At 44.1% G+C, this 144,179-nt stretch overlaps 2 protein-coding genes across 4 annotated transcripts in view; one reads left to right on the top strand and one right to left on the bottom strand.

Moving 5' to 3' along the window:
- The window catches only part of UMPS (uridine monophosphate synthetase), a 6,232-nt gene extending 1,060 nt beyond the window's left edge, over positions 1–5,172 (top strand). Inside the window, exons 2-6 of one of the 2 annotated variants that reach the window (XM_032794546.2) lie at positions 360–513; positions 1,433–2,101; positions 2,662–2,837; positions 3,417–3,531; positions 4,505–5,172. In XM_032794546.2, coding sequence (XP_032650437.1) covers positions 360–513; positions 1,433–2,101; positions 2,662–2,837; positions 3,417–3,531; positions 4,505–4,686 — 1,296 coding nt within the window. In that variant the 3' untranslated portion in view covers positions 4,687–5,172. Of the gene's footprint in view, positions 1–359; positions 514–1,432; positions 2,102–2,661; positions 2,838–3,416; positions 3,552–4,504 lie in introns of both variants that reach the window. The other variant, XM_075070287.1, reaches the window with a different exon arrangement.
- A 22,643-nt stretch (positions 5,173–27,815) lies between these two features.
- ITGB5 (integrin subunit beta 5) lies at positions 27,816–135,868 on the bottom strand. Of its 2 annotated transcripts, XM_032794547.2 has the most exons (15): positions 135,383–135,868; positions 128,673–128,758; positions 112,671–112,875; positions 102,446–102,695; positions 95,229–95,397; positions 86,600–86,761; positions 84,865–84,960; positions 83,441–83,530; positions 76,880–77,014; positions 68,077–68,506; positions 38,889–39,111; positions 37,541–37,644; positions 32,530–32,646; positions 29,326–29,492; positions 27,816–28,425 (listed from the first exon to the last, which is right to left on the bottom strand). In XM_032794547.2, the coding sequence occupies exons 1-15, from the start codon at positions 135,459–135,461 to the stop codon at positions 28,330–28,332; spliced, it is 2,409 nt and encodes an 802-aa protein (XP_032650438.1). In that variant the 5' UTR covers positions 135,462–135,868; the 3' UTR covers positions 27,816–28,329. The 2 variants fall into 2 exon arrangements, with proteins under 2 accessions (XP_032650438.1, XP_074926396.1); XM_075070295.1 differs by lacking the exons at positions 27,816–28,425; positions 29,326–29,492; positions 32,530–32,646 and adding an exon at positions 32,653–34,091 and having other exon boundaries at positions 135,383–135,863.
- Positions 135,869–144,179: the final 8,311 nt, after the last annotated feature.

The raw sequence follows: 144,179 nt of genomic DNA, 5'->3' as shown, positions 1-144,179 counted from the left end.
AGTTGTTGGCTAAAGGAATGGTGACAATACAAATAATAATAATAATAATTAGTAATCCAGTGAAGAGCATATTTTGTGTGACTCTTTGAATAACTGATTGCTGACCACTAATTCGATGAATAAAGTTACCAGACATTTTTCTTACCTAATCCTTGCCCCAAAGAGTTTAGTCTTTAATGTATTTTGATAGCACCCAAAATGTGTTAGCAGCTATCAGGGTACAAATAGTACTGGCAGAATATTGCTTACAAACTTCTGAGGAAGTAGCTTCTGAAATTGAAATATCTGAAATTGATTCCATGGGTAATATATGCTTGTGGTTTAATTTAGTATTGCTTAAAAATATGATGTATCTTTAGGTTGCAGATCTCCTGTTTCAAACGGCAAAACATGCAAGGATCAAGTATGACTCGGTGTGTGGTGTTCCATACACAGCGTTGCCTTTGGCTACAGTTATCTGCTCGTCCAACCAGATCCCAATGCTTATACGGAGGAAGGAAGCAAAAAATTATGGTAAAATGATTCAAGTTAATTAAGATCAAATTGTCTTTTCTGGTTGAAAGATTCGCTTGTGAAAGTACTTTAAATAGTTTTTATGACTTGCATTCTTTGTGTTCCAATGGAAGACCATCTCTCCAGTTGAAGGGAAAAGAATTCCTACTCTCCTGCCCCCCAGAATGTATAACACTGTCTGATCACTACATTCATTGCTTGCTGTTCTCCTAGAGCAAGTGCCTTTTGTTGCATCTCCCGAACAGGTGCTGCGTGAGCTTGTGTCCATTTACTGGTTATGCGAAAAGGCACTCAGTAGCCTCCATAATCTCTGCAGTGGGGTGTTAAACTGCTTCTTGTTGGGTGTAGAACTAGGATATTGGTAAATATATTAAAATGAATGTCTCAATGGTGCAGATAATTTTCATGCTGTGGCAAATAGCTACAGAAGAGATTAATTTTATGGATTTAGTTCTGGTTTCACTAACAATAATAATTTGCTCTTCTGTAGTGCCTTTCACCCAAGGATTAGTAGAATGAGTGTGTTGGTGCCTGTAAGAGCAAATAAATCATAAAGATCTCAAGTTGTTTTCCAAATATGAATAAACCTCACAACTTCCTGGGATATAAAGGAGTATTTTATCTACTCAGGAAGGTCAAGTCACTTCCATGGAGTTACAAAACAAGTCAGTAACAGAGCTGTGAACAGAATTTTGATGCCTAACCTCGGTTGTAATCATCATATGCTTTACCTTCCTAGAATGCCAATGAAAGCAAAGCACCTTACTGTCTTCAAGACTAATTCAGTTACGTAATAGCAATGGCTTCCCCGATACGCATAGTACATTTAGCTTTAACAACAGCAAGTCTTAGGGTAACAATTTTATGTTACTTTTTTTAAGCTGGTGATTCAGTAGATTGTGTCTTCATTGATTTAAAGGTACCAAGCGTCTGGTGGAAGGCATCGTTAATCCAGGAGAAACTTGTTTGATCATTGAGGATGTGGTCACAAGTGGATCTAGTATCTTGGAAACTGTAGACGTTCTTCAGAAAGAAGGATTAAAAATCACGGATGCCATAGTGCTCCTGGATAGAGAGCAGGGAGGAAAACACAGGTTAGAAAAACGAGGGATTCGCCTACATTCTGTGTGCACCTTGTCCATGATGCTAGAGATTCTCCAGCAGCAGCAAAAAGTTGACTCTGAGATGGTTGAAAAGGTGAAGAAATTTATTCTGGAGAATGTCTTCAAACCAGCAGAGCAAAATGGTGCTGCTCCCATCAAACAATTGTGCAAAGAAATGAGCTTTAGCACTCGTTCTCAGCTACCTGGAATCCATCCTGTTGCAGCACGACTTCTCAAGCTCATGGAGAAGAAACAAACTAACCTATGCCTCTCTGCTGATGTCACAGACTCCAAAGAACTTCTACAGCTGGCTTGCACTCTAGGCCCCAGCATTTGTATCTTAAAGACTCATATCGATATCCTGAATGATTTCACTCAAGAGGTAATAAAGGAGTTGCGAGCACTTGCAGACCAACATGAGTACCTGATATTCGAAGACCGCAAGTTTGCAGACATTGGAAACACTGTAAAACATCAGTATGAGGGTGATTATTTGCAACCTTAGTTTACTGTGACGTTTTTTACCAGTACCTTTGCCTGCTGAATATAATGTGATTCTCTTTAGTGCAAAGATATAATGATGATGATACCTATGATGATTTTTAAAACACAATTTACTTTGTTTGATTTTGCTTGTCTGAACCTCTTCATTTAAGCTATGACAGTATCTCTGTAGAGCCTTCATCGCCTGAACCTGTTTGTTTTTTTCTTTCTCATCATTTTGTTCCATGTTGTCCTGAAAGGTAATACTAGTGACAGTAGGCTCTAGGGTTTGATAAATGCCTTTCCAGACAACGAAAACAGAACCTTACAGGTGTTTGTGAAAAATATGATTTAGAGACTCTGGCTTCTTGTGTTTAGGCTGCTTACAGGTTGTTCAATCAGATTGTACATGCAGCTGCCAGAAACTGTAGTAGTTAAAATGTCTTTAAAAAATACGCATTGCTTATTGTGCTCTGTCTTCATTAAAACACATTTCATGCTTGAGGAGAAATTCATAGTGGTACTTAACTAAAAATATGTTGCTTTCTGTTTTTCTTCTCAGGTGGTGTATTTAAAATAGCTTCTTGGGCAGATATAGTTAATGCCCATGTGGTTCCAGGCTCTGGAGTTGTGAAAGGGCTGAAAGAAGTAGGGCTTCCTTCACAGCGAGGCTGTCTTTTGATTGCTGAGATGAGTTCTCAAGGGTCACTTGCCACTGGTGACTACACAAAATCTGCAGTAAGTAGGAATTTCTGTTTGCTTGAAAGATTTGCATATTGCTCTGGCAATGGAGATTGGTTGCGTGCACATCATAACATCACAGCCTGAATTTACAAACAGCTTTTCAAGTACAACTACTAATTACCAGATTTCTCTGCAGTGCTTTAAAGACAATAAACTTGTAGACTTTCAGATCTTAAGAGGTTGCTCAGAGCTTCAACGTGGTATCACCAGGCTGTCACTGACTTGTTTTGAACTAACATCGTGACCACGTTACTACTTTCCTTAGCAATCACAGTCTGTTAGCTTTTGTTCTACATTCCCAGTCTAATGTCCAGTCTTCTGTTATACAGCTTCTAGTTACATGTAGATTCTAATAAGGAGCTGTCAATTCTGCATGCTGTGTGATTATTTCTTAAGTAGTGAAGCTAGGACATGGAGTGAAACACGGCAAAAAGCTGATTTCTCTCTGGCGACTTACACTGTCAGACAAAACATGAAGCATGCAGGTGGCAGGGCTTGAGACAACTCATCGGTCAGGTTTAGTTTTAAGCATGGGAATTTGTAACTTTGTTCTTTGGTTTTTGTTATATTTAGGTACAGATGGCTGAAGAAAACTCAGATTTTGTTTTTGGATTCATTTCTGGTTCCAGAGTTAGTAACAAACCAGAATTTCTTCACTTGACTCCGGGGGTCCAGATGCAAGCTGGAGGTAAAAACATTCCTGGGGAGGTAGAATTTGCAATGAAATTTCTCACGGTCATTTCCGAAGTGACTTTTAAATAATAGAATGTTTACAGTGTAATTTTTTTGCAGCTGTCTCTAATATAACTATCTATTTTGAAGGGGGAAAAACTGGTTGATATCCCATGAAAATAGTATTGTGCATGTGCAATGCATCTTATCCAATAGGTGTGGGTGCTTGGATGCAAGTATGAGACTGTATGTGCCTAGAAACAACAGTCCTCAAGACTTTCTCCTGAAGATCTCTGGGGAAGCTTCCGGAAGGAGAACAGTAGGCTAGGCAGCCTTTTTGCTAGGCTTCTTGCTACCTCAAGTTTTGCGTGCAATGGAGTGCGCAGCTCCTGCGTACGTGAAAGACGTGTTAAATGTGCTATCATTAGACTGCACATTCAAATGTGTAAGTGAACACAGTCAAAAAACATAAGTAAATACAAACAGTGTAAAATCCTAACCATCGCATATTAACATTTTTATTTAGTAGAATTGAATACAAAAGAATCAGAAGTCTTATGCTGAGTAAGTAATGCATTTCCCAAAACTGTTTTGTTAGGATACTTTCCTTTTATCTGTAGATGCTTCATGTAATCAAAAGCAAAATCACATAATCTTCATTTGAATGCAGAAAATTCCGTTTAGTTATGTGACTGTTTTGTTAAGCAGCAATCAAATCATATGCAAACACCAAATCCCAATAATACTGCCAGGGACTTTTTGGCTAACTACTCCATATAGAGAATGAAAAATAAGACCCTGGATAGTGAACTCACTGTGAATGATATTTAACGGGGCATTCAAAGCAATCTCAGAAAATGTGTCAAGTCTTGAGCCACTCAAGCTTGTGGCTCCTCTTGAGTCCTAATGTCTGTTTCAGAACTTCTAGGAGATGGCATTACTTATTACAAATCAGAAAAATGATGTAGCATATGTGTTATGTGTTTCAGGTGATAACCTTGGACAGAAGTACTTAAGCCCACAGGAAGTTATTACCAAAAGAGGCTCTGATATCATTATTGTGGGACGTGGCATCTTGTCTGCATCAAATCGTTTAGAGGAAGCAGAGAAGTACAGGAAGGCAGAATGGGAGAGCTATTTAAGCAGACTTGCGGTTCATACACAAGATTAATTTGAGCCCAGGATTCCCAATGCATTCTAGAAGAAGCTGGAGTAATTTGGAGGATGTTTCTCCCCGTTGGTTAGGTTGGCGTCTACTCTGAACTCAATTGAATATTTTGCTTTAGGTAAAATCTGCCTCGGTCTTAAGTTTTTAGTAACATGTATAAGCTAAATCATATTAACTGTAACCATTGTTTCTTTGCATTTGAGACTTTGAAACCAAAACTCACTGCCCAACTTTAGTCTTACTTCTAATTGGTCCTCCAGTCTCTTACTTCTGAAAATCATAAATGAGAACACTCCATGGGGCACTTGCTGGGTTATTACTGCCCTCTGGTATTTCCTTTAGTTATGGAAACAGTGCAGGTGGAGCGTTTTTAATACTGTACAACAAAGCTGGCCATTTGCTACATTGAATGGGACAACACAACTTGTAGGGAGCACAAACTAGTCTGAATGTGTTACTTAATAAACATTTTAATTGACTCTCCTTCAACTGTGATTTGTTCCTCTATCTCGTAAAGATCTTGGACTAAAAACTAAGGGTACAATAAGCTTAGGCCTGTAACTTTCAATTACTGCCCGTTCCTGGTATGTTTGTAACTGCTGTTGTGACTTGTATGAATTATTGGTACCAGATTTCCTATGATAAAATTACAGCTGTAGCTATTAGTTAACCCAGGGTGAAACTGATTTGCAGTGGGGCTTGGTGGGTCTGTTAATGAGAGGCAAAAGGACAAAGTCCTGAGGTTATACCACTGTTGAATTTCTAGTGGACTGGTTATTTTTATAAAAAATCTTCAGTACTTTTCCATGATATTTTTTCACCATTTGAGATTTTTAATTAAAGAGAGGATATAAAAATATATCTGGTGTATGTTGGTTAAAGAGATGGAGTCATCTTAAATTTGCCCCAAAATGCACTTCAAAGTGAAACTGAATTGGGTTTTCATTGTTCAGATCAAGAAAAGCAAGAGTATAAATAATTGTGGAATTCTGAGTTACTACTTATTAAGCTAAAGCATAATATGAATTAAAGCATGTATATAACATAAGTACCTTAAGCTGAGAGTAGCTTTAAATACAATTCTGGCTCAATATGGAGTAGGAACAACTTTTAAAATGGCATTGAGAAGTATCATTCCTTAGTTATACCAAAATTTCTACTTAGTTTTTGGGGAGAGGGCCAGGGTAGAGTTGTGGTCAGCCCTTGAAATGTACTTTGCTGGGTGTACAGTGGACTAATCCATGCAGAATTTTTAAGAACAAGGAAAGCAGGTTTGAACGTGACTGTAGTATTCTACCTTTTCATTAATACAAGAAAGATTAGAGAGAATCCAATGTGCTCTTCAGACTTTAAGTAAACTTTGTTATCCATTGAGTAGAATGATGCAGAATTACTTTGTCTACCCTAATGAAGGTATTTCATGGGGCTGAGGAGTTCATGGTATGAAAGATTATGGGAAATGGTATTCTGAACATGCTGGTGTTAAAATAATGTAAGCTGAGCATCACTTGGTCACTTCCCATAAATCCTCTTTACGTGAGAATCACTAAAAGGTTGATCATTTGGAATTCTATTAATCCTCCACTTACTCACTGAGCTGGACTTTTCCTAGCAAAGCTGAAGAGCTTCCATGGCCTGTCTCACTGGTGAAACTTGATCAATCCAGCATCTCTTGTGCGAAGTAAAAGATATTGGAGACAATGTATGTCTTTCACAGTGAGTTCTTGATCTCCAGTTTATCACTAAAGATGGTAATACTAAGGCTTTCTTTGCTTTGTTTTTTAAGAAGGTCACAGGACACTGGATTTCTGCTGCCTGTCCTCCTGTTGTAAGTGATAGCTAAGCAGAAGGAAACTTGCCTGATGCATGTTCTCTTATACCCGTCTTTGCTAAAAACTATTACCTTTCCCCCTTCTTCCACCTGAGGGAGCTGTGACACTCCCTTGTGCGCTTTTTGAAGCCACAGTACCTTTTTAGCTAATAGATTTCATCATAAGCATGTAGTGTTGCTGTTCTCATCAGAAGCAGTCTATTTTTTAACAAAAGTGTAATACCCTCTCTGCACTGAAGCTGATCCCATGACTGAGAGTTGCGGGGATTTATATGAATTATCTTGAGCACAATATTTGTCTTAAGTGGTGATTCAGTCCTGCCTAATGGAACAGGCTCAGTTTCTGCTGTTGCAGTGCAGGGAGATTAATAAATTCTGTGAACTCTGTTGTTTCCTAAGTCATGCTCTTATTTACTGGATGGGTCATAAAGACCTTGAACCAGCAACTACGACTCTGGCTTAAGCCCTCTGTTTACAACCAGTTAATTAGGTCTATCGAAAGTGACACATCTCTGGAATCGAATAGTGATGACAGTTGGAGAGAGTGACCTAGTATCCAATCTTTTTTTAGCAAGTGCCTGTATCCCAGAGCATGGCATTATTTCTTTTTTGTTGAAAAAAATGAGGTTATTGATTTTTATTTGTTCAGAATTGTTCACAGCCCTTCATTAATGAGCGGCATTCATTCTACTGTACAATTTATACTTCAGTGCTTCAGTTCACACTGGTGACATCTAAAACATTTCACTTAGTAAACAAGACCAAATTATCCCTCTTGCCTGCACTGCCCCACGTGGTCTTTATAAACAGGACTGTTCCAGCAAACAAGCATGTGCAGCTCTAATCTGAGAGAACAATCGTTTTCTTTCAGGCACGTTAAATGGATGAAATCCACTTTAAATTAGGCATAATGTTAATTTCTTTTGCGTGCCCCTGCTGTTTACATTCCATGAAGCATAGTTCCCGTGGTTGGTCAGAACTGCATTTGTAACATGGGAACTAGGTCACAATTTAAAAAACTCATTTACATCATAATGTATGAAGCTGATCAGGCCAGAGAATGAATTACAAAGACTTTGTCAGAGTCAGGGATGGAGGCAGATGACTAGTTTCTATTTAGTTCATCAGCTGTCAGGTGATGAAAATCTTAATCTCGTTATAGTTTATGAAATCCATATCTACAGTGAAACTCCGTTTATAGGGAAATAGAAAGAAAGTTTTTTAATTTTTAATTGTGAATTATAATAATGAATAATTGTTCTTAGCCGTTCATCATTGTACATTGCTATACAAGCACTGAGGATGGTAACTGAACAATGTGCAGCTAGCCAAGGATTAGAGATGGTACTTTCCCTATATAACATGACACTCGTTAAGTGATTTGCCTAAACCCACTTAGTGTCTGTATCAGACGCATGATGATCAGTTGGAAATTTACTCCTAGTTCTGTATTCAACTTTCAAATGTAATTCTATTAAATGATCCCCAGTGACCATGTTCAGTGGGCTGAATATTACAGGAAGCAACAGAAACATTGTTTGAGGTTAGGGAAGAGTTTGCACCAAAGGAATGTGAAATACCCTCAGGAGGTTTGGCTGGAATCTTGTTTTGGGAGGGCATTGGCTCTGGGGATGTGGATTCCATTTTGGAAGGACTCAACCTGAAACTAACTCTGGAGCACCTGTCTAGAGTGTTTAATCCATTTCAGAGACACAGTTGACTCTGGACATGGTTTGAGCCTCACCCAATGTGGTTAATGCTGGCTCAGAACCAGTGGTAGCTGATAGTGTTTTACACTTGAAAGCAGGGCTTTGGAGCAGAGCTCGGGGCAGCTCTGGAGCAGTAGAGCTGCAGGTTTTTGCCTACAGCTGGAACGGAGCCAGAGCACCACTCCAGCTCTGCTTGAAAGCAGCCTGTGCTAGCCCAGGATTTTCTTCTAATGGATTCCGTACATTTTACTGGAGTCATGGCAGAACCCCTGTGCTGTAATTGTCTTCTGGGTTTGCCTTCATCCCACCTGAGTTTGGCCCAGCTCATTGTGCATTAACCTCCCTCCATTCAGCTCCATACCTCAAGCTATGCTAGACCCATCTGCGGCAATGTGACCAGCTTGTCCCAGAAGGAAATGCTACCAACCCATTCTGGCGCTGTGGAGGACGGGAATGCATAACCTATGGTTCAGTTTATGGAAAAAAGCTGCTGTGTACCTAGAACTGTTTATAGCCATTGCAGCAGAGGCAAATGTCAGGTCCTAGTTAGCAGTACACAAGAAATGAAAGTTTAAAAGTTAAGGGTGACTCAAGCCAACAAAGATAGTCACAGGTTGGAGCTTGTGGAGTAGATCAAGCATGGTAGTGTTGTGGTAAGTTGACCACGCAGTTGATTTTAGATCAGACAGCCTGAGGCTCCTTTATTTCATACAAGCATATATGAGAGAGACAGCATGACCCCACGCAAGAGGCAGGCTGCTCTACTTACTACAAATTCTGCCATGCTTATAAAGGTTAAAAGCGCAAAACGTAGCATGCTGGTTACACGTGTTAATTGCCTTATTTAGGATACAATATTAATCCTAAGCAAGCTGACCGTTTAATTTTCCCATTTATGGGTTTTCCTGTTATTGTCAAGTCTGCAGTTTGACTGTTCTAACACCCTTTTTGTTGTGGTCTGGTTACACAAAGACAGCTGTCACCAGTTGGCATGTCTTGGGACCCTCTGTCTTATCACCTAGTTCCCTTTTCCATGTTCAGTTCCCCTTATTTTGGGGCCCTGACCACATCTTTCTGCCCTCGCATGCCCTTTGGACAGAAAAACAAGTCTAGCTGCAGTTCTAATATTCCATAGCTTTTGCTTATCAGGCCTCAAGACTAAGGGGGGCGGGGTCTTTTCCCTGACATTTCTGTCCTTTGATGCCCTACTGGCATCATTTCAATTTAAACTTCGATGCTCATTACATTATTAATTTCCTTAATTGTTGCCTGCTCCCCATCTTTGGTGGTCATTTACTCATAAGCGTGTGTCTCCAGTGTTTTGCAGGCCAACTCCCTAAGAGGGATTAGGGCTACTTGGCTTCAGAGTAACTTTAAGTAGGTGGCATGCGAGGGAAACATCCTTTGCAGCAGCAATAACAAAATCCCACACTGATTAATAAGAGGGTTGCTATTGCTAAACGGTGGAGTTGGGACTGTTGGAGGTTTGGTTATAAAGCACAAGGCATCATACTTGGTACACCAGGGTTGAGACTCTATAGGCTGTCTGAAAAGCATTATTCTCAGCTTGGTAAATGTTTGGATCTGTGAATTTGCCCCTGTAACTGGAGATTTGTTGGACCTCTGGTAATAGGAGAGAGTAAATTATGGAACCGATCGGGTACCAGAGTGGTTCAATTAAAAGGTCCCTGAAACCGGAGGGCCACCTGCACAAGTTTTGTCAGCGGCCAGTAGATGGCATGATTTCTGTAACCGTGGCTAGATTAAAATGTACATCTCGCAAATAGCATTGTTGACATAAACACAGCTATCATTAGCCTGGATAAGTAGCTGTGCAGCAATGGTTATTATCTGTCCGCTACCCTCCCAACAAATATGGTCATTGAGAGTGACAATTTCTCCTGGCTTCAGTTTTCGGACACACTGGAGCTGTGGAGGTTCTAATGGCCAGAAGGTCCACTGGTTTCCTAATCCTATCCAATATCAGTGTTATTTCCAGGGCGCCAATCAAAAACGGTTAGGCCCATGGCCGGTCTTACTTCCCATACATCCCGGTGCATTACAGTCCCACATACAACCCCCCAAGACCTGGGAGGATTCTGTATGTGGGGGCCACACTTCCTTTCACTGGCCCATAGGCCTGGAAGGAGCACTGTGAGCACCAGCATTTCCACCCAGAAAATTTCCATGTGTCTCTCTAAGGCCACAATTCAGATGGTACGCCTGAAGCATTTGTAAGGGCAGTAGGCCAAGCCTGGTGCTCAGGATCACTCTGAATGGCCATTAGCTGGTCATTCAGGAAATCCTGCACCTCAGAACAGGCCAGATCCCACTGCAATGCCTTCCCCGCTTCAGCAGTACTCAAGATCATCTTTCTCAGTAAATCTTGGGTCAGAGCACTAAGAGTGGAGACAACATGCAATTCGCCCACACCAGCCCGTACCTGGCTTACCTGTGCCCCAGTAATAAGACCGGTGGCTTTTTCCAATTGGCCCAATTTTTCATCATGCTGTTGATTTTTGTAAATATTCCAAACAGACGCAGCACTATTTGCCCCGTCCCATAAGAATCTAGCAAAGTCCCTCTTTTTGCGAGAGGACGCACTCCAAGCTTGTTGTTGTGCTAACCTAAGGGCAACTCCCCAGGAGCAATTGGGGTAGGTAGCAGTGATCTGAAAGGGGGATAAGGGCAGGGTAAATCTGACAGTTCCCAGCATGGCATTAAGTATGGTCCATCTGAACCCTCCTGGGTTTCTTTTCCTAGAAGAATCATACTACAGCTGCTGATTATACACTCGGATGCTTTTTCGGAAGGCCTCTAGGTTTGTTGTATGGGAGGGGGAATATTGCAACAGGGTACAGGTTATATTGTTGGTCACTGGAATAGCCTCTAGGCAAGAAAATATTCTCAGGGCCAGGCAGGTTCTGTGGGTATATGTTTGGTTGTTTACTAATTGGGTAACCAAAAAACAATAGGGACCCTGTTCATGGATGGCATAGCAAAGTCCAGGGACCAATATCATATCTACCTCGTCATGGAATCCATCTATTTCAAAGACTGTTTCTTTGGGCTGACTTGTGGTGATATTGAGGACTTGTATTATTACGGAACTAAGGGTGGTCCACTAAATCACTTGCTCATAGGAACAACCTTGTTGAACAATAGTCTAGCAAATCGCTATGATGGGATGGTCTTGGCCAGTGGATTGTGCTAGAGTTTTCAACGTCACTTAAATCAGGATGAGTTATGGGTAAGGTGGCAGCGGTTGTGAGGCTGATAGGGTTAAGCATCCTTTGGTACTCATTATCGGGTGGCCAATTAGGAAGTGCAGTACAAGCAGATGGCACCTGCCCATAACTGCAGGACGCAGCCTGTGGAATAAATCCCAAGACCCAGTCGATACCACATTCCCAGGAGTGCCTCCCACAAGTCCCTCCCTGCCAGTGTACAATACTTCATCGTTTATACCAAGGTCAATTTTCAATGTCCTTAACGGTTAGAAATTTCTGTTTCTTTGGATCTGCTACTGAACGCACATTCCTTTTTCCTTCTCGGGACTGCTACTGAACGCACGTTCCTTTTTCCTTCTCGGTAACGGGAGGTCCAAGGGCACTCTAGGGCAGCCTTCGGTTCTAGGAGGGGTCTTTGTTGCGGGGACACTGGTTGTCCCGGGCATCCAAAAGAACATAAAGGTATCATGAAAATTCAATAACAATAAAAGAAACATGGTTACGCATATAAACCAGAGAGAGGGCATAAGCCATTTTTGCACCATGGCTGATTCCTTTATCTTACCCCTTGGGTCAGCCATAACAGCCTACTGCTTTGCCTCCCTTCTCCTTTAGTCTTACTTCCTTTTTCTAAGATTATATTTTAGTTCTTTTTCAGGAACTACAGGGGGCCTGGGCAGGCAAAGGCCTTGCTCAGTACTCTGATCCTAACCTATGGGACAGAAGGGTAGAAGGGTGGGATCCAAGGGCGGTGACATCTTCTTGCAATGTGAAGCGTGGACCCAATTGGTGAGCCCTCCACACTTGACCGCGGTGTGGGTAGTTAACAGGACTTGGTAGGGACCCTTCCAACGAGGCTCCAGGGAGGACTTTCTCTGGTACACCTTAAGGTAGATCCAGTCTCCTGGTTGCAATGGATGGCAGGTGGTGTCCACTGGTTCTGGCAGAGCGCTTTGCACCTGTGAGTGGATAAATCTGACATGGTGGATTAATGTTCTGCAATAATCCAAGACTGTTTCATCATTCAAATGCAGATCCAATTGATGGGGAAGTGGAGGTGGGGAAACCGGTATCCTCATGGGCCGGTCCATGAGTATCTCATATGGGGACAAGCCGTGTTTACGCATAGGCGTATTTCTCATTTGCATTAGGGCCAGGGGCAACGCATCCAGCCATTTGAGATTAGTCTCTTTGCAAAGCTTGGCCAATTTGTTTTTTAGTTCTCCATTTTTCCGTTCCACCACCCCTGCACTTTGGGGGTGGTGGGCACAGTGCAAATGCTGCACAATGTTGAGAGCCTTACAAACCCGTTGCATAACTTGGCCAGTAAAATGGGTTCCTCGGTCACTGTTTATGGAAATAGGCAGACCAAATCGGGGAATAAAGTCCCTAAGTAGTTTCTTTGCTACAGTGACGGAGTCAGCTTTCACGCAAGGGTAAGCCTCGATCCATCCTGAGTACATACGCACACGCACGCACTAACACATACTTATAGGAACAACATTTTGGCATGTTAATAAAGTCAATCTGAATATTTACAAAAGGTCCCCACCGGGTAAGGTGAGCCGCCGGTCTAGTCCGGACCAGCTTACCACTATTATATGCTGGCAGATAGAGCAAGAGTTACAGTATTGTTGGGCTATAATGGAAAATTTTGGAGTGTTCCAAAGTTGCAATACTGTTGCAATCATCCCTCCTTTGCTCACGTGGGCCAAGCCGTGGGCCATGTAAGCAAGGTAGGGGAATAAAGCCTGGGGCACTACCAGGCAACCAACCGGAGAGCGCCACAGGGCATCCTCAGGGTGCTGAGAGCACCTGTTCTGTCTCCACTTCTTCTTTTCCTCCTTGGGCACTGACTCTTGCATGAGTGCCAGGTCATGAGGGGAGCTGGTCAGAGAGAGAGAATGATGCTGTGCCAGCATACAAAGGGAGGAATAGTCAAGTGGAGCTGGAGACCCGGAAAGGGCCACCTGTCTGGCAGTAGCATCTGCCAGGGCATTTCTGCGGGTAACATCATCGTAGGGTTTTTGATGCTCAGAACACTTAACAATAGCAATGTCAGACGGGAGCTGGAGGGCCGATAGGAGAGCATTAACATGAGGGCCATTGCATGAACCACCCCAAATGCATATCTGGAATCTGTATAGATGGTAACAGACTTGTCCTTAGCTAAGGAACAGGCCCGAGTAAGGGCGACTAGTTTGGCCACTTGGGCGGAACCGGCCTTTGAGAGGCAATGGGTCTCTATGGGGCCATACTGAGAGCAGATTGCTTATCCAGCCACAAGCTGGCCCGAGGGATTCCTAAGGCATGAGCCATCAACATAAAATATCAGATGAGGATTGTGAAGTGGAACATCTTGCAGGTCCAGCCTAGGGGAGGAGAGCTCCCCAGTTACTGCCAAACAATCATCGGGTTCTCCATCCCCAGCTGCAGGTAGCAAGGAGGCTGGATTAAGTACCGGACACCTGGTTAAAGTAACATTGGAAGCATTTGAAAGCAACATTTCATATTTAGTGAGCCTAGAGTTAGAAGGATGTTGGGTTTTTCCCTTTGTAAGAAGAGCAGTAACTACGTGGGGGACCGCAACACACAGGGAATTCCCCAGCACTAAGCTAGTGGAAGATTCCACAAGGGCTGCAGCAGCAGCCACAGACCGAAGATAAGGCGGGAGTCCGGCAGCCACTGGGTCCAAAGATGAGCTATAGTACGCAATTGGTCTCTGCATATTACCATGGGTTTGCGTGAGGACCCCCAGGGCCACTCCCTTCCTTTCATGACAATAGAGAGTGAAGGGCTTTTTATAATCAGGGAGACCCAGGGCCGGCGCCCGGGCCAGAGCTAGTTTAATTTGGGTAAAAGCCTCATTGGCTTCTGGTGTCCAAGGGATGGGGGCTGCTACTTTATCCAAGGTTAATTCTTGCAACGGTCGAATGAGGGCCGTGTATCCCAGGACCCACTGCCGACAATAGCCCGCCATACCCAGGAACCCACACATTTGTCTCTTTGTGAGAGGCCTGGGTACCTGGAGGATGGCCTGTACTCGGGAGGGGGATAAACGCCTCTTCTCCCCAGCCCCAATATCATGCCCTAGATCGTGAACTTCAGGGAAACAGAGTTGCAATTTAGACTTGGAGACCTTGAGGCCTTTTTGCACCAGGGCCTGTAGTAAGACAAGCAAATCAGTTTTTGACGCTTCCAGAGAACTGGAAGCCAACAACAAATCGTCTACGTATTGAACTAGTGTGGAGCCCATTGGGAATCGGACATCATCCAAATCTCTTTTTAGAATTTGGGAAAAAATGGTAGAGGATTCAGTATAACCTTGAGGCAGCCTGGTCCATGTATATTGAAGACCCTGATAAGTAAATGCAAATAAAAACTGGCTGTCTTTGTGGATAGGGATGGAAAACAATGCAGAACAAAGATCAATCACTGTAAAATATTGTGCAGTAGGGGGAATGTAAGAGAGAATAGTAGCAGAGTTCGGGACAACGGGAAAGGTAGAGAGGACAGCAGCATTTACGGCCCGGAGATCGTGGCCAAAATGCCAGGTCTGTTTCCTGGCCTTGCGTACCGGTAAAATAGGAGAGTTACATTCATGAACAGTCAGCACAATAACTCCCTGTTCCATTAGGGAGATAATCACAGGACGAATTCCCTCCTCGGTCTGCTTTGACAAAGGGTACTGTTGTATTTGGGGAAGGGGTATTGCTGGGTATAGATGGATTTTAACCGATTGGGCAGAGCCAATGCACCCGACCTGGTTAGCATGTTCAGCCCACAGTGTGGGGGGAGCCATGGCCAGCAGTTCCTGTTGCAACAAGGAAGGGTTGGAGTTAGACTCGTCCACAGAGGCAGGCTCTTGTAGTAGCGCCAGAACGTTGTTCTGGACAGGATCAGGTACGTCCAAATATACTCCCTCAGTGGTGCAGTATATTGTACAATTAAATTTACGCAGCAAATCCTTTCCCAGGAGGTTAACAGGAGAACAAGGGCTGAGGAGAAATGCATGATAATCAGAAAGAGGAACAATAGAAACAGACAGGGGAGAAGACACAGGGTGAGGGATGGGAGCGTTGCCCACCCCCACAGCATTTACAATTTCCGAGGTTAGTGGGAGGGAGGGGAACTCTTGTGCATGGAGGGTAGACCGCGATGCTCTGGTGTCAGACAGGACGTGGGAATACCATTTATTACACAAGAGACAGTAAGACCTGTTTGATCTACAGGGAGAAGCGGGGCGATGACGTTACCTGTCTCCAGGCTATCCTAGTAACCCTGCTGGGGTGGTGGCGGTGGTGGCAGAGAGTCTCCCTGGTAGTTTTGGGGTTGCACTTGTACTGGGTTTTGTACAAATCAGCCGGTGCGAAAGGAGCATTCAGATTTCCAGTTACCCTCCTTTTTGCAAAAGTGACAGGGTCCAAACCGCAGTGTGGGAGATGATGAATGACAAGGGTTCATTCCAACTTTACCCTTCCCCTTTCCCTGCTTTGAGTAATTTTTACAAGTTTCCTGCATGGTTTGGATTTGGAGGGCCATCAGTTTGGTTTCTGCCTCGTCCTTTTTCTTTTCTAGCTGCCGATAGAAGTGCTGTGCAACCACTAAAATCCCCTCCAAATCCTTCCCTTCCCAATCAACTATTCCAATTTTTAATTGCTCGCTTACTTTTGGGAGGAGGCCTTGTACAAAGGCAGCCACCACTGCCTGTTTGGCTGTGTCCTCCGCCTTTTCTGTTCCAGAGTGTCTCTCAAATACTCGTTTGAGGCACTCCATGTAATCAGCGGGGTTTTCGCCTTTATTTTGTTTACAGGCGTTAATTTTTGTCCAGTCTGTTTTCTTTGGGCATACCGAGAGAACTTCTTTGACCAAATCATTTCTAAGTTGAACCAGTCTATCAATAGAGAGATCCCTATCGGTGTCAGGCCAGTCGGGCTTCTGATAGAGATGGTCAAAGGTCTCTCTGGGCAGCATTGCTCTTAAGAGCTGATCCATGTCTGTCCATGAAGGGTTATAACACTGAATAACCATATGCAACTGCTCCTGGAATTCGACTGGATCTTCTCTGATTTTTGGAAATTTATCAATTAAGTTATACAGGTCTTCTGGTGACCAGGGAGCATACACGGTCACCATCTCCCCTTGACCTCCCGGCAGCTGCCGTAAAGGGAATAGGTTCTCCTCTGGTAAGTTCAGGGTTTTCTGCATCTCCTTCAGAAGGTTCCTGTGCCTTGTACAGTGGGCGAACTCGTATACTGTGGAGATACTATAAAGTCTTTTAAAACAGCAAATTGATTAGACAATCGTCGCACGGGCGTATCTTTGTCCATGTCCAGATTTGTCCCACTATTCTGTCCCTGCAACTCCGCTATTGCTTGATCAGTCCTCAGAGACAGCTCTGCAAGCTGTTCATTTCGAGAGGTCAGTGTAGAGGTTGATGACACAGAGGCTGTAGAGGAGACAGGAGAGGTTTGCAGGACCGAAGCCCCTGGGAGGACGAATCCCGGGACAAGGACTGGGAGGTCCATGGGGGGGGAAGCTCAAGCTAGACTGAAGAGTGATATGAGGGAGGGGAGGAGGCAGCGCCAGCCGGTACAACATTTTCCCCATCTTCCCTTTGGGATCGCCCCTCTGCCCCGTCAGGGGCCGGGGGAGAGGGCCGCTGTCTCCATTCCATGAATAGATCAATTAGTTCGTCTGATGGGGCTGAAGGTACAGGTTCAGGGGCTGGCGCCTCCCGCTGAGGCCTCGAGAGGGAGGGATTCGGGCCAGCAGCAGTCTGGCCCGAAAGACCTTGGGCATGAACTAGTTTTTCCTGTGTTTCCTTAAGTTTAAGCTTAAGCTTCTCTTGGGAGTCCTTAAGACTCCTCATATGAGATTCCTGGCGCTATTTTCCCATTTCATCATGCCAATCAAAATACGCATCGAACTGCCCCTGGGATACAGCGTTAGCAAGAAGCGCGCCTCGCAGGTGCACAATCTTGTCAAGGTCGCAACTCCCTTCTAGGGAAAATTGCAGTTTTGGATTATCTCTGGTGTACCAATTCCATTTCTTTAAGTACTTACATGTCGATTGGCCATAATTTGAGTACATATAAGCAGCAGGTGTGCCTTTTGGCGGGACCGGGATGCCCTTTGACCCTCCAGTCCCCATTTTCAATCACCGCCCTTTCACTCAAGCCTTTCACACAAGGGATGTTTTACAACAGGTTGCTACGACTATCTACACCTGAACTGGGGTGCTTGGACCCGCCAGCAGCTCTATGACTATCTACACTCGTGGGAGGGTGCTTGGACCTGTCAATGGTTCTGTGGCTATCTACACCCCACCCACATTCAGCTGCTAGGACTCATTGGTGGAAGGGAAGAGGTTAGGGTAAAGGATAAGAGGATAGGGTCACAGACCCAGACCTAGATAGGCTCCTCGCCAGGTATGCCATGCAGAGGAGACCTAGTCTCAGTCAAGGTCCTCACAAACATTCCAAGGTGTGGTTGTGGGGCTTGCTTTCGAGGCACTCCCGGTCACGAGCTTGTTAGCTTCACAGGCGGCACGGGGCATCTTCCCACAACCGTCACTCACTCCGGTCTTGCAACCTTTATCCTCGTACACACAGGCACGCAAATCAAGATCCCGACACAGCTGTCAGGGCAGAAGACAGGATCCAGCCAATTACAGCCAGATCAAACCTATGGCCCGATAGGAGCTGGTCCAAGGCCTACCGAGCCACACCCAGTGGGTCTCCCTGAGGAACAACCAGATACAGATGAACAGAACTGGACCAACCGAGATCCCGATGAACAAAACGGGACCAAACAAGATCCGGGTGAACAGAACCAGATCAAAGGGCATCAGGCCTGTCTGATGAATAAAAGTTCAGATCCACCTCATAACTCACCCAAACCCTTAGCCTACGGATCAGTCCTCCACCAACAACCCACGACAGAGATTTCAAAAGGTCTCTTGACTTTGAGATGGGCCCAGGGTTTGGTGGGAGACTGCTCGCAGTCCTCCAGTCTGAGGAGGTCATCTGTGGATCCCGGACGAGCCCCCAAATTCAGCACCATACCTCAAGCTATGCTAGACCAATCTGTGGCAATGTGGCCAGTTTGTCCCAGAAGGAAATGCTACCAACCCATTCTGGTGCTGTGGAGGACGGAAATGCATAACCTATGGTTCAGTTTATGGAAAAGAGCTGCTGTGTGACTAGAACTGTTTAGGCAAGTAAGTGTCATGTTCTAGTTAGCAGTACACAACAAATGAAAGTTTAAAAGTTAAGGGTGACTCAAGCCAACATAGTCACAAAGACGGTCACAGGTTGAAGCTTGTGGAGCAGATCAAGCATGGTGGGGAGCCCATCAAACCTGGGTTTCCCAAGACCCAGCTCAGCGGGCTGGCTGTTGGATATTCTTTGTACAGGTGGAGCATGCCTCCTGGATCAGGCTCCACAAGTGAGATAAGCAATGAACCATTCTACCGTGCGACTGCCACCAGCGCTTAGGTATGAGCTAGACTTCTGGCCAGCTCAGTAGCGGTGGGGTAGTGGCAGGACTTAGGTGGCTTTGTGGAGGCTCCATGGGGCAACTGTATACATGTACAGAGTGAGGCAGCAAAGCAGTTTTGTAAATATCAGTGTGATTTAATATACATCTAGCACCCAGATCCTCAAAGGAAGGCAAGCACCTAACTCCCTTTGCCTTGAAAAGCCCAATAGGCATGTGAGTGAATCTTTAGGCTCCTCATCACTTTGTGTCTCAGTTCTCCCATCTGTAAAATGGGGATAATAGCACTGCCCTATGTCAAATCGGTAAAGAAAGGTGATGCTAAAGAAAGGGAGATGCTCAGCTACTGCAGTAACTGTGTATGTGGAGGGGGAAGAGGGTGGAACCCCCACAGAAAAGTTATTTATTAAAAAGCTGTGCTGTCTTCCTCAGTCCCACAGCCCTGGGGGTTGAGGGGGTGTTTCTCATCCCTGCTTGAGGGTGGAGATTACAATATTGTTTAAGCTGCTGTGCATTTAGTTCTTTTGCACTCATCAAAATACTGGTGTGATTAGCATCACCTGTAGATACACACTGGGATGTTTCACAGCCTTAGCCACAGCGTGCCACTGTTAGGACCATGAAAATGAATGAATGAACTGCAAGGGGAAGGGTTTTCTGATTGCAATAGTGATTTAGACCAGAATCCACTTTGGAATATGAACACCTCTACCCCACCCAAAAAAGCACCCCCTGGCTATGCTATGACCTCTGCAAACCCAGAAGATGGCTTTTGTAATGTGGCTCCAATTGTGCCAGACCTGTACTGACATTTTTTGCATCACATGAGCCCCTAAGATATTTTCCTCCTTAGTTTTCATGCAGGAATGGGAGCTGTGGTCAAGCTGTGTAACCTTTAGGGCCACAACTATGCGCTACTATTTGACACGTATCATTCCCACGGCTTGGTCATACACTAACCTATCAAAGGGCAGGTCAGATTGTCTAAATAGTTACAGTCCCTCTCATCATCATGGTCACTCTGTTTACTTTTTCTGCCTTTTCTTTTAACTTGGAAATACTGTACTGGGCTCAGCTGGTGCCTCCTGTGGTATGTACATGCTATTTCTGTATAATGATCTAAGCAAAAGCTGACTCATAATGAGACCGTTTGGGGCTGAGTAGGCCCAGTAGTGGGAGGTCGTTCTCCAGGTCAGTTGCCAAAGCCCCTCTTCAGCATTTCACTCCTCAGCTGACCAGGAAGCTGCCAAAACGTGCAGGTTTCTGAGGCTCTTGTTCTAACTCCCTCATGCATTGTATGGGGAGCCTAGCTCAGAGTTGGGGGTTTTACCCAGCAGACGACATGGGGGGGTGAGGAAGTCCAGTGCTGAGGGAAGATGTGAGGAAGTACGCATGCTTTGAGGAACTGGGCCAGAGTGATTAAGTGAATGGCGTCTGGGTGAAGAGGAAGGCTGTGGCAGAACCGAAAGCAGAGCCTTGGTCTCCTTGGTGCCAGCTGGATGTTTCAATCACAGGATCAGATTTTTTTTCCCCCTCATACATTGTTAGAAGTTTCATACCATTCACTGAAGAAACCAACCAAAGTGCCACTTCTGACCCACTGAACTAAGTGGTGCAGTCATCAGCTGTAAGAGGTATTGTCCCATTTGTGCTCTTTGTAGTGAACATTAATCAAAGATGCTGAAAAAGACTAAGGCTAAGATGCTGAAATACTAAGAACCATCAAAAGCACAGCAGGACCATTGGGTTTAAACGCATTCCACCACCTGCCTAAACAGTTCCTGCAAATCTGTTTACAAAAACACTATTAGCCAATGAGTGGGTGGGAGTGTGAGCGTGTGCATGCTTGGTAGCGGAGTAGCTACAGCATCTATCCTAACCCAAGAGGTTTATAGCCTCAATCATATCCAAAAAGCACCATAGCCTGATGGCACATAACCGTATTAGGAGACCCCAGCAGAGGGCACTGTACTAGTGAACGCCTCTGGCAGAGGAAATGGCTGGAGCAGAGCCCTTAGCATTCATTTCCAACTGTGGCAGGCATGTTCCAGCAGTGACCATACACTGGATCCAGCTTCTAAACCATCCAGCGAGCTGCAGCCTGTGCAATAGGCCCAGTGGCAGACTAGCGCAGCTTCTTGGGAATGTTTTGTTTAATGTTGTGCATTACAACTAAAATTGAATCACAAATGAACTGTGAGATGACCCAATTTAAAAGTAATCTGCAAAAGGCAAGAAAATTGGAGTGGTGGCATTTTATTGCTGCCTTTATGAGGAAGGCATAAGCCAGCTCCTCCACACAGGCATAAACCTGTACACTACACAATCTGTATATCCTGGAAGACACGCTGGCCACCGTAAGAGCCAGTCAGACAGTGACATCACAGACATCGACTGACAGAGGAGAACTGGTTTTTAACACCCATTATTTAAAACTCTCCCTTTTGTTTGGTTTTTGATTGCAGGGATTCTGCCGCGTTCCAGCCACTGCTTGCTGCCCATGACTGTAGACAGTGGTTCCAATGGTTAAATTACCTTTAGTTTTAGACTAGTGTGTGTCTCACTGTTAAGCTAAACGTCTCTCACTTCAGTCTTTGTCACCTGTTATGCCTTTGGTCACTCCATTAAAGAGGCCTCTACCATGAGAACTCTCCCTTGTAGCTACTTCTAGCTTATAATGAAATCATTGCTCAACCGTCTCGTTGCTACACTAAATAGACTGGGCAGCTTTAGTCACTCACCAGCAAGGCAGATGTTTCCAGTCCGCATATCAGGCTTGTAGCTCTTTTCTGAGCCCTTGCCAATGTTGCACCATCATTGTGAACTGCAGCGAGCAGCACTGAGCACTGGAATCCAGAAGCCAGCTCTTACCAGGCTATTGCTAAAGTTAAGTGCAAGAAGAATTGGTTTCATTTTTTTTTTTTTAAACGACAAACAAAACAAGCCAGGCTTTGTGTATCCAGGGTAAAGTAAAAACTTTCTCGCATGGTCGTGCCTCCCCTCCCCCCAATCCAGGTAATAGTATACACTTTCTCGCACCAATCAATGGTCGTGGCTCCCCTCCCCCCGCCGTGAGGTCAGCGCCCCCTTTCCCACTCGCCCCGCCTCCCGCCTTACAGGGCAGCTTTAAGCATGGCGCCAGTGACAGCAAGTCCAGTCTGGTTCCAGCTGCTGAGGACAGCAAAATGGTTCTGTCATGTATTTTAATTTTACAGTGCAGAGTTGAAGAACAATCTTCTTTCGCCAAATCAGGGCAGCCTGGGGAAAGCATCACTGGTTTTTGAGACCATCCCCCGCTTCACCCCTATTTTACTGTGCTGGAAACAGCAGTGATTTGGGACCAAAGGGCAGCCTGGGTTTTTCTAATACAGGAGCACTCCCTGTCCTGCCCAAAAAGAAAACCACCTCAAACCTCTCAGCACTTGGTCTGAAAGTGCATGACCTCAGCTCTCTGCTCAGGCAGGTCACCCAAGAAGAGCTGTTTTCACTTTAGAGGGCTTTGCCTTGCAGGGGCAAGGGGAGGTTGTTTTTGACCATAATGACACTACCACATTGGTAACACCAGTAGTTTCCCTGTGGTGTGGCAAGTGCCTGGTAGGCTTGGCAGAAAGTAGTCAGTAACCAGCAGAGGTGAACGTAAGCTGATCAGGTCTGGTACTGCGTACCAGCAAGACCTGGTGTGGCATGCCAGACCAGATTGACTTCCCCAGGCTGGTGCTTTAAAGGGTCCGGGGCTTCCTGCAGCGACTGGAGCACTGTTGAGGCTCGGGTGGCATTTTAAAGGGCCGGGACACCTGCTACTGCAGGGAGCCCTGCCCCTTTAAGTCGCCACCCGAGCCCAGCTGCTGGAGCCCCAGGGTAGCGATAACAGGGCTCTGTCTGCGATTTAAAGAGCCTGGAGCTCTGCTGCGGTAGTGGCAGTGAGAGCCCTGGGCCCTTTAAATCGCCCCTGAGCCCCGGCGCTCCCAGATGCCTCTGCAGCTGGTAGCTCCGGTGAGTGATTTAAAGGCTTTGGGGCTCCTAGCTGCAGCTGGAGCCGCAGGGTCTTAAAAGCTTGATTCCGGTTGAAGCCTCGCCTTTTCCAGCTGAGACCAAGCACCCTGCTCAAGACTCTGGCATACCGGTAAGTCCTTTAACTTACTTTCACCCCGATAACCAGTCAAGGCCAGTGAACTAGGCGGCTGCCTAGGGTGCCAAGATTTGGGGGCGCCAAAAAAGCGGTGTGCCCCCCCCCTCCAATTTTTTTTTTACACTATTGCTCCCTGTGGCCGGGGCGGGGGGGAGGGGCAGATGGGCTGCTTGCAGCTGCATTAGCACCTATCTCTGCGGGCATCCTTTGCACCCACAGACCCCCGCCCCTCCCTCCACCATGCCCCACATCATTGCCTGGCCACTCCGCCCCCTCCCCCCCCCGATGCCTCCCTGCTACCCATTGCCAGCCTGGAGCCAGCAGCTGGCCCTATTGACAGCAATGCTGCAGGGGAGGGGCAGGGCAGGAGTGGGGGAAAGGAAGAGGCGACCGTGACCACTGCTCCACCTCCGGGAGTGGATCATGGCCCTGTTAGAAGATACAGGGTTAAAGAGCTACAAAAGTGTAACCATGCTGAGCACAGGCCACCTTCCAAGACTTCATCCCCTTCCATCCCTGCAGCCCTGTGGAGCAGGTAAAGAGAGCCCCATATAGGGGGGGAAACTGAGGCAAAGAACAGGGACGTGACTTGCCTAAGGTCACCAGGGGAGTCATTGCTGGAGTCCTGCTTTGAACACAGGAGATCGAGGCTCCTAGTTCTGCACTGGCTCAGACCATTAGACCAGAGGCCTTCAAGCCCTGAGCTCTGCACCTGCCCACACAAGGTATTAATCTGGGATTTAGGGGCAGCACACTGCAAGTTTTCAGTGAAGAAACACGGCTGCCTCAAGCCCTTATGGCTACAAGGAAAAATCTTCCAAAAGTGACGGGCATCTAGCCGACACACTTCTGTCTGCCTGAGTCTGCAGCCAGCCTGGGACAACAGCTCTAGGAAATGTGGCAGTAACGGTTAAACCTAATTAAGACACCATCAGAGCCAGATGTTTATGTAACATGGGTGACCAGTTGTGTGGTGCACAAGCACTGCAAGTTTGTGAGCAACGCAGGTTAAGTGCAGCTGAATGCTGGGCATGCTGCAGCACCCAAGAAATTTTTGTTCTCCCACTGATGCACCAGTAACTTTACTAGGTAGCAGTTTAGTGACCACATTAGGGCCATATCCTCCCGCCTCCCAGCATTGGGCCAATTGCCCCTCATCATTCTCCTGGTTGCTTGTATTGTTAGTGATGGAAGATCTGCTGTGGATTGAGGGGCGCATATGGACCTGCCTTTGCAGGCTCAGTCCTGACCCAGCATGCGAAATAAATTGCCCTGAGTTTCAGAAGTACTGAGAACCCTGGAGTTCCTACAGACAGCGGGAGAACCGCCGGTGCTCAGCAGCTCTGAAAATCAGGCCAAGACTGATAGGCCAGAGCTCTCTGAGTAAGGGGCTTAAGCAGCGATTGGCATGGGGCAGAGTAAAGCAACCAGGATGGTCAAGATGGAGGCTGGAACTCTGTCCTTGCCTCACACCTGTGGGGAAGACAGGTCTTCAGACCCGCCCCCCCCCGCCTCCTGCCTGCATTGCACTTTCCAGCCCAGGAGCAAGGAACCATTTCACATCTTGGAGCTGAAACCCAGAACAAGGAAGTAACTTGCCTGAAGTCATCCAGTGAGTTGGTGCTAGGGTGGAGAATAGAAGCCAGATCCCAACCCCCAGCTCTGTTCTCTGAGCCCCAAAACAGCCCTTTCCAGCGCCATTGCAGGGGGCAGGGCAGGAGGGTCTCTAGCCATGTGCAGGAGACCCACGGGTATTTATTTTCATTAAATATGTAGACTTAATAATGAAATTAATAAATTTTCAAACTGACTGTGTATTAATTCTAATGAACAATGCGACGTTATGCCGTATTCATTTTTGAAAGTTTATAATACGTGATGCTCCGAGCGTGGGGGAGGAGGAGGAGGGGGCGCAAAAGGTCCTATAACCAATGATGTCACAGAGATAACTATTGGGCGTGAAATGACTCGAGGGGCTTAGCTACCGCTCCGACGACACTTTGTTCATTGCATTAGTATAGTGCTGTGATTTTTCTGCCCAGCGGTTAGCCTACCTCAGTGGGCAATAATTCCCGGGGACAGGCCACTCCCTGGGGACAGCTGAACAAAGCATTCTGCTTGTGCCGCCTCCTCAGGCCCCGCTGCCGATGTGCCCCCCTGCACCAAGGGCTGTGCTGGCTTTACACTCACTGGGGAACTCTGCCATGGGCAATGAATCCTGAGCAGGGAAGTTAGGGACAGATTCCATCTTGGTTGTGCTGCATGGCACATGAATGGTGCAAGGGAGCGCCGGAGGGGGATGGGGAAGAGCTTCTGACCCCACAGCCAGGGGTCAACACATGCTAAAAACATACTGTTCTCCACCAGTATCTTACAGCCTAGCAAAGGGTAGCCCTAGTTGGCCAATGCGTCCATTATGACACTTGCCTTGTGGGCCAGACCATTTGCCCTGCATGCTCTACCTGGAGGGATGCTATTAAAACAACTCCCCCCGCCTTCAGGTTGCCTACCATAGGCATCACTATTGGCCAAAAGGCAAAACGCCTAATCTGCTTGTGTATGCACTGGACCGTGACCAGCAAGTATCTGCTGAAGACACCAAACAACTCCCACAACCAGGTCAACAGGGAACTGAAAACAGACATTTGTGAATGGTGACTTGTGTAGCTTGCCGCACGTTATACTCCAGGTTACAGTTGCTCTGGGCTTTGGCCCAAAGCTAGTGTAACCCCCACACCTTCTGAGTGTGGTGTTCTGGCCCATCTAGTGGCACTGAGGCCACTTAAAGAGAGAGATAAAATGAGTCTGTTCTACAGGCTTAGCAAAGAGCCAGTCAGCTTTTAGCTCATGCTGTGGAGGCTCATGAACTAAGTTCCAGAGGTGCCCGGTTTGAGCCCGCCTGCTGAAAACTGGGGTCTGTCGGCTTTCCACTAGCACTTCTAGACAGAAAACTCCTCCTGATAGCTCCTTTGAGCACTGCAGTGCTGGCACCTTGGCAGAGCACAGCTTTTGTCTGGCTGCAAGGCATGCACGGGTGCAGCCAGCAGCAGCAGCAGGGAGGCAGTAAAAGGAGTCTAGTCTCAGCACATCAGGGCAGAATTGCCCTCTGGAACGTCAGCTGATCTTTACAGGATGACTGAGCTCGTGTGCCCATAGGAGCCACACAGCCACTGGTACCTTCTGAACTGCTGCCCAAGGAGTTGTGCCAAACCCTGCCCCCTCCTGTGCGGAAAGATGGCATCGTTTCTGTTGCCGCTAGAACTGCTGTGAGTGCGATAGAGAAAGCCAAGCCTCTGCATCCCTCAGTGTTTTACGCCTCCTGGAGCCTGAAGAGAGGCTTGTCACTGCACAGGCTTGGGCTTCCTGGACACCACCTGCTGTCTCCTGCCTGAGAGCTGCCAGCTGTTGCTCTCTGGCTGCCGAGCCCCTGGGGCAGTGTTGACCTTTCAGATGTCCCCTGGCACTTAGGGTGTGGCTGCACAGCTGCTGGGAGGTGGAATTCCCAGCATGGGCCAATATACACATGCTGGTGCCTAAAAATAGCCATGGTGGCATGGGGGGGGCAGCTTGGGCTAGCAGCCTAGGTACATATTGGTGTGACATGGTGGCTACCCATACGTTCATGATACAGCAATTTTCATATGAGCAACTCTGTAATATTACCACAGTTTGTACAGCCCTCTCCATCCAAATGATCACAGAGAACTGGTTCCCTTCTTCGCCTCCCACCCTACCCCGGCCACAAGCATGGACCCACCTCCTCTCCTGACTCCCTGATGCTCAGTTCTCAAAAATGAGTCATTCAGGAAGATCTCTGCAACCACAGCTTCCACTGATGCTCACAGGCTGCAATCTGCAGAGCTGCAGCAATCCCTGCTCAGCTATTTTTAGTAGTGTCTCTTGAGGTCCTTCAGCATTTCCATTAGAGCACAGGGCAAGGGGCTGTAAACATCCTGAAGGCGAGTTGTTTATGGTGAGAAAAGTAAGTGCTGCTGTTTACATAGGCAGGGGGGAAAAAGAAAATCAAAAGGGGATGCCTGGGACCATGACACATTTCCAGAGGGAAAAGCAAGTCAAACCAATGATAATCATTTGTTTGTGCTTTTTCCTGGCACATTTCCTGCTGTTGACTAGCTCAGGGCAGAGTGACAAAGTCAGCAGCACAGACCGGAACAGTGGCAGCTGTACTGTCTTGTATGTATTTTCCGCTGCCAAAGGCCTGCTGCAACATTCAGATTGGGCCAACATTGCAGCAGTCAGATGGAATAGCTTAAACCCTGTGGTAGGGATACGGACAGGAAGCTTCAGTCTCTAAAAACCATCAGCCATTTGGTACCAAAAGGGCAAGCCATTACCCCCCTGCTCATGGAAGAAGACTGCGCTTGTAAGTACCAGGCTGTTCTAGACTCTTGCATAACACAGGGCAAAGAACCTTTCCATAGGATTCTCCCAGGATGCCCCTTCCATTTAGCAATATGGGAATGGCGGGCTGGTTGCAACAACTGTTTGTGTCCCATGCACCCAGTTGAGAACCCCTGCACTAAGCCAACGTGGGATGTCTTCAGCAGTCGCCATGGCTGCAATTGCTTTTCTGCATTCACTTAAATGTATAGCTCTGCTTATAATAGTCTAAAACTGATCCATTTATGCTTACAAGAGTTAAAAGCAGCAGCCTTCCAAAAACGCATTTGCTGTAGGGAATGCCAGGGAAACACTGGACGATACTGATAACATCATATATGCACAACAGTTTTATTTTTTTAATATAAAAAAGATTCTAAAGACTGCAGAACACCTGGGTCCTAGTTTTTTACACAACTGCTTCCAACATCCCGTTTAAGCTAATTTGCCCCTAAAGACTTGCAATGGCACGGTCTCCCTGAATTTGGCCTAGTCACCTCTTCTACCGGTATATGTCTGAAGCTGCAATATGGCACTTGTTTCGCTGAGCTAGAGGGTTTAAGGTATCCAAAAAGCTGGGGTATGAAGAGTTCCGCACCTCTCAGAGTCAATGAGCACCAGCAATGAGCCCAAGAGCATGTCTTTGTGTCCAGGAATCATACAGCACATGCCCTGCTGAGCCACTTGTCTTTACTGTGCAAATAACAGCCTTCTGTCAATGATCAGTCTTGCTTTAAAGGTATTCTCCACTGAAAAGGATTCCAGCTTCAATTCAGGAAGCAGCAATGAAGTCAAGCAATTATCACAGCACTCCAGTTCTGGTTGCGGCAGATTTCTCACATGCAGTCAATCAATTGTGCCATTATAGGACTTACTTAGCTTGTTGAATGTGAAATCTAAGCTATGCGTAGAAATAGGCTTTCGGTAAAGAGGATTGGATGCCTAAAATAAAATCCAACAGAAAAGAATATGAATGAGAGTAACACTGATAGGAAACCACATTTGCTCAGAGATAAAATCTCCATTTGGCTTCCTCTGGAATGTGTTATTCAAATACAAACAGAAACTGGGTTGCTGTGGTGTCCTCATAGCAAACCTGGTAGCAGACTGCACCAGTGTTCAATCTAATTCAATATCCTGTCTCCTTATTCTAGGAGAATTTCCTAGAACCTAGAGCAGATAAGGTTCAAAGGTAAGGCAAAGCAGCGAACACAGGAAAACCTGCAGAGGCCGTTTCCTTATTGACATTTCCAATTGACAAAGATAACCAGGATGGGGCAGAATCACCACAAAAACCATCTTATAGTTTCATCAAAAGACAATGTACATTTTAAGTAACAGGATAATCTTCAATGCAATTACAATGGGCTTGCTCAAAGTTAGTACTTTAGTCTGCAATAGGTAGTTACAATCTAGACTGTAAATTCTGTCTCCTAATGTGTGTGTGTACAAAATCTAGCACAACAGAGTCCTGATCTCAGCTGAGGCATCTACTATTGTAATATCAATATTAAAATTGAAGACTGAACAAAACATTGCCAAGTATTTGGATATTCCCTTATGCAGGGCGCAGCATTATTCCCTTATAAGGAGCTGCAATTAACCAAGGTAAGAGCACACACAGCTCATTGGGGCCAGGCTGCCCTAGCCCCACCCTGCAGCACACCTGCGTGAAACAGGGCACAATTTTGCCAATAGCCTCTTCATATCAAGTCAGACAAGTCTTCCTTTAAGTCTGACACTCTCATCATGAGCGTCCATGTGCCTTATGGCCCCCCCCATCCCCAATCCATGAACCTTCTCCAACCCTACCCCATCCCTACCCCATGCAGTGCCTCTCACCATTTCATATCTTGCCCTGGAGCGTTCGCTTTGGAATCTGGCAAACTCCCGTCTGTCGTGAATGGTGACAAGCAGCTTCCAGACAACTAGAAGTACAATTCCTATCAGTAAGATGATGCCCACCACGGCGAGCAAGATGGTCAGGGCATTGGGTGCAGAGCCACACTCTAGTGAGGAAAAAAAGAAAATCAGCTTCAGTGAGGGACATGCCCTAACATGGGATGTGCAATGGGTAACATTAGACCATTCAGATACAGGGAGCAGAGAGAGCGAGAACTCCACGGACTAGGATGGAGTCGCTCCTGATTTACACTGTCACAAGAGATTTACCTTGGTGTTGTCCTTTCTATCTGAAGTTTTAAAGCAATTTTCTCTAACACAAATAGGGGAAATTGTGCCCCATTGATGTAAATCACAAAACTCCCATTGACTTCAATGGGGTGCGAATTTCACCCAACAGTTGTTTATGATCTACTGCACTGCTGCCAGCAACACCAGCCACGTTTCTGTAATGCAGGAGGACCCAGTGCAAGCACAGAGGGTTAAGGGCTGAGTAAAACTGACAAAGTGCCGGGAGCAAGTGGCTATTTCAGCTCCTGGACATCCTGAGCATGAAAATAGGAGATCATTAGAATCATTAAGCGAGTCTATTAAATAATGGTTAATGGCTCTGCTATTTCAATCAGGCATAAGATGCTGCAAGTGCAAATTTTGCAGTTTCTTGAGGCCAGGTCCAGAATGGCTTATGCCTCAGGAGATATGTGCAGACTTGCTAGCAGCTATTGTGCCATGCTGATCGGTTCATTTCACAACACCACAAGGGTGTTTGTTTGGGAAAATGGCTTGCAGCTTATTAAAGGAATAAACACTTCACATGCCAGAAACACAGCTGCCTTCAGCCACAGTCTAGAGCACGGGTAGGCAACCTATGGCACTGGTGCCGAAGGCAGCACACGAGCTGATTTTCAGTGGCACTCATACTGCCTGGGTCCTGGCCTCCAGTCTGGGAGGCTCTGCATTTTAATTTAATTTTAAAAGAAGCTTCTTAAACATTTTAAAAGCCTTGGTCACTTTACACACAACAATAGTTTAGTTATATGTTACAGACTTCCAGAAAGAGACCTTCTAAAAAAATGTTAAAATGTATGACTGGCACATGAAACCTTAAACTAGAATGAAAAACTGAAGATTGGGCACAGCACTTCTGAAAGGTTGCTGACCCCTGGTCTAGAGAGACCAGCAGGATCACACACTAGTGGACACATAGACAATATATGCTACTTGGGCCAGGATCAGTGTTTGGAAATAGAAAAAAAAAATCTATAGTTGCTGTGGTTTATGGACAGGAGCTTATGAGCAGGAACACTGAGAATGTCACAATTAATTCAGCTGGCAGGTGACTCTATATGGGCTGTATCTGGAAACTCAACACACTGGATGCTTTTAGATTTGACAATAGATATTTCTTATTTCTTCAGCCAGGTTTGTGATAAAGTTTTGCAGTCATCTTAATGCCAATATCAGAGAGGAGCACAGGCCATGAAACTCAGCATTTGGATCAGGGGTGTTGGGTCTCTGGCCCAGAAGTGAGCTCCTGGCTGGGTAGACTAGCCCCCGGCTCCTCCTCCCCTGCAGCCTCAGCTTGCAGTGCTGCCAGCGCTCTGGGTGGTGGGGCTGCAAGCTCCTGCCGGGCAACGCAGCTGCAAGAGCCATCTAGACTGCGCGGTGGTGTGGCTAGCTCCAGCTGGGCACTGCGGCTGCCAGTCCTGGTGCTCTGAATGGCATGGTATGGGGATGGGAGGTAGGGGGGTTGGATAAGGGGCAGGAGGTCATGGAGAGCAGTCAGGGGACAGACAGAGGTTCTGGGGAAGGAGGGTGGTCAGGGGGTGGGGGGGTTGGATAGGTGTGGGAGTCCTGGGGGACCTGTCAGAGGGTGGATAGAGGGCGGGGCAGTCAGGGGACAGGGAGATGGGGAGGAGTTGGATAGGGGGTGGGGTCCCAGGGTGGGTGGTTAGGGGAAGGGAGTCCTGGGAGGGGGTGGTCAGGGAACAAGGAGCGGGGGGGTGAGTTGGATGGGAGGGGGTTCTGAGGGGGTCAGTCAGGGGGCAGGAAGTGGGAGGAGACAGATAGGAGGTGGGGGCCAGGCTGTTTGGGGAGGCACAGCCTTCTCTACCTGCCTCTCCATACAGTTTCAGAACCCTGATGGGGCCCTCAGGGCAAAAAGTTTGCCCACCCCTGCTCTAGTCAATGCATTTTAAATCATCCAGATTCCTTTGCTCTCTTCAGGACTGGCTTTCAGCCCAACCAGTTCAAGCAGCTGTTTGGGGACTCACACAGTTAGGGGCTTTGTGCCAGTTTGGATGACAGGTTGCACCAATTTCCTGCCTCTTCTCCTCCCCCTCATGCGGAACTAGAGACTGAAGTAACTCACCTCACCTCCACTCTGATACCACAATGGAGTCACGCGCCCAAAATGATTGTGACCCTTCACTGCTCCTCAACTGTCCCCTACTGCTGTGTCTCCCCTTTCCCTCCACTGTCTCGTGCTCTGTTGCACATTTGGGAGGGAAATCTCTGTCACGTGTGCTCTCTCAGACTCCTCCCTTGCCTCAGTGGTGTCTCTCCCAGAACCCACCTCACTCTTCCTTTTGGTGCCGTATCTTCTGAGTACCCCTGCTACCCTAGTTCAAAAACACACCTCATCATGTCTCAAGGAGGCTGATACTAAGTCTAGGGACAGGCAGAAACAAGGCAGCACGCACACACAATACTACCATAGAGCCTCTCTCCACCCCATCTTGGTGGCCTTGTGACAGATTTATGTTGCAACAGCCTCCCTACTGTGGGAGAATTTAACAGCAGGACCTGGAAAATGGCCTTATGTGGGACAGCAGAGATATATGGGTGTAGGACCAGAGGTGGCGGCACTGACATGCTGATTTTCCGCTCCCCATCTAACCCAGCTTAGAGTTCCATGAACTGTAAGGTCAGCCTGGACTCAGTTTCCCCAAACATCGATCTTAGTTTCCTTACAAGCCTGTTTCGGAGGAGGACTCCAAGCTTTCTCCTTACCCAGAATCTGCTAATGCCACTATTACTGGGGAGCAGTTAGCCCTTCTGACAACCAGGCACATTCAGCAGCAGCCTAGCACCTCTTAGGAGCTGGCATCTTATAACAAAACAAAAAACAAATGCAGAAACAACCTGGCTTTTTGAGGACAGTGAGATTGGACTTTCCACTGGGAAGTTCCGAGTAGGTGAACTTCATCACACAGTCATTCACGGGGTAGACACACAGGACCGAGTGCTGGTCATCTGTTTCTGGAATGAAATGAAGAACATTCCTGAGGTTCTGTTAGCAGTGTAAGAGCCCAGTGCATCTCAAACATACGTTAAACACTGAAGACATTCTGTAGCATTTGGTGGTATGGCATCTCCACATGGTGATATAATGTTCAGACATTTGTTGTTCAGCTGTTTTCTTTCTGCAGGAAGAAAAGCCTCTACCATTCAAAGATCTGGCCTCAGAGCTGGATGTGTTTTCTGGAATTCTATAACTCTGGGGACTTTGAATTCCTTTAAATACGAGGAGCTTCCTGTTGGTACATATGGTGCACATTACGGAACAATTCAAATAGCTGAAATAGAAGAAACCATTAACACTAGAGGGAAGAAAAAAAACGCACAACCTCACCACGGTACCTTAGCTTTGTATCTATCATCTGGATGCTCTTCTATAAATGGCTGTGAAGGAAATGTTTGGGTGGGTTTAGCCTACTTCATACAAACAGAGAAATTAATATGGGTCTCTGAAAAAGAAGGTCAAGCAAATCAGAACCCTTGAAAAATCCCTTTGCAAGTTCAGCAGCACTTCCCTTCACATACTGGAGGAGTCGGGGAAAAATACAAAACAAAGAGGGCCTGGAAATGAGTGCAATCTGATTATGATTTGTGGGGAAGGTTGAGGTTTAAATAGAACAACAGAGCACTAGCAAACATGAAGATCTGGAGATATGAAAATACTCAGTGCTGACATCCTTCAGTGATGGACACTCTACAGATACCCACATCACCACATCAGAGAGCCAGTGTGGTCTGGTGGGCGGGGCACCATCTTGAGCATCAGGAGAATGGGGTTCTAATCCCCTGCTTACTACATGACTTTGGGCAAGGCACTTCCCCTCCCAGCTTTTGCCCTATTTAGGCTGTAAGAGATGGCCCTTGCCCTGAAGATCTCACTATGGGTATGTTCACCCTGCAAATCAGCGGTGTGATTGCAGCTCGAGTAGGCCATGCCCATGCTAGCTTTAATCTAGCTAGTGTGGCTAAAACGCAGCAGTGAAGATGCAGTGGCACAGACCCCCCATGGCTGGGAACATGAGTACATCCCCAGGGTTCCAGGCAGGCTTGTACAGCCATGCTGATGCCCTGGCCACCGTTCACTCTTTTTAGCCATGTTAGCTAGATTAAAGGCAGGAGGCGTATCCCAAGCTGCAATCACACCTCTGACTGCAAGATAGACATACCCCGTGTGTTTCTACAGTGCTTTGGCTGGGATTTCTAGGCATTAGCGTAACACAAGTAACAATTAACGATCACGCACACAAACATTTTGAAGAGGTTAAAATTGCACTCAGTGGTGCATGTAACAGTAAGATACTCAGGGCAAATATAAAAGCTGACATGATCTTTTCCTTCGACAGTACCATCCTCTGCAGGTTAAAAAGGCAGCCATTTTTCTTTTCCTTTCTCTTAAATTTGGAAAGCTGTGAATAAAGTGATGGATATCAGTCCAGCAGCAAACTGTTGACATAAATGAGGATGTTAGCAAAACCACAATCCATCGCTCAACTTGCATTCCAAATGTGCTAAATTGTTTTATCTCCGGAAATAATCAGGAGGTTTATTTTTTCAAGACTGAGATGGAAGTCGGGGGGGGGGGAGCGGAGGGAGAGAGAGGAATAAGTTGAGGGAGAAAAGATGAAAGTGGAGGAGTGGCAGGAAATTAGAAGACTTGTTTGAAGTAGGAATTTGTTTTGGTTTTTTAATGTACCACAGAAGAAAGAGCAGGCTGTTTGTGCTACTGCTGCCATTGTAACTAAAAGGTCTGTCCATGGTTTCTTTGGAAATCTTGTCATTGCAGGGAAGTTATAACATGGGTGCAAAATAATCAGTTTGATTTCAAATGTGCTGCCCTGGCCAGTCTCCGTTCCAAGTAGAGCTTTATAGCCTTTAAAGCAGAGGGCTGAATTCCATGTATAATTAAGGTCAGTGAGCTGGGGTACAAATTTCAGAGTATTCACGGTTCCCCCTCAATCCCCACTGAGGTCAGTGCAAGGTTTGCACCATCATCAAGGGTAGAATACAGCCTTTGTGTACCGACTAAGCTTGTCAGCTGGGATTTGCAAATGAGCCAAAGGGAGTTAGACACCCACATCCCGTTAATTTGAAATGAGAGCAGGACAGCTAACTTGCTTAGGCACCTTGAAAATCCAGGCTACAGTTACCATTGCTAGTAGTAGCTGCTGAGTGCCTTACTCTCAGATTCAGTATCAGTGGGAAAATGATCACATTTATGAGCCTGCTACTTCACCCTATTATTTTTCGTCCTTTTGCATTTCCTCTGTCTCCCTTTTCCTTTCTGACTGTGACCTGGCCTCACTAGAGAAATGATTATCCCTCTGTTAGAGTAAGTGCTGCTAACCATGCAGTGATACAGCTGCATCCACATTAACACTAGTGTAAGCAAATCTCAACTTTCCAGCCCTTAACAAGCATCTGTAATGTGCACTATATAGTGTGAATATACCGTCAGCCAGGTTTTGGTCTCAGTCTTAACAGGCTTCAGATCCTCTAGTAATTGAAATTAAAAAAAAGTAATAACGAATAAAAGCACAGTTCCTGGCCAAAACAAGAAAGTTTAAAACTAAACCTTGGCTGTTAGTTGCCCTGCCTCATCTTCCAAAACAGCAGGGGAGCTTGCAAACCATAGGCATGATTCTGTGCTTCTACCCAGCGCCATCTCACAGGGTGCAAGTCAGCACAAAAATGTGGCCACGTGTGTTGCAAGACTTAGGCATGAGAGTGGAACTTCAACCTACTCCCCTGCATTTTCAGCCTTCAAACAAACACCAGACTAGTCACGTGGAAGTAGCTTTTTGTGAAGAGGCTGGAGGGATTTAAAGTGGCCTGATGACCTTGCAGCTTTTGTAGTGAGCTGTTATTAAATGTGGTGTCACAGACCCAGTGTTCGAATCTCTTGGTGCTTGTAACAAGGCTGGAAATAATATGGGAAGAGGTAGGAACCCCACTGCTCACGTTGTTTAAAACTAGCTCAAAGCATGTGAGAAGGGAATAGACACTGGATGGCAGACTGGGAGGAAGCTGGAAAAGGACAAGGTTACCTATCACATTTTCACCACAAATTTCCCTCCTTCCCCCCCTCACAGACTCAGCAAAAAACAGTTAAAAAAAGTTACAAATGTGAAAGGTTAGAGACGACTTAATTTATCTGCTCATTCAGAAAAGGCCGTCCGTTACACCCCAATGTCCTCATCTTTCTGTGCCAAGCCCCTCCCTTAAAGCTCACTTCTTCCAAGAGGCCTAGAAAACATCCCACCTCAAGTGCTCACGTTACAGACACAAGGAGGGAGTGTGCCAGAAAAAAAAACAACACAAAACATGTTGCTCTAACACAGGGGTTGACAGCCTTTCAGCAGTGCTGTGCCGAGTCTTCATTTATTCACTCGAATTTAAGGTTTCGCATGCCGGTAATACATTTTAACATTTTAGAAGGTCTCTTTCTAGAAGTCTATAATATATAACTAAACTATTGTTGTATGTAAAGTAAATAAGGTTTTTAAAATGTTTAAGAAGCTTCATTTAAAATTAAATTAAAATGAAGGACGCATCCCCTCGGACCAGTGGTTAGGATCCAGGCAGTGTGAGAGCCACAGAAAATCAGCTCGCATGCCATAGGTTGCCTACCCCTGCTCTAACAAGATACTTGCTAACTCTTCCTGCTCAATCACTTTCCATTGGGTTGCACGCTGTTCCCCTTACTTCCTGTATTAACTATAGCCAAAAAACACATAACACAACTCAGGTGGTTTTCATATTCTTTACTCCTAGGTTATTTGTGCACTAGGGTAGCCCCGGACAGTGTAACTTCATGGCTGCCCTAAATACTGCTGGCTGTTAACAGTTCTTCAGGGCAAGGATCTTGTCTTCTTACCTCTCTATAATAGGCCTAGACATCCTGGTATTATGTATATAAAAATATCTTTTAAAGTAATTTTTGCTTCACTACATGGCCAAAGCTTCTGAATCATGATTCATTTCTCTTGCTGAAGGATTCATTTGACTGGGATCTTGGCAAGTTTTGGCAGTGCAGACTGGTATGGGTGTATCACTTAACCAAGACAGCTTCCTATTAACTCTATGGATCACAATGTAACCAAGCATGTGAGTTTTGCATCGTCCCTGTCTTCATAAACTCTCCCATTTACTCCTGCTTCTGTAACAAAGCAGAGAAAAATCTAGGTGTATCTCTAAGACCTTCTAGAGGGAAGAAAGAGTGTAGACTCCCACAAGGCAATTAATTGAGTATGAAATTTTACTTAATAAAACGTTGATTCAGAAGATAAAGCCAACATAGCAGCAATGCTCAAAAAGAAAGCTGACAGCAAAAGTGCAACCAGTATGACTTATGTAAATATCTGGAATAGATACATATTAAAACCAAACAGAGAAACCTATTTGATTAACAAAAATGGTTCTTCACTATTAAGAGATTAGGTAGAAAACTGGTTGATTTTACTTTTAAAAACAAAATCAGTTGCATACTCATAATGTACACGGGAATTGAAATGCCGTGTTTAGATTCTGAATTCCAGATCTAATCTGAATCTAGTAACATTTACTGAGTCAAGATTAAAAGCGTTATGTGTAGCTGATATGGATAAGAGAATAAACCCAGCATATGGTAAATAGTTGGATCGGGGGTGTATGTTGTAACAGTAAAGAGATTATAACCCGGAGGTACAAAAATGGATTAGCTTTTCTAAATCCAGATTTTTATTTGTGACCTACTTTATGGAAAAGCTTCAATGCCAATCAGGGTAAATACAATTCTTTGCAAAGACCAGCTAAATCTACCCAGTTGCAATAGCCTCATGCCTGAAGTTCCCATATGGTACTTCTGTACATTACTTACTGAGGACATCCACACGTGTAATGATCTCATCCTTGCAATGTTTTGGGCAGGTTTGGTTATCAGCCAGTCCTCCTGAGTTATGTAACATGCACTCAATGCAGTCCCTTCAGGAGGAAGACACAAAGAGAAAGACTAAACGTCTTTGAAACCACAGGAACATTCAGACCTGCCACACAAACTGTTTGCCAAAGGGAATCTTGACCTGTTAATCCACAGAGTCAGGGGCATGTGCAAGAATTTAAATGTTACTGCTTTGGATGGGGGGGTGGATTGTGGGAGGCACAGAACTCCTCTGGTTGGGAGAGACAGCAAATTCACCCTGCTCCTAGGCTGTGGGGGGAGAGCTCTTCCACACGGCCCAGGAGCAGGAGGAGTTCTGCATCCCCCACCAGCTATTGGGGGGGGGTGCCCCTGCTTGCCCCCCTTGTGCACGCCCCCGCACATAGTCACACATCTGCATCATAAAAGAAATAGAAACCTTTTGGCCAAGCGTCTCCAAATTAAGGACAGATTAACCCTGGAGGTGGGGCTGAATTGCAAAATTCCCTGGTTGTCTGGGTGTGTTTGTATCTGGAACTTTGGTGTAACCCCCTACAGCAGCCCTGAATGTTCTCTCTTTCAGGCATTTGGGGATCTAGATTTCTTGTGTGGGGCCATCTCGGAAATGGCTGAAAGCAGAAAAGACGGACACCATAAATATTTGTTGTGAAGCTACAAGCATTTAAATGATCAAAGCAGCTTTTCCAGTGTATTTTCAGTCTCTTAAATCATAACCATCCTCTGGCATTCTAGTGCTGTCTCCGTACCACATAGCAAGATGCATTGAAATGAAACCCTTGCTCCAGGCAGGGGAAGCAGATCTGTTTGCCAGTAATTACCCAGTAGAACCCGCATTAGAACAAGGCATAAAATGACCTGTATTGGTCACTTTCTGCCAGGCTCAAACTGGTTTGCAGGAAAATTTCCCAGAGAGGCATCTGGACACCTCCAGCCACATGCTAACAATTCCCCAGTGCCTTCCCATAATTCCTTGTGTGCCCAAAAGGACAGGCAAATTCTCCCACAATTCATTGGAAAAGATTCAGAGTGGTGCAGCATACTGCTGCGCAAAGAACCACGGGAGCCAGACATCCTAGTGACACACACATGGGGGAACACAGGGCAGACACTGCTTACACCTGGGCTAGGCTAACCCAGGTGGCATCTCTGCAGTGAAGGCATACCCTCAGGCAGCCGATCCAACCTGAAGCAGTGAAAGAGGCCCCTTATCTGAAGGACTTCTGAAATAAAACACAATTTCCTTTCATGATGCAGAGTGAGCCATTCATGGGCACAGTTGGTGAGGTACCTTTTAGTGCTGCAGGCACCTGGGCAGGTAGGACATTTCTCACACGTCTCTCCAAAGGCTCCGGGCTCGGTGCATTGGCATTTCCCACAGACACAGTTGCCTCTGCCACTGCACATCTGACTGTCATTCGAAATGCAACGGTTAGTCTCTGTTGAGCAGTTGCAGTTGTCTCCGATGTAACCAGCATGGCACTTGCACTCCCCACAGTGACACTCTCCATGGCCTAAAGATAAGCGATAACAAGCACAAACAGCAGACTTCAGTGCAAGTGAACAGATAAGCTACTTGGGAAAAACCTGGGGTTGGGATGCAGTGACACTGCTGGAGGTAAAAAGGAACAGAGAGGCATCAGTAACATTCTTGATGTTACTGAGCTGAAGAGAGGGAGTTAAAAAGATAAAAAGAGGAATGCAAGACAAGTGCTTAAGTATCAAGTTACTTGGGGCCTTAGATAGAAAGTTCTTAGTGTCTAGTTATTGTTCTTACTATTGTTACATCCAGACTGGCCTGCAGTAGCAAAATCAGTCTGAACTTTTACAGCCCAGTGACAATAGTTTTCTATTATAACCTTCCTCTCCAGCCAACATATGACTGGCTACTACAGATTTAATGCTGCAGCCAGAGCGATCAGAATCTGGCTAAAGCATGGTTGCTTTCATCTCTGTTTTCTCTGGATTAACATTTTGGATTCCTAGAGGCCCTTTAAAGTGTTACTCCTCCTATTCTATTACCCACTTATACAGTGATTGACATTAAAGTGCAAACAAAGCCCTGATAGCACCTTTCACCAACAACTCATTGCAGGAATAAAATATTCTTAACTGCTGCAAAGGGGTAGATATATACTTTGCTGTGCCTGTTACTATCTATTTTAGATATTCAGGATTCTAGGCTTTCAAAGACGTGCAGAATGGGCCTAGCAGAGTTCCTCTTTCCTCTTCTATTTTTGTAAGAAAAATTTCATTAGTAGCCTAAAGTTTGTTGCTGTGTCAACATGAAGACTCCAGTCAAGCGACATGGAGAATTATTACCCCCTGGTTTAGCATTAGGATTTCTGCTGTTATTGGATCAGTTTTAAAAAGGGGGAAAAAACCCCTCAGATAATTTAAAGCCGAGGACAGCTAGAGGTGAAGTTCTTTCAGTTTGCAGAGTTCTTCATTGTCCCTGCCTGGTAAAAAAAACAAGCTAATAAAGGATACGTTTATTTATATATCTGCAGAGGGCTTTCTAAATGGCCTGAGCATTTCAATGTAAATCCAGCTCTCCCGGTTTATCACAGAGAGAAGCAAAGAAAACCCTTCCATGACAGTGATTTAAAGCAGAAGGGCCTGAAAAGTAGCAAAAGAACAGCTGAGCCTTTGATTCTTCACACCCCACCTTCCCTGCTGAAAGCTGGCAAAGGTTCTGAAACAACACCTTTAGGAATATTGCTTTTTAACCCAGATGTGGCTAGGTCGCAGCTGCATAGAAGATGATGTTAAACAGATAGATACTGCTGGGTGCTGGGAGCTACCGTACGGCCAGTATAATCTCGATACTCACTGTACTTAACCAGTGGAAGCTGAAGCAGATACAGAAAAAACAGAGTTTGTGGTCACTTCTCTACAGTCTTCTTAGTATAGCATCAGATTTTCCTAATGTACACAGTGTGGCAATCAATGGAACTGCCCTCGCTGGGTTTTATGCCTGGCCACCTCTTGTCCACATGACTCAGAAAGAAGAGTTTTCTCTCTCCACCTTTCCCCAAGCTCTTTCTGTCCCTCAGGTGTAGGACTCAGCTTTATTGTAGAGCGATCAAAGGTTGTTAGAGTGCTTTTTACAGCACTTTCCTGTTTAATGATGAACTACTGGACACTCACTTCCTATGCTACATTTTCTAGGGAGATCCATAGCTAGATTCAGATGGGTTCTCCACCACAGAAGGCTGTTGGGAGGACAAACGTATTAGATTGTCAGGTGCTCTCATACTGAGGTGAGGGGCACCCAGATAAATACCACAGATTGATTTAAAAATGCACACAGTGAATCTAACAATTGTTTTACCCTAAAGTTTGGGATGAATTTAGGATTGCTGGAAATTAGTGGTCCACGGCAGGCACAGAGTGGGCAGCTGCTGTACAAATGCTTCCTGCTTCCCCTGGTCTCTGCAATGGTTTGTGACAAATCAAAATGCCTAGGATTCAGTCTTTCATGTGACTGGTCCTGGTTTTGACCCTAGGTCTGAGCAGCGGAAGGCTACTAGATTAACCATTTCATAAGCCAGTTCATCATCTTTCCCTCCCCTCTCCTTTAACAGATGGAAATATCTGAGGACTTCTTTGGGAGAGTTTCCCCACATTACACTACACAGAGGGAGGAAATGCATCAGAATAACCCCTGTCCATCCCCCAAATAAATCCAGTACCTCAGATTTAGTTGCCAAAAAATTATCCACCTAACTACAAGTTACATTCCTGTTTCTTAGACACTGTCATTGATGGTCCTTTGTCAACTCAAAGAAGAAGCAGCTGCACCTGCCACTGAAAATACCTCTCAACAGACTCATAGCACCTTGCTCATCAAACAATGCAGTAGATCTGGCAGCAGTCTCTCGGGTTTGTAGGCATTAGACAAGAGTTCCAATCGTTATAGATAAATGGAGAATGCAATACAGTGGTGCTCCTCCAGCAAAGCCTCCTACTGCAGCTGTGGGACTTGGAGCCATCCTGAAAAGTCAATCATCTCAAAGGCTTTCAGTTACTGAAAGTGGAGCGTCAAGTGTGCGGTTTCATGAATCAACTCCCTGGAAATAATGCTGGGATACTTAACCCCAGGAGGAGGTCGCTTTCAAATGCATATTTTATAATGCCAAACAGGTTGAATATATACTCATCAGCAAATTAATTACAGCTTCAGTTTCCCCACTGGAAACAGTCTCATGTTTCTCAGACAAGACCGCTAAAAATATATATATGCAGATTCTTCTCTTCACCACAAGCACTCTGATTTCTCTGGCTTTCCATGACTCCTGCATTGGCAGAGGTGCCACAGCACATCTCAAATACAGGCACTGGAAAACAGGAACGTCTTTTATTTCACTAAGCACCTCATTTGCCCCAAAGCCTCATAAGGAGCATTCACACAGCCCCATCATTTGCTTGAGACTAAACTTGCTACTTCAAACTATTACAAGCCATAGGGTGCTCACATATTTATTAAACTCTCTCCAAATGCAACCTTCTTCCTCTCCTGTACCTGATACTGATAAGGAATCTGTTATCCAGGAAGGGCAGAATTCCTGAAACCTTGGAATTCTGCATGGTATTTGCATTTCATAGTAAAAAGGTTTAAACGCTTCCAGCCCCATGTGCTTCACTGACATATGTTAAGTGGCCAAGGACTTATTACTGTACATAAGATAATGTCTATGGCAAATTATTCCAGGACCCTGGCTCTAAAGATAAACCAAGGAATGAGACTGCTCATCAGGAAAGGCTCTCACTTTCAAACTGGGAATGTAATTGCAGACTAAGAGAGGAAGGTGTATTTTAATACACCTCCGAGCTAATAAAGTATTATGGCGCAGTTTTAATGTGTACAGTATTTTAAAAAAATCTTTGGTTTTGAATGTAATCTAATAGGGCTGGTCTGTATAGCCAAAGAGATTAATTGGATTTTCCAGAAATAAAAAGATACATTTTCTTCTGTTCCATACCTGAAATTAAATTATCTTAGACTCTTTAAGTCTCCAGATAAGACTAGAAATGAAATGTTCTCTCTGAATTTGCCCTTAAACATCAGAGATTATTAATTGGAAACCTCCATTAAATGTCCCTGAATAAAGCTGTCTAGCTGATCCGTGTGCTTGACAAACTCCGCTGCAGTCAAAAGAGAAATCCGGATGAATAAAAGTCTTTAACTTGTCAAAATGTCCCTATTCTGCATCTCTGTAGGATTCATCACTAGCTCCTGTATAGCTGTGTCATAGATCAGAGTCTGGGAACAGAACAGCATAGGCAGTTTGCTAGAGAGGACCTGCGGTGCCCAGTGCTGTTTAGGGAACCCCAGTGTGCTTCACTTAATACAGCAAAGAGGCCAGTTGTACGGCCTGATCTTTAAAGATGCTGAGCACCCACAGCTCTCAGGAAAGCCTAAGATGCAGGCGTTCTGCACTTCTGAAAGCCATCCAGTCCTGCTTTGTGTGTGCTGCACTAACATCAGCCATGCTCAGATCATCTCCTGCTGTTACTTAAACATTTGGCAGAACATCTACTTGTCCTCATTTCACCCACCCACCCCCTTTCTGGGATTCTTGATGAGCAAACGAGGGCCATCCAGAAGGCTCCCCCACCCCCACCCCTGGCTTATCCTTTTCATGCTGGTGGCAAGAGCACAGAACAAATTAGAAGAATTGGCAGGGTGAGGCTCGGTTCTCTGTGCTGCTGCTGCTTTGGACTGCAAAGCAACATGTTCACAGGAACACATGCCGCTCTTCTTTGCAGAGTGTCTGGGTTATACAAGAGACCCCTGAAGGGGCTGTAGCAATTAGATTAACAGATATTAGAGATCAAAAAGACTTCCTGGGTCATCTAAGATATGCAAACACACATGCATATGGAGGTCAGTGCAGGATTGTTCCCTTCCCTACATCAGATTTTCCTGTACTTTGTTCAGTTTAATGTTAGAAGCGTCCACCATTTCCCATGGAAAGTTATTCCACCAATCAAGTACCTCTCTGCAGGACCTTTCATCCAAAATCCAGCCTGTTTTCCTTTGGTTCATTTCATCCCATGATTCCCGGTAACATCCCCCCTCATACTCTACTCATCCATTACTGTGGATTAAAGAGGGTTGGTTATTTTTTTGAGGTAGTACTAAATTTAGTTCCTGACAAATCTAGGTGTGTGTTCCTGTGCTGCTGTTCTAGTGCACATGCACAGACTTTGTCCTTCATAGAACCATAGGAGAGCTCCTCTAAGCCATTCCCCCACACCGAGGCAGAATTAAATATATCTAGACCATCCATGACAGGTGTTTATTCAACCTCCAGAGATGGGGATTTCACAACCTTGCTAAGTAACCTGTTCCAGTGCTTAACTATCCTTATAGTTAGAAAGGTTTTCCTCATACTTCACCTGAATCTCCCTTGCTGTAAACTCATTGTCCTAGAATTGATCACAATCCTCTTTATAAAAACCATTTACATATTTGAAGACTGTTCTCAGGTGCCTCTTCAGTCTTCTTTTCTCAAGACTAAACATGCCCCCTTTTTTTAACCTTTCCTTATCCAGGTCAGATTTTTATCGTTTTTGTTGCTCTCCTCTGGACTTTCTCCAGTTTGTTCCCATCTTTCTTAAAGTGTGGTGCCCAAAACTGGACACAGTATTCCATCTGAGGCCTCACCAGTGCCAAGTGGAGCAGAATTACCTCTCCGCTCTTACATACGATGCTCTCACTAATACATCCCTGAATGACAACTGCCTTTTTCGCAGCAGCACCACACTGTGGACTCGGATTCTATTTGTGATCCGCTGTAACCCTCAGATCATTTATGGCAGCATTTCTGCCTACTTAGTTACTCTCCATTTTGTATATGGACATTTGATTTTTCCTTCCAACTGTAGTACTTTGCACTTCTTTATTGAATTTCTATCTACCTTTGTACCTTATTGGCTTAATTCTCCACCAGCAGATGTTTTGGTGAGAATCAGTTGATGTCCAGGCTGGAAACTAGATCCTTAGGACTATGAAGTATAAATAGATAGATCTTGGGGGCTCCAGGAGATGAATAGTTGAAGAGGAAGAAAGGAGGGTGGTGGAAGACTCTCTGAGACTTTGAACATTTGGAAAACATAGACCTCTATGTTTGGAAAAGAGTTATGGTTAGAAACAGTGTCTGCTTAGGCAAATAAAAGAAACCACTTCCCGCTAAACAATTTCCATGACTCAGATGAGCCACAAGCTTTAGCTTTTGTCTGAGTTCCAAGGGTGCAGATCACTGAGTTTTATGCAATGCAAGTCAACTAGCGTGCACTGTATTTGGGTAAAAACAGTCACTCTGCCGGATGTTTCGCATTGGTCAGAGAGAGCTCAGAAGCAGAGGAAGTTTTCAAAAGGAGGAAGGTATTAGTGTTCACTCCCATGAGCACACAATACTGGTGCTGCTCCAAATGGCCTGGCAAAGGGAACATGTAAGGAAGGCTGGCATGAATATTCCAACAGGTTACAAGAGGCTAATGGGAACCTGTTTGATGAAGGGGGTCAAAAGTCTCTGCTGGCGTAAATGGGTACAGATCCCTGACTTCAGTGGACCTTTTCCCATTTACACCAGCAGAGAATTTGGCTCATACACAAGATAGAACTGAAAAAACAAGGCATGAAAAGGCAAATTGTAGGGCATGCCCTTTGGTGAAACTAACATAGTCCCCAGGTATAGTATAACCTCTAGGAGAGACACCTTCCAGGCATCCTGCCTTTGCACTGAATTCAGTGGTTTATCATATCTAAAGAGGCAGCACAGAGAGGAGGTGAGCCCCTCAGTGGCTGTCATTTCAAGACAAGTCACTCATTTCAGTCCCAAAGTTAACTACATTCTGCATAAATATGATGTCCCCTCATTTTTATGTTTGAAAATTATTTACATCAGAAATGCAGACCCATGAACCTGGTATTAGTGAAAGAGTCATAAACATTAAAGGAATTAATCCCACAGCCTTCTAAATTTACAGCATGAATGCTTTGTGTCTCCCCCCTCTTTTTGGGTCTTTATCCCAGGTGTCCCACATTTGGATATTGAGAGAAACGCAGCTAATTCTGCACTGTTTTCAAGATCCCAGCTACCAAACACCTGTGGCTGTGAAAGTGACACACTCACCCAGTTTCCTCACTTGTTTGGATGCTTCCAGGGGAAATGAGGACTTCACCTGAGGGATGTGGCTTCAGAAAATGCTGTCCCATAAAGCCAGCTAGGCCTTACCTCAGGGCACAGCGGATTGCCATAGCTCCTGCAACAGTTACAACCAGACCTTTCTCATTTTATTTCTCTATGCTCATATGTAACTGAAATTTAAACACTAAATAGCTCGTGTGTTCATTCTAACATGCAGCACTTGATAAGCAGAAGGCCAAAACGGACAGGAAGGCTGGATTTCTTAACATAAAATCCTTTGTTTAATAAACTCTTACGCTCTCCTCCCTTTAGCTGACATTACTGGATATTCTCTGCTAAGTGAGTAGTGTCTCAGCCTAGCCTTGATCTGAGTCACATGTGGTCTGTTGGTGACAAGTTTAGTGGAGGGGCCTGGGAGCTAGGACTCCTTGGTTCTATTCCTGGCTCTATTCAATTGACTCACTGAGTGATCTATGTCTTTGTGCTTCACTTTACTGGTGTGTTTGGGGCAATGCTTGAAAGCACTTTGAGAACCATACATGGAAGACATTATCCAAGTGCTCACAAGCATTGATATTTTAGTATTAATCCTTTTGAGGATGTCATAATCTCTCTCCTGGGGGACGGAGGGGACCCACTTCCTCCCCCCATTTCCTTATCCTTCAATTCCCCCTATACTGAAAAGGGCTCTGTGTCATCGCAGTCCTTCTTATGTAAGTCCATCCTCATTAATGGAGGTTTTTCTAACGTCTCCCACCACCATGCTATCAGAGAGCCTCAAACTCATCTACATCGCTCCTCAGCTCATCCGGAAGGGGCTGATAGAGAAGCACAAGTCATTCCTAGAGCTCAGGAGTCTGCCTCCACTAGGTGGAAAAATGTCAAATACATTCTCCATGCAGTTCTCCAGCTCCTCCCCCATAAACTTTCCTCTTCATCAGCTCTGAAGGGGAGTCAAGACTGAAGAATAGTTTTATAACTAAAGGTGACCCACACTTTAAAACTAAGGGGACAGACCTCTTACTTAGATCTCATGCTACTTTGATAACCTCTTTTATGACATTGACTTGGAAATGATTAGCTGCAAAAAGACAATATATATGCAAAAATTCTTGGGGAGTATGTGCATTTAACACATGCAAAGGTATCTTTTGTATAGGGTGACCAGACAGCAAATGTGAAAAATCAAGACAGAGGGTGGGGGGTAATAGGAGCCTATATAAGAAAAAGACCCAAAAATAGGGACTGTCCCTATATGATCAGGACATCTGGTCACCCTATAAAGTGTGCGTCTGTGTGTGTGTATATATATATAAAAGGAACCATATAGAAAATGAAGTGTGCAAGAGATTGGAATTTTGCAGGAAGCAGAGGGGATTGTCTGCCTGCAAAATTCCAATCTCTTGCACACATCATTTTCAAGTGTTGACAAAAGCCAACCCTCTAACTTGGCAGAAGCATTGAAGAAATCCATCTGCAAACACCTAATGAACATGATCCAAAAGGAACTCAGTCTCAGTGACTGAAGCTCACCCCATTTTTTCTTGTACTCCAGTCAGCATGACAAGAAAGGCGACTTGGCAAAGAGCCATTTTCACTTGGCTCTTACAGACCCTTCCAAATACAGTGAAACTTCTATGGGGCAATTACAGGTTGTCTCCCCCCTACTTACTCCCTTCCCCGCCCCTACCTAGGTCCATTTAGGCTGGCAATAAATGTAATCTTCGCATTCTTGTCATGATCAAGAATCATCTAAATGTATGCAGCCAGGACCCTGGGACATGTGGTGAACACTCAGATGAAAGACAGATTGCAGGACTTGGGAGAGACTACAGAGTTTTAACCCTTTCATTACCACTTATCATGCCATGCCTTTTGGAAGGAAATGCACCTCCACCTTTGTCCAATGTTTGACTGGACTAGCAATGGAACATCATGGTACAGCCATGGAAAGCTGGGACAGCAGAGATGCAGCAATGCAGGGCCATCAGTGATGCTGTTAAATGGTGTAGCTTGAGTGTGCACAGAAAGGGGTAGTTCTCGGTCCCATTCTTTCGTCAAAAGAAGATGCAAATCAAAAGCAAGACTCCAGATCCCAACATCCCTGAATGTGGGGGTCCAAACTTTGTGGCTCAATGAAGAAAAAAAAACAAAGTCCGGAGGAACACTGCTCTCCCAAGGCAGAGGCACTTAATGCCCCTTGTCTGGACCTCATTACAAAGGATCCATCCCTAGACAGTTGGATTCTTTCTGTGAGAAATACCATGGAAAACTCACCTGGTTCCACATTTTTATATAAACACAAGAGTCTGGGCCAAGTTTGCAAAAGATTCACACTGGCATGGGTCTTGGAATGAGTTAAGGTTTTCATTCAAAAAAACAAGACAAACTCCGTAGTTTGGGCTGCACCACTTTAAAAACCAGAGACCAACTGACAGAATGCTTCCATCCCTACTGTAGCCAAGCATTTCACCCCTTTTCTCTTTAATCTGTGATGGTGTTTAATGCCTTATCGATAACAAAAGGTCTGTTGGAGGATAAGAGGGAGATACCTATGAAAAAGAGGCAGCTGGGGCAGCTTTTTCTGCAGCTGGGTTTCCTAGGGAAGGCTGCCAGATTTCAGAAGGGTTACAAATGGCATCTATACAGATCAGAGTCTGTATGGGGTAAAAGAAAGGATAAACAGGGGAAAGTTTCCCTTCCACACAGGGACTGGAAACCCTGCCAAGTAAGCTTTGGGCCGTTTGGGAAAGAACAAGCAGTCGACTACTGTTCTGCTTTGACAATGAGTCGTCCTTGCATCACTTTAGAGACTAACAAATTTATTTGGGTATAAGCCAAGATCATGCCATTTCAGAAAGCAATGGTGAGGTGTTACTCTTCTAGACACACAGAGGACCAGTTAAAATTAAATAAATAATGAACTGAAACAAGGGCAGAAATATGATTAGTTTCCCAGTGGAGACACCGTGCAAAAGCAACAATAACTATGATATTTATGGCATATTTCATTTAACCTGAAAGGAGACCTAAGCACTGTATAACCTAACATACAAAATCGTATCCAAGATTAATTTTTCCCACTACAAGGCAGTCACTTCTGGAGCGAAACATAGCAACTGTTCAACAGGACGCAGCTATACAGCAATCATCTTTGGCCAGAAAGTGAAGACTCCTGGATCCATCTGAAATTGCAGGGAGTTTACATAGGCAAAATTTAATCACCAGAGGAGTTGAAATACCCTATTTCTGAGAAAAGGTAACATAGATTCTTTAATGGCCACAGGCGGTGTCTAGGACTGTAAGGTTTACATTTCATCAGAAAGATGATACCTCCAGCAAATCCAGTGACCACATGACGTTTATCATATGTTCAAGGAAAAGACCTATAGAAGCAAAAAAAACATTGTGACAATTTTGGGTTAGTCAGTCCCATTAAACTCTCCACACAAAGCACAGGAAAATAAAACTGTGTGCTAGTAAAGCAGCATTTGAGTAATTGCACTGTCTGTTGTCAGGGCTAGCCCTCAGCCAAGTTGTCAACCATAACTGTCAGAGGTTAGATAAAGCTGACCTTGACCCACTCTACTGCTGGACTGACAGACAAGCTAGTGCCATTCTCTGGTGGGGAAATAAGCTGGGGAGTGCCAGATATGTAAAAAGACCCTTAGAACAAAGGATAAAAAGCTGGAAACTTTGGTTGAATGGGGGAGGCACCATACTAGGAAGGTTAAAGGGGAAAAATCTCTCAAACTGTCATTTCAGTGTACAGTTGCAGGGAGTGAGGCAAGGAGGGTAGCAAGCTGTATTGCCAAAGGATACAAAGTGAATTTGTGACAGAAGGGCCTCTCAGGGTTCAGTTTGGTTAGTTGTCCAAGCTTTTGAGTTCTGCAAAGTTGGGCTGCAAATATTTATCATTCTCATCAATTTAAGCATTTCTGCATATTTAATATTTAGTGCTTCCTCATTCATTTATTTCAATTCCCATTAATCTCTGTGATCCCTGGATGCAGTCGAGCAGATGACCAGGTATATATGGTCCAACGTGGGAGGCGAGTGTGGGGCCTTGGCCCGGTTATCTGCCCAGTCCCCTTTCCAAGTCCTGTTACTGAAGGGAGAGCAAGAGCAAGGATCCATGCTCTTCCTAGAGCACAGGTTGCTGTTGTGAATGTACCCTGCATAGCCACATGTGGGGAAGCTTATTGTCCACCCCTCGATGGCTGCACCAGGGCCTCTGCCAGTTGTGTAACCAGGGGAAGCTTCTCCAGTCAGCGAAACTGTCCATGGACAACCTGACGCCAGCCCGGAGCTAAATGTGATTCATTTTCTTCCTGTGCACAATTCCACCATGAGACTCATTAAAAAAAAAAAAATACACAATCATTTTTATTTCTGAAACCACTTTGCTGCAAACCAGAGAAGAGGAACCCCTGGCAGCATGCAGCTGCCAAACCCAGAGGTGCATATTTGTTCTATTTAACACAGAGGCTAGGGCTAGAGAAAGGGAGGTGTCTGATTTGTGCAGCACTGCATTGAACATCCCTCGGCTAAATTAATTCCAGTTGTCCCTTTGCACTTACATAGAAACAAAAGACAGAGGAAGCAAAACTGCGAGGGAGAATGAGGGAGAGAAAACCTTATGTTGTTATTCTACCAATCCAGAGAATGTGCATTCCACAGGAACACTCAGTGCTGTCAAGCACAAGAGGAGAGACCGAACAAGTTTGCAGAGACAGACTCAGAGGCGGAAAGGTTAAGAGGTAAATAGGTAAAAGAAAAACAAAAATAGGGAGGAGATATGAAGAGCCAAGAAAATGCTGCTGGATTTTTACTGCACCTTATTCAAACTGGTCTCAGTTAGCCAGGCGGTGCAAGATCTACAGATTACCATTCCCCAAAGTGGAAATTCTGGCATGAAATATTCCTTTATTTTCTTTAGTGTGTGAAGCTGCAAACCTCTATGAAGTGTCGTAGGCCACACAGAGCACATGCACCAGCGTATTCAGGCAGGATGCCCTACGCTGCTAGCCCTTTTCAGGCAGGATCTCAGCTCAGCCACAGGAATGCCTTGGGCCTACATGACTTGTAGTCTGAAAGGCTGCAAAAGGACATAAAGCAGAGCTGTACAAATACCAGATTTTTCGGTTCATTAGCAGTTAAAAAAAATTCATTTCAGATCAACCAAAACATTTTGTTCAACCCAAAACTAAATGTTTCATTTTTGAGCTTTTTACATTTTTTATAAAAGTGAAATAAATTTGAAAAATGATGTCACTTTGAATCAAAAAGTTCTGATTTTTTTTCCAAATCCCCTCGCCCCCCAACTGATTTGGCAAAATAAGTATGAATTCACAAAACATTTCTATTAACCTGACTGCATTTTGTGGCAAAAAGAGTACCAGACAAAAAATTCTGCCTTGCCCAATTATAAAGCAAAAGGTGGAGAAAAAGGAAACGTGCCCTCAGTTACCATTGTGACAAATGCAGTAAAAATACCTGAATTAGATAAAGGACAGATCAGATGGATTAAATGTTTCTAAAGGCTGTTTTCTGTGCCCCTAGCAATAAAGACCTTTACCTCAAATTCCCTATTCAGATTTAAAAAAAAAAACATAGTTAGGAAGTTGACTCCAGACCCATTTTACTTCACTCTTGTCTTCAACCCAAGAAACCCAAGTCAACCCAAGAGAGTGACAGCAGCATCCCAAGATTGGGAGGTTGTGGAATCTCCATCTCTTGAGATATTTAAGAAAAGGTTAGATAAATGTCTATCAGGGATGGTCTAGACAGTATTTGGTCCTGCCATGAGGGCAGGGGACTGGACTCCACGACCTCTCAAGGTCCTTTCCAGTCCTAGAGTCTATGAATCTATAAGACACCATCAGGCTTGATTACATCAAGAATAAATGTCACCCTACAGATGAAGAGAATTTACCATACATTAGGCTGACGCTGCAAAAACACATTACACACACCCTTGAGAGGTGTACACTGAATATACAACAAAAGGAAGAGCCGTCAGTGCTACTCTCAGTTGGAGAGTAAGAAAATAGCAACAAGTCTAAAACAGGTTGAGGACCTACTGCACTGCAACCGCCACCATGTTTTTGTAACACACTCAATTACACCAATCACAGTTGAGTTGTGTCCCCACAGTAGCCTATCTACCATCACAGTTACCACACATATAAGTCCATACCTCCCCGTTGTCCAACTACGGAACATTTCAATCCAAGATATGAATGTTTTGGAAAATTATGAGAATATAAAATGGGATTTGCATCAGAGATTGCTTTGCAACCTTAATTACAGCAGGTGCTATTAGGGGATGACAACCACAAACAACAGAACAACACTCATGACTATGCGGTTAAGTTGTGTCTCCATATCTTCTGCAGCTGATAAATCCACACACCTTGCAGATCAAGTCTGCTGCAAAGAGGGTTATGATGAAGTGCAAGCTATACTTGATTTGCTCTACAGCAGCTACAAACAGTGAGAATGAAAATAGAGCAGGTTTGTCAACTGTCCTCCCAAAGCTGGAATTTGAGCATGTTACCTTGTGGGTTCCTCCAGCTTCCTCTTGGGTAAAGGTTCTTTTGCAACATTGCTGAAGACAATCCCAAATATGTGGTATTTGTAAACAGCACATTCAGTACCCACTAATACATATTTTAGTGGGAAGAAAATGTGTGTCATTGTCTAGACTCTTTGTTTTAATAAAACAAGTGTTATTTTAAGGATAAATGGTTAACGACTTTCCAAAAAGGCACAAGAGGCACATGCAGCAGCCAGAGAAATTAGGAACATAAGAGTTGTGAAACTGGAACACATCTGTAGTCCAACTAGTCCAGTGCCTCTCGCTTACCCTGGCCAGGACCAGATGCTTCATAAGAAGGTGCAAGAAAAGCTAATGGTAAGTAGATATAGGATAATCCACCCCTCAGGAAGTTGTCTTCCTAATTCCTAGTACAGTAGTTACAGACTGACTTAAATCCAGAAGAATGAGGTTATATATCTTTTCCAATACTCTTTTGTTAGCATCAATTATCACAACTCTGGCTATTCTTGTTATCCAAAAAAAAAAATTCCAATCCCATGTTGCATCTTGCTAAGCTCTTGACCTCAACATCATCCTGTGGCAGTAAGTTTCACAGTCTAATTGCACAGGACATGAAAATGGATTTCCTTTTACCAGTTTTGTCACTTCTCAATTTTATAGAACATCCCCTTTCTTTCTGTGCTATGAGAGACTGAGAACAAGCTCCTGATCTACTTTTTCTAGGTAACAGGAAGAAAAAATTTTCCCCAGCTGAATCTTAAATTGCCTTTATTCTGTGCCACTGAGGACTGCTATTTTCCTGAATCTGAGGAGACTGTTTTGTAAACCTATTGCATCTTGGGTGATCTTTGCAATGATCTGTTTCAGGAAAATAGAAATGAATTAGGAATATATCCCTACTGACATGTGACTCAAATTTCCCCCTATATTTAAACACATGTACAAAATGTAAAAGTAGAGATGGGGGTCAAAACACTAATTTTGATACTGACTTTCCTAAAAAGTTTGGAGCTGTTTGGACCTGGGATCTTGATTCAGATCTTTGGTTCAAGTCCATCTTAGTTTTGTTTTTTCTTAAATTTTGCTTTCTGGGTTTTCTTCCCCTCCCAAAGGGCACATATGTTAGCACTAAAAAAAACATGTATTTTGATAACTCATTCTTCCAGTGAAGGTGAGGTGAACAGGAGGAAAGCAGAGACATCCATATCTAGCTATGCCTGTCCCACATCTACTGTTGCAATAGGATGAACCAAGGATTCATTCCAGAGGCAGAGAGAGGATCTAAATCTAATACTATCAAAGTCTGGATGTGAGTGGGGATTTGATAGCAGTCTTCAACCACCTGAAGGAGGTTCCAAAGAGGATGGAGCTAGGCTGTTCTCAGTGGTGGCAGATGACAGAACAAGAAGCAATGGTCTCAAGCTGCACTGGGGAAGGTCTAGGTTGGATATTAGGAAAAACTATTTCACTAGGAGGGTGGTGAAGCACTGGAATGGATTACCTAGGGAGGTGGTGGACTCTCCATCCTTAGAGGTTTTTAAGGCCCGGTTTGACAAAGCCCTGGCTAGGATGATTTAGTTGGGGTTGGTCCTGCTTTGAGCAGGGGTTGGACTAGATGACTTCCTGAGGTCTCTTCCAACCCTGATATTCTATGATTCTATAAAATGCTTAATATTTAGCAGTCTCTGACCCACCCAGATCGTGTTGGCAGAATCTACTTTAATAAGATAAAAGAAATAAATGGACAATTACATGGATGCCAATAGTATCTTTGGGTTCAAAAGGGATAAGATGCTTAATTACTGCCATTCCTGTTCACATGAACCATCAATTGCTAAACTGGGGACTAGAGATAAATTCATCGACTTTCTCCCCCAGACATATTGGAGGGACCTCTCTGCTTTATTTTGGCCTTTGCCTGGACACATCACGTAAGGATTACTCTTTGCAATTATGTGGGTGTCCTCATGTGCTCAATTATGTGCAACCGCTGGAGACTGGGCACTGATGGGTTTTGATCCTTTTCATCTTCTAGATCTATATTTTTCTGTTAAGTAGTTAGAAGTGTCCTAGAATGTACATCCTTTTTTTTTTTTTTTTTGACAAGAGGAAACCAGATGCACCAGGAGTAAACCATAAACAGAACAAAAATCAGACTGAGGAAAAATGAAAATAGAGATATACCAGAGAAGAAATTGACTGTCAAAGAAAGAGGAAGTGAACCTTTAAGAGGGCTCTTGTACTTGAGAAAGACTAATGTAAGCAAAACACAGAGTACCTCTAAACATTCCCTAAAAGTCTCAACATAGAAAGAGCGTACTTAGTCTGACTGCCCTCAGAAACTTAAACAGAACATATAGAGTACCTCTCATACAATATGCATACTGACAGTTCTACATTGGACCTGTAAGAATTATTGTATGGAAGGAAAATAAAAGAAGTTTGTAAAAAATGAATCTCAGAAATTGCCCAATTACCACACACAAAGGTGAAATGCCTGCTAGCTGCATGGAAACTTTTTCAAAACACCATAATAGCTCAAATTAAATGTATACCCCAAATTAAAAATCAGTTAGAGGACCAAAAAAACTGCCTCCATGGCTAACCAACAAAGAAAAAGAAGAGGTTAGAGGCAAAAATGCATCCTTTAAAAATTGAGGAAAACAGAGAGGAACATAAACTCTGGCAAATCAGGTGTAAAAGTATAATTGGGCAGGCCAAAACAAGAACTTGAAGAGTAAAGGACTCAAAAACTAAACACAAAAATGTTGTTAAGCACATCAGAAGCAGGAAGCCTGACAAACAACCAGTGGGGCCACTGGACAATTGAGGTGCTAAAGGAGCACTCAAGGAAAATAAGGCCATTGTGGAGAAGCTGAATTAATTCTTTGCAGCAGTTTTCACTGCAGAGGATGTGAGGGAGATTCCCACATCTGAGCTATTCTTTTTAGGTGACAAATCTAATGAACTGCCCCAGATCGAAGCGTCATGACAGACAACTGCTGCTTCCCGAAGTAGTTGCATTTCAGTGATCAATGAAATTAAGCCCATATCTAGGATGTTTGCCGAAGACAGTGGCAACGCTGGTTTGTACTTATTTAAAATGAAACTCAATCTCTACTAGAAAAACACACATGAAAAAGGGCTACAGAGTAAATGGTAGCTGCACCTGATTTGAGATGGGAGTGTTCTTCTGCAGACAGATCAGCTCAGATGCACGGTCAAATAAGGATCCACAATTAAACCTGCTACAAATAGAAAGAGCAACCTCACTATGAGTGAAACTAATAACTGGCTGCTGTTATTACTGAACTCCTGCTCAAATCAGTCCTCATTACATTGGCAAGACCTGTCTGCTCCAGTTGACCTCAACCTTACATTTCCTTACACTAATCCGTGTGACACCAGTAAATGGAACACGCTCGGCCTAATGGTTATAACTCACTTAGCAAGGGAACAAGACAGGGTTAGTAGGCCCCAAGTCTGGCTCACTTTCTCATCAAATATGTATGCAGAGTCCATGTGAATCCTTATTGGACCCAGAACATTTCATGAATCGGGGGAAAAGATACAACTTAAACATACAAAGATGTAATACCTATAAAAGCTGATGCATGGGATTAGCCTTTTAAATGGTCATGTCAGACAAGACACAGAGCCCCTCATTCCTTCATTCAGAGCTCACGTGTGTGTAGTCTATGAATCCAAGATTAGGACAGAAGAAATCTCAATGGGGTTTTGTTTAACTTGGTTGGTTTCCTAATCTATTTCTTGTCCTTATTCAGCTAAATTGTTTTTGATTTGTTTTAACACATGAAATACTTTGAATCAGGGTTTTGATTGCTGGGTTTTATCAGTAATAAAAATTATCATAAGATGGAATTGTGTGGCTGAATTAAGGTTAATATAAACTCATCAACTTATGGACTTTCAGGCCAGAAGGGACCATCATGATCATCTAGTCTGACCTCCTGGACATCGCAGGCCACAGAATCTCACCCACCCACTCCTGTAATAGGCCCATAACCTCTGGCTGAGCTACTGAAGTCCTCAAATCGTAATTTAAAGCCTTCAAGTTACAGAGAATCTGCCATTTACACTAATTTAAATCTGCAAGTGACCCATGTCCCATGCTGCAGAGGAAGGCGAAACCCCCCAGGGTCTCTATAGAACTTAAGGAAATGTGTAGCCTGAACAGAAGGGCTCTCAAGCTTTTTCACAGTGTGGACCACAACTTAATATAGAGATCCTCACGTGGACACATCCCGCTGCCTTTACACTTGCATAACATCCCTCTGGCAAACACAGCCATTGCTTACATGGAAAAGTATAAAATTTCATTGAGTCAGCTAAAATAGATTAAGCAGCTGGAAGCAAGGTGGAGGAGCCAGAATCATTAGGACTAGCCATCTCTCTAGCAACTGCCATGGTCCACAGTTTGAGACTTGCCACCTGCACAGGAATTGAACTCCATACTTTTAAAATATAAAAACAGATGTTTTATCCACAAGGCCACTCAATATTAAATCTGCATTCAGGAGAAGTTAGAAGTTTTTTGGCGACTGGTTTGCTCTCACATTTATCTATACATCCAACATGAATATACTGAGGACATAAAAATAAAAAGAGGTAATTTCTAAAAGCACTGTGGAATTCAAAGTGTGCTAGAGTTCATTCCCAGATCTCCAAAAACGGAAACTTTCACTATGTGAGACCTAGCTTGCTACATCTTTATTTGTTGAACAAAAATGTAAGACAGATGACGGAGAACAGGAACTTTCTCTATGCTGGTTCTATATTTCTCCATACAGAAGGAACCTGCTATCTTTGTACATGATCTTCACAAAGTAACACTGCAATGCTTGGTTTAGTAAATTCAGAATCCACCATCAATTTTGGTCCTGTTTGGAAAATAACAGTACTGTACTTTTTCTACCTCAACATATGTTGCTGTCACCATTTTCAATTTAGGTGTTTTTTTTTCCATCCGTAAAAAAATTTCTCATAACATTTTTCTTTAGAACAATTCATGTCTGAAGCACAACTGAATGAAAAGTACATTTTAAAAGTGGGGAAAGGAAATAAGTTTTTATACAGTGCGTGATTCGTTTATGGAACTCGTTGTGACAAGGTGTTAATGAAGATTCAAAAAAGGGCTGGGCATTTATAAGGGAAACAAGTCTATCTAGAGTGATGATGATAATAACCATTATAAAAATTCCAAAAGCTCTGAAATGGCTATAAAGCCTTATGTTTTGAATAGCATAAGGCAACCTCTCATCTTTGGGAGTTAGGAAACAACTGTCCCTGAAGGTAGATTATCCCATAACTACTACTGCAGGGTTCCTTGCACCTTCCTCTGAGGCCTTTGGTGCCAGCCACTGTCAGCGACAGGACACTGGACTAGATGGAGCTTTAGTCTGATCCACGACGTCCATTCCTATGCTATAGCCTTCAAGAGTAACTCTATATGAATCAACCAGCAGGCTTGCATGATGAAGAAGGGGGGAAGAGAGGTGCTGCTAGTGGAGGAATCAGTAAGGAAAGCATCTTCCAAGCATATGCTACCATAACGGTGATCTGCATCTAGCTCCTTACCTTTACTTTGCAACCCACACTTCCCATTGTCTCCTGCTGCTATTTGTGGTTCTGCAGCTCAGGGCAGGAGTGAGAGAGAGAGATCTAGAGAAACCCCAGGGACGGCTCTAGGTATTTTGCCACCCCAAGCACAGCAGGCAGGCTGCCTTCGGCGGCACGCCTGTGGGAGGTCCGCTGAAACTGCGGGACCAGCGGACCTTCCGCAGGCATGCCGCCGAACGCAACCTGCCTGCCGCCCTTGCAGCGACTGGCAGAGCGCCCCCCGTGGCTTGCGGCCCCAGGCACGCACTTGGCGTTCGGGTGCCTGGAGCCACCCCTGAGAAACCCACAGTATTATAAACCTCCCTAATAAATACACATCTGACTCAGAGTGTTTGAGTTCAACCTTCCCCAACTGCCCTCCCTTCCCCCAAGCCCTTATAACCATCACAAGCAACCACTGTTTGAATGGCACATCAGGAGCCTTCAAACTGCTGGGCTGTGATCTCTAACCAAACAGCTGGGATTGCTCAATAGACTTCTTACAGTTTAGGAAGGACAGTACAGTGATTCTCAGCTGTAATCATCAAACTGAGCCTCAAAAGATTTCCTATCACTTGGGTGCTCCGGCTCAGCACTCATCTTCAACCTCCTGTAATTGCTGCAGAATTACACATCATGTGAAACTATAGGCTACATATGAACTTCAGTAGCAGCAATTAAAGAGACAATGCGCTTTTTACCCCACAGCTGCATGGTTCATCTTTACAGCACAGCATCTGCAGCCATTGCACAATCATAACATTTCGGAATACTTTAAACAGTATTCTGTCTGAATCAAAAGACTATTTTTAACTTCTACACCCATGTCTCTAGTAGACTTTTTGTCTTTCCCAGTTAGCTCCAGGTTTTCCATTCAATGCACTGCATTAACCTTGGGACTTTGCTTATATCCTTTTGGAAGAACGAAAAAGGAAAAAAAAAAATACTGACATGACAAAAACATTAAAAGTGTGGTTTAGGCTTCATTCCCTTATGAATGCCTCTTTCATCCACAGGGCGCAGAGTCCCGTTCTGACATGCCCTAAATTTGCTTTGGAAAGCTCCCAAACATTGGAGTCATCAGACACAAAGTATAAACAAGCTCTCTTGTTTTCCCCTCAAAAATCCCAAACTCATAACCCACACCCTATAAGTTATTACATACAATGTTTACAGTGGCTATGATTCCTTTTTAAGCCTACCAGAATTCTAGGCTGAAATTTTCAAACTTAATTTTCAAACTAAAATTAGGCCCCTCACCAAAAGTGGCCTCATTTTCAGAGGTATTGGACACCCAGAGCTGTCAGGAATGAACACATTTGTTATTTAGGTAACTTACTTTCAGCGCAAGTGCTTAACTTTATACACCCATGTTTAAAATATTTAGGTAAAAATAGTCATGAAGCAGGAGTTCCCAATCTTTTTCTTTCTGAGCCCATCCCACCCCCCTATCTGTGCCACAACTGTTCTTCAGTAGTTTAAAAGCCAGGAGGTGGCAAGCAGAGCAACTGCCCAGGGCCCCATGCCACAGGGGGCCCTGCAAAGCTAAATTGCTTGGGCTTCGGCTTCAGTTCTGGGCAGCAGAGCTTGGGATTCAGCTTCCTGCCCTGGGCCCCAATGAGTCTAACGTTGGCCCTCCTCTCTGGTTTATTTTGGCAGAACCCCTGAAACCTGCTCACAGGGGCCCCCAGACTCTTGGTTGTGGACTGCTGGTCTGAAGGTTCATTCTGCTTTAGCAAAGAGGTGTGAACATAAGGCAGATGAACTGCCGTCCTGTCTGTATTAATGGAAGCCAGTTGTCTGGAATATCAGAGCTTGGTACCACCTATGTCTTCACTGCTAAAAATGCTGTGCTTTTTTACCTCACAGTAACTAATGTGCATGAGCTATCCTGAGGTTAAAACACAGTGAGGACAAAGCACTCTACGTTTATTGTGAAGTAATCTAGGGGTTCGTCTACCCTAGGGAGCTTGCAGTGGCACAGTCATACCAACGGAACTGCACCCCTGTAAGATCACTCGTGTGGCCACTCTATGCTGACAGGAAAGAGCTCTCCCATCAACGTAATAAAACCACCTCCACGAGAGGTGGTAGCTATGTCGGTGGGAGAAACACCCCCCATGACATAGCGCTGTCCACCCCGGTGCTTCTGTCAATGTACCTCATGTCGCTCAGGGATGTTTTTTCATATCCCTGAGTGACATATTATGCCAACCAAAGTTGCAGTGTAAACAAGCCCGTGGTGAGGTCAGCCCTATACCACTGCCTAGGACTGAATTTGCCTAATTTATCTCTCAGTCAATCTACAGTGTCTTCCCTTCACTGTGTTTTTACCTCAGGAAAGTTCACATGCATACATTAGTTATCGTGAGGTAAAAGACACACCCTTGTTAGCAGTGAAGGCAAAGGTCTACAAAAACACTTATCAAGAGATGTTATTGGAGTTGGGAGTGGGAGCTGGGTAGCTTATATCCAGAACAATTAAGAAGCCTTTCTAAGAGGGAGCCCTGCAGTGGAAAATGTATAATGGCATGTTTGACATTGCAGACTCTGATTTGTAATAGAATGCAGTTTTAGTTTTGACCCAGTTAATCAATGACCTAAAATCAGTGGAATTGCATTATGGTACTAGGATTGTTATGTCTTTGGAACAGGGAACTTTTTGTTGTTTGTCCAGTGCTTAGCACAATGGGGTCTTGATGCATGACTGGGGCTCCTAGTGCAACCTCAATACAAATAACCACCCACACCACTATGGATGAATAAGGCTATACGAAGTGTCTAGGATTGTTGTAATTAGCATGATAGCAGGCCTCACTGCTGGTACCACAGTGCCTGTTCCAGGGAAGAAAGGCCACCCACAATATCAGTGCCAAGAGCTGGTATTGCAGTGTTTGGCCAACACCTTCCCCTCTCTATTGCATAACCAAGGTACCAGAGATAACTGGGACACCATTCCAAGTTAAGCAGTGCAGCTTCCTGTTGGATCTCCTGAAAGGTCCAGGTTAATAAATAGCATCATGAAGCCAGGGATTAGGGCACCAGAAACTGAATTACAGCAACTGGGAGTTAGATTTCTAATCGAAGAGTTTGTTTAAAAACAAAAATTTTGCTCTACCTGGTTTAAAATGCATGGGTCACTTACAGTTCTTCCCTTTTTAATAAAATAAAAAAGAACTCGAAACAAAACATTGCCAAGACTGCAAAGGATCTGTTGATTCTCAGCACTTCTAAGGATCTAGTCCTTGGGTAGCTGGCTACTGCGGCATCATACACAAAGCTAGCCCTGTTGGTGGCTAAATACACATGTAATCTGCTGACTTGGATTCCTAAATCGCTATTGAAAATGGACCTTTAAGGGCTTTTGCATATTTTACCCATGGTGCTTTACTCCCACATACATAGTAACATCTCACATTGCATCTGCTCTTGAGAGGCAGTGTGGTTTAGTGGTTAGCACACAAGTAGAAATCAGGATTCCTAGTTTGATCCTCAGATATATCATTTAACTTCTTTGTGCCTCAGGTTATCAACCTGTAAAATTGTTACTATACATTTAATAGTTACAATAATTAGGACGGTGTCACCAGGATCAATTAATATTTGCTAAATGCTTAATAAACCACAGTCTGCTTGACTTTTTTAAAAGGACAGGACAGACTATAAATTCCTGATCCCACAGGCCCACTAATTCCTCATACAAGTAAGTTCTTTGTCAGATAGTGGGAGAACCAGTTTAGAGTTTATATCAACATTATTCTTGTTTATTTGTACTGCATTCGTGCTTAGAGGCTCCGCTCTGTTGTGATAGGCACACTACAAACATAACAAGAGACAGTCCTTGTCCTGAATGGTTTACAAACTATGTATAAAGTTACAGACAACAGGAAGCTACAACAAACAGATCGGGAGCACGGGATAGCAAGGAACTGATTAAACTGCATGAGTTTGAAGTAATTTTCTATAAAGCTACTACTAAAATACAGTAGACACTGCAAGTAACAGATTGTTGTGGCTATTTAAAAACACCTAGGAATATTCTTTTTCCTCCCCACATAGCAATCAAAATGTTACAGATCAGAAGTCAGAGTTGTGCATTTCCCAGCATGATGTGCACCACTGTGCTGTATTGTCTGTTTTCAGCATCCAGTGACAGTTGTCTGTCTAAATCTGTCATGGCAATATGATGCTCTTTCAAGAGAAGAGCACAAGCAGACCATCAGTGGATTTAGGAAAAAGCAACTTCCTGTTTAGTCTAGGGGTGGTACATTCTTCATTTCAATAATCAACTGATTCATTTTTCAAGGAAAAAAACAGACTTCCAGTGAAATGTTGTTTGTTTGTCTCTTGTGTTTTGGGGTCAGCGGCAGTTATACAAAGCATCCTATGCCTCCTCTTCAGGAATCATTCAACTGTCGTTTAAAACAGCTATTCTTGGGCTTAGGAAACAGAAGAACAATGTCGCTGGTCTGTAAATAGGTGGAAGCCATCGTAGTCAGTTATAGTGCATCATAATGCCAGTGAATTATTTTCGCAGCCATTCTTCAGAGAGGCACAGTACTGAACTGCCTCTCAATGGTATGGCTATTTACAGGAATAGGCATAATATCTTGGATAATCACGAGTGCCACCTTGTTTAGCGGGGGACATATATTCAGATGCATGAGACAAGCCAGCCTATGATGTTCCAGTTCTACATCTAGAGTAGTGACGTTCTTGTTTCCCTTTAGAATAGGTCCCATCCAATATCCTTATAACTCATCCATTCATTTTGCTGCATGGAAGGAGAACCTACATACAGTACTGTGTCCAGCAGTTTCTGCACTGGGAACAATGAAAAGAACAGGAGGTGCAACATAGCTCTTTGCAATGACTGAGGAGGAAGCTAAGGGTATTTCTTAAAGTGAGTTATCCATTGGGAACAAGGCTTTGGAATGCAGGCTCCTGGGAGATACTTACAAATGAAGACAGGAGAGCGCTCCCTTATTGACCACAGTATTGAGCTGCGTGCTGTGCAGCTCCCAATAGTCTCAAACTGAGAGGCTAAAAGGTCATTTCTTACTAATAGAGCCCATTAAAATCTTTACTGTTTTGTTTACTAGTCATTATTCTGTTAAAGTAATAATGAGGAGGAGAGGTGGGCCCAAGCCAAAAGTTTAGATCAAGAATCCATTACCTGAGAGAGTTTGGGGATCCAGGGATACCAGAGATGGTCCCACTGCAAAACTGGGCTATGACTTCCCCAAAGGTCAGACCTGCTCATTCAAGACTGGAGTTTTCAATCAGGCCCATCCATAGTTTAAAGCAAAAAAGATGTAGAAGTGTTCCAGATTAGTTGCTGGTTGGGATACAGTACTGGAGGGCAGGCTATTCAGTGAACAGGCCAGTGGAATGGGACTTGACAGACATGGGCTCTATTTCCAGCTCTGCCACTGAACTGGTGTGTGACCTTGGGCAGGTCTCTTCACCTCTCTCTGCCTCTATTTTCCCTTGTCTTCAGGGCAGGAACTGTCTTTTATTATGTATATGAACAGTGTCTAGCACAATGGGATCCTGATCTCAGATGGAGCTTTAGACATTACAGCAATACAAATATAATAAAGGTCTGAAGATTTTTATATTTTTAAATCTGTTTTTAGAACTGTTTAAAACCCCACAATCCAAAACCACTTGGCTGCTGGTCGAGATGCCAGAAGCACTTTATAGGCCCATCTCCCTTTGATCTTGTGGTACTTCCTATGGTGCACAAGGGTGCAAAGGATTCCAGAGAGTACGACAGGGGATGACTAAACCGCTAATTGGGGTGAGCCAATATGAGCAAAGCCTGAGAACGCAAACGTCTGGGAGGTGGGGGGGAACAACCTTTTTCCCCCATTTACCTTTTTAACTTCATTTTTCTAGAGGAAGGTACCAATGACTCTAATACAAGCATTGGAAAATCTAATAAAAACATAGATTCTAAGGCCAAAAGGAACCAGTGTGATCATCCAGTATGACCTCCTGTACAACACAGGGCAGAGAACTTCTCCAAAACAATTCCTGTTTAAACTGGAGCAAGCCTTTTAGAAAAACATCCAATCTTAATTTAAGAATTGCCAGTAATGGAAAATTCACCACAACCCTTGGTAAATTTTTCCCTTCGTTAATTCTCCTAACTGTTAAAAATGTACGCTTTATTTCCAGTCTGGCTTCAACTTCTTGCTATTGGATCTTGTTATAACTTTGTCTGCTAGACTAAAGACCCCATTATTAAACATTTGTTCCTCAGGTAGGTATTTACAGACTGTAACCGAGTCTCCACTTAACCCAATGTTTCCCAAATGGTGGGTCCTAACCCACCAGTGGTTGCAGTAAATATCTAGGCAAGTCACCTGTCACTGACCCCCCCATGTCACTTCTCACACTGTGCATGCTCCGGCAGCACTCCTGCCCACCAGGGCCGCTTGGGGGAAAGGGTATTGACCCAGCTGCCCCTCCATCATGACGGAGGAGCAGTTGGGCCAAATATGAGTGAACGGTGTTGCGACCTGGCACGTTGCAGCTCTTCTCAGGTTTGGCCCAGCCACCCCTTCATCACGACAGAGAGGCAGCTGGGCCAATCCTGAGGGGTGCTGAGACCCTGTGTGGTAGGTCACAGTGCCTGGAGTGGGGAGCCGGGTTTCAGTTAGACCTCTCAAACATGAAAGGATCTTTGACTGGCTAATTCTCTCCAGGACAGAGAGAGCCCGGAGGCTGTGTTTTCTGGTGTTTTGTTGTAGCCTGTCTTCCACTCTCACTTAAAGAAGTGATGATCTCAAACTACCGGGGAGTAGCAGGCATCAGCGCTCTCTAGTCACAGAGGCTGGGAAAGTGAGAACAAGGGTGCTGGAGGGATTTGAGCAGAGGACTTAGGCTGGAGTGCTTGCATGGTGGAAAGCACATAACTTTTGTGTTTTTCTTTGGTGGTAAATGGTAGTTACACACGCATGCACAATATATAGGTAATGGTGGGTCCCCCCAAATAGAAAAATGCAGTGGATGGGTCACCTTAGTAAAAAGTTTGGGAACCACTGCCTTGACCTTCTCTTTCCTAAACTACACAGATAGAGTTCTTTGAGTCTAACACTATACCGCATGTTTTCCAATCCAACAAATTGTTAAAAGATCCAAATAACAGTGATGGTCTGAACAGAGTAAAGTTCTGAGCTATCCCGACAATTCAGTGGTTAGACATACAAAGGAACTGGTATGTGAGTTCAAAACCCAAACAAATCCAAGATCCCCAAAGGTGACTGAGCAGAATATGGGGCAGAGTCCATTTTAGAGGCACCAGATTTATTTGCAAACCACAACATAAGCTGCGTGCCTTGCATATTCTTAGCCTGCCAATAGTACTGGATCCTGCCACAGGAATAAGACAGACACCACATGGAAGGACTCAAAGCCAGCTCCGATCTGAGAAAGCTGCCCAAGAGACTATACACTTCCCACTCAGTCTTTAAATAGCAACCTTAGTCAAAAACAGCAGCGTAAAGACATTACTGCTAGCTGGTTTAGTTTAGCAAGGGAGTCCTGGCTCTATAGCCGAGCAAGATCAGGGAAGCTCTGTGCATTGGAGAAGACCCAGAATAGCATTAACATAGCCTAAAAATAAATAAAGTATGGTAATACTTTGCATTATAGGCTTAATGTGGTGCTGGTGATTGGAATATATATCATTAATGGAGAAAAACCCCAGCATGATTCAACAGAGGACAACACATGCTAACGAAGGTGCTATCTTTTAGAGGCTGCAAAGAGGCATGGCCATGTGAACCAAGACCCCTCCACACACACTCTTTTATTTATTTTTTTTTTTTTGGGGGGGGGGGGAGGACAGCAGGAAAAGAACACAAGCTGCAGCGTCCTGACCAGTTTCTCTGCAGTATTGCTAACCCCAAATGTTCAAAAATCATGAATCAGGCTCACCAAAAATCACAAGGTTAGCTTTAAAATCATGAAATTGTGTAAAACAATAGATTTGCTGTTCTTTTCATTAACCTTCCGCTTTTTGAGTCTTTAGGGTGGACTGGGGTCACATTTTGAAGCTTTCTCCACAGCCATGAGGGTATATATATATATACACACACATATTTTTTTTAAAGAATAAGGCTCAAATCAGCAATATCTACTTGACTCCAGGAGTGGAAGCTTTAAGGAAAACAATAATTATCACGAGTCTCATGACAAAACCATAAGAATTGGCAAGCCTCTTCTGTTTGGACAATTGTATTCTTCCTATTTAAAACTCCCACTTCAGTTTTGATTGGATACTGTATTCATCTTCCCTGTTGCAACTGGCAAGATCCCTGAGGCAGGATACTCGGGGAATAAATGATTCTCTTTGTGTTGCTTTGTTCTATTCAATAGCAGCTGTGTTCTGACCCAGAGGTAGCTGCATGTCAGTGGGGGGATGCCAGGCCCCCAAATGTATATGATACAGTTTGTGAGGTCCTGGGGGCTCCTTTAAGATGAAGATGTCATTGTACACATTGTAGTCAGTAGTCAGCTGAGTGGCATGAAGTCGTACAGAGTTTTAAAAAATCATAAAGTTAACAACAATACACAGGGAGATTCATATGAGCTGCTTCTGCTTCTCCCTGCAAAGGGTCCTAACTAAAGAATTCCAGAATGAGAGCAAAGGTCTATAAACAGAATGTTTCTGAGACAGGGTGAGAGTAGCCTGAGGCTGACTCAACACTCCATGCGCTGTGCAAGGTCCTCATTTGGCCCAGCTGAGGATATAATTAGCAGGCTGATTCAAGCTCCTCAACTAAGGACAAGGAAAAGAGAGACAAGAAAAGATGAGAGAAGCCAGGCTCTCAGGGAGGTGGGATCTCTCACTCTGTACCTAACTGAACCTCTCACACCAGGTGCGATTCACTATCTGCAAGAACCGTGTGTAGACATGCACAGAAAGAAGCAGTTGCTGATTGCAGTCATAAAGGGGACAAAAGTCTGTGCAGGAGAGGAAGTCAAAATGGCTTCTCCTAACCCTCTGGACTAATAAGGGAAAGGCTCAGCTAATCAAAGATGCAAACCCAACAACAGATGGCCAATCAAAACCAAACCAGCTCAATCAACCCAGACTTCTGATTCTCCAAGGATCTTGGAGAAAGTTCCAATTTGGAGAGTACAGTTCATTCTACCATCTTTGCCAGTGCCAGTGAAAGCCCAGTTCTTACAGACAACATACATTCTATTCATTATGACAGTGAGAATTTCTTTCTAGATCTCATTTTTTAAACAAATCTAGAAGCAGAGATGGCATGATATTTACCAGAGGTTATTTTTACCAGCTAAAACAATGGTTTATACTACTCCCGGAAAGACTACAGTACTTAGTCCCAGTTTAAGTCATCTATTTTAAAAACTGTTTTCCTTACACTTAGTTTTAGTTACATATTCAAACTGTGGTTACATATGACAGTAGATCCAGAGATTAATTTAGGGCAGTCCAAACAAAAAGTAAAACTGCAGAAGGTAAGCATACTAATATATGTAATTATAATACTGACCATCTGAATGTCTGTATACATTTCGGTTTGGTATTTTCTCAAGGAAGTTATACATGTCATGACTCATATCTCGGTTTTCATAATTATATTAAGTGAAAGTCAAAAACATTCAATGATATGAAATGGCCAATAATACAGAGTTGCAGGCTTGAAGCATTAAACAATAAGAGGCATGCAGGGTTTCAGACTATCAGTCCAGAGCCATTTGGCCATGCAGCATTCTGTAGCAAGAGACCAATTTTGAGGTAGCTGACAGACGGAGTTAATGCCTCAGTTCTGAACGAATATATCCAAAGTTTGAAAAGTTTCATTCTATGCTTGCTGAACACTGATGCAATCATTTTTTCCAGTTTAAACTGGGTTTAAGCCGGTATTTATCTGCATCTTGTCGTAAACTAGTTTTTCCTGGGAAATTGCCAATCTTCTGTAGAAGGAAGAGCACAAATCCCAACATGGAAAGAACACATGGCAATTTGCAAGTATTAGCCTACGAAGCATGCTGGGGTGATCTAAAATCATTTCTCAGCCAAGCAATCACAGGAGATTCAGTAGATGGTAACAGCTTTTGAATGAGAAGAAGTGCAGAGAGGGATGCACACTCACCTGAACAGAGGACACCCTTGTATCTGGCACAGGAGAAGTCATTGCACTCACAGAACAACCCATAGATCCTTCCAAACTCACTCTTGTAGCAGATGCACTGGTTACAGCTGCATTCCCCCCTGCCACTGCAGACAGGTTTGCCTTCAGCCTCCCGGCACATGTTTTGATACATGTTCCCACTCTCTCCCTCTTCACATTCACACTTGGATCCCAAATAGCCTGAGTCACATTCACATAATCCACATGTGTAAGTCCCATTCCCACTGCACTTGCTGCTGTTCCATTCCATCTGCTTCATACACCCACAAGTGCAGCTGTAAGCAACCTCCACCTCCAGAGTGTCCCGGAACCCAGCTGGCTTTATGGTGAAACTGTGTGAGGTGTTCTCAGCAGGGCAGCTCCGAGCTTCGACAGACACCTCAAAGGAAACCTAAAGAGGAATATTGAGACATTAAAAACAAACAAATAAATAAATAAATAAAAAGAATGAATGAGGAGCTTAAATTGTAGCTTTTGAAACATCAAACGGCAGCATGGTCCAGTGGGAGGGGTAGTGGCTTGAAATACTTGAGACCTGGGGTCCCACCTCTGCTGTGCAACCTTGGGCAAATCACCTCTCCATTGTTTCCCTTTCCAACTCTTTCGTGCTCTTGTCTAGACTGTACACTTTTCAAGGCAGGGACTGTCTTTTTCCATGTGTATGTATACTGTCTGGTGCAGAGGGGCTCTGATGTTAATTGAGGCCTCTAGATGCTACTGTAATACAAATAATTAACAGATAAAGAGACTAAGAATTTCATGGGTTCTAGAATTCAAAAGCTTTTCAGAACTTAAAAGCAAGATTCTACTTGAAATAAGGACAACCTGGGAAATTACAGACCAGTCAGCTTAACTTTAGTACCATGAAAAATAATGGTGCAAATAGTTAAGCAATCAATTTGCAAACACCTAGAAGATAAGAAGATGATGAGTAACAGTCAGCATGGATTTGTCAAGAACAAATTGTGTCAAACCAGCCTAATACTAACAGTTTTCTTTGACAGGGTAACAAGCCTTGTGAATGGGGAGAAGTGGTTGATGTTGTATATCTTGACTTTAGTAAGGCTTTTGATATGGTCTCACATGATCTCATAAACAAATTTGGGAAACACAACCTAGATGGAGCTACTATAAGGTGGGTGCATAACTGGTTGGAAAACCATTCCCAGAGAGTAGTTATCAATGGTTTACAGTCAAGCTGGAAGGGCATATGAGATGGGGCCCTGCAGCAATCAGTTCTGGATCCAATTCTGTTCAATATTTTCATCAATGATTTAGATAACGGCATATAGAGTACACTTATAAAGTTTATGGACAATACCAAGCTGGGATGGGTTGCAAGTACTTTGGGGAACAGAATTAAAATTCAAAATGACATGGATAAACTGGAGAAATGGTCTGAAGTAAATAAGATGAAATTCAATAAGGACAAATGCAAAGTACTGTATTTAGGAAGGAACAATCAGTTGTACCCATACAACATGGGAAATGACTGCCTAGGAAGCAGTACTGTGTAAAGGGATCTGGGGGTCATAGTGGATTACAAGCTAAATATGGGTCAACAGTGTAACACTGCTGCAAAAAAGCAAACATCATTCTGGGATGTATTAGCAGAATTGTTGTAAGCAAGACATGAGAAGTAATTCTTCCGCTCTACTCTGTGCTAATTACTCCTCAGTTGGCGTATTGTGTCCAGCTCTGGGCACCACATTTCAGGAAAGATGTGGACAAATTGGAGAAAGTCCAAAGAAGAGCAACAAAAATGATTAAGGGTCTAGAAAACATGACCTATTGAGGGAAGACTGAAAAAATTGGGTTTATTTAATCTGGAGAAGAGAAGACTGAGAGGGGACATGATAACAGTTTTAAAGAACATAAAAGTTGTTACAAGGGGGAGGCAGAAAAATTGTTCTCCTTAACGTCTGAGCATAGGACAAGAAGCAATGGGCTTAATTTGCAGCAAGGGCAGTTTAGGTTGGACATTAGGAAAAACTTCCTGTCAGGGTGGTTAAGCACTGGAATAAATTGCCTAGTGGAGGTTGTGGAATCTCTATCAGGCGATTAGAGCAGGTTAGACAAATGCCTGTCAGAGATGGTCTAGGTATGATCATACTAAGTCCTGCCGCGAGTGCAGGGGACTGGACTAGATGAGCTCTCAAGGTCCCTTCCAGTCCTACAGTTCTATGATTCTATCTGAAGACAGAGGGTAAAAACTGGTTTTGAATGGTCCTGTTTATTGTCTGAGTGATTCTGGGTCCAATGTGCTCAAAAGAGGGTTTATTTTATTTTTCTAATTTCCAATCCTGAAACATAATATAGGACAGGGAGAGGCAACCTAACTCACATGTGCCAAAGGCAGCACGTGAGCTGATTTTCAGTGGCACTCACACTGCCCAGGTTCTGGCCACCGGTCCAGGGCGGGGTGTCTGCATTTTAATTTAATTTTAAATGAAGTTTCTTAAACATTTTAAAAACCTTATTTACTTTACATTCAACAATAGTTTAGTTATATTTTATAGACTTATAGAAAGAGACTTTATAAAAACGTTAAAATGTATGACTGGCACGCGAAATCTTAAATTAGAGTGAATAAATGAAGACTTGGTACACCACTTCTGAACGGTTGCCGACCTCTAATATAGGATCTGAAAGACCAGTTGGGATCTTTCTGGCTTGTTCATCTAACTGGTTTTAAGATGGATCTTTATAAATGTATGAATGGGATCATATGACAGGATTGCCTTTCACAGTAGGGGACTGAACTCAGTGACCCAGGAGGTCTCTTCCAGTCCTACGTTCTCATGTTCTTCATCATCACCAGTAATAAAGATACCATAAGCCAAATGCTGCCTTCTCCTACACCTATTCAATCCCACTGCCTTCACTGTGACCTTGCAGACATAACACACGGCAGAATCTGGTCCTGCAATGGGATCCTAGTTAACAATTCTTTTGCTGGAGCATGAGCCAGAACAGACTCAAGTTCTCACTCTCTCATGATATTGTAGGGTAAACACAGCTAATAGGGGCATAAGCCTATTTTTGTCCTGAAGCAAGCGGTTCTGAATTCACACAGGGGCCAGATTGGTTGAGCAAGAAGGTGCAGTTTGCACATAATTCCTTTGTCAGGCAGATCTGCACATTGGGTTTCATTCCAGTGGAGGTGAAAAAGATTTTTTTTTATGCCTTTGAAACAGTATTGCAGGTTTCAGTTTTAAAGAGTTTAGTGAGAACACCTGGAGCTGAGAATTCTGATATTGCCAAAGTCCTCTGGGTTCTTGCATCCTGAAATACCATAATCATCATTCTAGCTTGGTGAGGGAGGTTAAACATATCATATGATCCAGGTGAAAGGAGCACAGGGATAAAACAGAAATTTAATCATCGCAAGCTGCACAATATAGATCACCACATTAATGTCTATTTTTATTTTTAAAACTCTCCACGTGTTTGGGGGACAAATAGCTATACCACATTAGCATGTATTGTATTGCCGAAAAAAATACGTTAAAGCCTAACTATGGAGTGTTTCAATCTCCTGATAGGTATACTGGTGTTCCTGGGAAGCAACATGCGGTTTAAATATCTTGTTTGCATTACTGTTTGTAACAAAGCATTTTAAATCTGACTGGAGCCAGCTCTAACTTCACCTGTTTATCCTGCATTTAGATACAAGAAACGTCACCCACTAACCAAAATATTTATTTTTTGTGGATAGCTCATTCTAAAAGAAGCCACAAGCATAAGAGAGAAGATTTCCAATAATATTAGAGTCACCAGCAGTTAGAAGTAATTTTCTTCATTATTGCTCACTCTGGTTTCTGCGAAGTGGGAAGGAGTTTTAACAGGAGCAGGCATTCTATTCTATTTAAAGAATCAATGTAACCATCTGGCAAAGGTTAACAAATATTCAGGAATCCAGGGTTGGAGTCAAAATTGCACAGCTTCATAATTAATTTGTATTTATAATGTCCACAACTGCATATGGAAATTGGGTATAACAGGTCAGTTGTGAACACAAATTCCTGATTTGCACATGGAATCATGATAGCTGTATATGCAAATTTAGCAAGCATCATGTGGCCCAAACTCCTGAGGCTTGAGAAATTGGTCCTACATTTTATCAAAGTCTCCACAATGTTATTGGTATTTAGATGGATACTTCTATAATAATTTATTTCTCTCTCTCTCTAATTATATATGTAGCACCTCATCATCCCAATTCATTCTGTGATGCTGCAGTCAATGCAAGGGATTTTCTCCTTGAGAACCAAGAAAACCTTACAGCCAATGTCTTGAACTATGAAGATTGAAGAAGTCATGCCCTTTTATAGGCTGCAGGGAGCTGCTATTGTTACTAACAAACACAGAGTGCTGGTTCACATCTCGCAGTCCAGATGGATGCAAGCAGGTGAGGAAAAAATACTTTGAGATCTTTGCATGGAAGGCATTATTTTAGTACAAAGTATTTTCATTCCAGGCCTCTGAATAAACCCGTCTCTTATCTACTACAGTCACTTGGGTTTGTTTTGAAGACACAAAACAAAAATAAGGGGGAAAAAAGATTTTTCTCCTTTAAAGAGTCACCTTGAGTTCTCGCTGCAATTGGAACACATCTGCTCTGTGCTGTTCTTATTTGCCAAACGGCATCATGCAAAATGGAATTTCAGCACCCAGTTCCACCTAATGGAAACAGCAGCAACACTGTCCCTTCTTTGGAAAAAGGGGATCGGGGGTGGGAGACTGATTTCCAAGACCTGTAATGATTACAGAGAATAGAAAAAATGCTAAATTACAGAGGAAATCAGATCAGAGAGACTGAGCTAACGGGATCAGTGAAAAGCCAGCAGGATTACATGGACTGACACCAGTGCTTCTAGGATTAAACCACAGCAGATTAGGACCCCAATACCAGCATTATCCTCTTTTAAGAAAGTTTCCCTACAGCTTTAAGAACCAGATCCTGCTGCCTTTGAAGTCAATGGGAATTTTACCATTGACTTTAACTGGAGCAGGATGTAGCCCCAAACATGAATTGAGGGAAATTCTACTGCTACAAAGACCGTTGTTCCCTTTCAAGTTTTCTGAGCGAGGCAAACTTTACAGCACTAATGGGTCATTGAGAGAAAGCAGAGAAGCATGAAAATTAAAGGTGGCAGAGACTACCAGCTTATATCAATCCCCCACTGCCAGCACAGAATTGTGCCTTACAGCAGACCCATTAGTGCTCTGTTCACGTCAGGGGGGCTCATTACTAATCTGCCTGACCCTCTGTCCAGGGTAGGAAATGCTCATGCTGTGCTGCCTGCCCTTTTGTAGCCTATCCCCAAAATTATGATGCTTTCTCCTAGTTTCTCTCTCACTTCCTGGGCCAGCAAGGGCTAGCATCTCTGCAGAGAGGCTATGCACTCAATCCACAGGGAAGAGAGACCATGTCCACAACCTATGGCTGACACATGGAGCAACCCTGACCATCTCCCCAAAGAGTCACACTCAGATGGAAACGGACAGTTATTCACTACTTATACCCAACTAGACTGCTTACAGGAATTAGCCAGTGCATTGCATTAAGACTGCCAACCCTTGTGCCAAGACAGAGCAACCTTAGTGGTGGCACCAGAAAACAGGCCCGGGCACATTGCAAACATATACAGAGGATTTTCCTCAGAGGATTTTCCTGCCTTTAAGAATTTACAAGACAAATCCAAAACAAGACACAGGGCAGCTGTTCAAGAAAGGGAGGGTATGAAGATTATTGAGGAGGAGGGAGGATTGCTTGAAGGAGTGGGCTTTATGGAGGGTTTTAAGGAGATAACAGAGGGCGGTTGTTGGATACAGACAAGGAGAGAGTTCTGTGGCAAGGGGCAACAGGAGATAAAAGAAACAGTGAAACAAGAGCAGTGGGAAGACAGAAGACCACAGTGTGTAGCTGGAGGGTATCAGGAGGTGGAGGGATGAACAGAGGAAAACGATGATTCAGAAGACCCCGTCCTGCCTCCCTACTGTACTTTGCTGTGAAGTTTGTCACTTTCAGACCCAAATGTACATCCTTGCACAGAAGTCTGGTGTTACCATTATAACATGCTGCTCTAAAAGCAGGTGCCAGAAAATCCTGTAAATGGCAAAGAAAGGAATCCCACACACCACTGAAAGCTGCGTCCCCGAATGTTTGGAACTCTGTCACTCACTAAGTCTCAGCAAGTTGAGTGTTATTACTTTCCTTTTACCTTCCTGCACTTATCCAACAAGTCATAACCCATAATGCAAAATGCTTTCTGCAGGGTACTCTGGGGATGAGATGGCAGCTTAAGGGACCTTGATGTATGTGCCAAACCACAGTGAGTGTTATCAAGTGTAGTATCAGATGATACACTGGGAGCTCTATCCTTAGCTCTATCTATGCTAGAGGATGAATTAGGTTATCTGATTATCTCATCTCTTACTACCATGATCCGAATAGTTGTCTTCCTGGGTAGCTCCCTACCCAGGAAGACAAGACTACTGATCAGTTTTTCATTTCCCCAGAAAGCCACTGGGTTTGAAAAGGCCCATGTCTCAAGATGCTTAAAATGCCTGAGGTCTTTCCAGGGGTCCTCTTTTGCCTTTCCCAGATTCAATAATGTGCCAACTGTCATGGGCTGGGTGGCAGCAGCTCCATGCTAACTTCTTTAGCTGGCTAACACAAAAGGGAATGGATGGAGATTGGTAAAAAGATGGCATGTGACCTTTTCACAAAAATAACTGGCAAAACAAAAAAACAACTCCAACAAATGGAAATACTTGTTTCTGCCCTTTGCTATATTTTGACAGTGTTGGGTATCATATGCAGCTTCAAATTAAAGAGGAAATATTCTCTGTACCTCCTCCTCCCTCGCTACCCCACTCTTACAACAGAAATGCTAGCCACAGCCTGAGTTTGACTACACAGATTTTAGTCACAATGGGCTAAATCCATCCCAGTGTAACTCAGCTGATATTGGTGGAGTTGAATCAGAGATGAATTTTGCCCATTGATTTAAAAAACAGGTAAATCAGCTAGAAATGCTGAAACCATCCTTTTCATTACAAGTCCAAGTCCCCAAGATTCTTACTTTTTTTTAACATGTTTAAACATCATTCCTGTTTCAAAGCATTTTAACATTCCAAGTACTGATTTACTCTTAACCTCAGTAAAAATCTGTAATTCTTCTAAAATAAGGAAAATAGAGTAATGGCATTCAGCTACTCCATGCATCAGTACAACAAACATCACTGAGAGCAAGATTCTCCGCTGGTGTAAGCTGGCCTGGCTCCATTGCCTTCAGTGGCTTCATGACAATTTATACCCACTGACAATCTGGCTGTCTGAAGTTCAGCCTTCTGTTTTGCATGCAAGATAGAAATAGACTAATATAGAGTAGCAAGTCTAAGACAACACATGTCTTAAGGGCTCTTTTTCCCTTGAAATTTGTGTAGCACAGTACTGAGTCTATCATGTCCAAACAGTATCATAGAATCACAGAAGATTACGGTTGGAAGAGACCTCAGGAGGTCATCTAGTCCAACTCCCTGCTCAAAGCAGGACCAACCCCAACTAAGTCATCCCAGCCAAGGCTTGGTCAAGCCAGACCTTAACCTGTAAGGACGGAGATTCCACCACCTCCCTAGGTAACCCATTCCAGTGCTTCACCAACCTCCTAGTGAAATAGTGTTTCCTAATATGCAACCTAGACCTCCCCCACTGCAACTTGAGACCATTGCTCCTTGTTCTGTCAAGTCATTCTTGGAAAGAATCCAAGAACAATCTCTCGCTACCAGAGGACAATCATTTCCTCAGGAGATGCCATGCTGCAGGCCTTATTGTCCACCAGGGAATTGCCAATAGGAAAGAAAAAGACCAAAAACCCAACCTCTAAATCCTCCTAGGAGAACTGAAAGCTGAAAACAAAACCATCTTCCTAATCTTATCCTGATTTTGGCCCAAAAGTTTCATCCTTTGTCTTTTCTACTAATTTATCATGTTGCAACATTTCCCTAAATGTCCTGAAAACAGACTTGACATAGTTGATCAACCCATTTATCTTACAAACATGCAACTTTAAGACAAGCAGAGCTAAGCTTTCCTATTTATTAATTAGCGCACGACAGATTCCAAAATGGGACAATGTTAGCATTTAGGGCAAGCTGTGTTTTTACCCTACAGTGTCGTCTTGAGGTATATCTCAGATTCACCAAATGACATAATAGTGTCATCCACTTTTTGTACGCTTCTCACTTTTTGAAATACTGCAGAAGGTCATTGAAATGGAATACTGGTAGGTGAGTGCTTTTTGGGAGAAATAGAAGACTAAGGATCTCAGACATGATCGCAATAAAATTTGTAATACCTAAGAGATAAAGAGATTTTAGGAAATAAGAGGTAAGAAGATGACACAGATGCCTGGGATCAGAGTCTAGTCCTGCCTTTCACAGTCCATAAAATGCTCAAGAAGACTCCATGCATGTGATTGAAATCAAGATGCCTGTTTTCCCTCATTCCAAGGTCAGAGCTGACCTTGAACTGATTTACTTCTCATAAAGCCACCATCTCTTAGCACTTTTGTGGTAACATCATCAGAGGATTTCAGCATTAACTAGGCCTTAATATGTTGCCCAAGGGAGGAAGGCAAGTATTATTATCCACTTAACAGAGGGTAACATTAGGCAAAGAAGAGTGAAGTGACTCCCGCAAGATCACAGAGTATCACAACAACCCATCTAATGGAGATGCAAAAATCAAACTTACCGTGTCTCCGATTTGGAGATCTTCACACTTCCTGAGTCCAGGATATAACAAACCGTCTTGGCACGTAGCTGTGAAGGTCAAGCTGACATCCTCAGGATTGTCCCAAACGGTTAGTTCTACTTTAGACCGAATACTCTAGAAATCAAACAGAAAAGAAACCCATCAGATTACTAAAATCAGCAGGCATCTTTCTTGTGCATATGGTTCTTAGTCTATTGAGGTTCTTATACTGTGCTCAGTGTGGCTGGGCATCTATATATATCATTTAAAAAAAAATCATGTGTGCAGACACATGTTTATGTAACATTATATTAGCTCAGTGTGCTTTTGACCAGCACAGCTAGAATTGTGGGCAGCTATCCATTCACACACATGCACCCATTCCTTCACAGAAAGGCTAGTCACCGTCAAACAGTCACAAAAGCTATTTTCTCCATTGGAAAGTGAAGAACTAATAAAACATAGCTCGTATCCCAAAGACATCAGTTGGAGGTTTTATGGTGGATCCAGGGCAGTACTGTGCATGTGTCCATAATGCTGCATATTCAAATCACAGACTAATATACCTGAGGATTGTTTGTGCACAATCTGACTGGAATGCAGCAATGTATAACTAGATCTTAAAACAGATATTTCTGTGCCAGGAAGAAAAATTGCTCTAGAGTATGAATGAGTCCTGTTATTTACCTCTGAGGAGAAGGTCTGCATCTGCCTGAACACCCGTAACTCTCCTGTATAAAATTACTGTTATAAAAAGAAAGGGCCTGATTCTTCACTCTCTTGCACCCTGAGATGTCATTTACATCTATGGAAAGGGTGTGGAAAACTTTACCAAGTCAGAATTATCATGTCAGCAATTGTACTGTATTAGCTCACTGATTAACAATGCTGGTCAGAAAACCAACAGTTTTCCAGAGAAAATATTTCTCAGGGGGCGGGGAGGGGAAACAGACAAGCTTTGAAATTTTTCTCTTGAAAGATGTCAGGTTTTCTATGAGAATTTTTGTTGAGAACTAAAAATAAAATTTTCATTCTGTTTAATTTCAGAACATTTCAGATTGAAGAACTGCATTTCTTTTCCATTTTCAGATTTGAGGGGTTGGGAGAGGGTTCCTCATCCCTCTCTTATATACTCTTCTTTCTGCCCTTTCTCCCCCTTTTAAGTCAAACTGAAACCAAACTATTCATTTCATTTTGAAATACTAATTTGAAACTAAGTTTCTTGTTTGTTTCTGATCAGAAAAAATCTAAATAAAAAAATGTTGTCAAGGAGGAATATTTTGGTGCATACATTTTTTTTGATCAGCTCTACTAATGCTCTGGTAGGTTCTCCAACCCAGTCTGGCTTAACACCACATCCAGTCAGTCTAATGAATCCAGTGTTCACACTGAAAGGCAACACTAGCAAAAGGCGAATACTTTTGGAAAGCATCAGGGAAAACAAACAGGTTTAGACCATGCAAATCTAAACAACCCAAAACAAAGAACCCTAACTTCCCACATCTATGTTGTAATACAGGAAACTATTTCCCGTCTGGAGTCTGGATTGTGCTGTCAGATTCATGGGTTCACATTATAGCCCCTGCAAAGGTTCTATTACTTGGAGTCTGAACACAGTAGGTTTCTGTAAAGTTCAAACACACTCCACATACATCTGCCAACCCACTCCCCCTAAAACTAATCTCACAAAATTAACATTGACCTGTCAGAATAATGTGCTATCTCTTCCTGGTCTGGGCAAATTTCAGCAGCCAGCTGGTCCTAGAAGGGAGACTAACTATCAGTAATGTAAATACACTGAGTTATCACTTGATCAAGACTGAGTCTATTTAATGAGCTGGAGAAAAGCTGTCTTGGCATTTTTCTATCAGCACTTGGAATACTCCAGCCAGCATCCTTTACTATCATTTAACCACTTGGTGCTATCTCATGTACCCAAAAAGCCAGGAAAAGCATACACTCTACAGTGCCCCCATATATATTAGACTCTGATCTGATCATCTCTGAGGATATGTCTACACACTGAGGGGGAAAAAAGTTTGCTCTTAGATTAGCTAACTTGGGTTAAAAGACCAGTGAAGATATGGCAAGTCTGTTTTTAACTTGGGTTAGCAGTTCCAGTTAAAGCCTATACAGGAGCTTGGCGTTGAACTCAAGCTATTAACCCCATGTTAAATGCAGAGTCGCCTTGTCTGCACAGCTATTTTAACCCGAGTTAGCTAATGTGGGTTAGATAAAATGAGTTAAGAACACACCTTTTATTTGCAGTGAGACATACCCGTAAGGGACTGGTGGGAACTCTCAATAGTGTACTCATTTGAAACCAGACTGAGCAGAGCACTGAAGTGCAGACTGGAGAGAACAACCCCACACTGCTCACACGATAGCTTAGGGAGTCTTTTCTCTTATTTCTAGGATTCCATGATATCCTTCATCCATCCCCCCTTTTACTATGTATCATTGTACTGGGGAAACCTCATGGGATATAACTGAGAACTTTTTCAAGGGAAGGTCTTCATCACACAGGAGAGACTGCAACAAAAAGCAGCCAGGCTGATTCCTGTTTTAACAGGTGGTGATATGGTCCAGCCAACAGGGCAAAAGACTTGGGTTTTCTTTCCCACCCTGCCACAACCCGGCTGCTGTGTACACTTGGGAAAATCACTTTATCTCTCTATGCTTCAGTTCCTGCCCCAACTGTCTATGGGGATAATCATCTTAGAACAAGCATTTCTAATTATGCTTATCCCACTTTGACATTGACAGAGAGAAAGCACTTACTAAAAAATGTATATTACAGGCAAAGGCTAAAATTGTTGTGTTGCTTCTCAGGGAGAAGAGAGAGGCTTGAAGTAACCTAAAGGGAGTATTCAGAAATCTGATGAAATGAAATCTGTCATGTCAAAATACAACTATCCATATAGCAAAGGGAAATCAAAGAACAGGACATTTCTCTAAAAATGAGACTATCACATACAAAAAGAAGATTCAAGGATAGCTGTTGTATTCAAAGGTTTCTAAGAGATTGCCAAGTGAAAACCATCAGGGGCTAACAGTAGAAGCATGTTTGAAATACAGCTCGACTTTACCATGATGTTTAGGAAAGTGACTCTAAAAATAGCTCCTTGTTGCTGCTACCGTTGGGTCACATTCTATCATGTGTATAATTCCTATTGATGTTTATGCGGCATAAACAAAGCTAGAACCCAACACTGATGATTTTTCCAAGCATGTATCAGTTCAGTTTACTGACAAAGGCATGTTGTTGTTTTTTAAATCAGCAACACTACATAGCTGCTATGGTTATAGAAGAGCCAGCCAAATTCTATTACACCTCATGCTTCATCAAGGCAACAGACAGATGTGATGGCCGGTGGTGATGTGCAAGGCAGAAAGAACACAGCTGGATTGTCAGACGCCAGACAGAGTAGGAAAAGCAGAGCAGGAGGTGGAGGGAATCCAGTTGTGGGATCCAGGGAGAAAGTTTGATACGGAAAATAAACAGGGAAGCACCAGAGAGGGAGAAAGGATTGAGGGAAATCTTACTAATCTTCCTTCTTCCTAGCCATGGCTGACTTTCCCCGAGTTAGGACAGAAGTGCAAGATGCTGGCTTCCCTGGTCTTCCTACTTGAAAGAACTTTGCCAAAGCAGGTTTCTCACCTATATTCAGTTCCCAAAGATGTCAACCCCCTCCTGGTTGAAGGACTTATCTTTCTCAGCTTGCAAGAGCTCTGTTCCCTTGTGTCTGTCTAGTGATAGATGTCAAAATGGCCTTCTGTCTCTCCTTATATCTTCCAGAGTTCAATGACCTTGTTTCAAGAGGCAGGATGACCTCATGTTGTTTTTCCCTTTCTGTGGGTTTCCCATCCCCCTGTACACACATGGGGCTTCCAGTGGTTTTGATTCTAGGAAGCTTAATTTACATAGGAGACAGGTGTGATGTTTCCCCCTTTGTTTGGGCACAGACTGACAAACCTAATATCCATGAGTATCCATAATTACTGGGATCTACAACCTATCCTGAAGGATGATCCCTCAACTCTCACAGACCTTGGGAGACAGGCCAGTCCTCACTTACAGATAGCCCCCCAACCTGAAGCAAATACTCACCAGCAACTACACACCACACAACAAAAACACTAACCCGGGAACCAACTCGTGCAACACACCCCCAGTGCCAACTCTGTCTGCATCATCTATTTCAAGGGACACCATCACAGACCTAACCACATCAGCTGCACCTTCACTGTGCTCTTGTTTCACTGCACACTCATACCAACTCGTACCGGTTATATGTCCATCATGGTGCGCGGCTCTCTAATGCCGCTCTGCTCGTCGTAGTACATTGGGCCAAAACTGGCAGTCTGCCTAAACACAGACATAAGATGGACACAACAATCGACTCAGGAATTACATTCAAAACCAGTAGCGAACACTTAGTCTCCCTGGTCACTCAATAACAGACTTAAAAGTGGCAATCAACAAAAAAACTTCTAAAACTGACTTCCAACGTGACTGCTAGAACTGGAATTAATTTGGCAAAGGACCACCATCAAATTAGGCCTGAATAAAGACTGGGAGTGGATGGTGTCATCTACAAATATTCCCATAATTAATTTTTCCCCTACTGTTCTTCATTAGCCTTCTTGGTCAGCTGTTTGAAATGGGACACCCTCATTACCAATTATAAAAGTGATATTTATCCTCCTTAGGTTTACTGTTAATTGAATTGTGTCATTAGACTGACACCCCCCCTGCCCCCCCCCCACAAACTTGGTAAGGCAATACCCATCTTTTCATGTACTATGTATATATACCTGCTACTGTATTTTCCACTCCATGCATCCGATAAAGTTGGTTCTAGCCCACAAAAGCTTATGCCCAAATAAACGTGTTAGTCTCTAAGGTGCCACAAGGACTCCTCATAATTACTTATGTAGTGTTAATACATAAAATTCACAACGACGTTAATCACCAGTGTGTCGTAGGCATTCATAAAACACCTCACTCGTTATACTTTTATAATACAGCAATATTGTCTACAATCAGTTGATTCAATTGCTCATCCCTTGAGGTTCAGGCTCCCACCTCTTTATAGACCCATAAAACTTTGTAATGTATTCTTTGAAAAATAAAACCCAGACCAAGGTGCAAATGCCATGCTGTCTCCTCCCAACTGGTTCATTAGCTTGACAGTTCTGTTTATCTAATATCTAAATGGACCTTCATTTTCTCTGCCTGATGGCTGGTCTGGTCAGAAAAGCAAATATACATTCCTTTGTCTAGGGAAGATCTGTTTATCAACTCCCCTTGACATGCCTGGCTTAAACACAGTTTAGTCAGCATTCCAGCATATATCCATAACTCTTAATACACACCGCCAAGGCTTAAATTCAGCTGGACCTGTCCGGAGCAGAGCTCTCGTAAATATTTCAAACCTCTGGGGGGCTGTGAGCCAGTTTCAGGGGGGCTCCGGGAAATACTCTCTGAGAATTTAAGCCCTGCACACCACATATATACATCACACAAGAATATTAATGATCAATGAGATATTGGTTTTCCATTGACATGTTACATGACATCTTTTAGATACAAATTGTAAACACGGTAAGTTGGGGCACACTGAATTGGTCAGGTCAGCTGAAACTCACTACCTGATACCAGAGAGTCCCTTGCCCTCTGGCACTAGGATGCTCTGAGTGTCACAGAGCTGGATCAGGCCCACAGTGAGCTGCCTGACCAAGACACACTAGCTAAGATATCACTGGCTTTACCACCATTGGGGTGCTCTGATTTACAGACAGCAATACTCAGGAAGAGAGAAAACATGGCCCAGTAGTTAGGGTGGTAGTTTGGTACTAGGAGATCCAGATTCAGTTTCCTGCTCTGTTATAGGCTTCCTATGTGACTTTAGACAAGTTACTTAGGGCTTGTCTACATGAGTATTTATTTCATGATAAGCTGGGCTGGGACTTTAGCTGTCCATGTTGACCCTGCTGACACATGTTAACAGTTCATTAATGTGCTTTGATCAGTCCTTTTTCAAAGAGCACTAGAATTAGATCAAAGCACATTAACTAAGTGTGAATGCACGTCAGCAGAGTCAACACAGAGAGTTGGTGCATGGCAGGCTTGTGCGGAGTAGTCACAGCCCAGCTTACCATGTTCAGATAGACAAGCCCTTAGTCCCACTGTGCCTCAGTTCTCCATCTGTAAAATGGGGATAAGAGTAGTTCCCTGTCTCACAGAGGTGTTAAGAGGATAAATATATTCAAGACTGTAAGGGGATCAGATACTACAGTAAGGGGCACTGTATAAGTATCTAAGATAGACAGACAGGGCAGGAAATCAGCACAAACAACCTCATCCTGAGTCTGACCCAGACACCACAATCCCTGAAGGGTGGGAGGTAGCAGCTCCAGTGATAGTTCTGGTCCTACAGACAGAGGGTTCAGAAGAAACCAATTATGGGTGGAGACCACAAGGGAAGAATAAGCAAGTTCAGCTGAACTCAGTTTTTACTACACATTAGTTGAAATGTTAAAGTACAAGAAACTTACATTGTATGCCTTGACTATCAGCTGGATAATGTTGTTGGAGTCTTGATGTAAAATCTCCACTGTCGTTCCGGGAATTAGTGCTGTAAAATTCTTAAAAACAAACACACAAAGATTCACCCACAGAAACACAGAGTATGGGTTAAATTGTGCTCTCAGTTCTATCCGTGCAGCCATTAACGTCAATTGTTGCTTGCATGGGATGGAGAACACAGTTTTGCCCAGACTCTTAATTAGAGTACATGATACAGTGTAATTTTAATCTGGAGCACTTGGCAAAGGAAATAGGAGCATTATGGGTCCATAAAATGCTAATCGAAATCCATAGCCAAAGAAACTGGCCAAATAATGATTAGTAACCCACTCCCAACCAACCAAGATCCACACCCATTAGATGGAACAAGATCCAGTGGATTTGCACTTGTGTAAATGAGCACAGAATTTGGCACAAATTCCTGCCATACAGGAAGCAAGCCTTGGATTCCAAGAGAGATCGCTCTGGTGGGTATGCTAGTTTGCACTGAAAAGGGTGTAGAGAACGAGATAATAAGCCATTTAGCTCGCCAGGTGTTACTAGCATGATTTTGATATTACCAACATTTGCTTTAGTGCAAGGGATGAGTTTCTGGGCTAAGGGTTTTGTTTTTTTTTAAACCCAGATGGAAACGTTTATGAGAGCACCTTACATGCAACCATTTCCCTTCTCCACTTTATTTTTTATGATGAACAGCATGATTTCCTTCTTTAAGAAATAAATAAATAATAATAATAATAAAAAGGCAGCAGTGGTGGCAGGGACCCACACCCAGTGTGTGTGTGTTTCTAAAAATAGTTGAGACTGAGCATAGAAACTCTACAGGTGTTTTAGCCCAGATACTATTTGAAATCCCTCAGAAAAAATATTTTTTGCTTCAAAGCTCTGGATTTAGTGATGGAAAAATACAGCTGAGCAGAAACACTGTGCATTCCTAGGTAATGGGATTAAGTAATAGCAGTCGGATGAACAGGTGTCTGCTCTCTCAGATGCTGAATCACTGGCAACTCTCCTAAAATCAGGATCAGGCCAGAGTCTATTTTAAGTATTCCCATGATTGTAAATGTTTATCTATTTACTGTAAGAAGCTTACCTGCTTTTCACTGAAATGACAAGACTTTGTAAACGAACTGGAAAACTGAAGAGACACAACTGGGTGGATTCAACTTGTGCAAGAATTTCCATGCTTTACAGCACAGCATGGATCAGATGGTCTCTTGCTCACACATATTTAATTCAGAGTTGTTCCTCCTTTCCTCCCACACCAGCCTGCTTCATTCTATTCATGTCGGAAGGAAGGCTATTCCAAGTGGCACTAACGTCTCTTTCCCCCGCAATAGATTCTTGATCACATAAAAACCATCTCTCTGCTGGGTGGTTCAACAGCACTTACCTTGTAAAGGATATAATGAGCTTTTGTCACAGCAAAAATGAGGTGAATGTTGTTTTCAGCCAGTTTCTCCCCAAGCAGTGCCAGGGAAGGATAATCCTAGGAAAACAGATCGGAAAGACTCATTTGTGACTCTGAAACAAAGATTAATTCAATTTTTATTCTAACTAGAGTAGCAAAATTCCCTATGGAAACGCAGCATGTTTTATTGTTATGTAGAGCCCTTATTGTGTAGCCAGAAAAGTGACATATTCTCTCTGTATATGTATTTCTTACACACCCATCACATTCAAGTGCCAACAAAATCAGCTACAGCAAACAACTCATCGGAAACACTGAACTCCTCACTCTACTTTGCCATCAGTGAGTGCATGGATTTAAATTAATTGCTATCTTCGAGGAAGGGAGAAGAAGCCATTATTTGGCGTTCTACTGCAGAGAGAAATCTACTGCAGAGAGAGAGATCTGATATTATTTTGTCCTGAAAGTGGTGAAATGCATTGTCTGCTCCTTGTGTCTTAGAGTCATGACAAGAAAATAAACAGATTAACACCCGAGTTTTCACTTTAGACCTGCAAAGCCCACACAGACGTGGGGGAGTAAGATGGATGCCATCTAGCCCTGCACACCATCAGCAGACCATTTGCAAGATCTTCATTGTGTTGATTAAATGAAGAAGGCAAAAAGAGATTAGCTGGAATTTCAGATCCTAGGCCTGAGTTTGCAGTTAGAGGGAAAAAACCACCATCTTTTTACTTGCAAACTTATCAAGTTTAATTTGGAGACATTGAGATGAAAAACTTGGAAGCCCATGGATTCCTTCTTTGCCATTTTCACAACATAATGCCACACCAATACATAGAAAGTAGGCGTGACCAATGGAAATGTAATTCTATTTGTTAAAATTCAAACAGGCAAAACAAAAATTAGCTTGCTCTGAGGACTCCAGCCTCTTGTCATGAGGCAGTCAGCCAGGAAAGCCTGGTATAATGGAGGGTGAGGAACCTTCTATGTACAGTCAGGGACACAATAATTAGGGTTTGTAAGCAGCAGAATAAAGTGCAGATCAGCAGAACTTGATAATTACACAGCAGACAAGGACTCAGTCACCCAGGAAGTAACCTGCAGTCTCCTCTGCTGACTGACTTGTAATTTCCAAAAAAAAGAAAGGTTAGTTTGTCTATTATCACTTAATATTTACATAACTATCAGACCCAGAAGACCCAGTCAGGAATAGGGCCACATTGTGCTAGATAATGTACACACAGTCCCTGCACTGAAGAGATGACAGACAATCTAGTGCGCATATATTAGAAGAGGAATACGACATCTTATGTTTTCTTTACACTCTCTGGATGAATCTTGCCATGATTTCGGGTGTCAAATGCACCTTTCCTGTGTGCAACTAACCCTGAGGAGTCTGCAAGCTTGAAAGTCTGTTTAGCCATTTTTGGATGCTACAGGAAACAAGGAGGGGTTGGATGGCTCAGGGACTTGGCAGTGCAAGAGGAGTCTTTCACCTGTAGACTGCCGGCTCAAATGAAGCCCCCAGGGTGGTAGGGAGTGAAAGTTGTTGAGATCTGTCAGAGGGTCCTACAACCTGCGAGAACAGCTCTTTTAATAGGGGTATTTTGAAACCAAATAAATACATGCAAGGAATTCGCTGACACTCAGAGGTTCCGAAGCACCCAATAACAAGGGAACCCAGCACACAGGAGACACTGTGGTTTAATCTCACCAGCTGATTGGACGCACTGTATTCGTTCGCCTCATTCAGGTGACACTGGCCATCATGTGGCTGGACCAGTCCACCTAACTTCCCATCCAGTGCTATGTGTGGCACATCATCCGTCGTGAAGACCAGCAAATGAGAGGCCTCTTTCCGCCAGCCAATCTTTTCCTGGGTGGAAACAAAATCAGGAGAGAGTCATCAGTCTCCTCTTCTGAGCCAAGTGCTTCTCGGGTTGTGCTGTGTATTGTCCCATCCTCACTCCCACACAGAGGAATCTCTGTTATCACTAATTAAAAGGATACTGCAGGCTGTCCGCTGACTCCTGACCAGGGATAAAACTCAGGAACCCCTTTGAGTGCCATTTTCCAACATTTCTTTCAAGTAAGGTTATTTAAAAAGGCATGAGGAGGTATAAACATAAGTGAACTGTCCACCAGACCCTTTCTGTGCTCTAAGAATAAGCGTTTCAGCTGCTTTTATAGTCAAAGGAGACCTGCCAAATTTCTCCAAACACAGTAAATCTGACCTTGTTTCCTCAGCAACATGGAATTGCCATGCTGCTGCAAACAGTGTGGCGCGATAGTGAGAGCTATGGCATTTTCATTAAACAGTGGTCATAAAAAGCCATTCTGAGGTGCAATACACGAGAGGAGGTCTCTACCCACGAAGGTATATAGCACACACACACCCCACACACAAACTCAGTGTAGGTTTCCAGTTCAGAATTAATCTGGGCTCTTACTTGGTGTTATCCTAGGGCTACAACTTTGTCACGGTGGTCAGAGAAATCATGAATTTGAGCAACATTCATGAAATCTTGGCAGTGGTTGTAAAAACACATTTGATCAGGCCCCTAAGCCAAGAGACATTGTGATCCTGTGTGCCAGATCGCAATGCTGGGGTGGGGAGCCAGGTCCAGCCCCCTGGGACAGGAGCGGTCATTACAGGGTGAGTATGGCGCAGGCTTGCTCTCCAGTCCCCCAGCAAACCCCATCCCAGAGCTCACCTGTTGTGTCTGTAGATGTAGTGGAAACCACATTATTTGGTGACCTTTCCATGACTGATCCTTTTCTTCCTGCACTTCTGCTATGAAATTAACAAAAAATTTCCCTGCTAAAATCAGAGCCTTATTTATCCCTAACTGCTATGGACCAGGAGTCTGGTCTAGTGGGCAGTGCAGGCAGCCAGGCTGCGGAACAAAGCCAAGGTTCAACGCCAGAGTCAACTGCCAGTTACCAGAGCCAGGGGTCAAGGCAGATCAGAATCAGGAATCAAAGCTGAGGCTCAGAGCCAAGGTCAGATGCCAAATGCCAGAGACAAGGGTCAAGCCAGATTCAGGGACAGAAATCAGAAGCCAAGGCTGGAGCCAGGACTGGTCACTGAAGACTGGAGTTGAGGCATAAGGGCAGGAGGAAAGGCAAGGATTAAGCATGGTGCAGAAGCACAGTGGAAACAGGAGTGAAGATGAGGTAAGGCAGGAGACAGAAGCAGACCAGGAATAGGCTGGGTGCAAGAGGCAGAGACAAGCATGGTCCAGTGGGGCACAGCAGGAAACCACCCTGTTACTCAAAGAAACTTCCTAGTCCTCCTCCTGGCTTAAATAGCACAGTTGGACCAATCGGTGGAGCTGGCTGATCCTCCAATCACAGCTCCTGTGGGTGGTGGCTTGGCTGAGGCTATAGCTCTAGTAGCTTCTCAGCTCACCTGGTTCCCAGTAGCCATTAGACGGAGGCTAGCATGGGGCAGCTGTCTGGGAATTCTCTTGCACCCAGGCCATCACACTAACTCTCCTCCTGTTTGCATACAAAACCCTCCCATCCAAGTTTGGTGGTGCTTTACACCCAGGTTAGCTGGATCATCTGGGGCTGTGGGCTAAAACCCAAGTGATGCTTTCACTTAAGCTGATAACCTGCCCGCTTTGCAGTGAGGACAGGTATCTGGGGCTAAACCACACAACACTGATAGTCCTCCAGTGCCTTCCCACAATTCCCCCATGTCCCTATAAGGACAGACGTGTTCTCCCACAATTCACAGGGAAAGAAACATAGAGCATCTCAGCTTACTGCTGCACAAAGCACCATGGGATAGGCCCCCAGAAGCCCTAGTGACACACAGGGGAGAGTGCAGCACTAGTGAGGACACAATAACTTGAGTGGGGCTGTGCAGTGAGCCTGCTCACTACCAGGCTTGGCTATCCCCAGAGGCCAATCACGCACAATAACTCTGCAGTGAAGGCACACCCTTCAACAGAGAAATCCTCCTAGCTACCTGGAGAGAATGCTCACTCAGGCCCATGTGCTGACTGGCCCATCTGAGAGCCTGCAGCATGGGCTGGGGAACAGTGCCAGGAGTATCCCTTGCTTCTTATGCATAAGGGCCAGACACAATTACAGTCTGTTCCCTCTGCAGTCCAACATGGAGGCAAAGCACTGGGTGGGGAAGTGCTTTACCTTACACACTCCCATCCTTTGGAGCTCCAGGAGGCATCCTTCTTTCATGATGTAAAATGCTTCCCGGTCCTCTCCTAAGGCACTCCAGCTCTGCACCACCCACAAAAGCACTGCTGTGCTTTAAAAAGCACAATCAAGGTTTAGGTCCCCTTGTTGAGGCAAAATTCACTGTAGCTGGTTGTTAATCCATAATGTTACAGCACATTCCACCAATGCTCCAGGATTGCATGGACCCCAGGTTACATGTAGGTGCAATTCAAAGCCCAGATGATTGCACTAATAAGCCCTAGATACACATGATGGGGCAGAACAGTCCCAGAATAGGGCCCTCCACTCTTAGCTTCTCCCTTTGGTGCAGTGGCGTCCAAGGCTGCGATTTTCAAATGCACCTGAGTAGTCTGGGAGCACAAGTTCCCTTGACTTTCACGGACATGTGTTTTCATGAGTGATTTAGGCACTTCTGAAAACCACAATCCAACTCTGGTGAGCTTCCTGGTAATTTAAATATTTCAATTCAAATCAATCAAAGAAACGATTTCCCAGTTTATATTTCTCCTTTTTGACATGGTTGCTAACCCGAAGTTTCCATAATGGCATTTCTAAAGACCCACACAATGAATATAAGATTGTAGGAACAAATACTTGCCATTCATGTGGCTAACACACCAGTCTCACTCTTTCTCTCTCCCATCCCCATTGTCCCAGCACAGACACATTACATTCCAGCTCATTTTGCAATGTGCATTTTTGATCTGGCAAGCACAAGGGATTTGACAGACCTGATCTCTTGGACAAATGGCAAAAAACTTCTCAGCAACATGCAATTCCTCACGTACTGAAGTGAAAAAAAAACCACTTTAATGCTAAACCATATCAAGCATTGGATATGCAAGCACTATGCGATACCTCCCTTCTCTATCCCTTTGGGAGGACAAACGCTGACATAGTTTGTAGGACTGAGTCCAAAACAACCCCAATGAGGTTAGAAGGATTAAGCTAGAGTTTCATTAGCTGTGAAACGTGTGTGCATAGACAGACCTGGTTGCATTTAAAAAGTGGTTCTTAGGCCATTCAAAAGGATGCTGCCTGTATTCATTGGACTATTGAGACCACCTTTAAATCAAGAGCCAACTATCCTTTAACATATTTTCCCTTATTCTTGTGCTTAAGCCAAATACACAGAAACTTAAAAAAATGACTTTTCTTTAAAAAGGAAAAGAGATTTTGTACTAAGCCAGACAAATCAGACTGGAGATTTCTGGTCCAATTAATAATAAGCAGAGTCCCCTAGAAGAAGAAAACTGGCCCAAGATTTTGTTTGAAGAAAAAAACAAATGTTGATATTTAACCATTTACCTGTTGTCTTTGTTAGCTAAGGAGAAAAGTCTATCACCTGAAAGGGTAGGAGGCTGGATTAATTTTCAGGCTCATTCATTTTTGTATTTGCAAAAAGCAGGGCTCTGAACAAGTGCCCGAGACAACACTATAGTTTGGCATTTATTTCCCTTCCCTGGCTGCTATCATCTAACCCACCAATTCACCCATCCTTCTCCTGCCATCTGTTCCTCCAGAAGGACACCATTTTCGGCCTGGTGAGCAGCATTCATGAAGGGCCAGATCCTGAGCGGTATTAAGCACCTTCTGGCTTTCACCAATTTCAGTGGCAGTTGAAGGTGCCCAGAGCTACTCAAGATCTGGGTCTAAATTTTCAAGAGCATCCACCAGTTTTAATACTCTAGGCCAGGGGTTCTCAAACTGGGGGTCGGAACCCCTCAAGGGGCCATGAAGTTATTACATGGGGGGTTGTGAGCTCTCAACCTCCACCCCAAACCACGCTTTGTCTCCAGCATTTATAATGGTGTTAAATATATAAAAACGTGTTTTTAATTTATAAGGGGGGGGTCACACTAAGAGACTTGCTATGTGAAAAGGGTCATCAGTAAAAAAAAATTTGAGAGCCACTGCTCTAGGCCCAGCACTCAGAAGCTGATCCCCCCTCAGCTTCAGTGCAAATAAATGGGAGCTGCAGGCATTCAGCACCTTTGCGGAGTAGGTCCCAGATGTCTCAAATTGGGCACCAAAATTAGACATGCAAATTATCTGTAGCAAGAAAATGGATGGTAATTGGAAAGGGAAAGACGCCCCCTATGGATTGTGAGTCTTTCATTAAAATTCCTATTAACTAGAATCTTTGCTGGTGGTTTGGTTCACCATTCACTGGATAGAGAAGACATCTGGGAAAGGTGCAACTGTTGTAGCTACCTACCACATCCGGCTTTAGTAGCCACGTGCTTCCCAATTATTCCGGGAATGAAACTAGCATCTCTTTTTAATATATGACTTGTGGTATGGAGAGGCAGGGCTAGACCCGGGTTTGAGGAAGGAAGCCATCAAATACTCCCACAGTGGAGGAAGGTCAGGGGAAGTTTAAGCATTGCATATATATATTTAATATGTTTATTTTGGCACTAACCTTTGACTAAGTTAATGGTGGCACGGGCATGCGTAGAGCAGGAGAAGAGACTTTCAGGGCGGGGAATGCATAGGAGGGGGATGGAGTGGAAAAACAAATTGCGGTAGGGCTGTCAATACATCGGGTGGAATTACTAGGAACCAGGGAGGACATATGAAACCTGCACAAAGCCAGCCAGCCAAGTGTATATAACCAGTTCCAAGGAAACCAGCATTTCACAGAGCCTTAAGCAACTACATCATAAAAGTGCTGAAATATGCAGCCAGTCATTCTTCGGTAGTTAGTTTCCATCCTGAAATGCAGAACACACTGCTCCGTTTATACAAAAACTTGGAGCTCTATTTGTGGTCCCCCCAACCTACCTTTTAAAAAAAAATCTATATCTGCGAGACAGAAGGTGTCCTTATGAAAGAAAGGGATACAGGGTCTGATCCCAAGCCAAGTGATGTCAATAGGAGCTTTTCCATTGGTTTCAATGGGGTTTGCATCAGGCCCATAACTCCATGAGTAAATAACATTAATAATAATATGTAGAGGTATATCTATCTCACAGAGCTGGAAGAGACTCTGAAAGGTCATTGAGTCCAGCCCCCTGCCTTCACTAGCAGGACCAGTTCCTGATTTTTGCCTCAGATCCCTAAGTGGCCCCCTCAAGGATTGAACTCACAACACTGGGTTTAGCAGGCTAATGCCTGAACCACTGAGCTATCCCTCCCCCACTCTAGAGAGAGAGCAAGAACTGAAAGCATGAAGCAGCAATGAGTTTGATGCCTTCTGTACTAAAACCAGTATTTCTAATGATAAAAAATAAATTAAGTCTTCACTGCAATTTTAGCAGATCCCAAGATCTCTGAACTCTGTTAGAGAATGAAACACCAACAAATCTTACAACAAATTTGTCAAACTAGGATGCCTAAAGTATCTAAATTCCTATTTAAGCACCCAAATAAAAGGGCCCTGATTTTCAGATGCACCGGGCACTCTGTGCCCCGGTGAACACGTGTCGAAAAACAGGCCATTTTATTATTGTGATGGAGGATTTTTAGAAGCACCTATATGATTTAGGAGCATAAATCCTGTGGCTCTCAATGGGACTTGTGCTCCTAAGTCACTTACGCACTTCTGAAAATATTGCCCTAAAAGTTAGATACCTAGAGTGGGATTTTCAGATTATGTGCCAAATGTATAGGCATGAATTGGAGGATGAATGGAAAGCAATGAGTTGGGGGTTGTTTCTAAGCGATTTGCACTTTGTACTGCTCAAGTGAAAATTTCCAAAGAATATTTTATAACCAAGCAATCTGGGCTAATCACTTTTATTTTCTGCAGCTCACTTCATTGGATATAGGATTCACAAACTTCTTAGGCATTGACAATATCTGTACTTTTAAAATTAAACACAGCAGGAAGCCAAAAAGCTGCAAGTGGAAAATATAATTACAGAAGACTAGTTAATATTCCTGTCTAGCCAGTTTAGCCTCAGTATAAAAGCTCATTGTGCCTGGCTTTTTCATTGCCTAAGACATTTAGCCCATCAGTGTTGATTTTTACCATTACATCTTTCAAAAAGGAGCCAAATGTTGGTACAGTTATTAGTTTGTATTAATTGTACAAATCTTTCCCACTCTAGGATCTAAAAAAAAAGAAATGAGACAGGCCAAAAGATCAGGGATACAGAACTTCTCAGACAGCTAACTCAGAAAAGCAACAGTATACTAAGTATTGAATACGCTCAAATATTTAGACAATTTAGATATTCAAAAAGACTAGCAATGCCTCCAAATTTGGGTGTCCAACTTGAGACACCTTAAAAAGGAGTCTGATTTTCAGAAATGCCCTTCAGGAAAATTCAGACCCTTTAACGGTGTTTCAAGTTGGGCACCCAAAAATCAAGGCACCTAAAATCTCTAGTCACTTTTGAAAATCTTGCCCATGTAACTGGGACAACGTTAAGGGAAACACGAGAAGTGCAGGAACCAGATGCCAAGCAAAACGCCCACATAAGACATGAAGATACCCATACCGACTGCCAAAGTGACTGCTGATATTGTCTGTATTGTGTCCCTTCACTGTGAGATGTGGAGGTGCCCTGCAGATCCCAGCCACAGAGTGGGAACTTGGCCACTTACACTACAATTTAAGACGGTGCAATGTGTATTGACTTCCCTGGCTGACCTGGTCTCCTGGCTGGTGTGGAAGGGATTGTCAGTGCCATTCCCCTTCTGTCCCACCTCCAGAAGAAGCCAGTAGTTCCTCTCCCTTTACTCAGGAGGATCTGCAAAGAGCTATCCTTTCCATATGGGTGGAATAAATATTATCACATTTTAAACAATCATAACAAAACCCCACTGGAGTCACCAGTAGGAACTGAAACTGAGGCCATAAGCACCAAAAACACAGGCCTCCACTGCTTGAACTAAAGGAAAAAACTCCTTTACATGTTAGCAATAGTATGCGTTTATCATCTATGAAAAAAAATTCCTAGCGGAATGTAACAAAATTACTTAACATGCTACATACTCTCTCCATCAGAAGTTTGTTTCAAACCTCAGAGATCCCACAGCAAGTGTCATTACCACTAACCTGACACACTGGTACCCTGTGGAGGCAGGGATGTAGTGATATTCAGAGGAAATCAGGGTTACAGAATTAAAAACAACAATAAAATATTAGAAAGGAACCAGTCTCATGACCACTGCAAGCAGTGAGTTTCCAGACTATTTGCTAAAACCGGAGAACGCACATGGCCTGGGTTATTACAACTGTTGCATCTCTAACAGTCTGTCCATTCTGCAGCCATTAGGTGTGACTGTAACTCAAATAGGTATACCCAACCTAGCTTGAATCTAGCTAGCTCAGGTACCAGAGCAGTGACGCTGCAGTAACATGCTTCACTGTTGGCTGCACAAGCCTGCCCAGAACCCTGGGTAATTACTGGGACTAGCCTGCGACGAAACATGAGCTAGATTAGAGCTACCCTAGGTATGTCGCAATCAGGCCTTGTATTGCAGCATAGACATTCCCTTAGATTTCAAGTTCCTTGGAACAGTTATTGTGTATCCCTCTACATTTTGTACAGCACTGAAAGTGCTGTTGGAGCCTAGCAAATAATACACTAATGATATAATTAATACACTACATTGTTCAGAACTTTCAGCACCAAAAGCACAGGATTTTCAGAGCTTGAGTCAATGGAGTTATACTATTAGATAGTAACACTAATTGGCTGTTATCCTCAATGTAGGCCAGCCAATATAAGAAGATATGATTCACACACACACAGCAGGTGTGTTACGCACATATATATATTGCTGACACTTTAAAGAATTCCATCACTTCACTCAAGCATACAAAATGCAGATTTCTTCCAAGATACTCAGTAGGGGCACCCACAGAACTGACAATGGAATCGACTCTTACAGCTCTAAATTCACATCTGCAAGAACTCACATTCTTTAGCCCTTGGAGCTATGCAAGATACTAATGGTTGTTTTCCATACATAAAGATCTATAAAATAATAATAAAAAAACAACCTCCCCTTTGCACTGTATCTTTGTTATGTGCCCTCTGCAAAAGTTAATGGTGATTTCCAAGAAATCACCACATGCTGGAGGTCTTTTTTCTATTGCAAGAATAGAGTTGAGGAAAGCTCCTAGACCTCCTTTTCGTTGTGCTTTAAAACACAAGCAGCATAAGCAACTAGTGACTCACCTTGCACACAGCAGCCTGCAGGATTGCATCAAAGCCACCTTCTGGAGCATCTCTGTTCCGGGAAACCTTCTGTTTCTGAACTTCTTCATTGAAACGGTCCACTTTATCCGTGAGGGACAAGAGATGGCGGAATCCAAAGGATGGGACACAGTGTGGAAATAACTTGTAACTGGAAGCAGAAATGGAGAAATAGAAATGAGAGGGGTGTGCTAAAGTGGCCTGAGGACAGAATGAGGAGCCAGGAATTGCAGAGTTCTGTTCTCAGGTCTAACACAAGTAAGTCCCTCTGGACAAGTCACCCAAACCCAAGCGTTCCAATACCGCTTCTCAATTTGATAGCCTCCAATTCTGGATGCTCAGCTAGAAACACCTCCCAAAGAGCCTGATTTTCTGAGGTGCCAAGCAACTACAGTTACTTCCCAGCAGGAACTGTGGTTGCTCAGCATTCCTGGAAAAAGTCAAAAGTTGAGGCACCCAAGTTAGAGGCCACTTTTGAAAACATGGGCTTAGCAGTTAAGTTTTGGCTCCTGCATAAGAGGGCTAGGGATTGCTTTATCACTTAGGACTGTTTGACTCTACAGCACACTAGCTGCTGCACCATGTAAGTGATATTAGAAAGAGAAAACAAAGCCTTAAATGGCTGTATTGCAAGCAATTAACCAGAGCTCTGAGCATGATAAACCAGATGGCTCAGGGCTCTGGATCAGCTGATGTCACAGATTAGCATGATGTCTAGGAAACACTGTGGACTTTTGGTTGAGAACTTCCGCCCTGGTGTCTAACATGCTTACAGTACGTGACATTCGTGACACCTAAGCAGTATTCCAAATTGATAAGCATCCTTATTAGCGATATTGCACTTAAAGCACCACACAGATATGAACTAATTCATCCCTACAGCACCAATGTGAGGCAGGTGAGTAACTATTATCTCAGTTTTCCAGTCCCAGGGTGAGCCAGTCACAGAGTTGGGATTAAAATGCCCTTCAGCCACTGTGCCAATTCTACCATGTCACTCTGGTCTTGGCTCAAGCACTAGGCTCTGATTGGAGTTAATGTCTTCAGCCCAATTGATTGTGTCTCTCAAAACACATCACATGTGTGTAAGCACTGCAGCTTTAGCTCTCAACCTCTTTTGCTGGGTAGGAGATTTTCATAGTTTAACAACTTCAAACCCAATTAGCTAACATTCTGCAGGCTAAACAGAAACTTCCTTTTAGTGCTAGGTTAATGAAGTGGAAAAAACAGTGAATGCACGGGGGTTTGGGACGGGAGGAAAAAAATCAGTGAGTTTAAAGTAAGTGAGGCTACAGAGTAAGACTTTTACTGATTCATTATTAACTTGTAAAATAACCCAGGAGAACAATTAAAGGCCATTGATGCCAGCTTTATATTCAGGGAACCATTTGGCTTAACATAGCTTAAAATATGCTTTTAAGAGGCCGAAGATTGTATTTTAACACAACCCACTGAGAATTCAGATTCCTTATTCAGTCATGTACGCAGGTGTACAATGTTCAGTCTCTAGGGACCAAGTATAAGCTCTTTTAATTGAGCTTCAGGTATTTTTCACACTGCTATGTATATATACATATAGTACTGTGTATATATATATATATCCATATAGTAGTGATTGTATTGTGTGCAATTATATCATCTACCTTGGGTACGCTACATGCAGAAAGGAACAAATCATCCAGTGCGGTTTCTAGCTACACTAGGGTTAAAAAAAGGAACTAGATAAGTTCATGGAGGATAGGTCTATCAATGGCTATTAGCCAGGATGGGCAGGGATGTGTCCCTAGTCTCCGTTTGCCAGAAGCTGGGAATGGGCGAAAGGGGATGGATCACTTGATGATTACCTGTTCTGTTCATTCCCTCTGGGACACCTGGCATTGGTCACTGTCGGAAGACAGGATTTTGGGCTAGATGGCCCTTTGGTCTAACCCAGTGTGGCCGTTCTTATGTTCCTATGTACACATTTGCCTTCTGATTTAAAATGGATGATGGCGCACAGGAAGGATGAAGAGAAGAAAGAGGATATAAACAACAGCTCAGAGGGGCCTGCTACCTGTGGAGGGGATGGGCTGGTGTGATCGCTTGTGATCAAGCCTTTGCTCAGGGTTCCTATTCACTTATACGGGCAACTCAAGGTGTTTGTGCTCTTCAAAGCCTTGACTTATCTGGGGCTCAGCCAGAGGCTCCTATTGCTGTCTCTGAATAAAATGCTTGGGGGGCTGGAAGTCAGATTCTATCAGCTGAGGACCCTCTCACCTTTGAGATCTGCTCATCTTGGCACTTCACCAAAGCCCCAGGCTAGTGTACATCAGGGCAGGGAATGGATGCTGATTTAGAACTGGGTGTGTTCCTTTCCCCGCAACCCACATTTTATGGAAATTTACGATATTCACTTGTTGACATGAACCTGACTGATCCAGTGATATGGGTTCTGGGCAGTAGCAAAATATGAAACAGACCACGGAAATAGAAATAAATAGCATATATTCATCACAGCATGCTCCTCTAACCTTTAAATTGTACATGTCAAGGAATTGTACATGCCAGCTGCATAAAGATGATAGTTTCCTAGGTCCTGTTTTTTTAATACCATCCCTGTGACAATTCAGATCTTCAGGTGAGTGATACTGGGTTTTTGTTCATATTCTTAGAGGCCAAATCCTGGATCTTGAGATGTAACCCAAAAGAAGGCACACGTTAACACTGTAAAAGCACCAGAGCTTGGACTAGCTCAGGAGCTTACTTACTGACTGACTTATACACACACACAATCAGAATTTGGGGGGATTCAGAGCTCGTACCCAGCTCAGCACAGTAAATGCTGAAAGAAACCAGCCACCCCACATCAGCTGCATTCTCTAAATCCTGTTCCAGAAATCATCTGCAACTCAATATCCAGAGAGCCTGAAGAGCGGGAACTCTTCTGCTTTTGGGAAGCCAGGAATGGGGCAAAACAGTTGTGCTCCCAGAGTTTCACTCCTGGCTGTAGTGTTTTGGGTGCAGGCAGGCAGAGAGCTCGGGAGTTTTTACATGTGTCTAAAAACAACCAACCAAAAAGACCTAATTCCCTAATAAGCAAACGATCTCTGCTCTGCAAAGCAAACATAGCAATGCAATCTACTTCTATGGCAGCAATCAGGGTACAATGAATAGACAAGAGGAGAAAAAACAACCCTGAAGCAGGCATTCCAGCCAAACCACTCATTTCTCAATTCCTCTTAAATCTCTGCCCAACCCCACAGCTGCTTAGGACACCTCATAAAGGTGAAGACCTGGCTAAACCCAAAAGGCATCTGTGTGTGAAGAATGTTATGATATAAAGATAGTCCGATCTAATAGGAACGTGTGCATGGTGGGAAAGAACATGGCAACAGCTTTAGACTGATTTAATTAAAGGACTGCAACAATTTCCAACTTCTCACTGCCCACTTAGTTCCCCTTCCTCTTATTCTCCCTTCACCTTCCCAATATATTTTTCATTTGCACTGCATTTCACTGGATACTATTAATTTAATTGTATTTTATCTGTACCTCAACAAGGTCTTGCAGCCTGCCAGAAATGTGAGGCAATGGCAGTGAAGATGACTGAGCACGTAAGCTCAAGGCAGTGCTCAGATTGCAGGGAGAAAGTAGAAAGCACTGAGTATCCCATATCGTTGTGGCAATAAGCCATCCCTATGCCCTGATGCCTTGTCAACTGCAGCAGGTGGGCACAGCATTCAGAAGAATGGGCTTTGACCGAATGACACAGGACAGCCTTCAGAGTGAAAATATTCATCTCCAGAGCCAAGCATTCATCCTTAGCCAGTGTGATTTTCACTGCATCAGCATCCCAAAGTTGGCAACAAAGGATACTTTACTTTAAGCTAAATTGAATTAATTCTGAATAAGTCTTCCACACAGGGGTTTAAAGCTGTTTAACTAATCCACTTTAAATTCATACCTTTAGTTAATTTGGATTAATTTTCCAAAGTGTCTCCCTACAGACAAATCTGGTCTAAGGATATTATGTCAATGGAGTTACACCAACGTTAAATGGGCATGAGAACCAACTTGTCATGGAGTGTATATACCCTATTCTGGCCTGGCAACCCAGGGGCTAAGGCAGGAACTGCCAGCCAACCCTGACTGGCAGCCTCACAGCAGCTGGGAGAATAAAAGATCTTGAGAGCAGAGAGATGGGGTGGCTGCCAGAGGAGCAAGCAGGCTGAAGGAGGAAATTCCAGGCTGCAGGCTACTGAAAAGCTGCCCAGAGAAGGGACAATCACATCCACAGGCTGGAAAAGCCTACTGAAACCAAGGAAGGTAGGAAGTTCAGGGCACAGTGCGAGGAGTTGCTGTGGCCTGATTCTGTCTGCCTGGTTTAAGGGGCCCTGAGCTGGAACCCAGTGGAATTGGCAGGCCTGGTCCCCAACCAATCCTTGGGAGACATAAGAATGGAAGGGGTTTCCAGACACCCCCCCCACCCCCCCGAGCACCCCCCCTGAAGCAAATACTCACCAGCAATTACACACCACACCACAGAAACACCCCCCCACCCCCCCGAGCACAAGGACCCGCTGATCTCGCCAATTATAAGGGGGAAACCCACACACCCCAACAGGCCTGACCCTCCATTCCCGAATGGGACTACCACAGAGACTCAGGCAAAAGGAGATAACTGACTGTCCCGCCAGATTGAGTGAACTCTGGTGCAGTATTCCATCTGGCCAAAGGGGGCACTGTTGCATCGGCACACCCACTCACACAAGCCCATTCAACTTTCCTTCAATGACCATCTGACATTACTCCCCCCAAAAGTTTCATTGTTAGATGCCATCCAAAACATCTCATCTCATCTTTGAATTGAGGATTGCTGTTCACAATCGAACTCACAGTTCTGAAGCCAGACCTATAATTTTGGTTCCAAATCAAACCAAACATAGACGGAGACTGTTTTTCAGTTAAGAGTTGGATGGTGCCAAAATCTCACAAGAAATGTTGTTCTTTTATGATCTTTGGCCTAAGATGGCAGAAGCTCATAAGAACAGTTCACCCGCTTTGAATCGACTCCTGGCCCTGACTGAGATAATCCAGATGTGAACAGCACATCCTCAGACCATCACAATTAATTTGGAAGCTATGCATATGAAAACACGTCTACTAATGTAAGGCATTGACCAACCACAAGTTTTCCCAGACATTGCTGACTCCAGGAACACAACTGTTCCTGGATTTTCATGGTCAAAGGGTCAAGAGTTGCCGTGGGTGGGATTTTCAGAAGTGCTCTGAATTGATCTAACACTACTCCCACTGAAGTAAATAAGAGTTTTATCACTAACTTTAATGGGAGAGTGTTAGTTTAATGCTGAGCACTTTTGAAAATCTCACCCCACATATCTAAAGCAGGAGCTTCTGGCCTCTTTCACAATAGCACAACACCACATGTAGCTGGTGCTCCCAAAACAAATGAGGTGGAAGGTTGATGGACAGAGAACGTTCACATGTCCAGCAAATAAACAAAACTCCTATGAGAGAATTCACTAACATGCCCCTCCTTTTCTGCCAAGCCAGACTCTAAGGGCCTGATTCTCCTCTCACTTAGACCAGTCTCTCTCTGGTATAATTCTACAGATTTACTCCTAATTTACACTGGTGTAGATGGAGAGGTGTCAGGCCCAGAGTCTCTAGGCAGAGCACACCAGAGCGAGGAAGCCTCTGAAATGACTTCAGAGCTAACAACTGAGCTGTATGGATGAGCAATAACTCCATACCCAGCGTCATTAAAGACTGAAAAAAAAATAGCAACAGTTTCTAGCCTATTATCTTCAAAATATTTCAGAAGCATATGTTAGTCCTCCTCCCTCCATTCTGCACAAAACTGCAAGGTAGGCAAGTGTTAATGTGATCTCCATTTTAAGGAAAAGAAAGCTGAGGCAAAGAAGCTTAAGTGATTTGTTCAGGGCCACAGAGTGAGTCAGTGTCAGGGCCACATTAGAATTCAGAAGTTCCTGCCTCATGGTCCTTTGCTCTAACCACACCTATGTCTGCTCCTTCACCCAAGCATCCAGCTGCACCAAAGATTCTGTTATAAAATGAGGTTTTTGCACATCTTGATGTTCTGCTGCTCCTGAGCTGTAAAAAGCTGTCCTGCTTTGTACAGCACTAGAGCATTACAACAGCGTGGCTGTGAGTACTCAGCACCTCTGAAAATCTGGACATAAATGTGTGTAATCCAGCTGACTCTAACACAGCAAAAACAAATCAAAGCTTTCAATAATGGTCCAGGGGAACAGTACTGAACCCGCAGTGAGAATTACGTAGGTGGGCAATGCACAGAGTATATTTTGGTGGAATTACATAGGGCCTGAGACAAAAACGCTCATCAAAGCCAATGGAAAGACTCCTTATATTGTATTTTTGCATAACTGAAGATGTGCCTGAAAGAATGACAGAACTTAACCACCATGAGGTCGAAGAGGAAGAAGGGTGAGTTAAAATCCATTTTGGAATTTTGCTGATTGGACCGAGTGCTGTCCCTGAATATAAATACATAGTAAAGAAAAACAATGAGCTGTGTTTGCTTGCTCAGTTCCTAAACAATGCTCAGTGTTGTAACCCAAATGGAAAGAAAGGGTGTTATAGAACCACTGTCAAAGAAAAGACAGTAAGAAAAGGGTAGCTAGCAACTGATGCATGCTGGTTGAGCAGTTGCCTGCAGTAGTCCCATAATCACTCATTGTAGACACATCATTTCATCCACCATGATCACTAACATAGTGCATGCAGCTAGCCAGAGAGCTGTGGCAGGGTGTTATCAATCTTGCAAATGTGAAAGATCACACAAGTCACCATAAAAAAGGATGCTGCCAACAATGAAGAAAACTGCCTGGCATCTCTACTCTACATGGCATATGCCAGCCTAATAATAACACTAACTAGCTCTTATATAGAACTTTTCATCAGTAGAGCTCAAATTGAGGTACGTATTATTACCCCTGTTTTACAGATGGGGAAACTGAGGCACACAGAGGGGAAGTGACTTCCCCTAGGCACACAGCAGGCTAGTAGCAGAGACAGGAAGAGATCCAGATATCCCAAGATGTAGTCCAGTGCTCTATCCACTGGGAAACACTGCCTCCCTCAGCCTGCATCCTCCCCTCCACCCCCTACTGAAGCCTGCATTACAACTGGTCAGTGGGGCTCCAGAGAACACTTACCCAATGCAAGGATTGTTTTGATATCGTGGAGCTGTGTAGGAGAAAGGAGAAATATTTTTGTCCACAAATGACCCAAACCCCAGCCGGAAATTGCTGGTGAGCTTCCTCATCTCCTCAGCCAGCTTGGTTCCCAGATTCCGAATGTTATCCAGGTCATCCTTCATGGATAGCGAGAGATCCATCAAGTAATACAAATCCACAGGATAGTCTTCTACCTGACGAACCTGCACTCGGAAGGAGGTCTTGTCACCTGCAGGAGCAGAAGATTAGGAGGCAGTGAAAAGAACTGCATTCTAGAAAGAGTCCCCCACCACAACACACACCCTTCTGAATCTGGGTCAATATTTATTCTGCTTCTAACACCATCAACAGCAATAGACATAAGGATTCATGTTGAAAATATGAACTGTTCTGCAAAGTTTCTTGTTGCAATGAGAAATTCGTATATGCAAAATCCAGACAGCACACTTTTCTTGCTGCAGCCCATTCCTACCTATACACCATTCCTTCCCTAAACTGACCACAGAAATAGCTGGAGATATGCAAGAAAGGCGAGAGGGAAAGGAGGCTAAACAAGTCTTTTTGTAAATCCATTCTCATGTATGTAAACTGAGAAATGTTACTCTACTCTGTATCTACATCTAGTTTTGGAGAGGGAGGTGAGGAGTCCTATAGTTTAGGTAGCACCTAAGTATATGCAGTACTGTATATACTGTGTCAAACAAACAACAAAATGCTTATAATCCAGATACACACTTGGGTCCAATACAATACAGAAAGACTTTTCCAAATTCACAGTAACTCCTAGGGAAGAAAAAAGTTGAAGCATTAATGACGTCGATTCATAGGCATCCTGACATGCTCTGGCAACGAGAAGCCAATTGTCGAGACAGGGGAAGATAGTGAAGCTGTTCTCTCTGAAATGAGTTGCTACTATCACAAAGACCATGGTAAAGATCCTGAGGGGTGAGGCCGAATGGGAGTACCTTGTACTGGAAGTGGTCAGAGCCCACCATGTATGTGAGAAAACGGCTGTGGGTGGGTTGAATATCCATGAGAAAGTAAGTGTCCTTCATAACTAGAGCTGTAAACCAGATGTACTTCTCCAGAGATGGGATTATTGAAGCCAGAGACATCTCAGTTTGCAAATAAAACAGTTGAGATGGCAGAGATTGAGGATAGATCTCCAACCTTTCTTCTTTTTGGGTACTAGGAAGTAGATAGAGTAAAAACTTTTTTCTTGACGTTGAAGAGGTACGTGCTGTAATGCTCCTCACTGGAGGAGATAGTCCACTTCCTGCCTCAAAATCTTCTCATGAGAACAGTCCCTGAAGAGCGATGATGGGTTTTGGAGGGTTTGGAGGAGGTACAGAAGTAAACTCCATCCAACAGCCAGACTGGATGATACCTAACACCCATTTTTCTATTGTTATGGAACTCCAATTGTGAAAATAGTGCACTAAACAACCCCCAAAGGATATGTGGGGATCATGTAGCAGAGACATCACTAATGATTTGCAGCTGCCAAACTCCTGTCAAAAATATCTTTTCAGCAGGAGTTGGGGTTCAGATGGTGCTGTAGATATGGGAGGTGCAGGACAATGAGACTTTTATACACTTTGTCTCTTACAAGGACGGTCATAAGATCACCACTGATAAAACTGTTGAGATGCTGTGCTAGGTTACAAGTATTCTACACACCTCGTGGCAGCGAGCTTCCGAGGCCAGATAGACATTTTTATTTTTAGGGTGGTAGTGCAAGCCCGAGTCTGCCAACCTGCTATGGGCTGTGTAGACAGACCCTCAGTGTCTTATCACTGGGGGGCAATCACATGTGAAGCTGCGCAAAACCTGGCAGCTATGCTTGTTATGAAGCATCACTGTCAAGCAGTGTAGATCCTAGGTTCTCCTCTCTTCCACTGGACTAACTCCATTTAATGCAACGGGTAAAACCAGGAGAAGACTCAGACTTAGCAGCTTGGTTTAGAAGCCACAGCTATTTAAATTATTTCCCTACAGCTCTAGTTAAAGAGATACTTCCAAAGCAGGGCCCCTTTTATTACATGTAACTGCCTTGCCCTGGAGCTTGCATAGGAAGAGTTCCTAATAAAGGCATGGCTATTAAAGGAGTTTCTATATTAACAATAACACAATAGGTTGAGGCTACTAGATAGCAGCTTCTAAAACCAAAGGTTTGTCTACATTGGCACTTCCTCGGCAAAACTTTTGTCATTCAGGGGCATTAAAAAAAACATACACTGAAAAAAAGCACCAGTGTGAACAGTGCTTTAACAAAGCCGCTGCCGCTCATGGGGGGTGGAAGTCTTTTGTCAGTGGGAGAACTCTCTCCTGCCGACAAACAGCAGCTACGCTGTGTGCCTTTTAGCAGCACGGCTGTAGCAGCACAGCTGTGTCACTAAAAGCTTCGTAGTGTAGCCGTAGCCAAAGAATATCAAAGAAGCTACATACCATACTAGCAACTACCACCCGCTCCACCCCCCCATCCTATCCAAGTTCCAGTTTAAATACAATTTTCTTTCTGTAGTGTTGGAAAGCCATTACACCATGGGGCATGAATTAGCACAGGGCCTCCAAGTGAACAAAGTTATCAGGATGGCTAAATTTGATCGGCTAATCAGAAAATGCTACCCAAAATATATATTGGTGGGGAGAAGTGATAAAGGGAGAACGATATGCATGCAATACCTATTAACACTGAACACTGGTGGGTGGGAGAACAGATGCCCCCAATTGCAGACGTGGGTGTTGAATTTAGGGCTGTAAGAAACAGTTTTAAATAGGAAAAAAATAGGAACATGTAAGTGAGAATCAGAACGAATTTCCTGCTGAAATGGTCAGCCTTTTCAGAAACAAAGTTTTGGACCTAACCAATTTGAACGAAACCTTTTAAACTCAGATACAAAAATGATCTCACCTTTCTAACATCTTCAACTGCTGCAGGAAGAAGCGGTTCTGTACATGGAAGGGAAGGGGAATACTGCACAATCAGTGAGGTGGCATTTGACCAGTTAATCCTGAGGTTCTCGACTCTCTTGTTAAAGAGAAGTACACAAACTGAAGGTACTTTAATTATATGCATTTAATTTTACATCATCAGCTATGATAATTTAAGATCTGTCATGACTGCTGTGCATTAAACACACAGTACAACTCAGTCCATGTCTGTTTAATCCTCAGACACATTAATGGCTTCCATCTCTTCCCTAGAGAGAAGAGTTGTTTAATCACTAACATTTATTTAAAGCTACAATCCTTTTCTTATTCCTTGCAGTGAGTGAGATTCTTCTGAGTAATGATTTCACCTGCAGCACTAAATATGCATTCAGTGGAAGTGATTGATGTGACAGGAGGCTTAGCTACAGAATAGCCTTTCCCCCACTCCTCAGTAAAACTGTTACCGAGCAGGTTTTTTCTTTCCAGTAGTAAAGGGATTTTCCTTTGTACATGAAAAGCAGTTTTCACATGGTGTTCTTCCCTCTTCTAGAGAAGCAACTGGACTTTACAGTCATAGTGTGAAATTCTGTCTCCGCTGAAATCAGTGGGAGCTTTGGGATTGATTTCCATGGGACCAAGATTTCACTGAGGGTGTTTATAACCCAAACACCTGAAGAATAAGCCTCATAATTGTAAGATCTCAAGGCAGGGAATAAGTCTTCTCTATGGCTACAATCCTACTAACATTTACCCATGTGCTTAAACTTTACACTGTGCAAGCAGTCCCATTGAAGTCCTGTTGTGGTCTGCAAACTAAGCATGTCATTGTTTGCAAGATCAGGGGCTGCATCTCTAAAGCACCACATGCATAACAACAGTCTGTGGAAGTATTTTAATAACAACCTGCACATGCAATTGCTTTCATCCATTCAGCTGGCACTAACGTAGTGCTGGCTGCTTCCACTCCTCACCCAGTGTCACCCCATCACTAACAACGTCTTGAACTAACATGACCCCTTTCATCCGAAGACCTCAAAATCCTTCACAAACTCTACTTAAAGCTCATAGGAACACTATGGTAAGGTGACACTAGGGACCCAGATTCTGAATTGAATCCAAATAAGAGGAAAGAATCTGGCCCAGGGAAGAAGATTTTAAGTGACAAGTTCAACAATCCACATCAAGTCAGAGAAAGCACCTTTAAGTATAAGCACTTTTAAGTTTTGACTCCCAGTCACCAGCTCTTTCTTTTAAACCATACTGCCACCCTTTTATTTTTTTAAAGAACTTATTCAAATCTCCAATCAAAAATTGAGGAACACAGAAGTTGCAGTATAGGATCAGATGATTAGTCTATTATATCAGGTGTCCTCTCCCAGCAGTGCTCACGAAGAAAGGAGAAAACCCCTTTAAAGGTACCTAGCCACTTGAACAATGCTATCTTACATGAAGGAACAACACTTCTTCTTGACCCTTGCAACCTACACCTTTGAACATGGAGATGCAATTACCTTTCTGATCTCAGTTTGCAAACCACACTTCCTCTCAAGAAGAGGGTCAATACAGTAGTAACTGGATGAAATTCTATGGCCTGGGGTTATGCTGGAGGTCAGACTGGATGATTTAATGGTCACTTTTCACCTTAAAATATAGGAATCAATCTATGAAAGACTTGAATTGAGAAGGAGTAAGATACTGGGTCCAAATCTCCTCTCACTCTAATAAATCCATTGATTTCAATGGAGTTATTGCTGATGCACACTAGTGTAAGTGAAGAACCAGGTCCATCATTTCCACTCCATTACTCCTGGACACTTTCACCCCCAGGAATAATCCACAACCCCCAGAGCTTAGATTTTAAACTTTCTCTAGACCTGAATTAAGGAACACTGCTGATACATTGTCTCAAACAGTTCATTTGAGAACTAGAAAGACTGCTTTTACCTGACAAGAATGAAACCTCAGCAATTATTTTCTGAGTCACTGCTGTAAAAATGGGCAGAGGAAGATTTATATAAACTGGGCTTTAATGTGGAGAAAGCATCTGCCTTGTTTATTTAGCACATGACAATTTTTCTAGGTACCCTGAAATGCAATTATTCTCCCAAAAGCACTCTTATTCCTATTTTGTAATGCTTAGGGCTAAATGGCCAATAAAACTTGTATTCTATTTTATATTTGTAATTCCATTCACATTTCTGATAGCCAACCAGGGCACTGTGCATTAATGCTAGAGACACACTTTAAACCATGGTGTTAAAAACTGCACACCTGACTTTGATGTCCCTTATATGTCTGTAAATCTGGAGTGACCCCCCCCATAAAGTCAGTGGAGTTATACCACTTTGAACTAGGAGCCTGCCTCAAGATTTAAGAATCTCACTTTACACACTGAGATTTGAAAATTTGGTATTAGGTCATTAGAAATACCTTGAAAGAGTAAAAAGGATAGATCAGATTGGAACCTCCCAACTATCTACTCTGTTATGCTTCTAGTTCAGGAGTGGGCAACCTATGGCACGTGTGCCAAAGGTGGCACATGAGCTGATTTTCAGTGGCACTCACACTGCTTGGGTCCTGGCCAATGATCCAGGGGGCTCTGTATTTTAATTTAATTTTAAATGAAGCTTCTTAAACATTTTAAAAACCTTATTTACTTTACATACAACAATAGTTTAGTTATATATTATAGACTTATAGAAAGAGACCTTCTAAAAACATTAAAATGTATTATTGGCACGTGAAACCTTAAATTAGAGTGAATAAACGAAGACTCGGCACACCACTTCTGAAAGGTTGCCGACCCCTGATCTAGTTACTAGTCAAAGATACAGACACGTTGATTCATCTTCGAAGTATTAAGACACTTATGCAAAGTTTCCTGATATAACACAAAATTGGGAGCACATGCAAAGTCCAGTCCTTTCTGTTTCATATTTATTGTCCTGCCATTAAGTGAAACAATCAGAACTCAAATTCTTACATAAGGATTAATATGTAATTTCCACAGGAGATGCTAACCTACAGGATTAGGAAATCATTAGTTCTAAATAAGATGGACTCTTGCTCAACATTAACCAAAAAGAATGAAAGTGGAAGATCCCATTACAAATATCCAGAATTATTCCTCCCTGCAATGGTCCCTATACCCTGCTGTGCCAGCATACAGGTGCTGGGGAAGTCCTGTAGCTGGCTGGGAAAGAATTTCCTCAGCTAAGACACTAGGTAGGCACCACTACACAAGCCCCCTGGAGTAGTGAGTGCACCAATGGCAAAGGGAAGTCCCTGTAGCACCGAAAACTATGTGGATTCTGGACAGTTCAGGTAACATAGGTGCCCATAAGCAGCCTAGGCAGAGCAGGTTTAACTTAGAGCAACCCCTGGGGTAGCTAGTTTACATCAGGGGCTGCACTGGCCTCCAGCCAGCCCAGAACTGAGAGAGCACAAAGATGGACTAAAATCATTTTTGCCTCCCATTGTGCTGTGGGCTCTGCCTCCTGGAGATGCGGTGCACACGCTACCCTAAATCTCTATTTTGGAATGCTGATTTCTATTGATCTGCCATGTAAAAAAATAGAGAGACCAGTTCACAGAACCGCAAAGACACATTATATGTAGTGTATCTATCTAGCATAGGTGTTTCTAAAGCACCCTTCGCCTAAGAGTTGTACAAGTAAAGACAGCACCAAGTGGATTCCAAATGGCAGCATTCCTACCATCTCTTTCTCTTGCAAACCTCCCTCATCTTCTCTCTCCAATAAAGAAGGCCTTATCTAGGCATGGGTTTGATCCTAAAAAGGCCAGTCTGCATTGCACATCTAATCAGAACTGAAGCTCGCCCTCCATTCTGCACAAAACTCTACCACCAGAGTACCTATCAAACAGAAGAACTTCTCTCATTTCTGAAGGCTACTGACCAATAGCTAAAAGGCCAGCCTGGGGGAGTTCCACGACCTTCTCTCTAGCTACAGTACAAAAAGGTCAATTTACATGTTGAAAACTGTGCAGAACTATCCTGGGAAGCTCTGGAATTTGCTGGTTACAAGAAGTTTCATGGTAGGGAGGGTCTTGGGGAGTCAGGGTTTGATAGCAATGCATTGCTGATACAGTGTTTTCTGCCAGCAATTGAGTCAGGAAACTCTTTAGCATAAAAGAATTACAGCTGGTCTTTTGTGGCAGTAAATCTATTTGGTATACAGCACTAAGTCCCAGAAACCATCTAACCATCTGCATGGCGATTCCTTGCCAGCAGCAATTCTGTGCATGCCTGTGATTTGTCTACTATAGCATCAGCGCTCTCTCTCTCAAGAGCAGACCATGGCTTTGTCTACACTGCCAATTGAATGACAAAGCTTTTGCTGTTCATAGGGGCTTTAAAAAGCCTCCTCCCCCCACCCACCCCTCAAAAAAAGACAAAAGTTTTGCATGGCAAGTGGCACTGTTAAACAGCTCCTTGGCGGCAGAGCGCTCACCTGTCGACAACGTGAACCCTGCTTGTAGGGGATGGAAGTATTTTGTCGGCAAAAGTGCCAACAAACAGCATTTATACTGCCCGACTTTTAGCGACACAGCCATGTCACTAAAAGCTATGTAGTGTAGACAAAGCCCACACTCCTGGGCTGCTTTGTCTTTATCACACAGCCAAAAGAGTGATTGGAGAGGCTCTGTCCTGGGATGGAAGAGAGGGGTTTAATCTGCATTTTCAGAAGCATCCACTAATTTTGGGTGCCCAATTTAAAACAGTATTGGCCTTGAAACTGCTGCTTCTTTGCAGAATAAGGTACTTTCCAATGTAAAAAGAACAAGGAGTACTTGTGGCACCTTAGAGACTAACATATTTATTTGGGCGTAAGCTTTCGTGGGCTAAAACCCACTTTAAAACTCACTTCATCGGATGAAGTGGGTTTTAGCCCACGAAAGCTTATGCCCAAATAAATGTTAGTCTCTAAGGTGCCCAGGGCCGGTGCAAGGATGTTTCATGCGAAACTTCCATCTTGCGCCCCCTGCCCTGAGGTGCCCCCCGCCCTCCCCCGCGGCAGCTCCNATCCCAGCAACAGGGACTGCGCCGGCAGGGCAGGTGCAAGGATGTTTCGCGCCCTAGGGGAAACTTCCACCTTGCGCCCCCACTCCGCCCTGAGGCGCCCCCCTTGCGGCAGCTCCCCACCCCCCACCTTCCGCCCTGAGGCATCCCCCTTGCCTCAGCTCACCCCTGCCTCACCTCCTCCCCAAGCACACCATGGCTGCTTCACTTCTCCCACCTCCCTGGCTTGCGGCGCCAATCAGCTTAGGTGCCACAAGCCTGGGAGGTGGGAGAAGTGAAGCGCCCACGGTGTGCTTGGGAAGGAGGTGGGGCAGGGGTGAGCTGGAGCAGGGAGTTCCCCTGTGTGCTGCCCCACCCTTACTTGATGCAGGCGGCCCTCCCCACACTCCCCTGCCCCAGCTCCCTCCGCCAAAATGCCGTCGGCAACCAGGGAGATCGAAGATCCGGCCACCGCGGTCACTGCTGAAGAAAATGGCACCCCCCAAATCCCAGCGCCTTAGGCAACTGCCTAGTTTTCCTAAATGGTTGCACCGGCCCTGAAGGTGCCACAAGTACTCCTCGTTCCTTTTGCTGATACAGACTAACATGGCTACCACTCTGAAACCTTTCCAATGTAAGTGGCCCTAAGACAGCACTGCATTGATTCACGCTGGGAAGATTTTATTCAGAACCTTAAGGGCTAGAATATTTGCAACGTTAAAGCTTGCATTGTGCAGAAACTGATGGAAGCACCAAAGCAGCACTGGTACTGGAAGCTACCAAGTACTAGCTCAATCTTCCCCCTCTTCATGGGAAAAGAACACATACTTCATCTTTATCTATACCTGTGGCCCCCAACATTTTTCGTCTAGCGGGCACCAGACGATGAGCCACAGAGGACCGTGGCAGCGTACGAGCATCCGCCAAAATGCCGCTGACAAGCAGCAACGTCAATAGGCGTCACCCCCACAGCGACATTTCAATGGCAACGCCTCTGGATGACGCAGTTTGTCAGCGGCATTTCGGCGGATGCTCGTCTGCCAGCCAGTACGCAGGCGCACTTAGATGCCCCGGTGGGCACCACAGGCACTGCGTTGGGGACCCCTGATCTATACGCTTGAAAAATCTGAAGCAAAAGCACCAATCCCAGACTCACATACACTTTCTTTTTATGAATCGAACTTTTATATTTGCTTTTAGCTTTGCTGTAAAGGGTCTTTTTTGTCTTACATACCAAACGTCAAATATTTTTGTAAGAATGCTCAACCCACACTACAGCTTTTTCCTTTGCAAGAAACTTTAGATAACAAACATGCTTCCATGGCTCAATCCCGGCTCTTTCAATTATAAATGCTTTGCTTTTTAATAGGAAGTTTCAGGGGAATGGATGGCTTAGGGTCACAAGTTCAAACCTCCTATGTCAGTAACAGCCAAAGCCCTAATCTTGCAATTTGTGTTTTTCTGGGTCTTTCACAGAGCAACAAGAAACAGATAAGCATTTTTTAAATTTGTTTACTTAGAATGGAGGTAGGCAACCTATGGCACGTGTGACGAATGCGGCATGCGAGCTCATTTTCAGTGGCACTCACACTGCCTGAGTCCTGGCCACCGGTCTGGGGGGCTCTGCATTTTAATTTAATTTTAAATGAAGCTTCTTAAACATTTTAAAAACCTTATTTACTTTACATATAACAGTAGTTTAGTTATATATTATAAACTTATAGAAAGATGCTTTCTAAAATGTTAAAATGTATTACTGGCATGCAAAACCTTAAATTAGAGTGAATAAATGAAGACTCGGTACAGCACTTCTGAAAGGTTGCCGACCCCTGAATTAGAACATTATGATTGTAAACCACAACAATTGTCAGACTGGGGGTTACATATAGAATCTGAGGCCATTTTTAACTCTTTCTTTTTAATTGACTAATTTTGAAGTTGAGAATGTCCCTTTACATACTTATAAAGGATTAAGACTAGTACTTATAAGGGTTTGATAAAGAATTAACTGATTTGGAGGTCAACATAATGCCCTCTTGGGTGAGTAGAAATACTGAGGCCTTTACTCCACAATGCACAGGTGGACTGAAGTCAATAGGACTGCGTGGGTTTAGCAGTTTACCTTTGTGTTGTAAGTTACAGGATCAGGGCCTGACATCTCAAATCTACTCAGAATTGCACACACGCGCACACACACACACACACCCCTCTTCTAATCCAGAACAAAGGTCAGCATCATTGTTAACTCACCAGGCCGCAGATTCAACGAGATCTTCTGAGGCATTATTTGTGTAACATCTGAAAGGGTCAAGCTGGAGCCCTTGCTACTTAGAGGAAGATTCTCCACTATGTTTATGCTGCTTTTGGGAGTCTCAAGTTCCCCTGCACAGCCATTCATAATCAGGTTTTCTACGAAGTCACACCTCGACGTGATGAATTTTGTGCTGCCAAATTCCTAAGAGTTGGAGAAGGAACAAAAGGAAAAAAAAAATCAATTCTGCAATCAGAGCCTTCTTTTGACATGCAACGATCTGCAGCAAGAGGGAGGTAAGAGGGAGAGGACAATGTCATCTAGATTGGCTGCACCACCAATGCATTCAGCACCTAGGGTGACCAGACAGCAAGTGTGAAAAATCGGAACGGGGGTGGGGGGTAACAGGACCCTATATAACAAAAAGACCCACAAATCAGGACTGTCTCTATAAAATTGGGACATCTGGTCACACTACCAGCACCTAGAGGGACTGAACCTTTCAGATCAAACTAATGCAACAGTGAGAACGCAGGGGTGATATGGCAGAGGACAATCCTTCAGAAATGTTGCGAAAGCTGGAGTGTGTGGTGTGATCAAGAGGCACTGCTCTGTGACAGCAACTCCTATCAGGCCTGACAAACTCATTACACCTAACATATTGCTGTCATAGTATTTGTCTATAAAAAGTGTCTTGTGAGGTATCAAATGAAAGCAGATAACTAGGGCTCCATGTCTGTTGCAGGAGTCACCATGAGAAAGACAAGCTTTCAAGTCTCACAGAGCTCTTCTTCAAATCTGGGAAATGTGGTGCCAGGATCACAGTAAAATGCAAGGTAGGACAGATTGTTTAGCATAAATAGTTAGCACATATTGTAAGGGACCATTCAAAGTAGAGGTGCCTGTTAAAACCTCTGCAGTATTAGGACAAAAAGAGGGGGTTAGTGGGTTACAAATTGTTGTAATAAGCCATAAACTTTGTCTCTCTAATATCCAGGGACCGACATAGCTGCAACACTGCATACAACAATGGAAGATATCGAATTTAACCATCTGAAATGGAAACTCCACAACATGAAGAAAAAAGAAGAAAAACTTAACAGCAACATCTGCTTCCGGAGCAAATGCAAGAAACAAAACATCATCCCTCGCCATCTATAACTCTCTGACCACTACACACAACTCCATATATGCTGAACAGCTCTGCACAGACACTAAAAATCATGGACTGAATAGAAACACTAGATTTTTGGCTTATAACAACAATTAGTAACCCTCTTTTTTGTCCTGTGACTGCAGAGGTGTTAACAGGCCACTCTACCTTGAATTGTCCCTTACAATATCGCCGTGATACTGGGAGTACCTTTCCAAGACTTGAGGAAGAGCTGTGTGTGGCTAGAAGGCTTGTCTCTCTCAGCAACAGAAGTTGGTCCAATAAAAGATATTACCTCATCCACCTTGTCTCTCTAATACAAGGAAGAGTGAGGAGAGATTCTGGGAATGGAATGTTTTAAAGGGGAAGGGGAGAAACAAGCTGTATATGTTGAGGAAGATGTTAAAACCTAATATGGGCTTGTAGATAAATGGACTCAACCTCCAACTTGCCCTCATGTATGTCTGGCGATTAATGCTGAACCAAACTCCAGCAAATGTGTATCCTATCGTATGAAGACGGAAGAGAGCTGGGGTGTAGGCCACAATTGATAACAGCTATTTGTTGCCCCAGAGCAAGATATAGTCACAGGGAGTTTACCAACTGCACTGAGATGTCCCTCAGCTCTAGCAACAAAGAAACTTAATCCAAACACACAGCATTCCCTGGGGCAGTGACTTTGTAACATCCAGATACATAAAGACGCCAAGTATTTTTCCAAAGAGTTTTTAGAACTATGGAGTGGGAATTTCCAAAGAGGCCAGAGGAAGTTAGGTACTCAAAGCTCAATGAATTTTGATTGATTTCCTCCAATTTCTGGAACACAGCTGCATAGAGACACCCATCCTATGCTCTGAGTGACGACCTCATCGGTTAAACCACACAAAATAATACAAAAATAAAAGGACTGCCCATAAACACAACCACTTCAACTATCCCTCCATTCACTCAACAGCCAGAAGAAAAAAAAAAAAAGCAATTACTCAGTTTATCTTCACATCTTTCTCTACAGCTCTTTTCTGCAGAATATCTCAAAGCATTTTCAAACAAAGTCATCCTCTCACAACCCCCATGTGTGGTAGGGAAGTGTTACTTATCCTTATTTTTCAGAGGGGGAAACTGAGGCACAGAGCCAGCTAATGAGTTGCTCACGGTCACACAGCAAGTCAGTGGCAAAACCATTGATAGAACCTATGTCTCATGGCCTCATCTTTAACTGCCAGACCTGCTTCTTCTTAATAATGAACTCAAAAACCTTCTCACAACCTCCTAAGACATGAGGAAAGAACTTGAATATTGTGTGACCAACACACACAATCCCCAAAACATTTTTTTAATATAAGGTTAGAATGTTTAAAATTTGAAATATACTTGATTTACATTCCATCTTCCAAATACTAAGTCTAAGCAAAGGGATGGTATGTCATACTGATATTAACATTAATTCCTTGGAACATGTAATGCAAACAGATGACCTCCCAGATAGAAAGACTAAGACTATTTAAATCATTTTCATTTTTTTTCTTAAAAAACAAAAACAAAATCAGAACAGTGGGTAAAGGGACAGATTTTAAAAAGATTACCTAGAGTCTGTTGATATGTTGTAAGGGTTTGATTTAAGCCCCACTGAAGTCAATGAAAAGACTCCCACGGACTTCAGTGGGGGTCTCTGCTTTGCCTGAGTGACATATTGCACAAACTCTGGGAGGAGTTAAGGGATATCTAAAAGGAAGGAGGATCTGTGCTGACTAAAGCCCCCTCTGGGAGTCAGGAGACCCAGGGCCTGATTCTTGATCTCATTTACACTGGCTTTACACTCGCACAGCCCCATAGATTTCAGTAGTGTTGCTCCTGACTTAGCTGAGACCAGAATGAGGCCCCGCGGTTCTACCGCCAGTTACAGTCTGCCTCTGTGATCACAACCTCTTTATGCCTCCAAATTTCCATCATGGCTTTATTTGCGTTGGTTGCCCACCAGCATGTTAGAAAGAGCGCTATCACCGCACTAAAGTAACCTACACAAGAGCAACAGAAAGTTTCAACCACTCGCATAGCCGTGCGTGATTATCCCTAAAGGACTAATACTGGGCAAAGCTTTTGTAACAGAAACTCCAAACCAGGTGACATTTGAGGTTCATCACTAACCTGAAATGCAGGCCGACCTGGTGTGACATGAAACATCTACCAAATGTCTCTAGGAATCTTAAGACTTGATCCAAAGCCTATTAATATTAACAGTAAGGGTAGGGCTACTCAAGAGACCCTACAGTTGTGCAGCTGCACCAAGGGAGAGAACTGTCCCATCGGCTTAATTACTCCAGCCTCCCCTCCAAGCAGCGGGAGCTATGTTGGCGGGAGAAGATCTCCTGTCGATGTAGCACTGCATCAATTATATAGCTCAAGCAGTGGCTAATTCACACCCCTGTCGACTTAAGCTGTAGTGAAGCCATAGACAAAGACTCCCACTGACTTCAATGAACTTTGCATCTGGTCTTTATTTTTGGAAGGGGGAAAGTAAACACAGACCTACTTAGGAAGATAGGGAAGGCAGGAGGAGCAAGGTCAGCTGCAATCCTTTCCTCATCAGTGTGTGAGAGCATTGTGAAAACGGTCTCTAGATACAGCATTGTTTACCTTGCTGTTGAGCTTCTCTGTTGGTGTTATTTAGATAGGAAGGAAGAAGCCAGTATGCAATGGCCTGAGTATGTATGGATCTGTATTTGAGTGAGGGGGAAGACACACCAGAACATATGTAGCAATGACTCTCCAACGGCCTATCTTCCCCCTTTTGGTAGAACTATAGAAGATGGAGTCACCAAAGCCACCGACAAGGGAAAGAATCAATTAGACTTAGGGAGGAGAAGATCCACTGAAGAACTATCACTGTTATTGACTAGATGGGCTACCAGCCACATTCAGCCCAGGTTTCTGCAAGCAGCACAGGCCGCATACCCCTCACGTCTGAAGGTGGAAAGTTATCCAGGAATGGTGGGTATTGCAGCCACAACACATGAAATTGAAGGGGAAAAGAAAAAGGGACCAGCACAACCCAAAGAGTGGGCGCATTTATGTGAGGGGTATGGCAAAGGTGTCTGGATGCACTGGTTCAGCACATCTCCTCAGTAGCCTCCACTACTGGGACTGCCATAGATCCACCTTTCCTCCTCCTTCACTTCCCTGAGTCTAAAGCTTCACACCCTTGGCAGAGACTTTGAGAGAACAACACGAAGGTTACCACTGCTTGCCTCCCAGAGAGTTTTCATGGAGCAGAGGGTGGGGCTCAGTTATTGCTGGGAAGTCTCTGTGCTCCTTTGGGCAAATCTAGCCCTGCAGAGGTCATCCCTAAAAGCTTGTCTGGTTTTCCTTATACTAAGAGATTCAGTTCACTCAGTGGCTGCAGCATCCCCGCGTATATTTCTATACTTACTATAGGGAATACACCGCGTACCACAAACACTAACGCAAAGCTATTTAGTTACTATCCAAGGCAATCAGCAAATTTAAGGCAACCACTGTACATAGCCATCTCCTAGCAATAACCGTTAATGGCTCTCAGCTCATTGTCACCTGCGGACTAACTAACATTAATCCACCCATTTTTTGACATTTATGTCTTTTCTATTGAAATTTCTTCTTCTAAAATAACCCAAAGCAGGACCACAGGAATTGCCAAACTGGATCATATCGTGGTCCATTCTAGTCCACTATCCTGCCTTCAACAGCATTCAGCACCCGAGCCCTTCCCTCTAAGTTTTGCACTGGTCAGGGAATTGTCTTGCTCCTGTTAGTTTAAAAAAAGAAAATATCTATTAGCAGGGGAAACAATAGCAGTCTGCCTCCAATGTGCTGGCTCCTACAGAGCTGAAAAGCCAGGTGATGTTTATAGTACAAGGGTAGGCAACCTATGGCACGCATGCCAAAGGCAGCACACGAGCTGATTTTCAGTGCCAGGGTCCTGGCCACCAGTCCGGGGGGCTCTGCATTTTAATTTAATTTTAAATGAAGCTTCTTAAACATTTTAAAAACCTTATTTACTTTACATACAACAATAGTTTAGTTATATATTATAGACTTATAGAAAGAGACCTTCTAAAAAAGTTAAAATGTATGACTTGCACGCGGAACCTTAAATTAGAGTAAATAAATGAAAGACTCGGCACATCACTTCTGAAAGGTTGCCGACCCGTTATAGTAGTTCCACTACAGAGACCTTTCACGTTTCATTATAATGTGAATGAGATCAAATTAATAAATAGATTAAGTGCAGTGCTTCTGGCAAAACCCCCGGCCCCCACTAAGCTACACATAGGAAGAAGTAGTACAGGTTTCTCATATCATTGCTTCAAGAAGACTTGAGCATTGCCCACTTACCACCCCTATATTTACATTGTCAAGCTTTCCGGAGTGGCTCAGGAACATGAGTACCAACCTCAGGCGAGAATGTTATAAACCAGGGCTCAAACCTCAAACTGGTTGTGAGTTCCGTACTTAGATTTTACCAACAGAGAGTATCCAGCATGAACTCCTCAAGCACTGTAACAGCCTTACCATGGAGGTACAGGCTCTGGACTGGGGGTGCGGGTTTCAGGGTAGGGTCAGAAATGAGGGTTTCAGGATGCAGGAGGGGGCTCCAGGCTGGGGAGGAGGGGGGTGAGGGGTTTGTCTGGGGGTGCAGACTCGAGGGTGCAGCTGGGGATGAGAGTTTAGGATGTACGAGGATGCTCTGGGCTGGAACTGAGGGGTTTAGAGGGCAGAAGGGGGCTCACGGCTGGGGCAGGGAGGGGGAAGTGAGGGCTCCAGCTCGGGGTCCAGGCTCTGGGGTGGGGATGGGGGGCTTGGGGTGCAGAAGGGTGCTCCGGGCTGGGACTGAGAGGTTCGGAGGGCAGAAGGGGGATCAGGACTGGGGCTGTGGGTTGAGGACCAGGAGGGAGCCTGGGGTACAGGCTCAAGCAGCTCCCAGAAGCAGCAGCAGCAGCAGCAGCAGCAGCAGCATGTCCCCCTTCCAGCTCCTATGCGGAATTGCAGCCTGACTGCTCTGCACGCTGCTCCATTTTCAGGCACTGCCTCCGTAGCTCCCATTGGCCACGGTTCCCAGCCAATGGGAGCTGCAGGGGCAGTGCTTGGGGCAGGGGCAGCATGAGGAGCCCTCTGGCTGCCCCTACGTGTAGGAGCCAGAGTAGGGACATGCTGGCTGCTTCCTGGCAACCTCATGGAGCAGAGGCTAGCAGGGAGCCTAACAGCCCCACTGCTCAGTGCTGCCAATCAGACAGTGAATGGTTGAATCAGCGGTGCTGACCAGAGCCGCCAGGATCCCTTTTCTACCAGGTGTTCCGGTCGAAAACTGGACACCTGATCACTCTAATCTTCAGTAGTTTTGTATCATCTGTAAATTTTGCCACCTCACTGTTTACCCCTTTTCCAGATCATTTATGAATATGTTTAACTGGTCCTGATACAGACCCCTGCAGGGGGACACCACTATTTACCTCTCTCCGTTCTGAAAACTGACCATTTATTCAGGGCTTTGGAGTTGTGCTCTGGCTCTGAATCAGCAACTGGCAAAAACCTGCAGCTCCACTGTGCCGCACTCCACCTTCGGGCTCTGCTCCAAAGCCCTCCATTTATTCTTACTCTTTGTCTCCTATCTTTTAACCAGTTACCACTCCATGAGAGGACCTTCCCTCTTATCCCATGACAGCTTACTTTTCTTAAGAGCCTTTGGTGAAGGACCTTGTCAAAGGCTTTCTGAAAATCTAAGTACATTATATCCACTGGATCCCCCTTGTCCACATACTTGCTGAAACCCTCAAAGAATTTTAGTAGATTGGTGAGGCATGGTTTTCCTTTACAAAAACCATGTTGACTCTTCCCCGGAAAATTATGTTCATCTATACATGTCTGAGAATTTTGTTCTTTACTATAGTTTAAATCAGTTTGCCTGGTACTGAAATCAAGCTGACTGGCAATAGGTATGATAATATGCAGCCACATATAACTACAGAAATAATATTGCATGTTACCCCTACCATGGCATCAGTGACTTACTATCAGCAAACATCTCCCTGTGGCATAACATAAATACTTTGGAGAGTTTCCGGTGTACAGTAGCCATCTGTGAAAGGAAAGGAGTATGTGGACTTCATTTGGGACAGCTAAGGGCTCCGGAATGATTGATGCATGCTTACATAGGCTCTGGTCTGCTATCTGTTGGCAGACACATGCAAAGGAGCAGAATACCACACACCAGCCTCAATACAAGATCAGCAGGTTTTAGCTCCTTCATGCCGTGGTTTGATCATGCCGTGGTTTTTGAAGCTTTATCAATTTGCTGCACCTGGGTCCCTCTGTGGAATCCACAGAACATCCAGTAGCAACTTCCCATGCTGCTTTTTCAGACATTTCTGTCCCTTTCGCACTGATCCCACCCTAGTTTGCCTACTTCCTAGGATGTTTGGCACTAAATCATAGAATTAAAACAAAAAAATCAAGCTGATGTGCAGATGTTTTATTTATGCTATGAAATTATAAAATCTACAGTATCTCACTTATCTACCTCATACCTTGCAGGAGCAATGAACAGTCCATCAGAAAAAAAAAAAAAGTCATTATCTCATTCCTACACCATCAATAAAGCGCCAAGCACACATTTGGCACCAGAACCATAACAAACACTAAAGCCAAGTCTTCAATGACAGACAAGGGAGATGCTCCCAAAGATTATATAGGAAGAAGCAGGGGGAGGAAGGGGAAGAGAAGAGGATACTATACAGGCTACAATAGTTTATAAGCAATAAATGAAAAACAGAATCTAGGGATGAACTGAAACCAAACTCCCTGACCCACATTTTATGAAAGCTGAGCTTCAGACCCAGACTTCGCAGCTTACTCCCATTTGTAAATTAACATAAAACCACTCAAATAAGCACCATGTATGTAAGAATATGAATGCAATCTTGCCAGTAAGTTGCCTGTCTGCCTATCCTACAAAGAAACCTATTAAATATCCACCAGAGGTTAGTAACCAAACATGTTGTTTGTTCTAGAGCAAAGCTAATCTGTCTAGAAAGTGTCTGAATGTTTTTGTTTGTTTACAGTAGCACTCACAATGTGCTAGGGTGCTTGCCAAATACCGTCCCTTCCTCAAGGATTTCCCAATCAAACAAAGATTAGTGATAAAAAAAATAAACTGGAACAACAATAGGAAAATTATCTACAAATCAACTTGATTCACTGTAAGCAATATTTACTTCATACAATAAACAGATCATAAACCTGAGATGGAGAATACTTAAGAGGGTCCATTTAATCCCTGCCTTGATCTGTGCTGGATTTTTCCCTGGCATTTATTTCTTCTTTAGGCTGAATTAATGTAAGATTGGACTGAATAAATTTCCCTTTCCTTAACTTCATCATTTGATTCATTTCTCAATAATATCTCTTGTTCCTCCCTCAGTTTCCTGGCATAAATATCAGAGATTATATTTTTTCCAGTTTTCAGAGTAGCAGCCGTGTTAGTCTGTATCCGCAAAAAGAACAGGAGTACTTGTGGCACCTTAGAGCCTAACAAATTTATTTGGGCATAAGCTTTTGTGGGCTTCAGTCCACTTCATCAGATGCATAGAATGGAACATATAGTAAGAAGATATATATACATACAGAGAACATGCAAAGGTGGAAGTTGCCATACCAACTCTAAGAGCTAATTAATTAAGAGGAGCTATTATCAGCAGGAGAAAAAAAAAATTGTACTGATAATCAAGATGGCCCATTCCAGACAGTTGACAAGAAGGTGTGAGGATACTTAACATGGGGAAATAGATTTATGAGACCAGCCTTTTTTTTTTTTTTTTTCCCCCCTTTTGCTCACTCATTGCTAAGTTTGGCAGGGAATAAAAGTGCAATGGCAGCTCCCAGCATGACAGAAGAGCTTTCTTCAGCGCTATCTGCTTTCACCAGCACACCTGAGCAGCTCCACCAATATTGGCAAACATGCCTCCAATGGGAGGTCACCTAGATTCCTCTGCTGCCACCCAGAAAACATTACACTGATGAAAAGATCCCAAAGAGTGCACAAAATTAGTACAAGTTTAAAAGGAATATGTAAGGCCTTAGCAGTCTGAAGAAAAGTTTCTGTTTTTTTCTCCAGATTCCAGCAGAGACGAGAGGGCTGTAGCTGTTTGAATCACTTTGCAAATCCGTACTCTATTTCTCTGATATATTTTCACTCATACACCCCTGTCATTGCATCGTCTTTAAACATCACACTATGGAGAGGCCTTTAACACTAGCCACTTCAATCTACACGTCTTGCCGCTTCTTCTTTAAGAGATTATTAATCATGTTTATTAGGGTAATGCCTAAAGACCAACCAAGATGGGGCCCCTTTGTGCTAGACACTGTACAGAGTAACAGACAGCCCTTGCCTAGAAGAGCTTGCAAACTTAAGTAGACTAGGAGACACAGGAAAGGGGGAAAGGGTAGAACACACAAGCAGAGTGAACAAGGTAATGGTGGCAAAAATGTTTGTCTCACTATTTGGAGGGAGGGTTAGTTAGGAGGGGATCAGATGAATGGAAAGAACAGGGAAGAGAGAGGGGCCATTGAAAGGAACAGGTGTGAGGGGGACAGGGCAGGGGAAAAGAGGATAGGACGGGAAGATGTGCAGTGAAGCGGAAGTGAAGAGACTAAGCGATTGGGAAGGAGAATGTTGGAGGAAACGGCCAATCAGCACGAGGCAGAAAAAGTCCAGTCAAACCTGCAGAAAGTTATCTGAATGGCCAAAGGTCTCTGCTTCAGCTGTTTCTGCAGCTGCTCCTACCAGCTGGAGTCTCTGGCTGGTTCCTCTCTACAGATCCCCCCTACCCCCTTCCCGCAAGGTCACATGGTGCAGAGTAGGGGATTTAAATTGACTCATTTAAGTCCTAGCCTTCAAGGTGTTCTGCCGCGAGCCAACCAAATCTGTGTTTATTTCCAGGTTTCTAACAGCCTCAAGAACTGTGCTGACCCACCTGGTTCAGAGGAACTCAAGAGCTGCACGGATATCAGTAAGTTCCTACAGTCAAACCATCCATCATCAAACTTTGATGGGAAAAGAGATATTGAATACCAGAACAGAGATGCTGAATGCCAGTGGAAGCTGGTGGTGACCTCTGAAACAGCGCATGTACAATTGATACACAAAACGTTCAGGCTTAGAGCCAATATACTGCAGAGAGAATAAGGCTCCAGTGTATCATGCTTAAAATACAGCAGGCAAATACAGCAGCCAGAGGGGCTCCAATGGTTAATACCTCCTCAGGATGAAAGGAGACACCTGTCCCAAAGATGAAGTACCTGATGAACCCAACTGCCTGTGAAAGGATTGTCAGACAGACACCAAACCACATCACCTTAGCTGATCTGTCACCCAAAAAGCTCCTGTACCATCTACATTTTCAACAATAAGACAACCAATAACAAGACCAAGGTGCCAATGTGTCGCTACAATCACTTGATAGCCACTACCAGGGTCTCGCCCCAAAGCTGCCCACTATATGGATTGAGAAAAACACCACAGTTCACAGATGATGTATGGAGGGTGAAGCACACGGGCAGAAAGTTAGAACATCACTGGTGCAAAAAAATTCGGAGTCCACCCACCAGCAGCACAAACAAAGCTTACAGAACTGTGTCACTGCAGTAAAAGAAGCAAAAGGAGCCTTCTGTTTCTCTGTAATCAGGAGAACAGAATCAGCGCTGGCAGATCTATTCCACCTAGTGAACCAGCTAATCAATCTGTGCTGCCTAGCCCAGACATCAGACCCAAACACCAACTGCTGGGAAGAGCTGTCAGCATACTTTGCTGGTAAGATCAACCAAATATGTGTGCAGCTAACTGGGAAAGAAAATTCCACCCCAGTCAGATCATATTATCCACCAGCCAACCCCAGTCGAGTTTGGCCCCATCATGCTACTGAAGCTCAAGAAGCCCTGAAGAATGTTAGCGCTACAACCCATGAAATGGATCATGTCCCTCCTGGATGGAGAGAGCTGGCAAAATGCAGCTACATCCACTCCGGATGGAAATTATCAATGCCTCCTTCAGAGAAGTACACCTACCAAACTTCTTTGAAAAATACGATAGTTTACCAAGTCCTCAAGAAGCCAGCGCTCAACCCTGATGTCTTTTGGTTGGATGGGGGAAACACTCTGAAGAAGTAGCCAATAGACTATTCCCACCTTCCTATGAAAGTGTACAGCCGCCATGCAAAGTGGTCATGTTTGACTCCTCACTAAACCTGGATAATCTGTGTCTAAAAATGCCTTCTTTCATCTCCACGTTGCTAGGAAACTTTTCTCCCTCTTCCCAGAAGAGGCCTGGCCACAGTGATCTGTGCATTTGTTACCTCTAAGCAGAATCCCTGTAATTCACTTCATCTGAAACTGAACATGAAGACAGGCTCCAGTCAGTACAGAATGCATATGCCCATTTCCTCCATGGCTTAGTGCCCCAGAAGCACATCAGGCCCATGCTCAAATCCTTCCAATGGCTTCCAGTCAGTTTCGGGTGTCAGTTTAAGGCCTTGTTCCTAATTTCAAGGCAATTAATGCCGGGCTTCTCAAACTGGGATCGTGACCCCTCAGGGGGTCACAAGGTTATTATGTGGGGGGATCGCAAGCTGTCAGACTCCACCCCAAACCCCACTTTGCCTCCAGCATTTATAATGGTGTTAAATATAGAAAAAGTGTTTTTAATTTATAAGAGGCTCAGAGGCTTGCTGTGTGAAAGGGGTCACCAATACAAAAGTTTGAAAACCACTGAATTAATGGATCAAGGCCCCAGCTACACTAGAGACTGAATTTCAGTCTCTGAATGGCTGACACAGCTATGCTCCTCCGGGACAAAGCAGATCATAAAACCTGGGATGAAGCACATGGGAGCAAACCATTCTCAGCTGAGAGAAGATATGGCTATGGAAAGAGTTTCCAGAGGAGATCAGATTAATCCAAAGCCTGTCTGTCTTCAGGAATGATGTACAACCTCCCTTTAAAAAGCAGCAAAATGGCAATCACAACATTGGCAGCTAGATCTATCCTCTTAGCCCACCATCTCCAAACCCACCCAACCACCCAACCACCATGTAACAAACAAAGCAACCAACCAAAACAAGAAACAAAAACTACCCCAAGCAGTGTTATTAGCTCAAATAGGGCAGAGAGCCAGAGATTCCATGAAGTCTACTAGGCACGTGGCTAGTGATTTCACATAGAAGGCACTCAGAAACTATGGTGCTGGGTGGCAGTGAAAAACCCTTAGGCCACGTCTACACTACAGGGATTCTACCGGCATAGCTATGGTGCCACAAGTATGCCAGCATAACCGTGTAGCACAGATGCAGCCTACACTGACAGAAGGGGGTTTTCCATTGGTGTAGGAACACCACCAACCTGAACGAGGGTAGCTAGGTCAATGCAAGCATTCTTCCATCAGCCTAGCTGTGTCTACACCAGGGGCTAGGCTGACACAGTTGTGTCACTCAGAGGTGTGGATTTTTCACATCCCTGAGCAATGTCGACCTACATTTTAATTGTAGACAAAGCCTAAGATAGGCAGAACTCACAGTAGGCAATGAACTGGAATTGCTTGCTGGGAGTCCCTCAGTACACACTAGGGTTCTCAAACTGGGGGTTGGGATCCCTCAGGGGGTCGCAAGGTTATTACATGGGGGGTGCAAGCTGTCAGCCTCCACCCCAAACATCACTTTGCATCCAGCATTTACAATGGTGTTAAATATATAAAAAAGTATTTTTAATTTATTAGGGGGATCGCACTCAGAGGCTTGCTATGTGAAAGGGGTCACCAGTACAAAAGTTTGAGAACCACTGGTACACACACAGGCAAAATGTCTTTAAAGTGCACAATCACAACAAAAGGAGGTAGGATCCAAAATGTTAATCAGATTTAAAAGAGTCCCTTGTTCCATCTTGTCACATTAGAAGAGGGAAAAGGTTATTACAGCACTTTCAATGATCTAACCCCAAGCCACCAGCTGCATCCAGGGAAAGTTCAGCTAGAGCCAGCTGTGCGATAGTTCTCATCACAGCCAACACCCTGAACATGCAGTTCTGCTCTGAAACGGAACTGTCAAAATGTCATCATTGGCTTCCATGTTTATTGGGTCTTAGTGATTGCTGTTCTGACTGTGCTAACACAATACCACAGAGTAATTAAAACACCAAACGCTATCCATTTCTGAGGGCTCTTTTTCAGTATTGGAGTTCATTAAGTTAGTACTATATACGTAAATATTTCATGTTTTTTAGGAACTAACACCAGTGAACTATAAAGATCACTGGCTGGAAAATTATTTCGGGGAGTACAAACTGAGCATATAATACATGTTATTATACTGATACCATTTTAACACCCAAATAGTTTACATTTTGTAAAAACATCCATCTACAAAACTTAAACTCATGGAGGTGTTAGCCAAATGGGCTCGTTCTCCCCGGAGCTAGTCAATTACTCCAAGAAGGCACAGAGAACAAGACTGAGTTTTATACAGACCTTTATTATACGATCAGCTAATGCCGGAGGAGTGACACACCGAGACATAATAGTTATTACATATATATACCATTATTTACGTCATATCAAACCACACTGACACTGCATATTTTCCAGGGGTTTGCAGACGTGGGGTACATAGGTCTATTTGCCTGTTGATACACTCTAAACATTCCACGTTGTTCTCCTTGACCAAAGTACTTAGCAATGTTTGGTATTGGTTATGAAAGCAGGTCACTATTTCACAAGAACAGCAAAGCCTTAATCATTTTATCTATCAGAGGTATTTCCCATGTCTAAAGTTCCAGTGGAGCCATACTTGGTTTAAAACTTGCATTCGCCGGCAGAATAACACTACATTGCTTGGGCTGTAAATGCTAATTAGTGAAAATATGAAAGTGAAATTGTCTAGAAATCCATGATCAGAAAATATAATAGCTTAGGCTACTGTGTTTTCATTGTTCAAGTTGAAGAGAAATAGACAAAAAGTGACATGCAAACCAAGAACACTTTTAGATTTTCAGAATTAATAATCCAAGGTGACATTTAAAAACCCTGTCTTTTAGAAATACATGGTTCTTAACTGGTCAGTTTATTTCTTCATTATTATGACTGGTATTTGCAAAGAAAGGCTTTGAAATTGATATTTAAATAGCTGACCCAACCTAGATCTAAGAATGTATTTCTCTCTTGTAAATAGATTTCTTTCCCCTTTTTGCCCCACATTCCATTTAGAAATCATTAAAAAAAAAAAAACCTATGGCTTGCTATGCAACATCACAACACTAGTGCCAAAAACTGACCTACAATTAACAGTCACAACGACTGCCAGACAAACACTTGCATTGGCAGAATTCTTCAAAAATTGCCTTTCTTTGCCAAGAAAAAAAACCTATTGGATACCCACAGCTTAATAGACAACATTCCTGTATTCTAAAATCACCACCACCGATTACGTGTCTGAAATAGTTTCTTACAGCTGTATACAAGATGTCTCAAAAGCAGAGGCTTTTGCTGCATTCCTTCTCCCTATACACTCTATTCGCTATTTTGCAACAGCATGAAAACTATTATGATCTTGGGTAACACAGCAATACAGTCTTAACAGCACAATTTAGGACACTACATAAGTAATAATTTAAGGCTATCATTTTATTAGGTTGTGTATATATTATCAACACACACTGTAAATCTGGACACAAGACAGGGTGGTGGTACGTTTTTATGGGCTACATTGCCAGTTTGCAATCTGTCCTGTGAAAAGGGCAGTACAGAGCTGCAGTGCCCCAGGAACAGATCATGCAGGGAATTGCCACAATTCTCTCCCTGATTCCACCCGTGCTCCACGGGGAAAACAAGCCTACATTTAATGTAGATTACTTCCTCCTCTGTGTTGGCTCAGTTATAGGGAACAGCACATGGCAAGAGTAGATCAAAGGCTCTGCCCTCTCCCAGTCCCTGACTGCTCACCCGAGTGGCAGAGGAGAGTAAAAGCCCAGCCATGACTGCTCTTCTCCCTGCTCTGTAACCTCTCCAAGCATTTAGCCTATACAAGGGTGTAAAAGGGTATAATCTTGCCCTATATTTCCAAACACAGCCCCTAACCTTTGAGCACTCTGCAATCCTCCTCCATTTGGATCCTATTTAAGGAAGAGATCCAATCATTTTTGCCCACACAGGAAGTTTGGATGCTGAATATTCCCAGATCTGACCATCAGGTCCTGGCATTGTGCAAACATTATGAAAAGTATGGCCAAGTGCACAATCAGATTCTTTCCAGGCTTTGCAGAAACAGTAGCTAGTTTATCAAACATGAAGTCAAATGCCAGTGACTAGGGCCATTAGAACGCCAGTAAAACCGACTAAGGATGTGAAAATCGTACAACATTCTGTGAAAAGGAATTCATATAGTGCAACATTCAGCAACACACAGTGGTCTGAAAATATGACGTATGGGATTAATTCAACAAAACATGCCGACCCAGCAAGGTTATTGCACTGAGCAAATGGCAGAGTGCAAGTATATTTAGGATGCATAAGAAGGGAAAAGCAGATCCACTTGTCGATTTGTCAAAGAGCTTATAGATTGTGTGTGTGTGACAGCCTAAATAGTTGCGACATGGAGGAACTTCCCTCATCTTCACCACTCTTTTTTGGTGAGGAATAATTCTGGGAAGAAGGAAAGGAAACGAAAGGAAAGGAAAGGAAAGGAAAGCCTGTCTCTCTGTTTTGCAGTAGGCAGTTTATATTGACCCACTAAAAGCCCACAAGAGGAACAGAAAAGCAAGACCAAGTACATACCTCTTTGGAGCACCAAGCGCATTTTGGATGAATAAGCAGGCACTCTCCACAGGAAGTAGCACTTCCACTTGTGCAAATATTGAGACCTTCAGCAATAAAAACCAACAGAGAATAGAGTCATCTTATGGGTGAAATAGCTTGAAATTGGTAGCTTTGTGCTCATTGCAATACACTTTATGTAACAATTAATGTAAGAGTAAACATTTCGCAAGCCTTTGGAGCTTGAACCACTGAAAATTAGGGCTCTAGTGATTTCCTTTCCTCCCCTCCCTGCTCAGATCAATTAATTCTGGAAGAGTTAGTCAATTGATCAATTCAATTAAATATTTCCAAGACTTCTGCTAGAATACAACAGTCATTACTTTGGTATTCATGTTACTCCTTGCAAATCCTAGATAACATTGACTTTTAAAAACTGGTAAAACAAGACATAGTAGGTTTTTTTTATTATTATTCCTTTTCATCTGAATGAACTAGTAGGGTAAAATATTAATACAACTCTTTCATCTTAAATTAGCCTTTAATTATATCCTATCCTCGCTTCCCACATGAGTGATTTACATAATGGAGTCACATCCTTACTCTAAATTGCTTTAATTTATTAAGAGCCATTTCCATAGGATATCCAGGTTAAGCAGGATAGCTTGTTTATTTTGGGTAATGTCCAATGCATCTTAGAATGGAACATGTTGCTCCACGCTATATAGTAATATGCTTTTTACATGCTGTGCTAACTCAAAACACACATTGACTCAGGCATACACAACTTGCAATGATAGCTGCACCCTTAAATTATTAGCATCATATAGAGTAAAGACAACCAACAGGGTTTTATATGCAGAATCTAGTATGGAGGTTCTTATCACGTTAAATTAGTGCTGAGTTGCCATCATTAGGGTTAAATCATACTAAACATCAAAAGTTTTAGGTTTGAATGCAACCGCTTATGTTTAATGGTGTTTGTAGTTATGATGAAAATAACATTTGAAGCCACTGATGTCTCTGTGCTCCAGTGTGCAGCTATTAACGTCAACTGTCGATAACTAATTAGACAAAATTCCTGCAGAGAAGTCTATGTGGATGCTGCACAGTCTCAAAGGAAATGCCGTGGGCTTGAATTCTGAGCCCACTTATTTTCTCCATATTGAATGTCAATGAAAGCATTTCAGGCCTCGTGCTACAGTTCATCAATTTGCAGGCAATTATATCCACAGACACTATTGTGATACGCATAAAGTGAGCGAAGGCTGAACAGACTTGGTGATGTCTGGAAATGGGTGGATTAAAGTTTTGCTCTTTAGGGGGAACTTTTTGTTGTAATGTCGGAATCCCAACTGCTGCCTTTCTTGGATGCATTTATATTTAAAAATTGTAAATGTTGGATTTGGCTATATGAGTCACTCAAGTTTGAGGGATGTATCGAAGAGGAAGGAAGTAGTGAATCAAGCTGGACAGCTGTATAAGGGCATGCCATGCTTTAGGTTAGAAGCTAGTAAAGGGTAAGGTTATTCCATCATAATTTTTAAGTCAGGATTGTGCCCTGACTGTTTATGTCAATGCCTCACACTGACAATTATCTATAACCCACAGGATGATTCATTGTAACTCACTCTCTCTAAATCAAGGAAGCTATGACTTGTATTTTTTCAATGGTTTTCATTAAAGGATACTGTCTGGTTTTGTTTTCATATAACATTAGGCTTATTATAATGTTATTTAATTGATTGCTTATTATATACATGCAATTTACTCCTTAAACCAAGCCCAATTTCTGGACTTTTCAAGAATTCAAAAAATGAAACAAAATACTGATTATAAAGCTTTCCCCACTCACAAGAAGCCTTGTAACAATGGGTTTTGTAGTATAGAAAAACTGCTGTGTTTTATTTTCCTTATAAATGAATTCAGGGGTAAAGGAGGGGACTAGCTGGAGAGAAAACAAACTGTTATGGAAATTAGCATTCCTGTGGCAGGTACAACCAGCACCACTGCTCTAAATGTCCAAGATAGGTCTCTGATACTGGTTTTGAAAAGGCAAATCCCTCACTAACAATATTTTGTGAAGTTTTCCGAGTAGTATGGTTAAGAGAACATTTCTAGAAGCCAGCAGTGGCTGAGTTCTAATCCTGGCTTTCCCATTGACACTTAGCCATCACTTGTGGATAATGTTTACCTCCCTTCTTTATAAAATATTGTAAATGAGTTATCCTCATTTACAGGTGGGACTGTGAGGATTTACGTATTAATAGAGTTCAAGGCCAGAAGTAACCACAAGATCATCTAGTCTTAATGTTATTATTAAACCAAGAGTTCCCTCCACTGGGCCATTTCCACTCTGTCCCATGGCTATTACTTCCTCCGCAGCACCTTACTCAAGTCACTCAGCGAGGTGCAAGGATCAGAGCTGGCCAGAGGCAACAATTCCATTTCATGGCAGCTTTTGAAGTTTCGACATTTGTTTTCGTTATGCACTGGAATAAAACCAAACCTTTCAAATGTTGCCAGAAGAAAAGGATGTGCGTCACAATGGCCATTTTTGGATCAAAACCCGAGCTTTTTGATTTGGGTGGTGTGCATCCAGACCCAGATTCAAGTCCCTGCTCTGCCCAAGTCAGTGCTGAATTTTTCATCTCAAATTATGCTAAACCAGGTGGAGCAGAGACATGAACCTAGATTTCCTACATCCAAGGCCAGTGTCCTAACCAGGAAGCTTTAGAGCAGGGGTGAGCAAACTTTTTAGCCCAAGGACCACATCTGGGCATAGAACTTCCATGCAGGGCCATGACCGCTCATAAAATTTGGGTTGGGGTGCAGGAGGGGAATCAGGGCTGGAGCAGGGGTGCAGGAAGGGGTACAGGCTCCAGCTGGCGGTGTAGATTCTGGGGTGGGGCTGAGGATGAGGGATTTGGGGTGCAGGAGGGTGCTCTGGGCTGGAATTGAGGGATTCAGAGGGTGGGAGGGGAATCAGGGCTGGGGCATAGGGAGAGGCTCAGCGGTGCAGGCTCCGGGCAGCGCTTACCTCAAACGGCTCCCGGAAGCAGCAGCATGTCCCTTCTCCGGCTCCTATTTGGAGATGCAGCCAAGCGGCTCTGCATACTGCCCCATCCATGGGCACCAGTACCTTGCAGCTCCCATTGGAGCTGGGCCACTAGAGCATGTAGGAACCGGAGTGGGGCCATGCGGCTGCTTCCAAGAGCCACGTGGAACGGCCCCCTACTCTGTGCCCCTGCTGGAACACCAGAGCGGAGCAAGTCCCAGACCCCGCTCCCCAGCGGGAGCTCGAGGGCCAGCTTAAAACAGCTGGTGGGCCGTATCCGGTCCGCAGGCCTTAGTTTGCCCACCCCTGCTGTAGAGTGCGAGTCTTAGGCTCTCTCTAACTCGATTAAAATCGATACACCTCCACGTAACACATTTCAGCTTCATCAAAACAGCATATTTTGACAAAAAGGTCCAGACCAGCTCTAGCTGGGAAAGGAATCCACAGATCTCCACAGCTGCTAACATGCTATCCTACTAGAGGAGCCTCTGGCATAACACAACTTGCATGCCGCCAACTACAAGTGGCTGGAGGAGCTGCACCCATTCTCCACATTGCTCTGCCCTATATCTAGTTCCACCCTGCTCAAGCACCCAGGAGGCTCTGAGTGGCTTCCTCAAATCATGCCGTTTCCTTGGCACAGCAGAACTGCACTGGTTCCAATGCAAGAGGGACCTCTTTACCCATGACAGAACAAGGAGTAATGGTCTCAAGTTGCAGTGGAGGAGGTTTAGGTTGGATATTAGGAAGAACTTTTTCACTAGGAGGGTGGTGAAGCACTGGAATGGGTTACCTAGGGAGGTCATGGAATCTCCTTCTTTAGAGGTGTTTAAGGTCAGTCTTAACAAAGCCCTGCCTCGGATGATTTAGTTGGGAATTGGTCCTGCTTTAAGCGGGGGTTGGATTAGATGACCTCCTGAGGTCCCTTCCAACCCTGATAATCTAAGATTGATTGTATGAAGGGAAAAGGCAAGATTTGCACCCCAGGAGGATAACTCAGCTATAATCCCAAAATTCTGATTATGCAGAGTGAGCTACACCAGACAGCAACTTTGTGAGAGGTGCTCAGGGAGGCCACCAAACAGCCATGCAAATAGCTGTGACCTTATTTTAAACCAGTTCTGCCATGAAGCCCAATATAGCCAGCTCCTTAGTACACAACACATTTTAACCTACTGGCTTGCCTGAAACAGAGATACATAGTTAGCTTTGTATCCATGTAGTTAGGTGCAAGATTTCATCCACCTTAGCTAGGTCGGGGCTGAAACATCTATGTGGCCCACTGAAGTCAGTGGGAGTTATGAGTGCTCAGCATCTTTTAGGATTAGTCCCATAGGATGGAAGAAAATCTATGGTGAAAATCTGTTGACTTTTACTGCCCCATGCCATAGCACTCTCCACAGGATGAAGAGCCTGTAAATGTAGCTAGTTAAAAATGTAAATACAAAGGGTAAATAAGTGAATAGTGGACTCAAAGTAGTTTATTGGGCTCACTTTATGAGAGACCAGCACTACACTAATAAAGAGAGTGGCCATTTCCAGTATTATCAGAGCACAATCATAAATTGCTGCTGTTTTAATAGGTTTCCAGGAGCCATAAAAACATGCCTGCTGAAGAGAACAATGACAGCTCTCTGGATTAAGCACATCCTTCACATTAGGGCTGAACCTGAGCCAGGAGCAATATAAGGAAAGGGGGCCTAGATACCAACAAATAATAAAATGAATGTTTTAGACTTTATGATTATTAATGCTGCCACTCTCCATCTAGATCACTGAAGACCTGTAACCCAAACACTCAAGAAGCTTAACCAATATTCCAGGGAGGAATATTTCTTCAGTTGAAGTTGATTATAATCAAACTTTATTCCCTTTTCATGCCAAGTAGAGAATGGCTTGAGTTGTAAAATCCAGACCCACAAAGTGTAAGTCAGTTCACATCCAGGGATGTGGTCTAGGTCACATTCAATAGCAAGTCTCTACCAACGCTGAACGTAAGGCATCGGATTAAAAAGAAAATGCTTGAAGTGGAGACCTCGGAGAATATCTATGAGCAAAAACTTGCCTGTTCTTTGTGCTAAGGAGCAAAATCCAAAATTGTTCAGAAACCATTGGAAATCAAAGCTGAGCCCTTGTACAAATGGTTCAAGTCATTATGACTGCTGGCTAGCTCTCTACTAGCCTCTCAGGGCACTTAGAGAAAGATTATCAGGCCTATTCAGATAACAACTACTTCTTATACTATCATTACAATTTTTGCTGCGCCTGGATACAGAGATCTGGTACTTTTGAGAAACAGCATAAAGCGATAGTATATATGGAAACCTGGGCACATGCAATTCCAGGCTTAGCTGAAGACAACACCCCCCAAGTGCGACTTCTTAAAAATACAGATGTTTTGAGTAACAAGGCAAATGTGGCTGTTATTTAGCACTGTGATATCTGGCAATTTGGTAAACATTTTGGAATATAAAACACAATCAAAACACAGGAAGAAAAATCAAGAGAACCTTTGGGCTGATTAACTGCTCTATTTAATTGGGACTAACTGTTGATTTTCATGCTCTGCATTTTTATTTTCAGTTGTAATAATGATAAGTAGTCTCTGGAGAGGGAAAAATATTTGGATTGCTAGTAAAAAGGGACACCTATCCCAAAACTCTTGAGCACCCTGACACCACTTACAAAAATAAAATTTAACAGCCTGTCCCCGGATTTGATGGAGTCTGTCGTTTTCTGAAGCACATGTAGAATGAACTAGTGCTTTCATTGTTTGGCCTAAAATGAGGAGAACCAAGGATTGTAATATGATGCATGTGCATGGACTTTGTGAGGTCTACTCCTTTCCTGATACGGATATCTCACTTCTGTAGGTGCGGCAGAGTCATTTCAGGCAGTATCATGAACCATACACCAGCTACTGCACTACATTCCACCTTGAAACTAATTAAACTCCTCTATAAAGAGGCCCTTAAAATAACCCCAATCATTGGTGGCTGCGCCTCAGTGGTGGGCAGGGTGAGCTCTGTAATATATAGTGCCTGTACAGAGCTCTGAGTCCAAAGGCCCTGTAGAAAACCTACAGAATCAAGGATATGGAATTAAAAACAAAACAAACAAAACAAAAACAAAACAACAACAGGTTATTTATAACCTTCAAACCAGAAAGTGTTTCAAGAAATCTTTTGTGCTGAGTGGGGGAGATCACCTGCCCCTCTAAGAGGGTGGAGAGCAAAATCCACAACCCATTTTCCCCCCAGAACTTGGAACATCAATGGGGCACTTCATCTGTCTTTAGCTGCTTCAGGGGAAGCCCACCCCTCCTAAGCACTTGGCAAAGGGATGCTTGCCAGGAAGAAACAGACCCTCCTTCACCAGCCCCAGAAAGCAACCAGAGCGCTGCCTGTTTTTTTTTATTAAGAGGTCATCAAGTCCAGCCCCCTGCCTTCACTAGTAGGACCAAGTACGGATTTTTGTCCCGGATCCCTAAGTGGCCCCCTCAAGGATTGAACTCACAACCCTGGGTTTAGCAGGCCAATGCTCAAACCACTGAGCTATCCCTCCCTCTGATTGTGGGGTTGATTACCCCTACGACTCAATCTTGGCGATTTCTATTCAAAACAACCGCCCAACTCCCCCGGCCCGTCCGGGTGAGACTCGAGAAGCAGCTTACCCCTGAGGTGGTGGAGCAGGGAGGAGAGGATGAAGAGGCAGGCGGCGCTGGGGGAAGAGAGCCCCCGTCTCCGGGGCATAGTGCCTGCAGCTGAAGGGGGGTTTGTGCTACAGCTGGGGCCGGCAGAGGAGCTCGCCGAGCTAGCAGCGGCCACAGCTGGAGCCGCAGCTGCTTGGCCGGCGGGAGGCAGCGAGCCCGGGCTGCCGGGCGCGCATTACTGCCCCGGCGAGCAGGTCACCGCGGCGCGCGAGGCTAGGCGGGCCGGGCCGGGTGCAGAGCACGCCCCGCTCCCCGGGGCACCATGCAGCGAGCCCTGCCGCGCCTCAGGGGCTCCCCTCCCCTGCCACCAGCAGCGGGCACCCGCCTGGAGTGCAGCGCCACGGGCTCAGCGAGTGCGTGGCGGGACCTCCCCGGGCGCAGCCAAGTTTCCCAAGCCCCGGCTGAATCCCTTCATTTCTCCCTCGCTGGCTCTGCCCCACTCGCTCTGTCCCCTCCCTCCCTGGGCTTGGCTCCCGCTGTCCCCTCCCTCCCCGGCTCTGTCCCCTCCCTGCGTCCCCCCGGGCTCCAAGGTTCAGCAACTTTCTTCCTGCAGGAGGGTGTGAATATGAACTCTCCGCCCAGCCTGTCCAGTGAGCACGCAGGGATCCTTAACACTTAAGTGCCCGCTGGGGATTCCTCTCTCAAGTCAAACACACGCCACAGCCATCGCGCCAATAGACACACATAACACCCTCCCACACACACACAGATATACCCACTCCCAGACTCCACACAAACAGCTCCACACACTCGGCACACAAATCCCATACTTCCCCCCCGATACACTGCACGCCTTCGGACTAAACACACACACCTTCAAGTGGGGATAGCCTTGTAACCTGTTCATAGGCTTAGCAGAATTCACTTGTTATTTTTTCCTAATTTCAATGGTTAAGATCACTGTTTATTCTTTAAAAGTTTCTATTTTTATCCATTTAAATGTCCAGAGTTGTGAGAAATTGGGGGAGAAGGGCTCAGTCAGGAAGGACGCCAGACAATCATCATTTAAGTACAGTATGTGCTGAGATTCAAAAAGTTAAAGTTTTATAACCCTTTCAACATAAATTGTCAATATCAAGCCTAAAAATAAACAAAGTTACAATACAATATCCTTCAATCAAACTGATAAGTTTTCAAACCACATTTTTCTTACTTTGGTTATCTGTAAATGTTTATTATCAATATAAGTATTTTTTCATCACTGTGTATGCACTGTGAAATCAACATTATCCAACATATACTAATAAAAATCTAGTTCTTTAAAGCCTGCCCATCTATTTGCTTACATTAATGTTTTGTGATACAGACATACTTAATGCATTTCTGGAAAAGAAAAGTAAAGAACAATCCAAATCAACTAAATTGCCAGGCCTCTGTTAACCCCAAATGGAAAAATTATTTAAATATCACTGATAATTCCCTTTATTTCCTCTCTGCCTTCCACAGTTTCAGAAGCAGGTTCCAAAAAACATATTTTCTATCCAATTGTTACAGAGTGAGAGAACCAACTTTTCAGATCTAGAGGAAGACTGTGGATTTATGAGGGCGTTTCAGTTGCTGTTTGGATTTACTAGTTTTTTCTGTTTTCATGGATTATAGCTCAGTTATGCAATATTAAAGGAAAATTCCAGTAATACTAGTTTAGGCTTGGATCCTGAAAAGCTCTGCCACTCATGGTGCCTACATGTTTGCTGGATTGGGGCATTAGAGTTTGAGCATAAGAGATACTGATCACACACATCTTTACTCCTAATCTAATATTTACATTATTCACATATACAAAATATTAACTATAATATTTGCTCTATTTCCATTAATTTTCATAGTTATTTTTTTACAGATATGGCTAATTGTTTCAGTATTGTCATGGAACTGGTTTTAATTTAATTATTTGTTATCTGTGTTCAAGCCTTCTGGTTAGGAATGGTCACAGACAAAAGTTGTGCCACTTTCACTATACCAATATTGTTAAAGCAGTACAATCCCCTTGAGCACAGTTATATCAGTATACATGTATGCTTCTTCTCACGTGAGATGAGGAATAAGCAGTATTATCAACTCCGAAGGTTAAAAAACCATCAATCAGACCTCCAACAATCTTGGGATTGGCCCCAAATCATGGTGGTTTGGGGTTTTGTTTCTTTAAGATTATACTATATTTTTGGCCTATCTTTTGATTTCTGTACTCCCCCCGTCAAGCCCTAGTCTGTGTGTGTGTGTGTGAGAGAGAGAATTATATTGCCAACATTTCCAAATTTGAGGTGATTTTGGCCCCCAGTGCAGGAGCTTTTACCCCTACATCTGCCCAACACCCTGCCAAGCAATCAGTTCTACCCCACAGCCCTCAATCAATTCTGCCCCCTAACCTCACCCCTGCTCCTCCTGCAGCTCCTGGACCTTCACCCCTTGTCCCAGACCAGAGTTGTGTGGGGATGTAACAGGATTCTTTTCTCCCTCTTCCAGGCTGTGGGAAGGAGCACCTCCAGGGGTTCTTCACCCCCGTCTCTGCCCCTTCCAATCCCAGTATAATACAGCTGCCCTGAGCACCTGGGCACTTTCTGCTCCTAGTCGCTGCTCCCCCACCCCCTTCTGCGAGAAAGAGGTCTGCTCCTGAGAAGAGCGGGAGAGAGCTGCGCCCACTTCCTGGTTGGCTGCTTTTCCCCAGGAAGCAGAACTGGAAAAGCAGCTAATCAGAGGAGGGTCCATGCTCTCACTCCTCCAGTTGAAATTCTAAGGTGACTGCTTCTGAGTCATTTCTTTGCCAGACTAGTTCTGCTCTGCCAAAGGGCGGTGACTCCTGAGATAACTGGGGGAGCTGGCAACACTGAATCAGCAATACCAGTAGAAGGGCAGATAAAGGTGCTGAATTCATGCCAAGGCTTGCCAGGGCTGAGCCCCAGCACCACTGGGCTTGCCGCGTCAGTTATGAAAATAAAAAACTTGCTCAAGCCCAGGCATCTCTTTCCTTACAAATTAAGCACGGCCTCTATCCCAGTACAATTGCATCCATACTAGGACATAGTTGTGTTGCTAATTTGGTAAAAACAACAATAAAAAAAAAAGTCACACTCCAAACTGAGGACGTGCCTAGACCAAGCTTCACTGACATATTGAAAAGAAAAGAGGCACCATTAGCTGGTCAGTTTGGTGCAGGTATCACAGCCAAAGGGGGATCTTGAGACAAGAATCGGGGCTGGTACAACCACTAGGCAAACTAGGCAGTGGCCTAGGGCAGCAAGTGGTTGGGAGCGGCCAGGGCTGTCCTTAGGCATAGCAGCTGCCTAGGGCACCTGAAAATTTGGGGCACCACTGGGTCTTAGTGTCCACCCAAATAGTTTTCCCATCCCTCTTCCAACCCTTCCTGCAGGCTCTGAGAAGGGGATCTAGTAGTTAAAAGGGGAAAAGCCTCCAGCCTGCCAGGTCTATTAGCACAACACTGAAACTGTTAAAGAGCCATTCAAGAGGTAATCAAGACATTTAACAGGCATTTGCCAACCCCCAGGATCTACTGTCAGTTTCTGAATGTACTGACAAAAACAGTTGTGCATGACTGTTGAGCATACCCTGGACCCCGAGAGGCTCCAGGGTATGCTCAACACCATAGGGAGAGCCGCTGACTGGACGGGTCTCCGCTTCAATGCCAAAAAGTGCGCGTCCCTCCACGTCGACGGGAGCAAAAGAGACTCGGTGCTGGCGACGGAGTTCCAGATCCAGGGCAAGCCCGTCGTTCCCCTGGCTGAAGGGCAGGGCGTACCAACACTCGGCACGCCGAGGGCGTCCGCATCGGCAGACCCCGAGGACACCATCCGGGAGATCCTGCAGGACGCTCCAAGATTGACACATCACTGCTGCCCCATGGCAGAAGATCAACGCTCTCAAACACCTTCCTGATCCCCTGCATAGCCTTCGTCCTGAGAGGTTCCGCCGTGGCAAAGGTGCCCTCAACAAGCAGACAACACCATCCGGCAGTGGTCAAAAGTGGCTGTCCCTGCCTCAGAAAGCCAGCAACGAGTCATATATATTGCTCACAGACACGGTGGCGCACCAACGGTCCCCGCATGGGAGACTCTGTGACATCGCGGTCATCACGCACGCTTCGCCTCACTGTGGCCGGACACCACAGTTAAGAGCGTCGCGGCGACCGCCCTGCACGGCCACCACGAGCACCGAATCGGCAGGCCTCCCTCCGGCCAGGATGTAGCCACCTTCCTGAGCGTGCTCCCTGGACGGCGAATTCGTGCCGAGACAGGTGGGACATCGCCACGCTGTTGGTTCCGCGCCGCCAAATCCACACACCAACTAGGAAGGACTGGGCTGCCAACTGGGTCTGGAGCGAGTGAGCGACAAGGCTGGGAGTTCTGGCTGCCGCAGATCGGACGGAGGGCAAGCATCACCGTCAGCCCCGGTAAGCCAGAGGCGTGCTGGAGAAGTCCCTGAAAGGCCGCTGTTCCACGCGCTCTACGTGGACACCCTGAGTGAAAAAAACCCGACCAGGGCAAGGCTTTGGAGGTGACCAGCAGTGGGGACTCCAGCAAACAACTCCTCTTCCCCGCGGGCAGCTTCACCCGCTTCGCTGACTGGCGGTTCAACACCGCGCCGGCTGAACTGCGTCCCGCTCAACGGAGCCGTCCGCCCGGAAAACCGGAACAAGCGTCTGCAGGAAGTGGGGTACACCAGTCTGGAGACCCTGCCCCACATCCTGTGCACTGCAAGCCCCACGCCGAAGCCTGCAGCTGCGCACCACAACGCCGTCCAGGACTCGCCTAGTTGAAGGCCATCGCCCCATACCTCGGTGAGATTTGCAGTTCAACCGCCACCATTCCCGGGCACCGCAGCACCGCTGGCCCAGATCGTCGTCACGGACAAGGAGCGAGAAAAAGATCATCTCGTCGACGTTGATTGATCCGTTCTGAGAACAGGACCCCAGCGTTCCGCAAAGCCCGAGCCCAACAAACTCGAAAAATACGCCCCCTGACTGACCACCCTGCGGGCGGAAGGGCTACGATCTACACCGATGTTTGATCAGTTTGGGCGCCAGGCGCTGGGACCCCTTGGAACGACGTGCTGGCTTAGGGCCTTGTGTGTGGGCCGTCGCTATGTACGCGACTCATGAGACGCTTGATAGGTCTCGGACACTAGCCGGTGCGTCTAGAGACATTTACATTTGACACATCCACCGGCCACTGCCAATACCAGGAGTGACCGATAGTGGCTCCACGGACCCACAGGGAAGGAGGGGGAAAACCCTTACAACCCCCACTACTAAACTATAATCTCTTGAGTCCTGAACCTACCGATCTGGATTTCACCCGTGGGGTCACCCATTCCCCATTACCGGCCCGCTTACTCGTACTCATACTGTGGTTAACCCACTATATGAAGCGATGTACCCTCACTGCCCCCCTACTATATCTTGACCCCATTCCCCATACACCCCGCATTGGGACATTTACAGGCTGTATGATTATATTGCTGAACCATAACCAAATGCCAGCTGTCCCCCCCATACTCTTGTATTGTTGCCCCCGGATTGACTCTAAATGGGGGGGGTTGTGGGAAAACTGGGACCCATACCTCAAACTCTTTGTATCACCTTTATTTATATTTTCTAATAAACTTTTAAATCTATTCTCAGAACATGGTCAGTTACAGGATCTATGTTAATTTGCCTTTAAAAATATTTCATTTAGGAGTTGCGTGAAGATTATTAAAATCACATTCTCTAAAAAATCCTTGCATAGAGATTTTTAGCTGCACAATCATCTTAGCCTTAAATGCTCGGAACTTCAGACATATGGTTTTTTAAATAAATTCTCAAAGACCACCCTTATCTAAATACAGATTGTAATTACTATAGTAAAAAAACTTCCAAAGTCTTCCTGTCCTTTCTGTCCACCATTTCTCCCTTCACCACCTTCACCCCTCCTCCCCCCACCCTGCAACTGAAGGAAGCAACAGCCCTTTGCTTCCACATAGCTGGACAGTTTCCCTTTCTTTACTTCTGACTATCTGATGAACTAGTTTTAAGCAAAATCAGTACATTAGTAAGATATACAATCCTTGTTGTGGCCTAAAAACTTTGGAAACATATTTTTTAAAGTGTTGGTGAAATTTCATAAACGTGTATTGTTGTGGAGATTCACACACAGTAAATTAGTGTTCCCTTTTCCAAAAAGCAATGAACATTGTTATGAACACACTAAACCTCTGTGACTGATTAATTTAAAATAATGTCTGTTTCAGTGAGTTAAATATGTAGCAATCTGGAATGAGTACATTTAAGAGTTCATTTAAAATATAAAATCAGCTTAGAAATACTGATTTAAGAAAATGTAAAACAGAAGAGCTGCAGCATGTGTTCCATAATATTTAATGTTGTATTCAGCAAGACAGCTGACTCACCCTTATTACAAAGTTTTTGCAAATAAATGACTGACAAATTTCCAGGCATATCAAAAAACCTGTGACTGACATTTTTTATTCCTAAATTTAGTGCTTTTAATTAGGTACCTTCTGCATTTCCATTCTGCATGAGGAAGAAGGCTCAGGGGTCTCTGTGGGGAACTGTGACTCTTCGCCACCATGAGGCAGGCTGGGCGTCTTCTTATTCTTTCTGCCTTCTTCCTCCGGCCCTGCCCCCATCGGGCTGCAAGCTCAGGCTGCCATTGGGCGTAGGAGCAGGCACCAGTTAATAATACTGCAGAGGGCACCATAAATCCTAAGGATGGCCCTGAGGGCACCAAAATGCAGTGCCCTTCTGGAGGCACTGGAGAGCCAAGAGTGTCCTGCTTGTGGAGGCAGCGGCAAGCCCCAGCCATGGAGGAGCCAGCGTGGCGCAGGGGGGCAGGAGCCCTGCAAAGACAACAGTGCCGCTAGTGGGGAGCAGCCGCGCCCCCCGCCTCTCCTGCCCAGGCTGTGGCCTGGCACCCCCCCAGGGGACTCCTGCAGGCTGCAGCAGATGCATGCATGCAGAGGCCCCTGTGCACCCTCCAGCTTCCCCCTTGCCACGCTCGGGCTCTGCAGCTTCTGGGCATGTGAGCTGCCGCCGGTGCATGGGGCCCTGAGCCAGCTCCTGGAGGGGCAGTGGCGGTGGCAGCTCACACTCCAGTGAGCTGCAGAGCCCGAGCTTTGCGAGGGGGGAGCTGAGGGGTGCACAGGGGCCTCTGCACGCATGCATCTGCTGCAGGAGCCTCCAGAAGCCCCCAGAAGGCAGCTCCTCCCTGCCGAGCTGCTGCAGCGGCCCAAGTCCGGCAAAGCCAGTGAGTGGAAGCCGGGCGGGGGCCATTGGGGTGGGGTAGGGAGGGCTCCCGGGGGGGTTGTGCACCCTCCAGTGGAGTTCAGGGTATGGGGAGGGGGGAGCAGACCCTGGGCACGGCTGACCCCTGGGGTTTATAAAGGCTTATTGGGATTTGCCCCTCAATGAACCAATGTTACGGGGCTGTGCAAGGTGGAAGTTTCACCTAGGATGCAAAATATCCTTGCACTGGCCCTGAGGAGAATGCGTGTAGTGTTCATTCAAAGTGCAATGTACAAAGCATGCCTGAAACAAGTTGACTCCTGCTGTAAATTTCAACCATGTCAAGTTGCACCAGGAAGGAATCTGTCCTACGGTTTGGTAAGTGAGAGGAGAATTTAGTCTGTTATGTGTGTACATCCATCCACTCAAAAAACTGAGCCAAATTCATCCCTGGATTTACAGTGCAGATCCACCTGGCTCTCAGTGTGCTGTGTTGCTGACATGCATCTAGAATAAAAGTCATGCCTTTGTGGGGAGCCTGGATAAAGGATCTGTGCCACAGAACCCCTGTGAAAGTGTAATGAGATAGGTAAAGCAGCAGTGCAGGGGGTTCTTTACTCTTTGCACGCCATGGTAGTGAGCTCTGTCTAAACTCTGAATAAGCCAGCCTAGAGTGGACAGTAAGGGTATAGCTATACGGCTATAAGACACCTGCAGCTGGCCCGGCTTGTGGGGCTCAGGCTTGCAGGGCTGTAAAATTGCAGAAGTGGTGGAGCCCAGGCTCTAGGAACCTGGTGTCCTGAGACATCATCATGCTCTAGGTACAAGATGCTCAGTGTTCTGAATAAAGAATGATATTGAATATACCCTATTAGCAGGCTGCAGTACCTGAGTGCTTTAAACACTCTGCTTGTCAAGAAAAGAAACTATCAGGAGCTCTCTGTGCTGGCCCAGCTCACCCATAAAACTCCCTCCTCTTGCTACCCAGGAAAACAATGGGGATAAAATAAAACAACAGATGTACAAGGGGGAGGTGAAGAATGGTAAATAAGTAACACAGAGAAAGGAAACCCAAGAGGTAAGAGGAGAAATCTACAACGATGGAAAAGTTATGGTGAGTTTCTAATGTGGAGTCAGGCAAAAAAAAAAATGGTGATTCTGTTCATAGGGTCCTTTATCTTGGCTTATTAGCGGTCTCTCCACGGGCTCGGTCTAGAGCGCTGGACTCAGCAGAGCTGGATTAGTCTCTTGCTGCATCTAGTCGCTCTTGTGGGTGCGTTTGGTCCTGGGACCTGGTAGCTCCTGCTGGGCCGCGGTGCATGTTATAAGGAGCCTTGCCAGTTCTCGTCATCTTTAAGGTGGAGTGGTTTATGTTTTCCCCCCTGACTACTGTCCACGCGCGCACGTCCCACCCCTGACCCACCGCCTGTGCAAATTGCCGGGTACTGTTCTGCTGGGTCTCGCGCTTTCTCTTCTCTGGGTAGGTTCAGGGCGCTTATTGCTTGCTCTGAACCAGTTCTT

This window comes from Chelonoidis abingdonii, chromosome 10 (assembly GCF_003597395.2).
Source record: "Chelonoidis abingdonii isolate Lonesome George chromosome 10, CheloAbing_2.0, whole genome shotgun sequence".
Lineage (NCBI taxonomy): Eukaryota > Metazoa > Chordata > Testudines > Testudinidae > Chelonoidis > Chelonoidis abingdonii.
Note: the sequence above shows the minus strand (reverse complement) of the source record. Positions and strands in the feature narration are given on the sequence as shown.

What these genes read in the sequence shown, in the direction of transcription:
- ITGB5 (XM_032794547.2), bottom strand. Translation starts at nt 135,461, where the DNA reads ATGCCCCGGAGACGGGGGCTCTCTTCCCCCAGCGCCGCCTGCCTCTTC. An exon ending in CTCGTTGAATCTGCGGCCTG is followed by an intron (nt 102,696 to 112,670) that starts GTGAGTTAACAA and finishes CTGCTCCTGCAG; the next exon opens with GTGACAAGACCTCCTTCCGA. An exon ending in ATCTCCAAATCGGAGACACG is followed by an intron (nt 68,507 to 76,879) that starts GTAAGTTTGATT and finishes ATTCCTCTTTAG; the next exon opens with GTTTCCTTTGAGGTGTCTGT.